This window comes from Lepisosteus platostomus, chromosome 12 (assembly GCF_059453375.1).
Source record: "Lepisosteus platostomus isolate fLepPlt1 chromosome 12, fLepPlt1.hap1, whole genome shotgun sequence".
Lineage (NCBI taxonomy): Eukaryota > Metazoa > Chordata > Actinopteri > Semionotiformes > Lepisosteidae > Lepisosteus > Lepisosteus platostomus.
Genome location: NC_142622.1, coordinates 25,912,365 through 26,056,543, shown reverse-complemented (window position 1 = coordinate 26,056,543; position 144,179 = coordinate 25,912,365).

The window sequence follows — 144,179 nt, the reverse complement described above, 5'->3', positions numbered from 1 at the left end:
ATTTAGTCCTTTTGTTTCCAATTTTCACTGCACATTTGCTCTCTGAATACATTGATTTAATTATGTCGTACACTTTGCCCCCTATGCCACTTTGGAGTAGTTTATAAAACAATCTCTCATGCCAAATCGAGTCAAATGCTTTTTTGAAATCGACAAAGCAGGCAAAAATTTTTCCTTTGTGTTTTTGGTGGACGTGTTTGTCTATCAGTGTGTGTAGGGTGTAAATGTGATCAGATGTGCGGTGATCTGGCAAGAAGCCAATCTGACTTTTACTCAGGACATTGTGTTCGGTAAGGAAGGCCAGTATTCGTGTGTTCAGGATACTGCAGAATACCTTCCCCAGGTTACTGTTCACACAGATGCCCCGGTAGTTGTTGGGATCGAGTTTATCTCCACTCTTATAGATGGGCGTGATCAGTCCTTGGTTCCAGGCCTCGGGGAAACATCCAGCTGTCATGATGAGATTGAGGAGTTTGAGCAGGGCTTGTTGCAACTTTGGGCTGCTGTGTCTCAGCATCTCATTTATGACACCATCATGGCCACAGGCTTTGCGTGGTCTGAGGGCCTGGAGTTTGTCCAGTAGCTCCTGCTCAGTGATTGGGGAGTCTAAGGGGTTTTGGTTGTCTTTGATAGCCAATTCCAAAATTTTGAGTTTTTCATAAATGGTGTTTTGGTCTGATTGATTTGTATTTGGGAGCTTTTCATAGAGATTTTCAAAGTATGTTTGCCAGATTGTTCCATTTTGGATGGCCAGTTCTTCTGGTTTTGATTTGCTTAAGTTGTTCCACTTCTCCCAGAAACTCTCACTTCTCCACTTCTCTCTCTCTCTCTCTCTCTCTCTCTCTCTCTCTCTCTCTCTCTCTCACTGTCTCTCTGTCTCTCTCTCTCTCTCGGTCATGCACTCTTGGCGTGCTTGTCTTGTGTCTCTCTCTCGTCTGGGTGTGAAGAGTGCCGGTGTCGGGTGGTGACGGAGAAGAAATAAAGCGCAGTTTTTAACTCCACAAGTCTGATTCTCTGTGTTCGTCCTCAACGAACCCAAATTCATTACATTGGTGTCAGAGTGGGAGGATGGACAGTGAACGGTCGAGGATGTCGGACTCACCTGCTGCAACCAGTCCAACCCCAGGATACAGTCCTCACGGACTGGGGCAAGGTAGAAGGGGTGTTTCACCCTCGTAGCCCCAAAGTGCACGGTGAGCGCCCTGGGGGTCCGGCTTCCTCGGTGCCCGGCAGGACACCAGGTCGCAGCAGAGTGATGGTCGAACCGGTGTTGACAAGTGCCTGGCAGGGTCTGCCCTCGATGAGGCAGGGAAGAAATAAGCCCCGGCTGTGGCCAACCCTTCCCACAGCAGGTGGGGTGAAGCAGTCTTTCTGGCTTTCCGGAGCGGAGGTAGCGTCGCTCAAGGGCGGCCTTTCCCCTTTTAGGCCGCCCCGCTCCCGTTTCCCGACTGTCCCCGGGGATCCAGCAGATGACCAGCTGTTGTCGCTCCCCCAGCATCGCCGTGCTGGGCGTCTCCTCCTCCCCATCTGATTCCCCGTGCGCCCCTCCATTGGCGCCCACCGGTCTCCTCGAATATGGCATCTGCCTGCTCAGCCAGAGCCAGGTACAACGTAGTTGTACCGTTGGTCCCCGAGTACATCCAGCAACGCCTGGCAGGCCTCTCCACCTGAGACCAGCTGTTTGCCCGGGCCGCCATCTGGAACTGAGCCTCAAACATTTGCCATGGGATCTCCCCATTATAACGGCTCGGTCTCACCGGCGCAGGCTGGAGCAGGGGTGGCGGGCTGGACCCCGCTGGTCTGGCGTCTCCTTCCTGCCACAAGGCATGAGGCGACCCAGGAAAGGGCCCCCCTTCCGCTGAGAAGAAATAAAGGTGCTGAGGGGTCGTTCCGGCACTTGGCGGCTGCTGTTCGCCCCCAAAAGGCGCTTTAGGGGGTCGATCGGCTGCTGGGGGAACTGGCGCTTCTCTGAGTCTGACATCATCGGCCGTTCACTGTCCATTCTCCCGCTTCTGACACCAATGTAATGAATTTGGGTTCGTTGAGGATGAACACAGAGACTCAAACTTGTGGTTAAAAACTGCGCTTTATTTCTTCTCAGCGGAAGGGGGGCCCTTTCCTGGGTCGCCTCATGCCTTGTGGCAGGAAGGAGACGCCAGACCAGCGGGGTCCAGCCCGCCACCCCTGCTCCAGCCTGTGCCAGTGAGACCGAGCCGTTATAATGGGGAGATCCCATGGCAAATGTTTGAGGCCCAGTTCCAGATGGCGGCCTGGGCAAACGGCTGGTTTCAGGTGGAGATGGTAGACCACTTCGCCGCCGTCCTGGAGGGGAAGGCCTGCCAGGGGTTGCTGGATGTACCCGGGGACCAACGGTACAACTATGTGGCATTGGTGTCGGCCCTACGGAGGCTTTTTGGCAGTAGAGGGGAGGCGCCGGGACTGTTGCGGGCAAGGTTGGCCCAACGCTGCTGCCTAGCGGGAGAGCCACTGGGTCCAGTCGCCGCAGACGTGGCCTACTTAGCCCGCCAGGGTTACCCTACTCTTCCGGAGGAGGCCCACCAGGAGATAGCGCTCCAGGCATTCCTCTGGGCCCTGGCGCCAACTGAGGTGCAGCGACACGTGATGCAGGCCGCGCTGGTCCTCTTGGAGCAGGCTCTGGCTCTGGCTGAGCAGGCTGATGCCGTATTCGAGGAGATCGGTGGGCACCAACGGAGGGGCGCACGGGGAATCAGATGGGGAGGAGGAGACGCCCAGCGCGGCGATGCTGGGGGAGCGACGACAGCTGGTCATCAGCCACTGCTGTGGGGAGAGGGGGCACATCGCCCAGGAGTGCCAGGTGCTGGATCCCCGGGGACTCCGTAGGCCGTCGGGAAACGGGAGCAGGGTGGCCTAAAGGGGGGAAGGCCGCCCTTGAGCGACGCTACCTCCGCTCCGGAAAGCCAGAAAGAGCGCTTCACCCCTCCTGCTGTGGGAAGGGTTGGCCACAGCCAGGGCTTATTTCTTCCCTGCCTCATTGAGGCCAGACCCTGCCAGGCCCTCATCGACACCGGTTCGACTATCACCCTGCTGCGGCCTGGTGTCCTGCCGGACACCGAGGCAGCCGGACCCCCAGGCCGCTCACCGTGCACTTTGGGGCTACAAGGGTGAAACACCCCTTCTACCTTGCCCCAGTCCGTGAGGACTGTATCCTGGGGTTGGACTGGTTGCAGCAAGAGAGTCCGACATCATCGGCCGTTCACTGTCCATCCTCCCACTCTGACACCAATGTAATACATTTGGGTTAGTTGAGGACTAAAACAGAGACTCAGACTTTATTTCTTCTCCGTCACCACCCGCCAGCAGCACTCCCACACCCAGACAAGAGAGAGAGACACAAGACAGGCCCGCCAAGAGTGCAGGCCCGAGAGAGAGAGAGAGAGACAGAGAGACAGAGAGAGAGAGATGAAACAGGAGGACTACCAGAGGAACGCCCCAGCACCCACAGCCCCAACCCAGACCAGCTCAACCCACAAAGAACAGAACCAGCACCACCCTACAGCCCTCCAACCCAGACCAATGACCGAACAGGACCAGAACCAGTGCCCCACCCCACGCCCCTCACCCAGACCAGCAGCTGAACCGGACCAGAACCACAACCCCTCGCCACCCAGCACAACAGCAGAGCCGGACCGAGCCCCTCCTGTACAGCTACGCTGCAGCCCTGGCCAGACCAGCGGTCCCGAGCGGTTTGGAGCTGGGAGAAATTCGGCAGCTCCTGAACCTCATCTGCACCCGGTTTATGAGCTGAACTTCCATCACCCACAGCGACAGGCAAAAACCCAGCACAATACTTGTTTCTGTTGATGATGTAAATGTCAGACACAAATTTGATACAGTTTCAGAAAACAATAACAAATTGCAAAGATAATTCAAACGATAACAATGAGATCTCTAACGATAAATATGTGGAACATTCAGGGTCTGAGCTCGTCAGCATTTGGGCTGAAGAGCACTTATCCTGAATTTATCAAAGATGTAAAGGAGACAGACATCATGATCCTACAGGAGACTTGGCTACCCACTGTCCCCCAGGCTACAAGGAGATCACAGTGCCCTCTGTCAAAAAACCCCAAATCACCCGGGGCAGAGACTCTGGGGGGATCATTGTGTGGTACAGAGCTGAGATCAGTCACTCCATACAATTAGTAAAGAAAGAAGAGTCCCAAGTTTGGCTTAAAATCAAAAGAAATACCATCTATACAGAAAATGAGGTCTTCCTGTGTGCTGTCTACATCCCGCCCTCAGAATCCCCCAACTACAGTGAGGGAATTCTCCCCTGTCTCCACACGGGGAACGGTCACTTCCAGGGCCAGGGAAACGTGCTGCTCTGTGGTGACCTCAATGCACGAACAGGCACACTGGCAGACTACAGCAGCACACAGGGAAACACTCACATATTCGGACAATCCCCTCTGCACCACACACCGGTCACCTCACACAGGTTCAACCATGACACCACGGTCAACAGCACCGGGCGCGAGCTGCTCCAGCTCTGTCAAGGGCTGGGCTTTTACATCATCAACTGCAGGACTAGAGGGGACTCTCTAGGCAGGTTCACCTACAGCTCAGCTCTGGGCAGCAGTGTGGTGGACTATGCCATCACAGACCTGGACCCCTCCTGTATCAGTGCCTTCACTGTCAGGCCACAAACTCCCCTCTCTGACCACAGCCAGATCACACTCTACATGAAGAGAGCACACCAGCACAGAGACACACTGACACAGCCCAGCCAGTTGTATGACCTCAACCAGGCATGCAGATGGGACACAGACAGCCTAGACAGATACCAAACTGCACTGGGCCATGACGAAATTCAGACACTGTTGGACACATTCCTAAACACTCCATATCAAACCAACAAATTAAGCATAAACTTGGCCACACAAAAACTAAATCACCTATTCCACAAACTAGCATCAAAATCTAAGCTAAAAACAACTTAATCAAAAAACTACCAAAAAACAAAAGCAAAAGAAAAGTGGTTTGATACGGAGTGCAAAAACATCAGAAATGCACTACGAAAAGTCTCAAATGAAAAACACAGACAACCACACAACACAGATCTGCGCCTCAGATACTATGACATGGTAAAACTTTACAAACACACGCTGAAAAAGAAAAGAAACACATACATAAACAAACAACTTGCAGAAATTGAGGAGTCACTAAATCAGAACTGTTTCTGGGAGAAGTGGAACAATTTAAACAAATCAAACCCAGAAGAATTGGCCATCCAAAATGGTACAATCTGGCAAACATACTTTGAAAATCTCTATGAAAAGCTCCCAAATACAAATCAATCAGACCAAAACACTCAAACTCAAAATTTTGGAATAGGCTATCAAAGACAACCAAACCCCTTAGACTCCCCAATCACTGAGCAGGAGCTACTGGACAAATTCCAGGCCCTCAGACCACGCAAAGCCTGTGGCCATGATGGAGTCATAAATGAGATGCTGAGACACAGCAGCCCAAAGTTGCAATAAGCCCTGCTCAAACTCCTCAATCTCATCATGACAACTGGATGTTTCTCCAAGGCCTGGAACCTAGGACTGATTACGCCTATCTATAAGAGTGGAGATAGACTCGATCCCAACAACTACCGGGGCATCTGTGTGAACAGTAACCTGGGGAAGGTATTCTGCAGTATCCTGAACACACGAATACTGGCCTTCCTTACCGAACACAATGTCCTGAGCAAGAGTCAGATTGGCTTCTTGCCAGATCACAGCACATCTGATCACAATTACCCCCTCACACACACTGATAGACAAACACATCCACCAAAAACACAAAGGTAAAATTTTTGCCTGCTTTGTCGATTTCAAAAAAGCATTTGACTCGATTTGGCATGAAAGATTGTTTTACAAACTACTCCAAAGTTGCATAGGGGGCAAAGTGTACGACATAATTAAATCAATGTATTCAGAGAGCAAATGTGCAGTGAAAATTGGAAACAAAAGGACTAAATTCTTCACCTAAGGCCGTGGGGTGAGACAGGGCTGCAGCCTGAGCCCAACACTGTTCAATATCTATATCAACAAATTAGCAGGAATGTTGGAGCAGTCTGCAGCTCCTGGTCTCACACTACACGACACAGAAATCAAGTTCCTGCTCTACACAGATGACCTGGTCCTGCTGTCGCCCACAGAACAGGGGCTGCAGCAGAACCTGGCACTGCTGGAGCAGTACTGTCAGACCTGGGCACTGACAGTCAATCTGGACAAGACCAAAATTATGGTTTTCCAGAAGAAGGGATTAGAGAAACATTCTTCCCGAAATTCAGAAATCTAATCCCAGAGTTCCCACACCTGCCAAAACCACAACAGGTCCCAATCCTACTGGGAGAGGGAGGAGGTAACTCAGTTGATCTGGCAGCCCAGTATGTGATCTCCTGTCACAGCCTGAGGAACAGTGAGTCTGTCTCCCAATAATGCTCCAGCCGCCTACAGAATATGTCAATATTTTATAATATGTCTGTGTTGTAAATGTCTGTAATATGTCTGTAGATTTTACTTTACTTCTATTTTTTGTTTTGCTTAATGTAAATATCATTACTTTCCTTTGCTTTGGCAACACTAATTGTACCCATCGGTCATGCTAATAAAGCACCTTGAATTGAATTGAATTGAGAGAGAGAGAGACAGAGAGAGAGAGAGAGAAAGAGAGACAGTGAGAGAGAGAGACACAGAGAGAGAGACAGAGAGAGAAAGAGACACCAAGGGGTGCGGAACCAGGGAACTATTTACATGGAAAACGGGCAATTTCCCCAGACTGTATGCCTGTTTCACTGTTACCTGGATACCTCTTGGGGGATATCCTCTATATCCTCTTGGGGGGAATATCCTCTTGGGGGATATTCTAACAACAAGTGATTATAAGACGATCTGTCAAAGTGCAATGAAATACAATATGCTGGACAGTATACTTCTCAAAGTGCTTTACGGGATAACAACAATAACAACAACAATTTTACAAGTCCTGGGAGGAAGAATATCATCAATATTAATAATAATAATAATAAACTTTATTTTATATAGCGCCTTTAAAGGTGGCTTTTTTAAAAAAAAAACTTTTTTTAAATGCATTTGCATTTGCTCACAGAGCAGTGTTTACTTGAACATGGAGATGCCATACTGAATAATTCCTGCACACAACAATTGCAGTGGAATTTGCATTGTTTGGCAGGGCTATGATTCATACAAGTGGTGGTGGATTTGGAGACAAAATGTATTTACATTGGGTTGCTGTAAGTGGAGCACTAATAACCCCAAAACTCTACTTATTATTTTACAAGAGAATGCACCTGACTAGCTGGACAGTATGCTTCTCAAAGTGCTTTACAGGATAACAACAACAATTTACAAGTTCTGGGAGGAAAATATGATCAATATTAATAATAATAATAAACGTTATTTTATATAGCGCCTTTAAAGGTGGCTCCTGAAAGCGCTTTACAGGATAACAACCGATGAAACAACAATGGCTAGGGGTTGAAAATACATGTGAAACTGGTTTGTTCAAAATGTACTGTAGACACAGAGACTCAGTAGCAATAGCAATTACTGTAGCAATAGCAAAATAGCAATATTATGGACACTCAATTGACTTTTTTTTTTAAAGCTGGTTTTTGTTGACAGCTTGACACAAGTTTATCAGTGAAAAGACCATGGGTATTCTTCCTCCCCCCTACATTCTCAGAGTAGAATAGAATTTATTATTAGCACAATTTATTACAGTGCTAAATTTAATATTATTGATTACTAATAGTTTATGCTAACACCTATCTTTCTTAATGCGAGAAGTACTACCGTAAGTACTGTACAGTAAGTATTTACTGTTCTGTACTTAAGTACTACTAATGTAGGCAAAAAAAGGGGGTTGTGGAGGGGGGAGACTGTTTTTCGCTGGAAGACTCGCCCCCTTCTACTTTGAATATACCTGTGAAACCGGTTTAATTCCTCACAGCCAGCACTCCCGCAGAGAGTGATGAAAACCGCGCAGCACCAAGCGAATGCACATTAATGTTGGGCTTTTGGGCTCAGGTGGATTTGCGCCCTACAGTTCAACCTGCGGTACCGCTGTGTACTGTACATACAGTACAAACATGTGTTATTTTGAAATATAAAAAATGTCAATATACTGTAGTGTCCATAATATTTGCTATTTTAGTTTTTCAAAGAAGTGTTTCTGTTAAAAGAAAACTCATAGCGATTGCTGGATTTGAACACCCAACCTCACATTTACACAGTACTGTAAATCGGTCACTTAAGCCTTGATGCCACCGAGGCAAGTCATGTGACATGCACTGAAACAGCAATACAGATATAACAGTAATATGGTCGGAAGGTCAACCACATGTAAGACTTTGATGCTTAAAATGTTTAGGGAGAAATTCAGTGTTTTGGTTGTATTTTTTCTTTAAAATACCAATAACAGCAACATACAGTTTACATAATATGTTTATGTTCCTAAATTAATATTGTTTATAACCTTTATGACCTTCCTTAAGCTCCTCTGCGTTTTATGCTGAGCTACTTAAATTTCCCTTTAGTGGTAAAATTCCATATAAATATTCAATACTAAGCAGATTAAAATGTGCACAGTGTAGGAAAACCGGCTCAGTGACGCCAAATATGTAATCATAGCCGTAGCAAAATTAAATGTAGTGGCTCTCTGAAGGCACCAGTTCTGTAGGGTTTGGGCATTTACTGAGACAATTATTAATTGTAGCAGTAAATCACAAAGTTGATTCTTTTGATGGCTTTAGAATCCAACCATGCGACATAACTCAAACATCGCACACACACAGGTACTAATACACGAGGATACATTTATTAATACATAGAATATGCATGTAAACCTAACAGATCTTATCAAGAGGGTTATCAGAATACAAAAGATATATATTCAGTCAGTTACGAAGTGTTACACATATCAAGAGGACATACGTTCAGTATATCATTCATTTAGACCGTTTCGTAAATGCACTTGGTTATAACTTCTACATTAGATACTCAAACAAGTACATAACTCTTAGGAATTAAATTGATATCAACTGGTTGGGATAACAATTGAATTCTCGAGCTGTAATGCATTGAAGTTGAATACTCACCCAATCTTTGTGGATTCAGATCTCCTGCGGGCACAAAGAAACAGTTGCAGGCTGTTGCTGTCCAATCCCCGCTCTCTGGCTCGGTGCCAGGCTGTGCTGTGCGGCTTGCGACGGTGCGCTGCAGATGCTGCTGACCGGCTAGTTAGTGTTGGCTTTAACTAGCAAAGTTTGTGCACAGGAGAAAAGATGACTGTGGGTCCCAGCAAGTCAGGAAGAGGACCGGTTCGTTCCTGATGAAGAGCTAGTTCTGAATAGTGATTCAGCTGTCCACAGTTCCGACCTGTTCACGAGGCCTGCTGCTGGTGCTAACCTCGGGTGGATCCTCTGGTTACTCTCTGGCAACCCCCACTCTCGACTCTTAGAACAAAGGAAAGTTCTGGCACTCGGACACACTGGCTGTTCCATGGTTGTCCGGGCTGAGTCTCAGGATGGTCAGGAGGCGCGCTGCGAGAATGTCCTGCCCTTGGGAGCCTTCTGCTCCTGGACCGTCCTGCCCTGGAATTCTCCTTTGAATTGTCCACAGAATTCTCCTGGATCTTACTGAATCTCCTCTGAATCTTGTATTGCCTGTTTTTACCTGGAGGAACTTCAGCTCGCTGATTGGCTGAAAGTTCCATGGGCATCAGAGTCCCACGTGGGTTACTCGGCCCTACCAGTCCCTGATTGGTTGATCAAGGTGAGATATGAGTCACTTACTCCTGACACTTAGGAATGCAGTCCAGATGTCCATCTGGCACTCCCTAGACAGATAGGCGCCAATGGATGACCATTGATCATGATAGCCAGGCTTAGCTAAGTGCATCCCCCTTTGGGAGCTGTCCTTATCAGGAGAAAACATCTTAAATCACCCTGCATGAATAGTCTCTCTGTGGCTGCACCACAGAGATGAACAGAAATGGGGCCTCATTTGGGAAGGCTCAGAACACTTAATTCTTTCTTATTAATAAGCCTCGCTGCTACAACAGTAAAGAGATTAAATTATTAAATCTTTTCACTAATGACCAATACACCACATTATCTTCTGTGTTGCATTAACATTGGAATGTTTTTTTTACAAGTGTCAAAAGAAGCGATACACAACCTGTCTCCTCTGTAACTCTTCAGTTTACAGAGAAATTCTGCCAGAGCCTCACAACATTGTCCAATAATACTCTTCTGGGGTCTAATTTTTAGTTAAGCAGGATTTGAGCTACAGACCATAACAGACTAAAAAATAGAATCCACCTGTGATTCGGGTGTTAACAAAACGTGTTTACAAAGAAAGTGAAATACAGTAATACTACCAGCTATATAGATACATAGATATAGATATTTAGATCCTTAAATTAATATAATTATTAATTTCTTTAGATACATAATTACATATTATATTCTCGATCATAAAACAGATAATTCCGGTCCTGGAATCTGACTGGCTGACACCCTTCTGAAGTGGTACCATAATTTCTGGTATACGGACACCCCTGAAATTTGACTTTTTACTGTGTGATAAATTTTAAAGACTACTTCTTAGCGTAGATAAGAAAGCATAGATAAAAAAGCTTGGATTCTCATGTATCTGATAGACGTATCTTTAAATAAAGTCTTTGCTGTGCTCTAGAGGATCCTTGTGATATTTCGAGCTCTGGTTGAATGATAAGTGTCGCAGTTTAAATCATTTTCGTTGTTAGAAATTATGAAACGCTCTGTTAAAAGCAAGGGAGTTTTTATGTCTGTTATACTAAAAGAAAATGCCCGACGAACTAGGGATTGGACAGTTTTTCAGTGCTTGTACAATTGATGGAAATGTTCAAATAAATGTGCTAAAGAAATAAACAAAAAAAGTAAGTTATTCCTTTATCATATTGGCTAGCTAATGTCCTGTCCTTGTTAGTTAGATCAACAAAATGCTGTGGTGTTACTTTTTGTCGATGAAAAAATAAAGTCTTTTAATTTAAAATGACGATTACAAATAATGTGGACTAGCGTAATACTTTGAGTTTACAGCTTGTCCAAGGTCATTCATTATTAATACTATTAGTAATATCTTCGGTAAAGGCTTTGATGCATAAAATATTTCTGCATAATTAAAATATTTATGATAAAGGTAGGTTGTGTACTTTTGCCCAACTGAGCAATCTTGATTTCATAAAATATACCAACTTTTTAATGACTGAGGATTAACATGCTGTAATACACAGTTTAAATTTAAAAGCTCAAATGCTGTACATGAGAGGTTAAGCTTTATTGTCTCCTCCTGGCGGTTTTACGAGGTGATTCCGGATACTTTCCAATATGAGGTCATATGACACGTTACACATGGTACCGTGGTGTACCTCACTCATTTTGAATGGCTGCATCTGTATATCATTCAGTTTTGTTTATGTTACAGATACAGTTTTGAAAATTATAAATAGAGTCAAAGAAGAAGAATGCATAGAAAATATTTTCATTGTTAGAAACATCAAACATAAATTTAGAGATAGGGGAATTATTAAAAAAACAACAATAATAATTGATAAAACTGAAGCATAGAATGTGAATATTTAGACTTCTTAAAGCTTTTGACAGCTTTTGAAAGTCCCTTAAAAAGTGTTAATTCTCAAATTAAAAGCCACTGGAATCCAAGGGGCACAACATTTAGGGATATGTTTCACATCAGTTAGTTACTTTTGCCAATGGTACAAAAATAAGGGGAGTGTCAAACAGAAATCACAGGGATTACAAAGAGACAAAATCATGAGTACACACATGACAAATTAGAAGACAAATTAAATTTACATTGAAATTTGCATTGATAAATGCAGTGGTAATAAGAAAATGTTCACTATGCAGAAAATATTTGTAGAAGGAAAAATCTATGCATGAAAGATATCCTGATGTTTATGGAAATATTGATACTGTATTTCTTCATAAAGGTAATATGAAGAAACAATAGAAAAAAGCAAACAGTTTGCTTGGGCATAGAATTAAATCTGTAGAATATAAATCCAGGGAAGTTATGCTTAAGCTTTATCATGCACTAATAAGACCTCACTCATGATCTGCTATTCAGCTTTGGTCACCATACCACAAAAAGATATTAGTCTTGGAGTGAGGTCAAAGAAGAGGAACAATAATAAAATGCTTTTTGGTCTCCATGGATTGTCATATAGGGATATATTAAGGGAAACTTCAGTCTACAACAAAGGTGACTGAAAGGAGATTCAAATCCAGTATATAATTTCCTGAGAGGTATAAATAGGGTCAACCTAATGGACTATTTTTCACAAGGAAAACAAGGACAGGAGTTTGCAACAAGTAAAAAAAAAGATTTATTTGGGATAGAGATAAGGAAACACTTCTTTGCTTGTGTCAAACAGACTCCTAACCCAGGTGATTTTAAATCAAAGTCTGGGCCCTTTTTTTGAATGTCTGAATGAAATTGTAATTTCTTTAGTTACTAAACTACTAAATGTGCAAGATGTGCCACGTAGCCTCCTAATGAAATTTGCAAGCTTTCATGTATATGGCTCAGTGAATGAACAGCTCAGAGAAATCAGACCCTAGCTGTCAGGTGTGGCAGTTAGCAGCTGGGTCTCTTATGAGACGCCAGGTGAGTGAAAAGAAAGATCAAACCCCTGAAGGGATCAGTTCCAGATCAAACCCAAGAAGGGATGAGCTCCAAAGAACTGCAGCTCTGTAGGGAACTGATAAACAGAGTAGCAGTTTCGGTCATTTCCGTGTCAGCTCACAGTGAAAAGGTATGTGACCGGCCAAAGAAAACAACTGGGATGAGGTACTTGCCATTGCTACTTAAAAGGGACCTGTGTGAAAACCCCTTAACTGTATGTGGATTGAGGTAGACCTACTGTATGTGGAAAGCCAATGCTTGTGCACCTGTGTGAAAGATGGAACAATTCATAAATGTAAATCAGCTTTAGCACATAAAAAAGGTGTGTTTGGTTATGTGGTGATTATGTTGTCATATAACAAATCCCTCCAAAAAACACCAGCCACTGTCATAAGGTGTACACCCAGTATATATTACAAAATAACTTACTGTATACAGTATATTAACTAAACTTGATACATCATTTATTATATTAACTAAATATTCATAACTAAAATTTGGGAGCTATTCACAAGCCACATAAAGTTACTGAATGAAGATTTTTAAAGTTCTGCTTTGTCTTACACCTACTGTAACTTTGTCAGGCTTGGAGGTGTGACAACATAACCATATCAATGGAACCATGGAGGTTGTCCAACCCTCTCAAGTTAGATGCACCAAAGGAGTGCACCAAGGGCAATGAAGACAGGGTTGCTGGAGCTCTCCAGAACAGAGAACGCTGCTACAGTCTGATGTTCCTTATTTACTGTATATGGAGGAAGAAGCTGGTAATTGTTTAAATCAGGAGCTTGACCTCCTTCTGGCTCCATTTGTTCAAATTAAAGAAACAAATTCTTCATTTTGTGACCCTTCTTATGGTAAATCTATATGTTTGACATTTGTCATATTCACTGATATTAACATCAATACCTGCTAAATAGAGCTATTACTAATATAGCAAAACAAAGCTGAAGAAGTATCTCTTTCAGATCTTCTCTTTATATTATTAATGTAACATCACACATATAATTCACTCATTATATAAGTAATAATATGTCTGCCTTTCATTTATTCATTTAATGCAAAGTTGAATTGCATGCATCATACTGTATATGGAGTTTATACCTAAACAAGATCCAGTTGTTCTGGAAGGAATACAGATCTTAGCTGGTGTAATGGGTTTAAAACCACAAACCGATTTACTGCCATTATCAGGGGCTTCAGAGTCCTTGCAGGTTTCATGGTTATTATTCTTTCAGTAAGCAACTGTTTTGAGTGTTGCCCAAGTAGGAGATTAGATTGCTCTGTCAGTCTGTGGCTGAAAGGAAAGTGTCTTCCACAATGAGATTTTATGCAAGCCAAGCTGGGGGCTAAGCACTCAAAACCTGTCACCACCAGCATTGTTTATTAGCATAGAATTATGCAGATGCCCACACATCTTGCTCTTTCTTTTGGCTGCCTCAGTAGCCTTAATAGCAAGATTTCTGAAGCTCTCAAATGCAATGCAGTTGTGCTCATTGGCTTCAAGGATGACATAGCCTAGGGATACAGCAACTAGAAGTTCTTTCCTAATGAACATCTCATTGAATAGAAATATTACATTAAGCTTCCAACTGACAAGTAATTCTGATCTGCAGGTTTTAAGATGTCACCTATGACAGGATACAGTGGTTCTCCAAACAATATAAGTAGTCAAATCTAATTTTGCTTTCCTATTAATCTCATTAATGTGTCAAATATATCAGCTTGGTAGGTTTCTACAGTATGTATAGTCTCTGACCTCTTCATTAGAAACCAATTAAACAAAACAGAGGCTCCACACCTTTATGCCAAATGCAATGTGAAAGAGTTTTCTTTTCATTTATTTCGTTCCTCCTTCCTATGCGTAAGCAATCTTACATGCTTAATAAAAATATACAGCAATATCTAAAGTGTTAAGCAAGTCAAAGAAATTTAAAGTAATACACTTTGATTTTGTAAAGTCCTTCTATACTGTGGAAATCAGTCACCAAGACAGGCATACAAGATGACAAGCTAATGCTTGAGTATTTTGAGTAGTATTGCACTTATTTACTTGCTTTATTTAGCTATAGATAAGATACAGTATAAGTGACATGTGAATTCATACTTCTTTCACAAACAGGCTTTTATACCTAATGTCCGTATTTTCTCCACCTATAAAAGTGCCTCTGATCTGTCATATAAGGCAAAATTAAATTGCTTTCTTCAATTTTAACATGCATCTAGCAGAAATGTACAGCACAAAATTCAGTTCCTTCGCATAAAAAATGTGCATTAAGAATATATTGTGAATATAAAATATTAAATACTATTGCACAATATAATATTATACATTTATTCATATTAACCATTTTTTGCAAGATAAAACAATAATTTGGGGGTGAAATTATCCCTCACTCAAGTCTTTTAAAGTCAATTGAATCTGAATATTGCAAACTAAAGGGAATGGACTTTTGACATTTGATAGCTGGACGTTAATGTTGAGACCTTTTTTGTTAGTTCTGTTTAAAATATCTCCTAAATGTATAATCAGTTGTACTCAAATTGTTGTTTATTTTACTTAAGGGCAGTAGTGGCCCCAATGCTTAGACATAAAATGACATCTTCTTCTTAGAAACACCATTAGGGGAACTAAAGCATGGGACAGTTGCACCAAAAGCCAGATGGAAGCTGTGATGGTAGGCAGCCTTCCAAACTAGGCTGGGCCAGTAGGCTTGTGCAAAGATCATGTCACTGTTTCATCATCTACCCCAGGAGACTAGAAATACAACCCTGTTGCACTAGGGTACACTTTGTGTCTAGAGTAAAATATGTCACTGTGTTTGCTGTTATATGACTGTTGAACTGTATAGGTTTTCTTGAGTTGTTTCTTTTCTAAAGTTATACAGTATTTAGAATACTCCTGCAATAATGTTAGAACAGAAATATTACACCTGTTATTTGAATACATTAAATTCTTATCATTAATAATAAAATTTTACCCATGCAAGTCAGACACAATTGTATTTTGCTTTTTTGCACCTGAATAAAAATAGATTATTTAAAGGATTGCTTAATGAAAACTCTATAATACAGTACATATTAAGATATTAAAGGTTTTAAGTTCTTAAAAAAGAAGAACTTCCTCCAGCTATACAACAACATACAGTATTTTGTCATCGTAGATTCCACATTTGTCTGAGTAGAAGCACTGTTGGCACAGCTGGGCATTAGAGACTTCTGTTTTAGTATCAGGCTGTAAAATAGTTCTACATGGCCAGTCTGATAAGACAGGCTAACAGTGAACATTTGAAGGGAGACTGCTAGGAACTGATTTGAGGAAAGACAAAATGATCAGCAAACAGTAAAACCACAATTTTGAGTTGCAAAGAAAGCTGGTTACTAAGTTGAAAAAAGAAGAAATACTGTATGTACTGCATGACACTGTTTTTACCATTGACAAACCTGTATTTATATAAAAACTGCTGGTTTTCAGTTAGGCAGACATGAAGGCTGGCTACAGTCAACACAAGAGAAGCTGATGTCAAGAATGACCTTCGTCCGATTCTACAGAAGTGTCTAAATGACAATCAAATAATGTGTTCTGGCCTAGGACTCCACAGAATACAGCTGCCTTGTTCCAGACAGCAAAAGGAATAAATATCCAGTGAAGCACCTGCTGAGTAAGGTAATATTAATTCTGACTGTGATAGATGTGAACCAAAGTCTATTGGGAGAAAAATGTCATGAATGACAAAAATACATCACCAAAATTAATTGCGTACAGATAAAGCCATAACAATCATTTCTGTGACTTTGCAGACAGTACATTTTATAACTTTTGAACCTGGAAACTTTTCAAAGTGCTACTTAAAATAAAAATCGGCATTTTCCAGCAGCTTTAATCAATAAAGTACAATTAGGTTAAGTGACCTAAAAATGAACCTGCAGAAAGGTTCAATTATCACTGATTTGCAGCAACAGGGTATCATTTCCACCAACAGAGAATCTGAGGCTCCTACTGCTTTCTCCTGTGCTTTCACTTTTTTATTGAAAGCTGTGCCATAAACCACTGATGTATTACTCAAGGCCATGTATTGTCCGATCCACTTTAAAATATAAAATATACAAATGTCCTGTTGAGAATTTCTTTTTTCTGTAGCTGAAACGGATTGTTCCGAACACTTAAGTTTTCTCATTAATGTAGTAGTGCCTACTGTTTTAACTGTGTTGTCTGCACTTTGTATTTCACTTTATTGGTTACAATCACATTGCAGAAAAACACACGTGCTGTTTCTGTGACTTCATTATCTGATGTTTGAACAGAATATTAAAATAAGAATATTTTACTTCCTTACTTTCTCCTTACAATATTTGTATTAGGAAATAAGAAAATAATCTGGACATTATTTTGCTAGATCTCAAATTTATTTAACAAAATGGATGGTAATAGAAAAATGAAAAGGCTGTTTAGCAAGTATCTTTGTGGGAGTGTACTTTATCATAGAAATAAACTGCTTTTAAGATTTAAATTTAAAAAAATAAACCCATGCATAAATTGAACCCTTGCCTTTTGATTTAATATGTTTTGCCAATTGCATTTAAAAATTCATATTTAAATAAGAAAATATAGATCTTTTATCTGCAATATCAGTGTTCCTTACTAATCACAGATTTTGCTGGGTTATGTTTTCCTGCATTAAAAAGAATCCTGAAACAATAAACAGCCATTGCAAAATGCTTTAATTAAGATTTATCAAAAACTAAAAATTAGCGATGGTGCAATCTTTCTCCTCATTACAGATTACTTTATTTTGCAGTTTCGACAGAAATCAGATATTGTTATTCTTGAAAAGCTCTATACAATAGATTTATTTACATTAATGTGGGATAGAGCAAGTTGTGTCCTCTGTGAAAAAAATCTAATTAATATAACATATATGTGACTTTGATCTGTGCTTCAGGTTTAATCTATATTCTTTTAGAGTTCCACTGGTCTCTAGTATTGAGGAAGGCGTCTGGTAAAAGACTAATATCATATCCTTTAAGCTATGATGTTATTTGATAGTTTTGGGGAATTTTAAAAGTGTCTTCATACTTTTAAAAAATGTATACTTTTGAAACGTGTACAGTTTATAACTTCAATAACAGTGTTATCCCCCACCCTCATTGCAGTAATTCCTGTAATAATTTTATGACCCACTTGCTCCCTCTTTTGGTCAAATAAAAAACTGCACAGCCTGCATAGAAATCAAATAATGTAAAATGCATTTACCAAAATACGTAAATACAAATATAAGTCACAAAAACAAGGATCTTATCTTAATTTAAACCACATTAAATTGACTTGTCTTATTGTATTTTCTTTTTTTTACTTTTTCTGTTTTAAATACCTCTGCAACTGCTGCATTTAAGCAGATAAACTAAAGAATAATTAACATATACCCAAGTAAACATCCTTGTAAGAAGACTGAATATCTCACCAAAATATTGCTCCCCATTAGATGAAAACCTTGAGTGCTTACACTTACAAGTATTCCTTTAAAAACATGTGTGCAAAGGGGAAGAGAAGTGTCAGTATTGTACAAAAGAAACAAATAATTAGACAATAAAAATTAAAGTTTTTCTGTTTCAGGGCAGCATTGTTTAAAAGGTTTGCCTGACATTTAGTTTTAGCATGGCAGTCTGTAAACACAGAGTAATATATACAGCATATTTAAATTATTATGTAGGTTTTCATTTCTTAGTTGTTAGGGCAAACTGAGAAGCCATCTACTGTATCTACCTTCTGCACCACTGCAGCAGAAAATGATGAGATTGTGCTTATTGATTCAGTAGGTTAAATAATGCCATTTTATTTTACAAAGGCATTTGCTGTATTATTGAGGACTAATGCACAAATGTACAAATACATAATTGATTTGCATAGTGAACCACCTTAATCTGATTGTTCACAGTGATTGAGCAAGCAAAAACCATTGTGACTTATTGCATACAACATCTAAGCAGTTCTGAATATATAGTATGATAATTAACAATTCAGAATCCAATTTTTTCTTCAATTTTAGGATTGGAAAACAGACTGTTATGTTTCATATTCAAAATATTTTCATAATATACCTTCACACATCCCACATTTATTGCATATTTAAGTATCAGGGAGGATCCTTAACATTTTTATGCAAAATAAAGGGCACAATTTTGCAAAATACATTATTTAAAAGAGAAATGACAGAAATTATTAGCAATGCTGAAACGTTAGTAAAAAGAACAATTTATTAGACGTCAATATTAAATGTTATAAATTAAGATAACAATTATTAATACACTTTTAAAAATGCTGTAAGAAATATATAAGCTTCGAAAGAAACATTTTACTAAACAGAGATGACAGATAAAAACTATGTTAATTATTCAAATAAAGATTTATATTCAATAGAGCTGATCATCTCACAAATATTCACTGGAGCTCATATCTAGCATTTAGGTCATCATTCTTACATTCTCATTTTATAAGAAAGCTGCTGCTGCTGAAATGTTGTCACATCAGGATGAGTCCACAAGCAGGGCAAATAAGTGAGGCCCCAGGACTTGATGAGTGTAGTACTGTGCAATGAGGTTGCCATCAATTATTGTGTGTAGCTCTACAGAGTTACAAATCCAGCCCAGACTCACATTTGGATCTTCCTCATTGGTTGGTCTGCTGTACAGAAGTATCCACATTTGTTTTTGTTTTGTTGTACAGAAGTATATGCATATGCTGTATGACTGTGCTACACTCCCTGACATCCATCAGGCTGCTCTACACAAAACACTGATTCATTGCTCTAGAGAGCTTCCCTGCTGGGGTGTCCATCTGAAGTGTTGCTCCAGCATATTAATTGCATTAAGGTGTTGTCCACTTGGCAGTCCAGAAAATTTGTTATTTTCTGTATTTTAGGATTAGGTTTGACCTTGACCTTGACCTTGAACCTGTTAAATAACCCCAAAATCTTTGTCCAATCACCCATTTCACTAATGAGGTGGCATAGTGCTTTTGCACTTTCTTCCTGTATAGGTACAGATACAGACATTCAAAGTGCGCTGTACAGACACATACCGGAGGTAATTGGCTATGGCCTCGCGCGCGTTGACGCAAAATACCGCGGTACTTGGTTGACCGACAGGGGCACTCGTGGTCCGTTGGTCGGTCGTAGAAAGATTTAAATGTCTTTACTGTGCCCGTTTTAGTATTGAATATTTATATGGAATTTTACCACTGAAGGGAAATCTTAGTAGCTGAGCATAAATAGAATAGGAGCATACTGTAACGAGTGTGAAGGCCATAAACGATATTAATTTTTGAACATAAACATACAGTATATGGCTGGTCTCGGTACTTTAAAGAAAAAATACACACCAGTATTCCATTTCTCCCTAAACATTTTAAGCATCGAAGTCTTTAACTAACGTGATACCGGAGTCAACAAGCATACTTTTAGAATTTGATTAAAAGGGAATATAATATGGAATCGCGTATCTAAAGAAATTAATGACGATATAATTATATTCATGCACCGCAACACAAGAATAGTACACGCTGTACGATGTCTGTTGATAATGTTTGTAGGGCTTTTTCAACACTCCTCATGTGACCTTGCCGGTGGCGCTGCGGGTTAGGTTCCTGACTCCCACATCACACGTTGCGTGTTTAAATCCAGCCGAAGCCATGACTTTTTTTTAACAAACATTTCTTTGAAAAAATAAAACGTTTCCCTGGGTCAGAGATTAAATAAAACTTCACTCGCACCAAACAAATTTATATTTTTAAATATCACAACATGTTAAATATATTAAATATATTTTTAAATATCACAACATGATCGAATTGAAGTCATTTTAATAACAATGAATAGTCACCTATGCGTTACAATATAAACATTTATATTGATTTCAATCACGTTTAAATCGCCATTATTTAAAACCCATAAATAAAGCTGATACTGTTTAGACTTTTAATTATTTAAAACTGTATTACAGCAGCACAATGCACAATGCAACATAAATCGCTATCTTTGTCTTCTGCGTAATAATGTTCACCTCTCTGTCCAGCAAATTAACAATAGTAATAATAATGAACTTTATTGTATATGGCGCCTTTAAAGGTGGCTCCTCAAAGCGCTTTACAGGATAAAAACAATAACAACAATACTGTTAGGCTGGGCAAACGATTTTTTTTTAAAAGAAATACAAAATTAGATTAAATGATGTGTTCTGACTTAGACATTAACGAAGAGCATAACGAAGAGCATAACGAAGGTCATAAAGATCATAAACGATATTAATTTTGGAACATCAACATATTAAGTAAACTGTATGTTGCTGTTATTGGTATTTTAAAGAAAAAATACTGTAAAATCCTGGGTTTGGTACAATGATCCAGGCATTCATGTGAAGGACAACAGAGCTTTCACTGGCTCAAAAAGACAAAAAGACAAAAAGAATAACGGACACAGCGCGAGCCTGCATTCTTTCCTCAGCTGTCCACACCACACTTTTCCCTGGGTCAGAGATTAAATAAAACTTCACTCGCACCAAACAAATTACCACACACTGAACACTAAACATGTTGACCCAAATATGTCTCACAATACTTTAATGGTACATTACTTTGCTAAAATGTATTTAAAAATAAAAACGATTACAAATGCCAGCAGAAAGAGAGAGACACACACAGTTCTTTATTGTCAAAAAGTAATTGTTTTTTACTTTGTCAGCACCCAGACAAACGCAAACGCGTTATTAATGAAATGCTTTTATTCATTCTTAATCGAACTCACAAGTTGTCATCTGCTGTTGAAGCTCTGTGAGACTAGACTCACACATGGCTAGACTTGACTTGACTTTTAAAGTCGTGCGATGTGTAAGCAGGAACACATCATTATATCTTACATATGAAAAATACATAATATAGCTCCCAAACAAACGCAAACATGTTTTTAATAAACTGCTTTTATTCACTCATAATCTGACAATTTCAGGAAGACTAAGGAAGGACTGAGGAAATTGTCATCTGTTGTTGAAGCTCTGTGAGCTCGATGACTTTGAGACCACTTGTTATCCCAAGTTGTTTGAAAAGCCACAATTCAAATAGAGAAAAAAGAGCTGACTGACAAGATTTGAGATGTGGCTGACAATGTTGGATTAAAAAAAACACATTGCCGACATTAGTTGCATTGCTTGAAAAATAATTTTATTTCGAGAGACTGGATAAGTAATTCAAGTGTTTTTTTAACTTCCTGAAAAACAAGTAATAATTTAACAATATGTGCAAACGTTTTTTTATGATATGTCGCTGTTGTAAATGTCTGTGGAGTGTATCTTATTTGCCTGTCTGTCCTGGCTGTTCTCTCACGCTCGCCCTCCCCCACCTCAATTCAATTCAATTCAATTCAATTCAAGGTGCTTTATTAGCATCACAGATGGGTACAACTAGTGTTGGGTATTTACTTTGTAATCTGTATTGCTTTGAGATGCCACTGTTAAAGGTGATTTATAAAATCAAGGCTTTAACTTGCTTTAACTGAGTTCTTGTGTCCTTCCTATCCGAGCCCGAAAGTATTACAATATGTATCTTTGTAGCAGGTGGTGTACAGCGTTTTAGTATAGATTACACTTTTCTAAAATGTATTTAAAAAATAAAAATGATTACAATCTAATCTTTCCACATTTGATCCCAAGATCTCCAGAAAAATAAATCTTAATGGGGAGAAAGCTATGCTGAAAGTTTATTAAGATACTATTTATGTTGCATTTGTCTGATTGTGAATCAAAAAACACATATATTTAAACACGCCTTTGCGATTTAAATCAAAACGCGATATAAATCAATATAAATGTTTATATTGTAACGCATAGGTGACTATTCTTTGTTATTAAAATGACTTAAATTTGATCATGTTGTGATATTTAGAAATATAAATTTGTTTGGTGCGAGTGAAGTTTTCTTTCATCTCTGACCCAGGGAAATGTTTTATTTTTTCAAAGAAATGTTTGTTAAAAAAAAAGTCATGGCTCTGGCTGGATTCCGGCTTGTGTTGCGGTACATGAATATAATTACATCGTTATTAATTTCTTTAGATACGCGATTCCATATTATATTCCCTTTAACCTTCAACCACACAACCTGTAGGTTTAGTAATCAGGCACGTAGACCAGTGGGCTACTAGGGAAGTCACATGAAGAGAGAGGCGAAACAGCCCTACACAGCCCTGTCGCAGTACACGAATATAATCATATCGTTATTAATTTCTTTAGATATGCGATTCCATATTATATAAGCAGAAAAGCTTAAAACTACCACTTTTTTACACACTATTTCACATGTTAGTTAAAGACTTCGATGCTTAAAATGTTTAGGGAGAAATGGAATACCGGTGTGTATTTTTTCTTTAAAGTACCGATTCCTGGAATCTGACTGGCTGACACCCTTCTGAAGTGGTTCCATAATATCTGGTATATGGAAAAGAAAGCGTGGATAAAAAAGCCTGGATTCTCATGTATCTGATACAAGTAGCTTTTAATACAGTCTTTGCTGTGCTTATGAAGATCCTTGTGATATTTTGAGCTCTGGTTGAATGATAAGTGTCGCAGTTTATATAATTTACGTAGTTAGAAATTATGAAACGCTCTGTTAAAAGCAAGGGAGTTTTTATGTCCATTGCAGCAAAAGAAAATGCCTGACAAAGTAGGGCTTGGACAGATTCCAAGTGCTTGTACAAATGTGCTAAAGAAATTAGCAAAAAAAGTTATTCCTATATTGTATTGGCTGGCTAATGTCCTGTCCTCGTTAGTTAGATCTAAGAAATGCTGTGGTGTTTGTCAAAGAAAAAACTAAAAGTATTTTCGTTTAAAATGACGGTTAGAAAGAATGTGGACCAGCGTAATACTTTGAGTTTACAGCTTGTCCAAAGTCATTCATTATTAATACTATTAGCAATATCTTCAGTTAAGGCTTTGATGCATAAATATTTCTGATAAAGGTAGGTTGTGTACTTTTGTCCAACTGAGCAATCTTGCTATCATAAAATATACCAACTTTTTAATGACTGATGATTAACATGCTGTTATACACAGTTTAAATTTAAAAGCTCAAATGCTGTACATGAGAGGTTAAGCTTTATTGGCTCCTCCTGACGGTTTAACAAGGTGATTCCAGATACTTTCCGGCATGACGTCAAATGACGCGATATACCGCGTGATACTGCGTTTTGATGCGACACGCCCACCGGGGTATACCGCGAAATACCCCACCCATTTTGAATGGCTGCATCTGTACCATCTTTCACCTTGCTGCTGGGTTAGGTTAGGCTTCAGCTCACTGCGCCTCTCTAATGATGTACTGTAGCTGCCAATGAAAACTGACTGATGTATATAATGTATATAAAGAATGTTATATATTTTTGCCATCAAATTTTAGATTCTGTTCTGAACTATTGCAATAAACCAGTTTTACTTGGTAATATAATACATTGTAGAGTATATTCTATATTGTCAGCAGGAGCAGCTATTAACAGATAGAAGTGTTTTGCCTATGGCATATTTTACTTTGTTGGTTATAGGCTATGGCATAATTTACTTTGTACATTATAGTGATATATAATTGACAGTGCTTAACTGACATAGCTCTTAGCTAATTGCTAAGGCAATTTAACCCACTGTTCCATTGCTCCATCATTACAGTCTCTAGCACCGGCGATAGCACTCACTTTTTGCGAATACTTTTTTTTCGCTATTACTTTCTGGATTACTTTCTCTTCTACCAAGCAAGGACCCAGAAGAAAACACTCTAGTCTCTTTTCTTTTCCACTGATTATGTTTTACCCTTTTTGTTTTCTTTTGAAGTATTTTTACGGCTCTGGCTTGCCAGCCTCACTCTACTTTTTGTTTTTTCTAAGACAGTTCTTAGACTGTCTCCCTTCCACCTGCCTGCATCATATCTCCCTTTCTAAATTCACTGATAATTAAAATAATAATAATTACGTACACTTATATAGCGCCTTTCTGGACACTCCACTCAATGCACTTTACAGGTAATGGAGACTCCCCTTCACCACCACCAATGTGCAGCATCCACCTGGGGGATTATTAGGAGGCCATGATTGGTATGGGCCAATGGGAAATGTGGCCAGGACGCTGGGGTTACACCCCTACTCTTCTCGAAAAATGCCCTGGGATTTTTAATGACCACAGAGAGTCAGGACCTCGGTTTTACATCTCACCCGAAAGAGTGCCTGTTTACAGTATAGTGTCCCCGTTACTATACTGGGGCATTAGGACCCACATGGACTGCAGGGTGAACGCCCCCTGCTGGGCCCACTAACACCTCTTCCAGCAGCAACCTTAGTTTTTCCCAGGAGGTCTCCCATCCCATCTGATCTAGCCACTCTCAGCATATCTAGCAGCTGCAGCATAACAGAATGATGGAGCCACAAAAAGGAACTCCAGCAGCACTCAGTGAAATGGCTGGAATTCTGTCTTGTCATGAAACAGTCGTGTTGCAGTAGGAAGAAAGAATGAGTACTGTGCTGCATGACATGAAACTGCAAATGAGGGAAATGATGCAGGCAATCTCTGTGTTTTCTGTACCTCTCTCCTTTCTTAAGTTAATCCTGACACCTGCAATGCATTTCTTACTAAATGTTACATTGTTTTTTTTTCCATGAAACCTTTCTGCTTCCCAACCACAGACTCACAAATACCCATATAATCTCCCTGTTAATGAGATAAAACCTGGCCTGGATGGCAGCACTCTGGAGACAATCAGACCCTCTCTGCAGCAATTACACATGCTTTATGGAGGCCTTGCAATAGACTTTCAACACACCTGGTAGGGAAGCTGAGACAAGTTTAAGACAAGGTTTACACTAATTGCAACTGCTGACACAAGGTTCTAGACCTACTCATTGATACGTGATTCACTTTAAAGGAATTGCTATTGAGAGTAGGTGGGAAAAGAAATCCCTATGTACTGTATTTCACACAGAATTATCAGAAGGAATAAAATGACTTACTGGCTGGCTCAGACGTCCCAAACACACTGGAGGAACTAACTAACCTGGTGATTCGTCTAGATACATCTGGATACTCGACTGAGGGAACATCATCAGGAGAGATGTTGTGGGTTCCACTTTGTGGATAAGCCTCCAAGATCAAAAGTCTTCTTTTCATCTAACTCCTCCTCCTTAAAGGACTCAGGACCATTGTCTCACTGCAAGACCTGGCTTCTCACTGTGGGTGAGCGGGTCTACCAGCCGAAACAGAAAGTGGAGTGAGAAAGGTGAACCTGCACTGTAAACGTACTTCAAAAAATGAAAAAAAAAAAAACGAAATGGTAAAGAAATTATCAATGGAAAAATGAGACCGGTGTGGAATCTGCTAGGTCATTTCTTGGAGGAAGAAAAAGGAAAGTAGGAGATTTTACTAGAAAAAAGGAAGCACATATTAACACAAGTGCTTTGGGCTCTAATGATGGAGCAAAGACAAATGAATCTAAATGAAACAATAAAGAACCTAATTAAACAATTGTGATCTTGATCAGGTGCCTGACTGAAAAACTGCTGGCCTGATTGAAAGGCATTCCAATCTAGTTTAAGTGATAAGTTTAGGACTCATGGGAATGTTGCTGTTCCCCTGGCAATGGCAGGAAGCGAGCCTGTCCCTCAATGGATGAATCTTGAGGGGAATCAGGAGTGAAATGTCTGGATCAACTGAAGACAATTCAGATGCCGGGCAGGAACCCAGGTTTACTGTTTGGGTTATCTTCCCTGACAATGGACCAAGTACTTTACACTAAATTGGACTCTTCGTGAATATGCTTTTAGCGACAAGATCTTCTGAGTTCTCCACAGTGAAAGTGGCAGTTGTAAAGTTCGCAGTAGTCAGTGCAAGTTTTAACAAGGACATATTGAATGTTAAAGGCAGTTTTTGCCAAAGGCTAAACAGTAAGTGACGCTGTTCACACATTCCAGGATTTTATACATGCTGATATAACAGAAGGGCAGTCTGAGTCAAAGGTGTCAGGTTGGGATCTTGACATGTTGACCTGGATGAAGGAGTGGGGCAAATATTGATGATAATTGTATGTCCTTTCTTGTTACTGGGCTGCTGGAGGCTCGCCCTTATAACCCTTCAAACACTCTCAAGATCTCGGGTGTTCTGTTTGCAGCTGGTGCATTCATGGATAGTGCCAATACTCTGAGAAGACGAAGCTGGAACCTGTACTGACATTCAAATGTTGATTTTCCTGTGGAAGTGTTCACCAAAATGTTTAAGCTGGGTCCATGGGTCCATCTTGAAATGCAGACAAGTGGTCTTGATTTACCCTTGACCGGCTCCCGTTACATATAGGATTGTGGAAGTGAGTCCATGGAGCCGGAAAACTTCTTTTGTGAAAATTGCAGCCAGTTGGAATGCAGATGTTAATTTAAGCAGGGGAATAAAGTGAGCAGCTTTAGTGAAATGGTCAACAACAGTGAAAATGACAGACTATCCCTTGGACCAGGGAAGACCAGAAAATGGAATCCGTAGAACGATATTTACGCGACGCGACGCTGAAATAAGAAATGAGATTGCTCATAAATCACTTATTCTACATAAACACAGCGTAATTGCCCTCTGAAAATCCTCTTGTTCGTTTTAGAGACCTTGATCGAAACTGATTTTAGATATCAGAAAGGATTTAGTTTCTCTGTATTTCTGTGTGCGCATTTCCTACATTGCTTCGTCGAGATTTTTACTTTATATTTAGGCTCAGATTTCAACTATAAATCGTACACTAATTAATAGCAGTAAATACTGATGTTTTGCTCCCTCTTACCACAAAAATATATATGTATTGTAGCCGGGATGAACTTTATTTCGTATGTGTAGCTACTGCGATTTGGACACGGAACGGTTAAAGATGGCGACAAATCAGACACCTAGAGAGGGGGGGGCGTCTTCCCACCTCCATAACTAAAAAGCCAAATAGGAGTGGCTTAAGCGACATACACAGTCGTGTAACTGACAGTTTGAGGTAGCCTATTGTGTAAATTTCTCTTTGTTGCTGATAGGTTAAGCTTTCAAAACTCAGCCCCAAAGTCATGTGACTGATTTTTTGCCCTGTTTCATTGGTTAAATGCAATGATCACAAGCACCACCGTGGTAACTGGGATGTGTAATTTTTAATTCAGTTTGAATTATAACTGTACGTACTGTCTTCATATTTGTCCAGGGCTTTAAAGAGAGGGTACGCCAAAAATTTCGGTGCCGTCGTCTCTGCTTAAAAGGTACCCCCGTGCTGGAAGAATTTGACCTCAGAACGTTTGCCCAGCATACTAATATAGGCACATCCCGGAATTTTGACTTCACTGTGTAATGAAGAAATTTTAAAGACTACTTCTTAGCGTAGATAAAAAAGCTTGCATTCCCATGGACAGTATCTTATACACATATCTTTTTCTGTTGTCTTTGTTGATCTCTTGAGGATCCTTGTGATATTTTGAGCTCCTGTTGAATGATAAAAGTGTCGCAGTTTAAATAATATTCATTGTTAGAAATTATGAAACACTCTGTTAAAAGCAAGGGAGTTTTTATATCTGTTATAGTAAAAGAAAATGCCCGACGACTCTAGGGATTGAACAGTTTTTCATTGCTTGTACAATCGATTGAAATGTTCAAATAAATGTGCTAAAGAAATAAACAAAAAGTAAGTTATTCCTTTATCATATTGGCTACCTAATGTCCCATTCTTGTTAGTTAGATCAACGAAATGCTGTGGTGGGTGTTACTTTTTGTCAATGAAAAAATAAAGTATTTTCATTTAAAATGACGGTTGCAAATAGTGTAGACCAGCGTAATACTTTCAGTTTTACTGGTGGAACTCATACAGCTGTGTCTGGATATCTTGGTCAAATATTCAGCTAGAGTGTATTGTCTGTTTAGGGTTCTGTAGCATTCCACATGACTGGGCAGCTTGTTCCCCCCTCCCGCTGAAGACTCGACCCCTTCTACTTTGAAAATACCTTTGAACCGGTTTAATTCGTCACAGCCAGCACTCCTGCAGAGAGTGATGAAAACCGCGCTGCACCAGGTGAATGCTTTTGGGCTCAGGTGGATTTGCGCTCTACAGTTCAACCTGCGGTACTGCTGTGTACTGTACATACAGTACGAACGTGTTATTTTGAAATATAAAAAATGTCAATATACTGTAGTGTCCATAATATTTGCTTTTTTAGTTTTTCAAAGAAGTGTTTACATAATATGTTAATGTCCCTAAATTAATATTGTTTATGACCTTTATGACCTTCGTTATGCTCCTCTGCGTTTTATGCTTAGCTACTAAAATTTCCCTTTAGTGGTAAAATTCCATATAAATATTCAAAACTAAGCGGATTAAAATGTGCACAGTAAAGAGATTAAATGATTACATCTTTTCACTAACAACCAATACACCACATTATCTTCTGTGTCGCATTAACATTGGAATGTTTTTTTTACAAGTGTAAATACATTTTAGCAAAGTCATGTACCATAAAAGTATGGTAATTAAAAAACAGTAATACTTTCGCTGGAGTTTAAATAAAGTCAATGTTTTCTCCTTTGTCTAGACTTGACTATTTAGCCATGAGATAAACAATAGATTGTCATTAAACAACCTTACATTTATTAATCTTCCTTGTTATGCACAGTGGGAATGATAATGTAATGAGAATTAATTTAATCACAGAGTGCTCATTCTGGATTCTGGATTCTCTTCAGACACAGCTGTATAAACTCCACCAGTCAGGACAGGAGGCTCTACTGTACACAGAGAGGGGCAGGAGGCGGGAACTATCCCCTCGCCCCTCTCTGCGTCCATAATAATCAAGTAATAGGTTTCATTGCACTTTGACAGATCGTCTTTAAATCAATTGTTGATTTAAAGTTTGACAGTAAATGTTTATATTGTAACGCATACTGTACAGCCTCCATTTCTCTATAAATATCTAAAAGATCATTTCCGCAGCCTAAGAGGGGGGGGTCTGCTCTCAGTGACAGCTGACAATCCTCCATACACTCAAGTGAAATATTAATAACGCCAATGTAAACGTCGTATTTACAATTTGTTGATAATAGAAATGATAAGTTCTCTAAAGCTTTGTGATAGTTTACCCAGGCAGAAAAAGATCAGCTACACTGGAAAGATGCGACACCGAAGATATTATTAATAACCTTTTAAATCTGAAGGGAGATCTAAAGATGCAGGAAGCAGGGGCAGGAACTGTTGTCAGAAGAAAAGAAGGTGACTATTCATTGTTATTAAAAAAATGACTTAGATTCGAACATGTTGTGATATTTAGAAATATAAAAAGTCAATTAATTGTCCATAACTTTGCTATTCTATTTTTTCGAAGAAATGTTTGTTAAAGGAAAAGTCACGGCGCCAGCTAGATTTTAACACCGGCACCTAGACCACGAGGCTATTCACACAGTCACATGTGGAGTGGTGAAACAGCCCTACACATACAGTATGAACAGACATTGTACAGCATATACTATTCTTGTGTTGTAGAACATGAATATAATTATATCGTTATTAACTTCTTTAGATATGCGATTCCATATATAATATTCCCTATAAATCAAACCCTAAAAGTATGCTTGTTGACTCCGGCATCGAGCGTATTTGCAGAAAAGCTTAAAACTACCACTTTTTATACACATTATTTCACGTTAGATAAAGACTTCGATGCTTAAAATGTTTAGAGAGAAATGGAATACTGGTGTGTATTTTTTCTTTAAAGTACCGAGACCAGCCATATACAGTTTACATACTGTAATACCGTATGTTTATGTTCCAAAATGAATATCGTTTATGGCCTTCACATGCTTTATGCTTCTATTCTTTTTATGATCACTTACTAAAATGTCCCTTCAGTGGTAAAATTCCATATAAATATTCAATACTTAAAAGGGCACAGTAAAGACATTTAAATCTTTCTCTGACCGACTAACGCACCACAAGTGCCCCTGTCGGTCAACCAATCACGTATGATGCGCGATGACGTAGCCAATTACCTGCGGTACGTGTCTGTGCCGCGCTCTTTGAATGGCTGCATCTGTATGTATAGTATATTTTTGTCATTAAAATCTAAAATAACATAATCTATTTTCTAATTAATATGTATACACAATTACTAATTGTGTATACTGTATATAATTAAAAATACAATTATTCTATTATTGTTATACAGTATTGTGACACTTGTTGTGGCAGCAACCTGGCACTGAAATTTTTACATTTAGTAGATGCTATTAACTATACTGGACTTAAGATCATGGCCATTCAGTTTTTAAATAGAAAACCTGACTCTTTGAGAAAATATAGTAGTGACATGCGTATCATCCACTCATGTTATAGTACACTAAATACAGAATAACAGATACAGTACCACCATCAATTTAATGAAAAGCAAAAAAAAAGTTAAAAATTGTAAACAAATGCAAAAGTTTTGCAGCTATGTATGTCTCAGTACCCTTAATTTAGAAAGCATCAGTCACCATTTAGGATGACAACTGTCAAACAATAACATGTGACATTTGTATAAAATGTTCCAGAAACAACACAGCACTTACAATGATGGAAGGATGCAATTTATGTATTTTAATGTTTAATTTATTTCCAATACAATATGATGTGCATTTAATTAACATTTGTTGGGCAAGGGCAAAAAAGACATCTCTAACATGCAAATTCTTTGTTTTTATCAATGGATTTTGCAAGTGAGTTTATGACGGAAAACAAAAATAAAAAAATACATTGTACTGTAGGTCATCTAAAATTACTACAGGGTCACTTCAATCTAGATTTAATTCTCATCTCCAGAGTCATTGGCCTACATTTATCATCATTTATAATTTTTTTTAATGTCCTCATTCTCCCTCTGTACAAGAAAGATCTGAGGGTGACAGAAAAGCTCTTGCTACTACACTCCTAGCATCTGAGATTTGCAGTCAAGCTTTGAAAATGCCAAGAGCAGTCATTGTTTTTTCAAATGTCAGTGGAGCCAAAGACTGTTTCCTTGGTGTCATAAATAATTCATAAAGCGCTTGGCACAGAACACATCTAATGGGTGACAAGGGAAGTGTGTGGCATGTGTACATATTTTTGTTTGTGTGTCAGTGTGGTTTTTCAGGGAGGGATGGGGAGATGTCGAAAAATAAAACACAAGAAATTAGATGTTTGTAACCTCAGACAAACCTAGTACCACATAACTACTGAAATGAAGCATAAAATGGCCTGAGGGATTTGATTGACAATCATTCAATTTTTTTGGAAGCATATGGTATTGTATATTTGTAAAGTGTCTTGTGCACATTTGTTTTTTTCTTTAGGTTTGGAGATTGGAGATAGAAAACAGTTTTGTATCACTCTCATTGTTACCTCTGATTATTTTCTATGGGGAAAACTGGAATAAGCCCATCAATCAAGAATTAGTAAAGGAAGTAGAAATGAGCAGTCATGGATTTCCAAACCATTCCTCCATATTACAACATTTTTAGCCTCTGGAATTCTTTTGATATGGTTTTACTGTCAGTTGTTTTATTATATTCCAAATATCAAGAATTTTATGTTGCTCTACTTTAAAGTATTACCAACCACGTTGTCTTGCCTTTGAGTATTCACCAGCTCTGCAGGTCCCACATTGCCATGTACACTTGAAATTGTTCAGATTTCTCAAATAGTGCAGCAGTTTCTAACACACAGGTATGTTACTTTCTGTCCTGGTGGTAAAATAAAATATTGAAAATAAAACCTTTTACAAAGTTAGCATGCTAGTCAAAGAAAATAAGTTAATAATTCAATATCAATGTTCAAATAATGCACAAATATTGTTACAAAATAATTGTTAAATTATTAATTATTTTTTAAGAATTTTTTTTTCAAAACACATACACTATTAAAATACATTCTTCTATTTAAAGTGTGAAGTTGAAATCATTTGCTTATTATTTGCTTTGGAATGCAGTAAACCCTTGTTTAACAGACCTTGATATAACAAAACTTTGTCCTAAAAAGTCTGTTCTATTTTTTTAGACTGGTCTATGACCACTGTAAGTGACGTGTCCACTTGTTTACAAACAAGTTATTCCCTTTACTTTTAAGTTATATACTGAATTGGGCAATAATCTGATACTATATATCAACCAGATCTTGCATTATGTAAGTGTTTTAAATAGTGCTGTAAAGTTCTTTGTCATAAATAAAAAAACATTTTTAAAGCAAACCATTATCGAAGAGTACACACATACTGTATTACATCATGAAACACCATGTTAATTGCCAGCCAGCCACTTTCACATACAGTACATACAGTACCATGTGGTATTACAGTACATAATGAAATGTAATTTCTTACTATAAAATATTTTTAAAAATGTTATAAAAGTGAAGAAAAATACAAATCTGAAAATATTATAAAATGTTACAAAGTCAATCAAAATGCAATCTGAAAATTTCATTTGGTTTAATAATATTATATCTGTAATATTGAGGCCACTGGGGCATAAGAACTTCCATGCTGCAATTCAAACATGGATTAAGGGGTCCTGTGAAAAAGTAAGTACACCCCCTTAAGGTTTATAGTTTATTTAGACATATTTGGGCTTCACATAGTCCTCACCAAGTCCAAATAGTAGATAAAACTAATGAAGTACACCCCCTTAAGGTTTATAGTTTATTTAGACATATTTGGGCTTCACATAGTCCTCACCAAGTCCAAATAGTAGATAAAACTAATGTAATTTGACAAGCAGCACACAAAAACTCTACTTTGTCATTATTTATTAAAGAAAAATAAGGTAAAAGTGAAGTAAAATTGTAAAGGTATCTTCTGTAGGGAAGATATTTTTAAAGTTTAAATAGATTAAAACAAAAACATTTTTGCAGTTGTGTATACAGTACCTTAATACCAATAGTCTAGATTGGCAGTTCTCAGCATTAGTAATGATTTAGGAAGATAAATGTCAAACAATGACATGACTGGCTTTGCCTTAATGTCAGACACATCATGGCACTTTTAATGATGGCAGTGTACTACTCATATATTTTAAATATTACGTTTACTATAAAGACAATTTTATTTAACAAATTTACTAACGTTGTGTGTTAGGGTGGGGGACATATTTTTGCTTAGAGACCATCCATTAATTCTTGATTTATTAATTTAATACATTTTGAAATATGTGTTTTATGTATAGATTATATGTTAATGTATTACCAGTGTTTTGAATTGAAATCACTACAATATAAGGAAGTTAAAATTGAATGCCTACCATTTCTACTTAAAATTTATGTTGCAGCCACTAACAACAACAAAAACAAGAATGTATTGAATTATCATCCCAAAGGATCCCAAAGCGCTCTACAGATGCAGCCATTCAAAATGGGTGGGGTATTTCGCGTTATACCCCGGTGGGCGTGTCGCATAAAATGCAGTATCACGCGGTATATCGCGTCATTTGACGTCATGCCGGAAAGTATCCGTAATCACCTTGTAAAACCATCAGGAGGAGCCAATAAAGCTTAACCTCTCATGTACAGATGCAGCCATTCAAAGTGCGCGGTACAGACACGTACCGGAGGTAATTGGCTACTGCGTTGTGCATCGTGACGCGCGATGACGCAAAATACCGCGGCGCGTGATTAGTTGACCGACAGGGGCACTCGTGGTCCGTTGGTCTGTCGTAGAAAGACTTACTGTAAACGTCTTTACTGTGCCCGTTGTAGATATTGAATTTTACCACTGAAGGGAAATCTTAGTAGCTGAGCATAAAAAGAATAGGAGCATACTGTAACGCGCGTGAAGGCCATACACGATATTAATTTTGGAACATAAACATACAATACATAGCTGGTCTTGGTACTTTAAAGAAAAAAATACACACCAGTATTCCATTTCTCCCTAAACATTGTAAGCTTCGAAGTCTTTAACTAACGTGATACCGGAGTCAACAAGCATACTTTTAGAATTTGATTAAAAGGGAATATAATATGGAATCGCGTATCTCAAGAATTTAATAATGGTATGATTATATCCGTGTACTGCGACAGGGCTGTGTAGGGCTGTTTGGGCTGCCTGTTCATGCGAGCTGTCTTGTAGCCTACTGGTCTAGGTGCGTGACTACCAACTGGCAGGTTGTGTGTTCGAATCCAGCTGGTGCTGGACTTTTCTTTTAACAAACATTTCTTCAAAAAAATAGGTAAGCGATATTATGGACAATCAATTGACTTTTATATTTCAAAATATCGCAACATGATCGATATTTGCGATATTTTGAACATATCTTCCCTTCTGACAGCGGTTCCTGCTTCTATTGTGTGTGTGTGTGCAACAGAGTACATTTTTATAGAGAAATGGAGGCTGGACAGTATGCGTTACAATATAAACATTTATATTGATTTAAATCGTGTTCTGATTTAAATCGCAAACGCTTGTTTAATTATGTGTTTTTTAATCATAATCAGGCTAATGCATTTCTACATTTTCTGTATGAACCAGCTTAGAGGTTCATACAGAAAGACAGCGTGTGTATAAATTGAGTGTAAGGTAATTTATGCTTCTAAAGTCATGGTCAGCATTTACTATTGTACTGTGCTGTAAACTTTTTCTGTGCCTAGTCACATTAATTTATAGCGTTTTTATTGCGTTATTAAATCCGGTGGCGCTGTGTGTTAGTTTCCTGACTCCCATTATTTAAACTGCGACACTGATCATCAATCTCTAAATAAACTTTATTTTATATAGCGTTTTAAGCGAATAGGTAATTAGATTGCTCATAAACCTAATTGCTTTTTCTACATAAACACAGCGTGATTGCTCTCTGAAAATGCTTTTCCTTTATTTTTAAAGTAGGCTCAGATTTCAACTATAGATCGTATTATTATAAACTTTCTTGGAAAAATGAATTTTATGTAAACCATGTTTGCTATTAATTCATTTAGGGCTAAAATACGTTCATTGTCTTCCAATCGAGTCGAGTTGACATTGGAAGCCTGCCACACCCGGACTGTTAAACCAACGCATTAGCACGTCAAAGCCCATTGAGCCAGTATTGGCTTTAGTATTCCCCCCCTCTCCCCTCAATTCAATTCAATTCAAGGTGTTTTATTTGCATGACAGATGGGTACAAGCAGTGTTGGGTATGTATATTGTAACGCTTACGGCAGACAGGCACTGTGTAAGAGCCGGTGCACCAGAGCAGCGCACCGAGGGAGCGTCTTCATTTATAACTTAGTTTTTATAATTAATCAAGCAATATGAAGCATCTCCTTTTACTTAGTGCCTGAGCATAAAAAGAATAGGAGCATACTGCAACGCGTGTGAAGTCCATAAACGATATTAATTTTGGAACTTAAACATACAGTATATGGCTGGTCTCGGTACTTTAAAGAAAACATACACACCAGTATTCCATTTCTTCCTAAACATTTTAAGCATCGAAGTCTTTAACGCGATACCGGAGTCAACAAGCATACTTTTAGAATTTGATTAAAAGGGAATATAATATGGAATCGCGTATCTCAAGAAATTAATAATGATATAATTATATTCATGTTTCAAAAGAACTGCAACGGACATAAAAACTCCCTTGCTTTTAACAGAGCGTTCCATAATTTCTAACTACGAAAATGCCAGGTGAAAGGATTTGTAAACATATTTTGTTAAAGCAAGTCAGTTTTTTCCGCAACACATAAAAGACATTTTCCCAAGAAAGTTTAGCCTTTGTCACTAATGAAACCACTAAATAAAGACATAAATATAGAAATCTTAAGATTTGTTTTATTTAATGTTGGTAGCAGGATGAACTGTCAGAGTGTATATTTTGTTGCAGAGTTGCTGCAAGATGTTAACAGTGAAAAAGGTATTTAGAAATGAGTTATTTCAAGATGAAAATTTTCAGAATAATTGCAAATCTAGCAGGATAGAGAAAGCACAGAAAACTGGCAGTTAGATTGATCAGATTAGTATGAAAAGTCATTTAGCAAAGGGAATGAGAAGAGTGACAAACTAGTATACTTTAGATCTTTTTTTCTGACCAGGGAAAATCTGATCATGTTTCCCCATAACAATAATAAAAAACTTTATTTGATATATCACCATTAAAAGTGGCATCTCAAAGCAATACAGTAGATGTAAAAACAGATAAAAGGACCACAGATTACAAACTAAATGCATATAAGAAAGACAAGCAGTTAGAGGTGCTACCAAAATTAGAAAATGAAGCAGATACAGACACTAAGTCTTCTGAAAAGAAAGGTTCTGAGGTTAGATTTAAACTGGCCCTGGTGTGTGTGTGTTTGTGTCTGTCTGTCCTGTGATGGACTGGCGCTATGTCCAGGGTGTATTCTGCCTTGTGTCCGTCGCTTACTGGGATAGGCTCCTAATCCTCTGTACTGGATAAAGAGATTAGAAATGGATGGAAGTAAAGGCACTGTGTGGATGGAACTATACACAGTGTTAGAAACCCACTATGAAATGGCAGCATCTCACTTAGAATAAAACATTTTATAGTGCTGGCTTAAGGAAACAGCCTTTCCACCTCTCTTGCACATCAGTATCCATACCTAGTCATTTAAACAAATTGCCTTTAATTATAAACATCTTAATATGCTGGCTCTGTGGATCCGCATCAGCTATGTTTGCCCATTCCTTCAATTCATGTGCATCCAACACACAGTTCAACGCTAGCAACTACACAAAATCTAAAATATGAGCTCTACTTGCCACTTACAATACCAACAGTACCAGTTAACTTTAGTAGTGACATTTTCATGGATCTTTTTAACAATAAAATCAGATTTCGAGTCAACTTCACATACTGGTAAACCAATTAACTTACCAGTATGTTTTGGAGTGCGAGAGGGAGTCATATCACACATATGGAGAAAAACCTTGTAACCCAGAGAGAACATGTAAACCCCACACACACAGGATGGCAGGAATTGAACCTAGGACCCCAGTGCTGCAAGATAGCAATGCTAACCACTTTGCCACCATTATAAATGGATGGATATCTTAGTTATCTTTCTAGTTCACAGGTTTGCATGCATAATTTAATTTTGAAAGCCACTGAGACATCAGGTACTACTGTTGTATTTATGAAAAAGAAACAAAACAAAAAACATACTAACAACTGTGCCATCCTACTCCTTAGTTAATACATTTTATTATTCATAAACAGTTAACATTGTTAGCAAAATAGTTTGAATTATATTTAACCCTATTTTTTCTTTAGTTTTGTATTTAACTTATTATATGATAGTCAGACTTAATGTATATTTGAACAATGAAAATATATTTTTACAAGATTTTACATTAAGCACTTAAAATTAATATGGTTAATAATAGTAAACTGTAACATGCTGTAACAAGATCGGTTAAACTGCGAAGAAAATGCTTTCAGAGAAAATGTTTCAGGTGTGAAGAACATAGATCTCCAATGCAATTTCAACCAAACCTGTTCCCACACACCCTGCCTCCACTACCATTAGAATATACACAAAGCACTCAAATCTTTCGAGCTAATGATCAGGTGACCCGAGAGAGAGCGAGAGAAACACCAAGGGGTGCAGAACCAGGGAACTATTTACATGGAAAACGGGCGATCTCCCCAGACTGTCCGCCCCTTTCACTGTTACCTGGATACCTCTTTATTTAGAACTCACTAACACTGGTTTTTAGTTTAGAAGGATTCAAGTAGGGTTTTAGATGAAAGGCAGCAGCCTTAATCAAGCCCAAATCATAATTGAACCCATTCAGAGCCTACATTACATTTTAGCGTTTCATTCTGAGCAGAAGACCCTCACACCTGAAGAAGAGGGAGGTGTTTTTCGCTGGAAATCTCGCCTGCTTCTACTTTACAACCGGAGTGCTGGCTGTGACGAATTAAACCGGTTTTACAGGTTTCAATCACAGACCATGTGACATGGGAGTCAGGAAACTAACACACAGCGCCACCGGATTTGATAACGCTATAAAAACGCTATAAAATAATGTGACTTGGCACAGAACAAGTTTACAGCACAGTACAATAATAAATGCTGACCATGACTTTAGAAGCATAAATTGCCTTACACTCAATTTAAACACAAGCTGTCTTTAGCCCTCTAAGCTGGTTCATACAGAAATGTAGAGATCCAGGCTCAGAACACACAGCTTCATTAGCGAATACATATGCAGGACAACTAGAGAAGACGTTTTACAGAGGATGGATTTTTAGAAACATCCCATCAGTGACATCACTGAAGTCAACTCCTAGGTACTGTAACTGTCGTGTGGAGAGTTTCACAAGAATCAGACAAAGGTTTAAGCATCGCTTGTTCTAGATAAAACTGCAAAAAAAAAACAACAACCCATAATGTACTTCTTTGCGGCTCTGTTTGCCCAAATCATATATTCACAACGTGAAATCTAGAAAATAATATTACGTAACCAAAATCCGCAATATGGAAACAGAACCTGTGTAATTGTTGATAGATGATGTACTCGTAACATTTTTTCAAGACGAACTACAACATTTAAAAAATGACTTGTATGTACTTGATATCTCTAATCAATCCACGGGTCCCAGCACAAAACGAAACTAAAACGCATACCGTTTCGCGCTTCTTATTAGTTGCTCAAAAGTAATTTGACCGTATGAAATGCATAATATAAACCTAGAAACATATATGTGAGCAGTACTTAAGCACTGTAGTATCGGTGTTAAGACATACCTTTCAAATACTGTAAATCAAGTTAAAAATATCTCAAGACCGATTCTGGTCATAATGAAACCATGTTTCGTGTATGTTTTCTTTAAAGTACCGAGACCAGCCATATACTGTATGTTTATGTTCCAAAATTAATATCGTTTATGGCCTTCACACGCGTTGCAGTATGCTCCTATTCTTTTTATGCTCAGCTACTAAGATTTCCCTTCAGTGGTAAAATTAGATATGAATATTCAATACTTAAACGGGCACAGTTAAGACATTAAATATACATATACATACTGTATACAGTACAGTTTGCATACGGTAATATGTTTATGTTACGCGATTAAAAAATAAATAAATTAAAATGAAAAGTCCAGCACCAGCTGGATTCGAACACACAACCTGCCAGTTGGTAGTCACGCACCTAGACCAGTAGGCTACAAGACAGCTCGAATAAACAGGCAGGCGAAACAGCCCTACACAGCCCTGTCACAGCACACGAATTCTTTAGATACGCGATTCCATATTATATTAGCAGAAAAGCTTAAAACTACCACTTTTTCACACGCTATTTCACATGCTAGTTAAATACTTCGATGCTTAAAATCGTTAGGGAGAAATGGAATACCGGTGTGTATTTTTCCTTTAAAGTGCCGATTCCTGGAATCTGACTGGCTGACACCCCTCTGAAGTGGTTCCATAAAATCTGGTATACGGAAAAGAAAGCGTTGATAAATACAAGTGTCTTTTAATACACTCTTTGCTGTGCTCTTGAGGATCCTTGTGATATTTTAAGCTCTAGTTGAATGATAGGTGTCGCATTTTAAATCATTTTCGTAGTTAGAAATTATGAAACGCCCTGTTAAAAGCAAGGAAGTTTTTATGCCCGTTGAAGTAAAACAAAATGCCTGACAAAGTATGGCTTGGACAGATTCCAAGTGCTTGTACAAATGTGCTAAAGAAATTATACTTTGAGTATACAGCTTGTCCAAAATCATCCATTATTAATACTATTATTAATATCTTTAGTAAAGGCTTTGATGCATAAATATTTCTGATAAAGGTAGGTTGTGTACTTTTGTCCAACTGAGCAATCATGCTTTCATAAAATATACCAACATTTTAATGACTGATGATTAACATGCTGTAATACACAGTTCAAAATTAAAGGCTCAAATGCTGTACATGAGAGGTTAAGCTCCCCCTGGCGGTTTTACAAGGCGACGCCGGATAGTTAGCCACGTGACACACGTGATCTGCGTGATACCGCGACACGCCCACCGGGGTATGCCGCGAAATACCTCACCCATTTTGAATGGCTGCATCTGTACAGCATTTGAGCTTTTAAATTTAAACTGTATATTACAGCATGTTAATCATCAGTCATTAAAAAGTTGGTATATTTTATGAAAGCAAGATTGCTCAGTTGGACAAAAGTACACAACCTACCTTTATCAGAAATATTTATGCATCAAAGCCTTTACCGAAGATATTGCTAATAGTATTAATAATGAATGACTTTGGACAAGCTGTAAACTCAAAGTATTACGCTGGTCCACATTCTTTCTAACCATCATTTTAAACGAAAATACTTTTAGTTTTTTCTTTGACAGACACCACAGCATTTCGTAGATTTAACTAACGAGGACAGGACATTAGCCAGCCAAAACGATATAGGAATGACTTTTTTTGCTAATTATTTTAGCACATTTGTACAAGCACTTGGAATCTGTCCAAGCCCTACTTTGTCGGGCATTTTATTTTACTGCAATGGACATGAAAACTCCCTCGCTTTTAACAGAGCGTTTCATAATTTCTAACTACGAAACTTATTTAAACTGCGACACTTATCATTCAACCAGAGCTCAAAATATCACAAGGATCCTCAAGAGCACATCAAAGACTGTATTAAAAGATACTTGTATCAGATACATGAGAATCCAGGCTTTTTTATCAACGCTTTCTTTTCCGTATACCAGATATTATGGAACCACTTCAGAAGGGTGTCAGCCAGTCAGATTCCAGGAATCGATACTTTAAAGAAAAAATACACACCGGTATTCCATTTCTCCCTAAACATTTTAAGCATTGAAGTCTTTAACTAACATGTGAAATAGTGTGTAAAAAAGTGGTTGTTTTAACCTTTTCTGCTAATTTAATATGGAATCGCGTATCTAAAGAAATTAATAACGATATGATTATATTCGTGTACTTAGACAGGGCTGTGTAGGGCTGTTTCGCCTCTCTCTTCATACGACTTCCCTAGTAGCCCACTGGTCTATGTGCCTGATTACTAAACCTACAGGTTGTGTGTTCAAATCCAGCTGGTGGTTAAAGGGAATATAATATGGAATTGTGTATCTAAAGAAATTAATAACGGTATAATTATATTCATGTACCGCAACACAAGCCGGAATCCAGCAGGAGCCATGACTTTTTTTTTAACAAACATTTCTTTGAAAAAATAAAATGTTTCCCTGGAATTTCCGCAAGGTGGATCTAATAAAGCTCAACCTCTCATGTTTGAGCTGTGGCCATCAAAGTCTTTAACGAAGATATTACTAATAGTATTAATAATGAATGACCTTGGACAAGCTGTAAGTGTAAACTCAAAGTATTGCCCTGGTCAACATTCTTTTTTTCATTGACCGTCTTTGTAAAAGTAACACCACAGCATTTCGCAATCACGCATTTGTTTCCAATCATGCAAAGTACAGTAATTTTTGAGAATCGATTCTCCATGCCTTTCACATGCTCATAAAAGAGATTGATTTAGGAACATAAACATATTACCGTATGAAAACTGTACTGTATACAGTATGTATATGTATATTTAATGTCTTAACTGTGCCCGTTTTAGTATTGAATATTCATATCTAATTTTACCACTGAAGGGAAATCTTAGTAGCTGAGCATAAAAAGAATAGGAGCATACTGCAACGCGTGTGAAGGCCATAAACGATATTAATTTTGGAACATAAACATACAGTATATGGCTGGTCTCGGTACTTTAAAGAAAACATACATGAAACATGGTTTCATTATGACCAGAATCGGTCTTGAGATATTTTTAACTTGATTTACAGTATTTGAGAGGTATGTCTTAACACCAATACTACAGTACGTAAATACTGCTCACGTATATGTTTCTAGGTTTAAATTATGCATTTCATACGGTCAAATTACTTTTGAACAACTAATAAGAAGCGCGAAACGGTAGGCCCAGGGTGTTTTAGTTTCGTTTTGTGCTGGGACTCTGCTTTTAACAATGTCGCCGTGGATTGATTAGAGATATCAAGTACATACAAGTCATTTTTTAAATGTTGTAGTTCGTCTTGTAAAAATGTTACGAGTACATCATCTATCAACAATTTCCATATTGCGGATTTTGGTTACGTAGTATTATTTTCTAAATTTCACGTTGTGAATATATGATTTGGGCAAACAGAGCCACAAAGAAGTACATTATGGGTTGTTGTTTTTTTTTTGCAGTTTTATCTAGAACAAGCGATGCTTAAACCTTTGTCTGATTCTTGTGAAACTATCCACACGACAGTTTCAGTACATAGGAGTTGACTCCAGTGATGTCACTGATGGGATGTTTCTAAAAATCCATCCTCTGTAAAACGTCTTCTCTAGTTGTCCTGCATATGTATTCGCTAATGAAGCTGTGTGTTCTGAGCCTGGATCTCTACATTTCTGTATGAACCAGCTTAGAGGTTCATACAGAAAGACAGCTTGTGTTTAAATTGAGTGTAAGGTAATTTATGCTTCTAAAGTCATGGTCAGCATTTATTATTGTACTGTGCAGTAAACTTGTTCTGTGCCTAGTCACATTATTTTATAGTGTTTTTATAGCGTTATCAAATCTGGTGGCGCTGTGTGTTAGTTTCCTGACTCCCATGTCACATGGTCTGTGATTGAATCCCATGGAACTATGACTTTATTTTTTAACAAACATTTCTTTGAAAAAATGAAACGTTTCCCTTGGTCAGAGATTAAATAAAACCTCACTCGCACCAAACAAATTTATATTTCTAAATATCACAACATGATCGAATTTAACTCTTCTTAATAACAATGAATAGTCACCTATGCGTTACAAAATAAACATTTATATTGATTTGAATCGTGTTTTGATTTAAATCGTAAACGCGTGTTTAAATATATGTGTTTAAAGGCGATATACTGTATAAAAGCGCTGATTCTTATGGAGTGTGTTCTGCTGGGGATTCAAAAAATTTATTTTATTTAATCGCGTATCTAAGGAAAATTGCAGTATAACTTTGTTCATGCACAAACAGTGGCATGTTACATTATAATTTGGGTGTCTCCTCTTGCCAGAAAGCTCTAAATTGCATTTTGAGTGCGGTTTTTGACTTTTTCTAAATTGCAACCCATAAATAGAGCTGATAAAGCTTAGACTAACTGTATTCTAAACTGTATTACAACAGCACATTGGACAATGCAATGTAAATTGCAAAAATGCACTTGGAATCTGTCCAAGCCCTCCTATGAAAATTATTTAAACTGCGACACTGATCATTCATCTCTAAATAAACTTTATTTTATATAGCATTTTAAGCGAATAGGTAATTAGATTGCTCATAAACCTAATCGCTTTTTCTACATAAACACAGCGTGATTGCTCTCTGAAAATGCTTTTCCTTTATATTTAGGCTCAGATTTCAACTAGAGATCGTATTATTATAAACTTTCTTGGAAAAATGTATTTTATGTAAACCATGTTTGCTATTAATTCATTTAGGGCTAAAATACGTTCATTGTCTTCCAATCGAGTCAAGTTGACATTGGAAGCTTGCCACTCCCGGACTGTTACACCAACGCATTAGCATGTTAAAGCGATTCCATTGAGGAGCCCAGCTACCAGTTAACACTGTACTTCCTACTTTGAAAATACCTGTGAAACCGGTTTAATTCGTCACAGCCAGCACTCCGGCAGAGAGGGGGTTGTACTCGTAAAGTAGAAGCAGGCGAGATTCCCAGCGAAAGACACCTCCCCCCCCCCTCAAAAACCCAGTAAGCAGTAATGCTTTATGTTGAAAATTGAGGTGGATTTTGTTTATGAAAAAGAGGATAAACTGGGATGGGAGGAGGGTTTGGTTTTGCATAAGGGGCGGGATTATGATAATTGGAGGAATTTGCGAGAGTATAATGGTTTGATATATTTGATTTTGTATTGTGGTCGTTATCTATGTTTTTGGTTGATATTATGTTTATATGGTTGTTTTTGTTGGTTGGTTGTTATTATGGTTATTAATAATACGATCTATAGTTGAAATCTGAGCCTAAATAAAAAGAAAAAGCAAGTGATTAGGTTTATGAGCAATCTAATTACTTATTCGTTTAAAACGCTATATAAAATAAAGTTTATTATTAATTTGCTGGACAGAGCGGTGAACATTATTATGCATAAGACAAAGATAACGATCCTGATCAGTTTAGAAATCTGTGTACGCTGTAAGGTTTTTACTTCTTTAACTTTTAAAATACACATTTCGAATAGAAAGAAATCCTCTTCCTGGTACAGTCGCATGAAGAGAGAGGCGAAACAGCCCTACACACCCCTGTCGCAGTACACGAATATAATCATATCGTTATTAAATTCTTTAGATACCCGATTCCATATTATATTAGCAGAAAAGCTTAAAACTACCACTTTTTCACATGCTATTTCACGTTAGTTAAATTTAATTTATTTATATATTATATATTTATATCTCTGACCAAGGGAAAGGTCTCATTTTTTCAAAGAAATGTTTGTTTGTTGATTGTTATCAAAAATGACTTAAAATCGATCATGTTGTGATATTTTGAAATATAAAAGTCAATTGATTGTCCATAATATCGCTATTCTATTTTTTCGAAGAAATGTTTGTTAAAAGAAAAGTCCAGCACCAGCTGGATTTTAACACACAACCCGTGAGTTGGTAGTCGGGCACGTAGACCAGTAGGCTACAGGGGAAGTCGCATGAAGAGGGAGGTGAAACAGCCCTACACAGCCCTGTCGCAGTACACGAATATAATCATATCGTTATTAAATTCTTTAGATACGCGATTCATGGCTTCGGCTGGATTTAAACACGCAACGTGTGATGTGGGAGTCAGGAACCTAACCCACAGCGCCACCGGCAAGGTCGCATGAGGAGTGTTGAAAAAGCCCTACAAACATTATCAACAGACATCGTACAGCGTGTACTATTCTTGTGTTGCGGTACATGAATATAATTATATCGTCATTAATTTCTTTAGATACGCGATTCCATATTATATTCCCTATTAATCAAATTCTAAAAGTATGCTTGTTGACTCCGGTATCTCGTTAGTTAAAGACTTCGATGCTTAAAATGTTTAGGGAGAAATGGAATACTGGTGTGTATGTTTTCTTTAAAGTTCCGAGACCAGCCATATACTGTATGTTTAAGTTCCAAAATTAATATCATTTATGGCCTTCACACGCGTTACAGTATGCTCCTATTCTTTTTATGCTCAGCTACTAAGATTTCCCTTCAGTGGTAAAATTCCAAATAAATATTCAATACTTAAACGGGCACAGTAAAGACATTAAATATACATATACATACTGTATACAGTACAGTTTGCATACGGTAATATGTTTATGTTCCTAAATCAATCTCTTTTATGAGCATGTGAAAGGCATGGTGAATTGATTCTCAAAAATTACTGTACTTTGCATGATTGGAAACAAATGCGTGATTGCGAAATGCTGTGGTGTTACTTTTACAAAGACGGTCAATGAAAAAAAGAATGTGAACCAGGGCAATACTTTGAGTTTACAGCTTGTCCAAGGTCATTCATTATTAATACTATTAGTAATATCTTCGTTAAAGACTTTGATGGCAACAGCTCAAACATGAGAGGTTGAGCTTTATTAGCTCCACCTTGCAGAAATTCCTGAATTACTATTATTTTGCTTGCGGTTGTAGTGTGCTCTCTGAAGGCACCAGTTCTGTATGGTTTGGGCATTAACTGGCGCAATTATTAATTGTAGCAGTAAATCACGAAATTGATTATTTTCATGGCTTTAGAATCCAACCATGCGATATAACTCAAACAACGCACACACACAGGTACTAACACACGAGGATACATTTATTAATACATAGAATATGCATATAAACCTAACAGATCTTATCGTGAGGGTTATCAGAATACAAAAGGTATATATTCAGTCAGTTACAAAGAGTTACATATATCAAGAGGACATCCGTTCAGTATGTAGCGGCGAGGCTTATTAATAAGAAAGAATTAAGTGTTCTGAGCTTTCCCAAAGAGGCCCCATCTCTGTTCATCTCTGTGGTGCAGCCACAGAGAAACTATTCATGCAGGCTGATTTAAGGTTCCTTTGATAAGGACAGCTCCCATAGGGGGATGCACTTAGCTAGGCCTGGCTATCCTGATCAATGGTCATCCATTGGCGCCTATCTGTCTAGGGAGTGCCAGATGGACATCTGGACTGCATTCCTAAGTGTCAGGAGTAAGTGACTCATATCTCACCTTGATCAACCAATCAGGGACTGGTAGGGCCGAGTAACCCACGTGGGACTCTGATGCCCATGGAACTTTCAGCCAATCAACGAGCTGAAGTTCCTCCAGGTAAAAACAGATTCAACGAGATTCAGTAAGATTCAGAAGGAATTCAGGAGAATTCTGTGGACTTTTCTAAAGGGAATTCAAAGGAGAATTCCAGGGCAGGACGGCCCAGGAGCAGAAGGCTCCCAAGGGCAGGACATTCTCGCAGCGCGCCTCCTGACCATCCTGAGACTCAGCCCGGACAACCACGGAATGGCCAGTGTGCCTGAGTGCCAGAACTTTCCTTTGTTCTAAGAGTCTAGAGCGGAGGTTGCCAGAGAGTAACCAGAGGATCCACCCGAGGTTAGCATCAGCAGCAGGCCTCGTGAACAGGTCAGAACTGTGGACAGCTGAATCACTATTCAGAACTAGCTCTTCATCAGGAACGAACTGGTCCTCTTCCTGACTTGCTGGGACCCACAGTCATCTTTTCTCCTGTGCACAAACTGTGCTAGTTAAAGCCAACACTAACTAGCCGGTCAGTGAGCATCAGCAGTGCACCGTCGCAAGCCGCACAGCACAGCCTGGCACCGAGCCAGAGAGCGCAGATTGGACAGCAACAAGCCTGCAACTGTTTCTTTGTGCCCGCAGGAGATCTGAATCCTCAGAAATTGGATGAGTATTCAACTTCAATGCATTACAGCTCGAGAATTCAATTGTTATCCCAACCAGTTGATATCAATTTAATTCATAAGAGTTATGTACTTGTTTTGAGTATCTAATGTAGAAGTTATAACCAAGTTCATTTACGAAACGGTCTTAATGAATGATATACTGAACGTATGTCCTCTTGATATATGTAACTCTTTGTAACTGACTGAATATATATCTTTTGTATTCTGATAACCCTCTCGATAAGATCTGTTAGTTTTATATGCATATTCTATGTATTAATAAATGTATCCTCGTGTATAAGTACCTGTGTGTGTGCGTTGTTTGAGTTATATCGCATGGTTGGATTCTAAAGCCATCAAAAGAATCAACTTTGTGATTTACTGCTACAATTAATAATTGTCTCAGTAAATGCCCAAACCCTACAGAACTGGTGCCTTCAGAAAGCCACTATATTTACATTTTGGCTATGGCAACTTTACATATTTGGCGTCCCTGAGCCAGTTTTCTTACAAGTATATCATTCATTTAGACCGTTTCGTAAATGAATTTGGTTATAACTTCTACATTAGATACTCAAAACAAGTACATAACTCTTAGGAATTAAATTAATATCAACTGGTTGGGATAACAATTGAATTCTCGAGCAGTAATGCAGTGAAGTTGAATACTCATCCAATCTCTGGGGGTTCAGATCTCCTGCGGGCTCTCTGCCTCCATGCCAGGCTGTGCTGTGCGGCTTGCGACAATGCGCTGCTGATGCTCACTGACCGGCTAGTTAGTGTTGGCTTTAACTAGCAAAGTTGTGCTCAGGAGGAAAGATAACTGTGGGTCCCAGCAAGTCAGGAAGAGGACTGGTTCGTTCCTGATGAAGCGCTAGTTCTGAATATTGATTCAGCTGTCCACAGTTCCGACCTGTTCATGAGGCTTGCTGCTGATGCTAACCTCGGGTGGATCCTCTGGTTACTCTCTGGCAACCTCCGCTCTAGACTCTTAGAACAGAGGAAAGTTCTGGCACTCAGACACACTGGCCATTCCGTGGTTGTCCGGGCTGATTCTCAGGATGGTCAAGAGGCGCGCTGCGAGAATGTCCTGCCCTTGGGAGCCTTCTGCTCCTGGGCCGTCCTGCCCTGGAATTCTCCTTTGAATTCCCTTTAGAAAAGTCCACAGAATTCTCTTGAATCTCTCAGGCTCTCTGTGTTGCCTGTTTTTACCTGGAGGAACTTCAGCTCGTTGATTGGCTGAAAGTTCCATGGGCATCAGAGTCCCGTGTGGGTTACTCGGCCCTACCAGTCCCTGATTGGTTGATCAAGGTGAGATATGAGTCACTTACTCCTGACACTTAGGAATGCAGTCCAGATGTCCATCTGGCACTCCCTAGACAGATAGGCGCCAATGGATGACCATTGATCATGATAGCCAGGCTTAGCTAAGTGCATCCCCCTTTGGGAGCTGTCCTTATCAGGAGAAAACATCTTTAAATCAGCCTGCATGAATAGCTTCTGAAGAGGGAGATGGGGCCTCATTTGGGAAAGCACAGCAACACTTAACTCTGTCTTATTAACAAGCATTGCCGCTACATGGTATTATAGGAGAATTTACGGTAACTAGCGGTATTTACCGGTAACTCGCGGTAGACTGCGTAAAGCGCACCGCAAAATAATGCGGTATCGCCCGCGCATTTTGAATGGCTGCATCTGTAGCAGTAGATAAATTAGCTTCTATGAAAATTATTTGTGTGTTTGTGTCTAAGTATGCCCTATCATGGACTGGCATCCTGTGTGGGGTGTATCATGCCTCACACCGATTGTTTACTAGGTTAGATTATAGCTCCCCCCACAAACCTATATTCGATTAAGCAGTTAGAAAATGGGTGGACGGATAGACAGGCTTTTGGTGTGGTAGCGTTTTTATGCATTTCGCAATACCATATTACATTACATTTAAACTTGCTTAGAGATTACTGGAACATTTGGTCATTAGTTTAGCTCCCACTTGTATCTGGCTACAATTAATTATTAAATCTTGGTGTTACAGTTCTACCTCCACACTACCAGAGGGTGTCTCTAGCATTGGCTGCTATGTTCAACTGCAAAGCAGAGACTTAGACCATGCAGACAGCTGTTGCTCCACACTTTCCTTTCTCAACTTTACGTAAACTGTGCTCACATTCCCTTCAGTGCCGTCCTGTATACAGTACCTCTGGTTACTTACCTGGTTTTTCCTGGATTTGTATCCTGCTTCTTATCTTTCTTCTGTTTTATTTCAGTCCTTTTGGTCTTGTTTTCTTATTATTTTCTCCTGATGTTGTCTCACTGAATCTTCCAAAGAGGTCTCTGCTTTTTTGTCAGAATATATGCCTCATGGCCGTGAGTTTCAATGCAATGCTGATTACCTTCAGATTTACTTGCAGACTAAATTGTGCATGGTGTCTGAACCTTATATGTGTACAGATGCAGCCATTCAAAGTACGCGGCACAGACACGTACCGGAGGTAATTGGCTACGGCCTCGCGCATTGTGATGCATGATGACGCAAAATACCGCGATACGTGATTGGTTGACCAACAGGGGCACTCGTGGTCCGTTGGTTGGTCATAGAAAGATTTAAATGTCTTTACTGTGCCCGTTTTAGTATTGGATATTTATATGGAATTTTACCACTGAAGGGAAATCTTAGTAGCTGAGTATAAAAAGAATAGGAGTATACTGTAACGTGTGTGAAGGCCATAAACGATATTAATTTTGGAACATAAACATACAGTATATGGCTGGTCTTGGTACTTTAAAGAAAAAATACACACCAGTATTCCATTTCTCCCTAAAGATTTTAAGCATCGAAGTCTTTAACTAACGAGATACCGGAGTCAAAAAGCATACTTTTAGAATTTGATTAAAAGGGAATATAATATGGAATCGCGAATCTAAAGAAATTAATAATGATATAATTATATTAATGTACCGCAACACAAGAATAGTACACGCTGTACATTGTCTGTTGATAATGTTTCTGTAGTGCTTTTTCAGCACTCTCCATGTGACCTTGCCGGTGGCGCTGTGGGTTAGGTTCCTGACTCCCATGTCACACGGTCTGTGATCGAATCCCACTGGAGCCATGACTTTTTTTTTAACAAACATTTCTTTGAAAAAATGAAACGTTTCCCTTGGTTAGAGATTAAATAAAACTTCACTCGCACCAAACAAATTTATATTTCTGAATATCACAACATGATAGAATTTAAGTCATTTTAATAACAATGAATAGTCACCTATGCGTTACAATATAAACATTTATATTGTTTTAAATCGCGTTTTTGATTTAAATCGCGAATGCGTGTTTAAATATATGTGTTTTTTGATTCACAATCAGACAAATGCAACATAAATTGATATCTTTGTCTTCTAAGTATCTTAATAAACTTTCAGCATAGCTTTCTCCCCGTTTAGATTTATTTTTCTTGGGATTTTGGATCAAACGTGGAAAGATTAGATTGTAATCGTTTTTATTTTTTAAATACATTTTAGAAAAGTGCAATCTATACTAAAAAGCTGTACACCACCTGCTATAAAGATACATATTGTAATACTTTCGGGTTCGGATAGGACAGACACAAGAACTCAGACTTGCGGAGTTAAAGCAAGTTAAAGCCTTGATTTTATATATCACCATTAAAAGTGGCATCTCAAAGCAAAATACCCAACACTGATTGTACCCATCTGTCATGCTAATAAAGCACCTTGAATTGAATTGAATTGAGAGAGAGGCGGGGGAGGGCGAGCGAGAGAGCACAGCCAGGACAGACAGGCAAATAAGATACACTCCACAGACATTCACAACAGCGACATATCATAAAACGTTTGCATATATAGTTAAATTATTACTTGTTTTTCAGGAAGTTAAAAAAACACTTGAATTACTTATCCAGTCTCTTGAAATAAAATTATTTTTCAAGCAATGCAACTAATGTCGGGCACAAGTTTTTTTTAATCCAACATTGACAGCCACATCTTAAATCTTGTCAGTCAGCTCTTTTTTCTCTATTTGAATTGTGGCGATTCAAACAACTTGGGATAACAAGTGGTCTCAAAGTCACCGAGCTCACAGAGCTTCAACAACAGATGACAATTTCCTTAGTCCTTCCTTAGTCTTCCTGAAATTGTCAGGTAATGAGTGAATAAAAGCATTTTATTAAAAACACGTTTGTGTTTGTTTGGGAGCTATATTATGTATTTTTCATATGTAAGATATAATGATGTGTTCCTGTTACACATCGCACTACTTTAAAAGCTAGAAAAACAGGTTTCGATTCACATTATGTGGTGAGCCTTGTTTTGTCAAGGGACAGCACATACTTTGTAAAGACTGCAAATTTATTAGCAAGGTATGATTTGGGGTTTTTGACAGAGGGCAAAAAACTCTCTCTCTCGCTCGCCCCCCCCAATTCAATTCAATTCAATTCAATTCAAGGTGCTTTATTAGCATGACAGATGGGTACAATCAATGTTGCCAAAGCAAATGAAAGTAATGATATTTACATTAAACACAACAAAAAATAGAAGTAAAATAAAATCTACAGACATATTGCAGACATTTACAACAAAGACATATTATAAAATATTGACATATACTGTAGGCAGCTGGAGCATTATTGGGAGACAGACTCACTGTTCCTCAGGCTGTGACAGGAGATCACATACTGGGCTGCCAGTTCAACTGAGTTCCCTCCTCCCTCTCCCAGTAGGATTGGGACCTGTTGTGGTTTTGGCAGGTGTGGGAACTCTGGGATTAGATTTCTGAATTTTGGGAAGAATGTTTCTCTAATCCCAGAGTATCTGTCACAGTGCAGTAGGAAGTGCACCTCTGTCTCTATTTCTCCCCGCTGGCAGTGGGAGCACAGCCTGTCCTCTCTGGGCAGCCAGGTCTGCCTGTGTCGCCCAGTTTCTATGGCTAGGCTGTGGTCACTGAGCCTGTACTTCGTCAGGGTCTGTTTCTGTTTGTTGTTTCTTATTTTGGTCAAATATTCAGCTAGTGTGTATTGTCTGTTTAGGGTTCTGTAGCATTCCAGTTTATGTTGTGTTTGTGTGTGTGTGTCCCAGTGTGTCAGATATTAAATTAAACAGACAATACACAGGGGGGAGGGCAAGCGAGAGAGAGAAGGGGGGGAGGGGTGGGGCGAGCGAGAGAGAGAGTTTTTTGCCCTCTGTCAAAAAACCCCAAATCACTCGGGGCAGAGACTCTGGGCAGTTTAAATAATTTTTCGTAGTTAGAAATTATGAAACGCTCTGTTAAAAGCAAGGGAGTTTTTATGTCCATTAAGTAAAAGAAAATGCCTGACAAAGTAGGGCTTGGACAGATTCCAAGTGCTTGTACAAATGTGCTAAAGAAATTAGCAAAAAAAGTCATTCCTATATCGTATTGGCTAGCTAATGTCCTGTCCTCGTTAGTTAGATCAACGAAATGCTGTGGTGTTTGTCAAAGAAAAAACTAAAAGTATTTTCGTTTAAAATGACAGTTAGAAAGAATGTGGACCAGCGTAATACTTTGAGTTTACAGCTTGTCCAAAGTCATTCATTATTATTCATTACTATTAGTAATATCTTCGGTAAAGGCTTTGATGTACTTTTGTCCAACTGAGTAATCTTGCTTTCATAAAATATACTAACTTTATAATGACTGATGATTAACATGCTGTAACACACAGTTTAAATTTAAAAGCTCAAATGCTGTACATGAGAGGTTAAGCTTTACTGGCTCCTCCTGGCGTTTTTTCCGGAGGTGATTCAAGGTGATTCCGGATACTTTCCGGCATGACGTCAAATGACGCGATATACCGCATGATACTGCGTTTTCATGCGACACGCCCACCGTGGTGTACCGCGAATTACCCCACCCATTTTGAATGGCTGCATCTGTATGTCTTTTATTAAGGAATAATGCAACAGCACTTTCTTAAACTACACTGTTTCAGATTTTGCTTATAGGCTCCTTACATGAACATTACAAAGCTGGTATCTTCAGTGATGTTGTTGATGGTACTGAAATTAAACCCTTAAGGAACCCTTGAGGAACTTCACAAGTATATCCTTTTTCACCAGCTCATCATTGTTTTGTTAAGACCATTGTTGTGCCTGTCTGACTGGTTCTTAAATATTCACACATGCCTCCACATATTATATTATCAAATGTAGAGTACTGTAATGCTTTACTTACTGTATAAAGGTATATTCTAAGGAAAGTGCCTCCAACATTGGTCCTGGTAGCCCACATACAGTACTGTACTTGTAGTTCCTAAATCTGTTTTAATGACTTTTAATGATGGTATGTAACAGGCAGCATAATATAACAAACAGCTCATGTAAAACAACACTTGTCTACATTCCAATCAAGTATATTGTTAATTAATTAAAAGTTACATTAAGTAAAGCTGAAATCAATACTTGCAGGTGTGTGGGTTCCCAGGATCAGGATTGGGACCCCTGTGTAAATGTACTAAAAAAAGCTTTATTATGTTGTAGCGGCAAGGCTTAATAATAAGGCAGAATTAAGTGTTCTGAGCCTTCCCAAATGAGGCCCCATTTCTCTGTTCATCTCTGTGGTGCAGCCACAGAGAAACTATTCATGCAAGATGTTTTCTTTTGATAAGGACAGCTCCCAAAGGGGGATGCACTTAGCTAAGCCTGGCTATCATGATCAATGGTCATCCATTGGCGCCTATTTGTCTAGGGAGTGCCAGTTGGACATCTGGACTGCATTACTAAGTGTCAGGAGTAAGTGACTCATATCTCACCTTGATCAACCAATCAGGGACTGGTAAAACCGAGTAACCCACGTGGGACTCTGATGCCCATGGAACTTTCAGCCAATCAATGAGCTGAAGTTCCTCCAGGTAAAAACAGGCAACACAGAGAGCCTGTGAGATTCAGAGAGATTCAGTAAGATTCTGAGGAGAATTCTAAAGGGAATTCAAAGGAGAATTCCAGGGCAGGACGGCCCAGGAGCAGAAGGCTCCCAAGGGCAGGACATTCTCGCAGCGCGCCTCCTGACCATCCTGAGACTCAGCCCGGACAACCACGGAACGGCCAGTGTGTCCGAGTGCTAGAACTTTCCTTTGTTCTAAGAGTCTAGAGCGGAGGTTGCCAGAGAGTAACTAGAGGATCCACCCGAGGTTAGCACCAGCAGCAAGCCTCGTAAACAGGTCGGAACTGTGGACAGCTGAATCACTATTCAGAACTAGCTCTTCATCAGGAATGAACTGGTCCTCTTCCTGACTTGCTGGGACCCACAGTCATCTTTTCTCCTGTGCACAAACTTTGCTAGTTAAAGCCAACACTAACTAGCCGGTCAGTGAGCATCAGCAGCGCACCGTCGCAAGCCGCACAGCACAGCCTGGCACTGAGCCAGACAGCGCGGACTGGACAGCAACAAGCCTGCAACTGTTTCTTTGTGCCCGCAGGAGATCTGAATCCCCAGAAATTGGATGAGTATTCAACTTCAATGCATTACAGCTCGAGAGTTCAATTGTTATCCCAACCAGTTGATATCAATTTAATTCCTAAGAGTTATGTACTTGTTTCGAGTATCTAATGTAGAAGTTATAACCAAGTTCATTTATGAAACGGTCTTAATGAATGATATACTGAACGTATGTCCTCTTGATATGTGTAACACTTCGTAACTGATTGAATATATATCTTTTGTATTCTGATAACCCTCTCGATAAGATCTGTTAGTTTATATGCATATTCTATGTATTAATAAATGTATCCTCGTGTATTAGTACCTGTGTGTGCGCGTTGTTTGATTTATGTCGCATGGTTGGATTCTAAAGCCATCAAAAGAATCAACTTTGTGATTTACTGCTACAATTAATAATTGTCTCAGTAAATGCCCAAACCCTACAGAACTGGTGCCTTCAGAGAGCCACTATGATTACATATTTGGCGTCCCTGAGCCGGTTTTCCCTACAATGTTTAGAATTCTGATTCTATGGCTTGTCTGTTAACTAAAGGTATATTGCACTGGCACCCTCTGTTATCTAAAGAAGAATCTTCTTATTCAGTCTTTCTCACTCTTCCAAAATAAAGGTTCTGCTTAATGTGTGAAAGAGCCTTCTCGTGTGCCTATGTCTATGGAACTCTCAACCCTAATTCAATTGAGGATTTTCAATTTTTGAAATGTTTAGCATTTTTAGAATCTGCCTAAACATTTATCTTTTCACTGTAGCATTATTTATTCTAGGTTTTAGCCATGTCATTTCTTCTGTTATGCTTGTATATTAGGTGTATTAGGTTTGTGCTATTCTACAACTATTTGAGTTTATTCAAAAGCACTCAAATTATGTTATTTTTGTTTTTATTGTTGATGTTGTTGTTGTTATTGTTACTGACACTCTTTAAGAAAGATAAACAGTAAATAGACCATCTGTTAATTATCTCTGTCCTTCAAAGATAATCATTCCGTTGATAATTTTTTGTAAAATTCAAAGAAACATAAGAGAAACACAACAATACAAATAATAAAATTTCATTTGTGTGGCATGCCATAGTGAGTCTGGTTCATAAAACAGTCCCTCAAGAGGATAATAAAATGAAAATACATTTTCAAAGAGGTAATGCAAATGGATCTAAATAAAAGTTACAGACCACTTTGTTTTGGATGAGGTTAAAGGTTCACATTAATTTTGCAATGCCTACATTTTAGAAGACTAGTTTCTGACCTGTACAATTATGAGTCCCCATCAAGACCATTACCATTAAAAAAGATTTCATTTTATTGTAATTGCTTTTCATAAGAGCAGCTGTTAATTCAAATCAATTGAAAACTGCCTGCAGATGACTCCACTCAAAGGTTTAAATATTCAATATATATTTAAACTGAATTAATAATAGAAGAACATTTTCAAATACAATGTGGCTGTTATAGGTCTGTATTTTGGCAGAAAATAGAAAATACTTCATGTTAATTTTCCTTTACCATAACCCCAAAGATGATAACATTAAACTTCCTTTCTTCAAACATTTACTTTTTGTTTTAATTATAATTATGATGGAATATTCATTTCTCTTATCATGATTTTGTAATGGATGAGGAACTCAAAAACACTAGCCTAACTCACTACATATTTTACTGTTTGTACACTTAGTGAACAGACCATTTTATCAAAATAATCATTATTAGTGATATTTCCATTTCCCTTAGCATTTACTCAGTGTTGATGCATTACTTAAATAATTAGAAACATGGCAGCTACAATTTGATATAATTAAAATACATTTATCTTTTTTTCTTGGTGGAAAAAAATCACTTCACTACAGTTACTTAGAAACACCTTCTAAGCTTTAAAAAAGGAACACAGCATTTTCTGCCTTAGCACATACATGTCATTATATGTTTCCACTCTTGGTTACCTTTCACACTAATTAAATTTGAAATTTCTACTATAGAAATGCCATTCCATTTCTTTCTCAGCATGTCTCAAATACCGCTCAATGCACTTTATGTAGTAATGTAGACACACAGTAGATAGAATGCATTCAAAGTAATTTTCTTTCCTTTTGCCCCTTACAAATGTATATTAATGTTAATTTTGATGTCACTCATTCCTTTTTTTGTATTAAATTGAATCTATGTAGAATGTATTGTAGCTTGATAGTAATTTAAGAATTCTGTAAAGAATACACATTTCATAATCAAAATTAATTATGGACTACTACATAAAAGTTAACTGAAGAAGGAAAATAAGACATAAGCTATGTGGATATTGCACATTAACAATACAGCAAGAAAACAAACTCTTAATCCTGAATTGGTCTTCCTCTCTTCTTCTTACATGAAAGATTTAGAAATGATTAAAGAACTTGGCCTTTACTGTATGTAACAAGATTTCAATCACATGAATGCAGAATCTTTGGAAATAATGTGAAAAAGCTGTTTGAGTTAATCAGAAAATTGAAGGCTAATTTGAGTTTCTTCAATTTACTATGTAGTGAAGAGGACACAGTACTCTGAATAAATATATTTTATGCTTACGGTTTTGTACAGGATCCATATTTACCCCAGTATAAGCAATACTTTTTTTTTTCAAATTTCAGGGTGGTTCAATTGGCCTGCAGGTTATATTTGAATACAAGTAAAAAAGTATAGAAGTTGATCTGGTTGTTGACATATTTACCACCAGAGTGGTGAACTGTTTGCGTGTACTGCAACGGACAACCATTTTTCCTGGTTCTGGTTTGTTGTTGTGATTAAGTGATAAAAACATTTGATAAAAAATGCTGAAGAGCATAGGAAACATCAGCTGGAAGCAGTTTTGAGTGGATGAACAGTGAATAAGAAGGTGGAGAGGGATGAAGAGCTCTCACTTGAATGGAGAAGCAAGAAGAGCTTTAGAGGTACTAAACACAGTGTTTCTTTTCTGGATACTATTTGCATCTCCTCTCCATTTTCCTTTATTTGTTTAAAACCAACCAACTTGTTTTTTTCGTTCCAAACATTTCTTTTCATAAAGGTAACTTGTGCTTTGTAGATTTAAACTGGTAGCACTTTACAATAAGGTTGCGATAATAAAGGTTTATAAATGCTCTATTAATGATGAACTGACAAGGATTCATAGTTTATTAAAAATGATCGAAGTATGAATTAAGAGTTAAACAAAGAACAAAGGTGTTCTTAGACCTTTATTAAATCTGATTTTCATGCTTTTGTAAATGTTTTCTAAAAACAGATCTAACACAAACTAATACTTTATAGAGAGTGAACAACACATTAATAGATGTCAATTTTTGTTTTGCTAAACGTGAATTCTCTGCTCTGTGGAAGAGCAACACAAGCTGTCTCTGGCACACCTACAGATGCAGGCATTCAAAGTTTGCGGTACAAACACGTACCGCACACATCTACCCACAAACCACCGCAGCGTACAGCGGTACGTGATTGACTGACCAAAATGACCAACACGGGCACTTGTGGTGCATTGGTCAAGTAGTGAAAAGATTTAATCATTTAATCTCTTTACTGTGCACGTTTTAATCCGCTTAGTATTGAATATTTATATGGAATTTTACTACTAATGGGAAAGTTTAATAGCTGAGCATAAAAAGAATAGGAGCATAACGTATCTGAAGGTCATAAACGATATTAATTTAGGAACATAAACATATTATGTAAACTGTATATTGCTGGTATTGGGATTTTAAAGAAAAAATACACACCAGTATTTCATTTCTCCCTAAACATTTTAAGCATCAAAGTCTTACATGTGGTTATTTCTAAACGTTTTTACGTGCTCCTTCTGACCATATTACTGTACATTTATATACTTTGTGAAAATTGATCGTTTTAACCTTTTCTGCGAATATGCTCTTTATCGGATTAAACAAAAGCATACTTATAGAATTGGATTAATAGGGACTATAATATGGATTTGCATATCTAAATAAATTAATAATGGTATAACTATATTCATTACTATTGCACACACAGTAGTATAAGACTTTCCATGGCTGTTTCAGTAGTTGTCACACAACGTGCCTTGGTGGCGTGATAGCTTAAGTGACTGATTTATAATCCTGACGTCGGGTGTTCAAACCCAGCTGTTGCCATCAGTTTTCTTTTAACAAATAAACATTTCTTTGAAAAACTAAAATAGCAAATATTATTGGCATTATACTGAATTTTATATTTCTAAATATCACAACATGTTCGTACTGTATGTACACAGCGGTCTCTCTCTCTTTCTCTCTCTCTGCGGGAGTGCTGGCTGTGCCGAATTAAACCAGTTTCACAGGTATTTTCAAAGTAGAATAGGGTGAGTCTTCCAATGAAAGACAGTCCAGCTTCCCCCACGGACACATGTTTTCTTAGAAAAACAGATTCACAACACGAAGCTGTGTCAGTCTTCTGTATAAAAAAAATTGGTTTGAACACCATGGGTGCTGTTTTTAAGACACTGCTGAGTAAAGTATAGGACTTTATAATTTTTTTTTATATAGCGCCTTTAAAGGTGGCTTCTCAAAGCGTTTTACAGGATAAAAACAACAATAACAACAATATTCTATTTCATTGCACAGATTGACAGATTGTCTTTAAATCAATTGTTGTCAGAATATCCCCACCTCCAAACAAGAACAAAATCGCAATGATTTTATTAACTGGCTGTTTCAGTTATTTAAAGTATATATTTAAAGTAATAATTTAACAATATATGTAAATGTTTTAAGATATGTCTATGTTGTGAATGTCTGTAAATTGTATCTTATTTTTAGTTTTTGTTTTGTTTCACGTTAATTTTATGAGGGAGAATATCATAGAGACGACTCCCTTACCCCCATTTTGATTAAAATACTTTTATTTTTTCACAATCTGGCAATGCCAGACACAATTCACATTCGCTGCAGCCAAATGGCCTTGCAGATCAGAAAATCAAGGAACAAAACAATTATCGGTTCCTCAATGGAATTGCTTTAACTTGCTAATGCGTTGGTCAGACAGTTCAGGTGTGGCAAGCTTCTAATGTCTCCCAACTTTGGAGAAAGGAACCCGTCTTTCATTGGAAGACAATGAACACATTCTACCCGTACATGAGAATATAATGCTGGCGTGCGGGCGCGGTGGGGTGCTGTATCAGCTGTCAATTTTTTTTTTAAGTCAATTGAGTGTTCATAATATTGCTATTTTGCTATTGCTAATTGCTATTGCTACTATCTGAGTCTCTGTGTCTACATTGTTTGTAAACAAACCAGTTTCACAGGTATTTTCAACCCCCAGCCACTGTTGTTTCATCAGTTGTTATCCTGTAAAGCTCTTTGAGGAGCCATCTTTAAAGGCACTATATAAAATAAAGGTTATTATTATTTGTAATATTGATAATATTCTTCCTCCCAGAACTTGTAAATTGTTGTTGTTATTGTTGTTGTTATCCTGTAAAGCGCTTTGAGAAGCATACTGTCCAGAATATTGTATTTCATTGCACTTTGACAGATCGTCTAATAATCACTTGTTGTTAGAATATAAGAGACTCAAGTCTGAGTCTCTGTGTCCATCCTCAATGAACCCAAATTCATTACATTGGTGTCAGAAGTGGGAGGATGGACAGTGAACGGACGATGATGTCGGACTCAGAGAAGCGCCGGTTCCCCCAGCAACTGAGTGACCCCCTAAAGCGCCTTTTGGGGGCAAGCAGCAGCCGCCAGGGGCCGGGACGACCCCTAAGCACCGCCAGTGGCCACAGCCCTTATCAGGGCTACCCAACGGCGACCTACTCAGTGGAAGGAGCGCCCATTCCCGGGTTGCCTCATACCGTGTGGCAGAAAGGAGACGCCAGACCAGCAGGGTCCAGCCCGCCACCCCTGCACCAGCTTGCGCCGGTGAGACCGAGCCGTTATAATGGGGAGGTCCCATGGCAAATGTTTGAGGCCCAGTTCCAGATGGCGGCCTGGGCAAATGGCTGGTTTCAGATGGAGATGGTGGGCCACCTCGCTGCGGTCCTGGAGGGGAAGGCCTGCCAGGTGTTGCTGGATGTACCCAGGGACCAGCGGTACAACTACGCTGCATTGGCGTCGGCCCTCCGGAGGCGTTTTGGCGGGAGAGGGGAGGCCTAGAGGGAGAGCCACTGGGTCAGGTCGCCGCAGATGTGGCCTACTTAGCCTGCCAGGATTATCTTAGTGCTCCAGGCATTCCTCCGGGCCCTGGCGCCAACTGAGATGCAGCGCCACATGATGCGGGCCGCGCCGGTCTCCTTGGAGCAGACCCTGGCTCTGGCTGAGCAGGCTGATGCCTTATTCGAGGAGACCGGTGGGGACCAACAGAGGGGCGCACGGGGAATCAGATGGGGAGGAGACGTCCAGCACGGCGATGCTGGGGGAGCGACGACAGCTGGTCATCTGCCACCGCTGTGGGGAGAGGGGGCACATCGCCCGGGAGTGCCAGGCGCTGGATCCCCGGGGACTCCAGAGGCCATCGGGAAACGGGAGTGGGGCGGCCTAAAGGGAGGAAGGCCGCCCTTGAGTGAAGCTACCCCTGCTCCGGAAAGCCAGAAGGAGCGCTTCACCCAGCCTGCTGCCTTGAGAAGGTTTGGCCACAGCCGGGGCTTATTTCTTCCCTGCCTCATCGAGGGCAGACCCTGCCAGGCACTCGTCGACACTGTGTCGACCACCACCCTCTTGCGGCCTGGTGTCCTGCCGGACCCCCAGGATGGGAAATCACCAGTCTGCACCTGAGGACGGTGACGGGGCAGGATGCAGAGGTCCTCCGCAAATGGGCACTCACCGTGCAGTTAGGAGGTTGAAACACCCCATCTACCTCGACCAAGTCCGCGAGGACTGTATTCTGGGGTTGGGCTGGTTGCAGCAGGTGGGTGGTTGCCTTGACTTGGTGGGGCAAGGGGAACGAATCAGTTGGACTGGTTGCAGCAGGCGGGGTGGAAGGTGTCCGGGACACGCGGGCTGACCAGAGCGGGAGTCAGCTCAGGCAGCTCACCCTGACACCCGTGGCTCCGACAGGCCCAGGTGACACCAGCCGCTGCTGCTTCCAGCTCCGGTCAACCCGCGCGCTCCGGACACTTCCCTCCCTGCCCTATGTGAGACTGGTTCGTTCCCCCAGGCCCAACAACTCTTGCCAGCCCAAGTCAAGGCAACTACCCACCTGCTGCAACCAGTCCAACCCCAGGATACAGTCCTTGCAGACTGGGGTGAGGTAGAAGGGGTGTTTCACCCTCTTAGCCCCAAACTGCACGGTGAATGCCCGCTTGCCGAGGACCTCTGCATACTGTCCCGTCACTGTCCTCAGACACAGGCTGGTGGTTTCCCATCCTGGGGGTCCGGCTGCCTTAGTGCCCGGCAGGACACCAGGCCGCAGCAGGGTGATGGTCGAAACAGTGTCGACGAGTGCCTGGCAGGGTCAGCCCTCGATGAGGCAGCGAAGAAATAAGCCCCGGCTGTGGCCAACCCTTCCCACGGCAGCAGGCAGGGTGAAGCGCTCCTTCTGGCTTTCCGGAGCGGGGGTAGGGTCACTCAAGGGCGGTCTTCCCCCCTTTAGGCCACCCCACTCCCGTTTCCCAACGGCCTCTGGAGTCCCTAGGGCTCCAGCGCCTGGCACTCCCAGACGATGTGCCCCCTCTCCCCACAGCGGTGGCAGATGACCCGGCCTCATCGCTCCCCCGGTGTCGTCGCGCTGGCTGTCTCCTCCTCCTCATTTGATTCACCGTGTGCTGCCTCCGCTGCCCGGCAGGGAGCACCCCTCCATTTGTGCCCACCGATCTTCTTGAATGCGGTATCAGCCTGCTCAGCCAGGGGACCGGCGCGGCCAGCATCACGTGGTGCTGCACCTCAGTTGGTGCCAGGGCCCGGAGGAACGACGAGTCCTGTCTCCCGGTAGGCCTCCTCCGGGAGAGTAGGGTAACCCTGGCGGGCTAAGTAGGCCACGTCTGCGGCGACCAGACCCAGAGGCTCTCCTGCTAGGTGGCGGTGTTGGGCCAAATTTCGCCCGCAGCAGTCCCGGCGCCTCCCCTCTCCCACGAAATGCCTCCGGAGGGCTGACGCCAACGCCGCGTAGTTGTACCGCTGGTCCCTGGGTACATCCAGCAACGCCTGCCAGGCCTTCCCCTCCAGGACTGCGGCAAAGTGGCATAATTTCTAAATATCTAGATATCACAACATGTGTACACAGCCATCCCCTCGGATTCCAGCTAGTGCGTAATTACATCTCGATGAAAAACCGGAGGATTAAAAAAAAAGAATTAGTTCACTGATAGTTTTATGTGCAACCTGGTGGTCTTTTCACAACTGGTGGTCTTTAAAATGCATTTATTGATTCACAATCTGAAAATGCAATGTAAATCATTATCTTTGCATTCTAAGTCCCTTAATTCACTTTAAGCATAGCTTTCTCACTATTTAGATTTATTTTTCATACTGTTGTAACAGAACGAATAAGGTTCTTGATCCCGAGATGAAGTAAAACAGATGAGTTTATTGCATGCAAGGAACAATAAAGCCGAAGTCTCTTTTTCCCGCAAGAAACAACAAAACCGAAGTATTGTTCACCGTACTGTTACAAACTTTTGGGTTATATAGTGTCTTCTTCTCCGTTTCTGACGTCACTCGGTCTGATGGTAAAGAGGGGGGTTCATGGTATTTGGCCAGTTTACGATGTTCTGGACAAATGGTCAGTTTAAGATTACACCCAGGGGGGTTCCTAGCTTGCATCTGCAATCCTTATCAGTAAACCCCCTTTCCTGCCATAAACCCCAGCTTGTGACTTAGAAGTCTAAACCCCCTACAGAAAGGATTAAATTCAAACCCCCGTCTTCACATCTTTCTTCATTCCCCCCTTATAAAATATGGCATACGTCAGTGTAGCCTATTTTTATACATACAATGTCAGGGCAGATCTTTCCTTTCTTGGCGAACAGGTATGTATTGCCATGACATTGTACGTTCCACGGTTATAGCAAGATGTGATACATGTTTTTGTGCACGTGATGATTACAATTATACATATAAACAATACTATTCCTACAAATAAACACTGTAAAAAGGTTCCACCCCAGGTCCCAAACACAGACTTTACCCAAGACCCAATTCCCCAATTTTCAGTATAATAGTCCTGATATTTCTGTCCCTCATTGTAAATGTGCAGGCCAGATCTGAGATGTGCTCAGAATTATCAGGAATATATGTGCAGCATTCAGTGCCAATTACTGCACAAGTTCCTCCTTGGGCCGCCAGTACATAATCTAAAGCTAGTCGGTTCTGCATGGCCACTGTTCTGAGGGCTACCATCTCATCATTAACAGCCTTCAGACTAGATGAGGTAGAATTTGCTAATTCTTCTAAAGTTGAGGCCATTTGAATTAACTCTCGACTCAGAAAGTTCATGCCGGCTTGTGGAAATATTATACCTAAATAATATTCCCAATCAGCCAATTTTCTTTGTGGTCTGTGGTTAGGTCCGAAGGGGCTGTGGGTCTGAACACGGATATGAGGAACCACATATCCTAAATAACATGAGCCAGACCACTGGGCTGGCAACCATGGGTAGGCTTGTTTTCCACAAATGAAATATGTTCCGTTTGACGCTCCCCATGTCTCTGAAAATAAGAAGCTTATACCGAATTGTGGGGTGTGTCGATCCCATCCTGGAATTTGGAAGGTAGAGGTGGATATATTTGCAGTGATGGTAAGGTTGCAACGACTCCATCCAACCAAGTGCAGACCATTAGCGTGCTGAAAACATATGTTTCCCTCACGTTCCTTATTTAGAGTCAGGTATGGTGGTGTATGGCTTCTGTTATATTTAGGAGCGTAAGAGCCTGTGAAACTCGTGGGCTCTAAGCCTCGCTCCTGTAGATATTCTAATGTTGTGCAGGTTAAAGTCGTGTTATGGCAACCCCCATAGTTTGTCATATTAAAATCTCCTAAATTATCCCTCCAAATGATCATGCCTATGACTTCCTCGAGACGCCAAGGAATGGCCCCCATAGGAAGTCCTCCCTGTACATATTTGGGTAATGCGGCACACACCCAGCAGGCACTTTGGTTGGTTTTCTTAGCTGTCAGATAGGAGAGGCCTAAAAAGGAATTAATTCCATGTTCTCCTTTGTGGGAGAGATGATCATTAATCCCTGCGGAACATAGTCCTACAGCAACAATTATCGTTATTAACAGGAATGATTTCATTCTGAGTCTGTAACTGGGGATGAGGCTCGTCGCCAGTGTGACGCGTGGATCCAGCGATCTTTTCCTTCCACTCGAACCGCAGACTCGGTTGTCAACAGGATCTGGTAGGGTCTGTCCCACCTGGGCTGGAGAACCTGTGAAGGAAATTTCCTGATCCACACCCACTCTCCTGGGATGAGGTTGTGCCCTCCTTCAGGTGGTGGTCCCCATGCCTCCAGGACCTGCTCGCGGGCTCCTTGGGTGGCCTCTGTCAGCAACTTGCAATAATACAAAGGAATGGTTGATCCATCTGAGGAAACCCCAGTCTCAGCACCTGTAAGAGAGCTTGTTTCAAATTATTACAGGCGGCTTTTGCTGCGGGAACCAAGGCAATCTTGTCCTTTTACTGCACTCCCCCCTTAAGCAGATCTGTTAAGAGTTGTGCTCACCCTGTAAAAACATTGCACCCAGGCCCTGTTAAAATTTCACAATGCTAGACACAAAAGGGCCTTATCATAACTGCTTCTATTAGACACTCTAAAGCTGAAGCAACTCAGACTTGTGGGTTTCCTCGTCAGGGGAAGCACTCAGAATACCATCAACATACTGAGTGATCACAGTCAGTTGAAACCACGTGATACCCTGTTCTGGATAGTCATTCGTTGTAATGCATAATATTCCAACCCAATAGATCTGGGATAAAACCAACCATTAAAATATGGTACTCAGCAAGTAAAACTTGCTGTCCCAATACTCCTGTGGCCTCCTGCCATCTTCCCATATACATTAATCTATAGCACACTGTTGAACAGAGGAGTGAAACAAGCAGGACAGTAGTGCTCCAGTATCCCCTAACAGAGAAACCAACACTCCATTAACAGTACATTTTTAACCACTGGACTGGGACAGACTTAGGGTGGCTACAAGGGATTTACAGGATCTAATCGTTAGGTAAACAGATCTTCTCACAAGACGTTATTCTCCCCAGTCTCGATTCTAAACCTACAGCGTTTCAGCATGTCTGGTTTCGAGACATTCGAATAAAACCAAATTGTTTCTACTATTGCAACTAATTGTATAAAAATACAAAAACTGTTTAACTACTTTTACGTCCACCTGTACTATACTTATACGTTTCAGACACTCTTATATTTTCCAATCTCCTTAAGTTGATTTTCGTCAAGTCTCTTTAGTTACGTCTCTAGCCAGTCCCGCTGGCTAAACACACTCACACCGTCATTTAGTATACCAAAACTCACAGTTACACACATACATGCCGGCACACAAATTCATAAAACACACATACACATCGAGAATATATTTTTCTCTTCGTACTACAATGTGCTGTATTCTTGTTTTACTTCTACATTAATCCTTTTAATTCCTGAAGCGCACTCCAGGTTCGCTGCATTTCTAATTTCGGGTGCGGTACTTTAGCCCACCGGTCAATATCTCCCGGTTTTGGATTTGATCGTATGGGGGAATCAGGGAAGGTAGGTGCGAGTGCGGACCCCCCCTCGACGGGGTGCGAGACACTTAGAGTGACGCTGTCCTCAACAACGCCAGCCCCCGCTACATCAGGCCCTCTCCTACTTTGCTTTTTTTTGGGTGAGAGTACAGGTCTGCGGGCGCCCTCTGTTTAAGGGAGTTCCTGTTCCGTCTCTATCACACTCGTACCAGGTGTCATCCCACTCAGACCCCCCGTCTCCATATGGTCACTGTGGGAATTGATCCCAATTATTTTCATTTCCTGCCTGTCTGTTCCCCTATGGGAGAGCAGGATATAACACATTAACTAGTGCAGTGCTACCAGGAACAAATTCTTCTTTTAGTTTCTGATTCTCCTGCACTGCCTCTTTTCGCTTTTGTTTATACTCTTTCGTAGCGAGTAAAGTATCTTTTCTTCCGGGTTTTTGTTTTCCCCGTAAACACACTTTTAAGTCACATCCCAATTTCTTTTTTTTTTTCTCATGTATCTGCCACCACTGGTGCCGGCCGTGCACCAGGGTGGGAGCTACATGCTTGTGCTTTTGCCAATCAATACTCATATGCTTTCTTTACAGGCGTCTTTGCCCCAAATTCCCTCTGACAAACTCACCTTTCCCATATTTTTCTCCTTCTTTTCCGTCAACTTACACTTTTCCGATATTTAAACAGACCCTTCCACCACTTTATCAAACCATCAGTTAGCACACATGTTCGGTCTCTTTTACTTTTGTCCAGTGTGAGGTAACAGCTCATACAGTAAGGGGATGCTTTCACTTGAAAAACCTGTGCATTCCTGCACTCATTCAGCCAAGGGCGTCTGTTACCTCCAGATCTAAATGCCTCTCAGAGACTTTAGAGAGGACTTACACCACACTGTTCACAGGTAAGGAACGAGACCTCGAAAACCCCCTTTCTTGATCAGTAATTCACCATCCCCAGAACGCCAGCATCGCTGCTTTTGCCCCGGGGTGGACTTACGCACTGAGCTCAATCAGGGCGATTCTCGGGTCTCAACGTCCTTTAAATCCTGCTACTTAATGCTTTGCTCTTTTATTATGAGGTGTGTTTATGTTAGTGTCGTGCGTGTGTATATGTATTTCACAAACAAGGAAAACACCAAAAACATACATACATATATATCTCTTCTACTCCTGTTTCCTTTAAAACAAAAAACCACGCCACGCCAATCTGTGCACGATCAAGGCATAGCTAATCTCAGGACCCCGGGGGCAATTAAGGCCCACACCAATCCTGGATTATATGTGCATTTAATGCACCACTCTGCTCCAGAACCCCGGGCGCAATTAAGGCCCACACCGATCCCGAGCCTCAGAACTCCGGGCGCAATTAAGGCCCAAACCAGTTCTGACCTTCAGAACTCCGGGCGCAATTAAGGCCCACACCAGTCCTGAACTACGTGCATTTAATGCACCACTTGCTCTAGAACCCCGGACGCAATTAAGGCCCACACCGATCCTGAGCCTCAGAGCTCCGGGTGCAATTAAGGCCCAAACCAGTTCTGACCTTCAGAACTCCGGGCGCATTTAAGGCCCACACCAGTCCTGAACTTCGCGGTAAGGGTCCAAAACCCGTTCAAAAACTCCACGCGCAATTAAGGCATACACCAGCTTCGAACGCCTGTACACAATACCGCGGACCACCTGCCAGACCAAATTCTGGGCTTACAGCAAACAACCCATTACATACACCGGTGTCTTCCCCGGGCCAGAGGAATTCAGGAACTCACGTTTACTCCGTCATCTCTGGCGATTCTCGCAGGGAGCAGAGACTTCCCAATCGGTCAGAGAGAGTCGGGACTTTTTTTTTTAAAAGAGGAGTCCTTACCTCTTAGTAATGTGCGCGCTGACCGTCTCTCCTGCCGATGGGAAGTTCCGCGCCTTCTGGAGCATCCGCCGACTACGCCAAATTTGTTGTAACAGAACGAATAAGGTTCTTAATCCCGAGATGAAGTAAAACAGATGAGTTTATTGCATGCAAGGAACAATAAAGCCAAAGTCTTGTTTCCCGCAAGAAACAACAAAACCGAAGTATTGTTCACCGTACTGTTACAAACTTTTGGGTTATATAGTGTCTTCTTCTCCGTTTCTGACGTCACTCGGTCTGATGGTAAAGAGGGGGGTTCATGGTATTTGGCCAGTTTACGATGTTCTGGACAAATGGTCAGTTTAAGATTACACCCAGGGGGGTTCCTAGCTTGCATCTGCAATCCTTATCAGTTAACCCCCTTTCCTGCCATAAACCCCTGCTTGTGACATAGAAGTCTAAACCCCCTACAGAAAGGATTAAATTCAAACCCCCGTCTTCACATCTTTCTTCAATACCATCGTTAAACAAAGCAGGAGCGTATACTACTTCTCCATGGGATCAAACGTGGAAAGGTTAGAGTAATCGTTATTATTTTTTAAATAAATTTTAGAAAAGTGTCATTTATACAAAAAAGTTGCATTTAATACCACTCAATAGTTATATTAATATAGATAAGCTCTCTATTTAAGCTCAGATCAAAGATCAAACAGCCATATCTCATACACAGGGACTTGATTTGTGATGTGGTTGAGTGAATTGTGGTGCTCTAGCAGGCAAAGTTGTCTGTGCTGAAAAATAAAAACCGGTTTAACAACTCTAAAGCATACTGTAGGTTTTGTTAGACCATTAGACATGCAATACACTTCCTCGTGATCATCTTTGAATCTTTGATGAACCTGCAAGTTTTTTAATTTTATATACACAAAACTGCTGACAGCAGGAAGATTCCCCATGCCTTTACTCTGCAGCTTATTAAAAACAGCACCAATGGTGTTTAAACTGATTTTTTTACACAGAAGACTGACACAGCTTCGCACTATGAATCTCTTTTTCTAAGAAAACATGTTTCTGTTGGGGGAGGTGTCCTTCGCTGGAAGACTCACCCCCTTCTACTTTGAAAATACCCTTGAAACCGTTTTAATTAGTCACAGCCAGCGCTACCGCAGAGAGTGATGAAAACCACGCAGCGCCAGGCCAATGCACATTAATGTTGGGCTTTTAGGCTCAGGTGGATTTGCGCCCTACAGTTCAACCTGCGGTACCGCTGTGTACTGTACATACAGTAAAAACATGTGTTATTTTGAAATAGAAAAATGTCAGTATACAATATAAACAATGTCTTGTTTGGAGGCGGGGATATTCTGACAACAATTGATTTAAAGACAATCTGTCAAAGTGCAATGAAATACAATATTGTTGTTATTGTTGTTTTTATCCTGTAAAACGCTTTGAGAAGCCACCTTTAAAGGCGCTATATAAAATAAAGTTTATTATTAATTTGCTGGACAGAGAGGTGAACTTTATTATGCAGAAGACAAAGATAATGATTTACGTTCCATTGTCAGACATTTAATTAAACACAGTTTTGCGATTTAAATGGAAATGGGGGCAACGGGAACTCGTTTCAATAGTTAATAACCACTTTTTATGCGTGAAACACTGGTGATTTTTCTTCCTCCTGATCAGCATAGAAATCTGTATACGCTTTAAGGTTTTTACTTTTTAATTAAATGTTTAAAATACAAGTTTCGAATAGAAACAACATATTCTGCTGTCTTCCTGGTATGTAGAACAGATCAGTAGGTCTTTTTTTCCCAATCAAAGGGGTGTCAGATGGTGTCAGCCAATCACCATTCTGAAGCCGTACCATAATCTCTGGTATAGGCACACCCCAAAATTTTGACTTTTTACTGTGTGATAAATTTTAAAGACTACTTCTTAGCATAGATAAGAATGCGTAGATAAAAAAGCTTGGATTCTCATGTATCTGATACACGCATCTTTTTCTCTGCAGTCTTTGTTGTGCTCTTTAGGATCCTTGTGATATTTTGAGCTCTGGTCGCAGTGTCGCAGCTTAAATCATTTTCGTTGTTAGAAATTATGAAACGCTCTGTTAAAAGCAAGGGAGTTTTTATGTCTGTTATAGTAAAAGAAAATGCCCGACGAACTAGGGATTGGAAAAGTTTTTCAGTGCTTGTACAATTGATGGAAATGTTCAAATAAATGTGCTAAAGATATAAACAAAAAAAGTCATTTATTCCTTTATCATATTGGCTAGCTAATGTCCTCTCTTTCCTAGTTACTTGTGGTTGTGTTTCTGCATTGCATATCAACGAGGAACTATATTTCTCAGGCGGAGGAATGTAAACAACTTAATTTTCATGTTAAATAAATTTTTAAAACTAAAATTCAGTCTATACAGCAATCGTATATTTGGGGACTGTTTTATAAAACGTTGATGCTTAAAATGTTTAGGGAGAAAAGGAAGACTGGTGTGTATTATTTCTTTAAACTACTAAGACCAGCCATATACAGTACAGTTTACATACAGTAATATGTTAATGTTTCTAAATTAATATTATTTATGAACTTCAGATGCGTTATGCTCCTCTTCTTTTTATGCTCAGCTACTAAAATTTCCCTTTAGTTGTAAAATTCCATATAAATATTCAATACTAAGTGGATTAAAACGTGCACAGTGAAGACATTAAATTATTAAATCTTTCCACAACCGACCAACCCTGTTGGTCATTTTGGCCAGCCAATCACGTACCGCGGCATGGCGCGTTATGACGCAGTATGACGTAGTGAGTTGCCTGTGGTACGGCTTTATACTGCGCGCTTTGATTGGCTGCATCTGTATTCTATATAAATGAACATTACAGGTGTTTTTTAATTGTAATATGGATGGGGAACGATATTTTACTATTTGTGCAGTTGTACGCAGGACTTTTATCATTGTGGAAATTTCACGCAAGTTCTGTGATACAGAAATGCACAGTACAAACCCCCGGTACGGTAAACTACCTACAAGCAACCGCAGGGCACCGCGGTAAGTGATTGGCTGGCCAAAATGACCGACAGGGGCGCTCGTGGTGCATTGGTTGGTAGTGAAAAGATTTAATCATTTAATCTCTTTAATGTGCACATTTTCATCTGCTTAGTATTGAATATTTATATGGAATTTTACCACTAAAGGGAAATTTTAGTAGCTGAGCATAAAAAGAAGAGGAGCATAACGCATCTGAAGGTCATAAACTATATTAATTTAGGAACATAAACATTACTGTATGTACATAAACTGTACTGTGTATGGCTGGTCTTGGTAGTTTAAAGAAAAAATACACACCAGTCTTCCATTTCTCCCTAAACATTTTAAGCATGAAAGTTTTATGAAACGGTACCCAAATATGTGATTGCTGTATAGAATGAATTTTAATTTTAAAAAATTATTTAACACAAAAATTAAGCTGTTTACATCTTACGCCTGAGAACAGTCATCTGTTGGTACCCAACGCAGAAACACAGCCACTAACTAGCAGATGGACATTAACTAGCCAATATGATAAAGAAATAAATGATTATTTTGTTTATTTCTTTTGCACATTTATTTGAACATTTCCATCGATTGTACAAGCACTTGGAAACTGTCCAATCCCTAATTCATCAGGCATTTTCTTTTACACTGCGGGCATTCTCCCGGTCTGGCGCCGGTCTGTGTCTTCTAGGATATAATGCGAGCGAACTCTTGTTTTTATGTCCACTATAACAGACAATCTCCTTTGCTTTTAACCGAGCGTTTAATAATTTCCTAAAATGAAAATGATTTACTTTATTTCCCTCACGGGATCAATAAAAGTATCTATCATCTATCTACATAAACTATCGCACAGAATTCTGGAGTCTCCCTTTACCAGAGATTATGGTAGGGCTTCAGAATGGTGATTGGCTGACACCATCTGAAACCCCTCTGATTGGAGAAAAAAGACGTGCTGGTTTGCTATACATACTGTACCAGGAAGAGGATTTCTTTCTATTCGAAACGTGTATTTTAAAAGTTTAATTAAGAAGTAAAAACCTTACAGCCTACACAGATTTCTAAACTGATCAGGAAGAAGAAAAATCACCCGTGTTTCGTGCATAAAAAGTGGTTATTAACTATCGAACCCTGTTTTATTTATTTTATTTTTATTTAAAGAGTTCTCGTCACCCCCATTCCCATTTAAATCACAAACCCGTGTTTAATTAAACGTCTTTTAACAGAAATCGTTATCTATGCATAATAATATTCACCACTCTGTCCAGCAATTTAATAATAAACTTTATTTATTTATTAATAATAAACTTTATTACGTTTTAAACAAATAAGTAATTAGATTGCTCATAAACCTAATCACTTATTCTACATAAACACAGCGTAATTGCTCTCTGAAAATGCTTTTTATTTTTATTTAGGCTCAGATTTCAACTATCGATCGTATTATTAATAACCATAATAATGACCAACCAACAAAAACAACCATATAAACATAATACCAACCAAAAACATAGATAACAACCACAATACAAAATCAAATATATCAAACCATTTAACTCTCTCAAATTCCTCCAATTATCATAACCCCGCCCCTTATGCAAAACCAAACCCTCCTCCCATCCCAGTTTATCCTCTTTATTATAAACAAAATCCACCTCAATTTTCAACATAAAGCATTACACAAAATCAATACCTCAACACTCCATACTCAACAACGATAATTCACAAACAGCCAGAACATGTAACTCCACATTTCCAAATAGACCTCATTTACATAGCCCCTTATGCAAAACCAACATCCCTCCCCTGTTCTCTCTCTCCGCTGGCGTTTGTAATCGTTTTTATTTTTAAATAAATTTTAGCAAAGTCATGTATTTTAAAAATCTTAAGATTTCTATATTTATGTCTTTATTTAGTGGTTTCATTAGTGACAAAGGCTAAACTTTCTTGGAAAAATGTCTTTTATGTAAACCATGTTTGCTATTAATTCATTTAGGGCTAGAATATGTTCATTGTCTTCCAATGAAAGAAGGGTTCCTTTCGCCGTAGTCGGGTTGACATTAGAAGCTTGCCACGCCCGGACTGTTACACCAACGCATTAGCATGTTAAAGCGATTTCATTGAGGAGCCTAGCTTTCTTAACTAGTAAGTACTGAACTTACTGGGTTTTTGAGGGGGGAGGTGTCTTTCGCTGGAAATCTCGCCCCTTTCTACTTGTGAAACCGGTTTAATTCGTCACAGCCAGAACTCCCGCAGAGAGGGGGGTTGTATGCAATGTATCGGTATACAGTAGATGGGAAAGCCAGAGCCGACCTCTACGCCGCCCACATGTTATGCTCTTCGTTAATGTCTAAGCACATCATTATATCTCATTATATCTCATATTATATCATTATATCTCATTTTGTATTTCATTAAAAAGAAAATCGTTTGCCCAGCCTAACAGTATTGTTGTAATTGTTTTTAACCTGTAAAGCGCTTTGAGAAGCCACCTTTAAAGGCACCATATACAATAAAGTTCATTATTATTACTATTGTTAATTTGCTGGACAGAGAGGTGAACATTATTACACAGAAGACAAAGATAGCGATTTATGTTTCATTGTGCATTGTGCTGCTGTAATACAGTTTTAAATAATTAAAAGTCTAAACAGTATCAGCTTTATTTATGGGTTTTAAATAAAGGCGATTTAAACGCGATTTAAATCAATATAAATGTTTATATTGTAACGCATAGGTTACTATTCATTGTTATTGAAATGACTTAAATTCGATCATGTTGTGATATTTAGAAATATACATTTTTTTGGTGCGAGTGAAGTTTTATTTAATCTCTGAGCTATACTGATTCTTATGGAAGCCAGTTTCCGCCAGGGAGTAAAAAAAACACACTATGGTATTCTCTCCGATGCAGTGCAGTTAAAAACATATCTCTGATGCTGTTCCTAAATGAATATCATTTATGACCATCAGACGCTTTATGCCCCTTTTCTTTTTTCCAGTGGATTGAACAGGGAGAGGCATTTCATTATGTACTTTTCACTGGTGAAACAACAGTGGCTCTGGAACATTTTTCAACCATGTCGTTTTATAAAAAGGGGAGATATGTGAACAAGCAAAACCCAAAACAAACATGTATGTTTAGCCTTTGTCACTAATGTAACCACTAAATAAAGACATATAGAGATCCCTACGTTACAGACTGTATATGGCTGATATTGGTAGTTTAAAGAAAAAATACACACCAGTATTCCACTTTCTCCCTAAACATTTTAAGCATCAGAGTCTTACATGTGGTTATTTTGGAAACGTTTGTACGTGCTCCTTCTGACCATGTTACTGTTTACTGTTACTGACCATATTAAGTTTAAGTGCCTGTGGGCACTTTTCCTGTCTGTGGGGGGTGGACCGTCTTTCATTAGAAGGTTAGTCTGTTCTACTCTGAGAATGTAGAGGGGGTGGAAAATGCCCGCAGTCATTTAATTAGTATTAAAATTCGCACTGATTCCCTTGAGAAAATACGGACATAGGAATATTCATGTGTGGTCAAAAAAATGGCATAAAAACGACAAAGTGAAGGCTGTGAAAACATTCACAATGTACTTTATACACAAAGCAAGTGTTCTCACAACTCTAGGAGGTTTCGTGAAAATGCTAAAGGTGTGCCAAAATCGTTTTTTTAAATTCAAGGTGACCTTACCGCGGTTTTCATTTTCAGATTGTGAATCAAAAAAGGCATTTAATTAATCACACGATTGCGATTTTAATCAATTACTGTATTGATTGAAACACACATTCTGTACAGATACAGTACAGTCACATTCTCCTGTCGTCCAGTGGTGTAAAACGAATAAGCAGGTGACTGAGATAACAATGCAGCGCCCACTGAGTGGAATTTTCTAATTTGTTCTCAAGTGTAAAAAGAGGTGATAATTCTTAATAATTCTGTCGCATTAACTAACCTCTTCAGTTTATTCCACCAAACAGCACATGAATATAATTATATTGTTATTAATTTGTTTAGATACGCAATTCCATATCATATTCCCTGTTAATCAAATTCTAAAAGTATGCATTTGTTAGATAACAAGCGAATTCACAGAAAAGGTTAAAAGACTATCACTTTTCACAAAGTATATAATCCTAATATGGTCAGAAGGAGCACGTAAAAACGTTTCCCAAATAACAACATGTAAGATTTTGATGCTTAAAATGTTTAGGGAGAAATGAAATACTGGTGTGTATTTTTTCTTTAAACTACCAAGACCAGCAATATACAGTATAGTTTTTATACAGTAATATGTTTATGTTCCTAAATTAATATCGTTTATGAACATGTGAAAGGAATGGTGAATCGGAGATTCTCAAGAATTACTTTTTATGATTGGAAACATATGCGTGATCGGATCAACTTAATGCTGTGGTGTTACTTTTTGTCAATGAAAAAATAAACTCTTTTCGTTTACAAAGACGAGCTTACAGCTTGTCCAAGGTCATTCATTATTAATACTATTAGTAATATCTTTGGTAAAGACTTTGATGCATAAAATATTCCTGCATAATTAAAATATTTATGATAAAGGTAGTAGGTTGTGTACTTTTGTCCAACAGAACAATCTTGCTTTTATAAAATATACCACCTTTTTAATGTTTAATGATTAACATGCTGTAATACACTGTTTAAATTTAAAAGTCTAAAGAGTATACAACTTAAATTCTTAATTGAATAAAGATTGTCCCTCAGCAGTGATCGGGATTCGAAACCGACGTTTTCTGGTGACAGCTCAAATGCTGTACAGGAGAGGTTAACCTTTATTAGCTCCACCTGGCGGTTTTACAAGGTGATTCCGGATACTATTAACATAATCTAATTTGCATATGGTATGATGCGGTATACTGCGACACGCCCACCATGTTATACCGCAGCATACCCCGCTTGTTTTGAATGGCTGCATCTGTAAATAGACCATGGGAAGATTAGGACCACGAAAGGTCAGATTTTAGAATTGTGCAACAGAGAGGATTTGACCAGAGACACCCTGTTGTCCACCGTGTCTGGGTAAGGTTATAAATGTATATTGCTTATTTATATTTTGTAACGTTTCTTAACAAAAATTATTAAAAACTTAGCTCTTTTTAATCGATGTACAAGAGGATACTACAGGTTTGTACTGTAACACTTGGATTAAAAATTAAATGATATTCTATCCTCTGTCAATGTTTTGATGTGGGCATTTGATGGTTTTTCACCTGTAGTACCCTGAAAAAGCTATTAAGTGTAACTATAATTGATAGATCAATAACATAAGCACTAATATAGGTGTAAGAAAATAAGTGAAAAACATGTTTTTCATCCTCTTGCATACATCTCGTTTATTGTATTTGTATGCATAAGAAATTGTCAAGTAAACAAAAACACTAACACTTCCCAACGTTATTAAATTCGTTTTAGATGCTTTTTGTGTTTTTTACTTGGTTGGTGTTTTATTCATGGTTTCTCTGTATTTTTTTCTTTAAGGCAATATGACATCTTGCAGATGAAATTATTTTAAAAGATAAGTGGCAGACCACCCCAAAAAAAACTTTGAATTTGATGTAGTGGCTTCAATTAAGACATATTTTAAAAAGCAAAATTCGGTGCCAACTTTGCCAACACAATAGGCATTTTTGAAGGACAGGAGGATGAAAACTGATGTATAGCCTGGTACTGTAAATGCAGTAGTACCTTTTCTCCTTGTCGAGTTTTGACTTTGTTATATTAATTTAATAACATTGAAAAAGAATGTATTGCTTTATATATTTTAATATTATGTTCTGTAGGGTTAAGGTGTTTATTTATCCTCCCTTTTGCTATCAACGGTTTGTCAATGCTCACAGCACCACGGAAGAACCTGTGTGAAATCAGAGACATGGATCTTTGTCCATGAAATCAAAACTCTGACTGTTTCAATGGATGAAATTTTTACACAGGTACTTGTAAGTTTCACAGAAACTGATGAAATGATTACAGCAAATGGTGTCACAGATTTTGTAAACTGTCTTTTATGCAGTAATATTTATGTTTTTTGCCATCCTTCTAAAAGTCACATGTAAATCAAGAGGAAGGACAATTAAAGTGTTAAATATTTGGCAATTAAATCTGAAACCAATTCCCTAAAACTAAAGAGAAAACAGCTTAAATCAACAAATATATTGTTTGAAACTTTAGTTACTAAACATTCCCTCACTGACTCTTGAATTAGATTTGCCCAAGGAGCGTGTCTTCGTCAAATAGACATAATTCAGGATGGCATAGCCGCGAGCAGTAGCTCCTTGTCAAAAATGGCCAAGAAGGTCCGGAGTGTCTGTGTGAAAGCTATCCAGAGGTACTGCAGAAGTACCTGGGTGGCAGAAGGGAGTTTGTAGTAATTGATAAGAGCTATTTTATATACAAAAGAAAGGTACATTCTGTATGTGATATTTATGGCATTTCATAATTGCTTCATTTTCTTTTAGCTTTCTCTTTGTATTCTGATGTTGGGAAAATATATTTGCAGATAAGTGGAACACTATTATATTTTAGAATATAAAGTTCTAAAATGTCTAACAATAATACAACATGTTTCTTCATAGCAGATTTTGTAATAATACAAAAATACACCTTACCGATTGACCCATTTCACACAAAAAAATCACTATAATGATTCTTTAACAAAATTAAGGTACAGATGCATCCATTCAAAACAAGCGGGCAATACAGCATTATAATGTGGTGCACTTGTCGCGGTATAACTCAAGTTACCGTATAATACCGTATATTCTCGCATAATACCGCATAGTACCGCAAGTAAAATAATAGTATCCTTATTGTGCACGTTTTAGTATTGAATATTTATTGAATATTTATATGGAATTTTACCACTGAAGGGAAATTTTAGTAGCTGAGCATGAAAAGAATAGGAGCATAACACGCGTGAAGGCCATAAATTTTAGAACATAAACATGCAGTATTATGTAAACTATGGCTGGTCTCGGTACTTTAAAGAAAAAATACACACCAGTATTCCATTTCTCCCTAAACATTTTAAGCATAAAAGTCTTTAACTAACATGTGAAAACATGTGTATAAAAAGTGGTAGTTTTAAGCTTTTCTGCTAATACACTCAATACCGGAGTAAACAAGCATACTTTTGGAATTTGATTAATAGGGAATATAATATGGAATCGCGTATCTAAAGAAATTAATAACGATATAATTATATTAATGTACTGCAACACAAACTTGATACTGTATGTGTAAGGCTGTTTGACCACTTGTCATGTGACCGTGTGAGTGGCATGATGGTGAAGTGCCCACCTAAGCAAGAGGTCAGGTATTCAAATTCAGCTAGCGCCACGAATTTTCTTTTAAAAAACATTTCTTTGAAAAAATAAAATAGCAATATTATGGACAATTAATTGACTTTTTATATTTCTAAATATCACAACATGTTTGAATCAACGAATACTTATCACCGTCTTTCCCTCTGAATCGCTCCAGAAGCAGGAACCAGTATCGTGTGGGGATCCCTTTAGATCTCCCTTCAGATTTAAAAGGTTATTAAATAATATCTTCGGTGTCGCATCTTCCCAGTTTAGCTGATCTTTTGCTGCCTACACATGCTTACACAGCTCCCTGGGTAAATGATCATACTTGACTGAGAAAGCTTTAGAGAACTTATCATTTTTATTATCAACAAATTGTAAATACGACATTTACATTGGTGTTATTAATTTTTCACTTGAGTGTATGGAGGAGTGTCAGCTGTCAATGAGTGCAGCCCCCCCCCCCCTCTTAGGCTGTGCAAATTATTTTTTAAAAATTTTATAAAGAAATGGAGGCTGTTTGCAGACGATCTGTCAAAGTGCAATGAAATACAATATCGTTGTTGTTGTTATTGTTGTTTTTATCCCGTAAAGCGCTTTGAGAAGCCACCTTTAAAGGGGCTATATAAAGGCTCTGATTCTTATGGAATGTGTTTTCTTTCTTCTTTTTTTCAGCATGGAATAAACCTATTACTTGATTCTTATGGAAGCCCGGTTCCACCAGAGATTAAAAAAAGCACACACTCTCGTGTTTCAAGTACCACATCTCTTCCCGTTAAAAAGAGGAAACACTTTACACTTTAACTCTTCAGTTTACAGCTAAATTTCACCAGAGCCACTCACTCATAGCTTATGCTAACACCTAACTTTCTTAACACACGGCGCCCCCGCCCAGGGGTTCCAGTTAGTGGGTTAGTGGTTTAAAAAAAGAGAATTAGCTCACTGATCTGCACCTCAGGTACAGTGATATGGTAAAACTTTATAAACACGCTGAAATAAAACTCTCATCTTCTTTAAAACACAATGGGCCAGGAAATGTGGGAGCTTTTGATATTTTGAGATTTTCAAAGTATGTTTGCAAGATTGTTCCATTTTGGATGACCACTTCTTCTGGTTTTGATTAATTTAAATTGTTCCACTTCTCCCAGAAACAGTTCTGATTTAGTGACTCCTCAATTTCTGCAAGTTGTTTGTTTATGTATGTGTTTCTTTTCTTTTTCAGCGTGTGTTTGTAAAGTTTTACCATGTCATAGTATCTGAGGCACGTATCTGTGTGGTTGTCTGTGTTTTTCATTTGAGACTTTTCGTAGTGCATTTCTGATGTTTTTGCACTCCGTATCAAACCACTTTTCTTTTGCTTTTGTTTTTTGGTAGTTTTTTGATTTAGTTGTTTTTAGCTTAGATTTTGATGCTAGTTTGTGGAATAGGTGATTTAGTTTTTGTGTGGCCAAGTTTATGCCTAATTTATTGGTTTGATACAGAGTGTTTAGGAATGTGTCCAACAGTGTCTGAATTTCGTCATCGCCCAGTGCAGTTTGGTATCTGTCTAATGTATCTGTCTGTGTCCCATCTGTACGCCTGGTTGAGGTCATACAGCAGGCTGGGCTGTGTCAGTGTGTCTCTGTGCTGGTGTGCTCTCTTCATGTAGAGTGTGATCTGGCTGTGGTCGGAGAGAGGACCTTTAAAGGTGGCTTCTCAAAGCACTTTACAGGATAAAAACAGCAATAACAACAACAACAATATTGTATTTCATTGCACTTTGACAGATCGTCTTTAAATCAATTGTTGTCAGAATATCCCTGCCTCCAAACAAGAACAAAATTGTGACAATTTCATTTATGGGCTGTTTCAGTAACTCAAATTATTTATTTAAAGTAATAATTTAACAATATATGTAATTTTTTTATGATATGTCGCTGTTGTGAATGTCTGTAGAGTGTATCCTATTTTATTTTTGTTTTGGTTTTAGTTTTGTAGCCAAAGGGCCTTGCAGATCAGAATATCAAGGAACCAAACAATTACCACGCCCAGCTCCTTAATGAAATTGCTTTAACTTGTTTATTGTGTTAGTGTTAACAGTCCGGGTGTGGCAAGCTTCTAATGTCTTCCGACTCCGGCGAAAGAAACCCATCTTTCATTGGAAGACAAAGAACACATTCTACCCGTACATGAGAATATAATATAAATACACCAAGGGATTGTGTTGAGTTCCCATCACAAAAAAATCCTCGAGCCTGCACTACAGCGACCATAGTATGGAGACTAAGACCTTTTACGTCTTACCTTTTAGCACCAAACAAACGCAAACGCAATCTAACTCACATAACTCACATTCCCGAATGCCCCCCACCCCGCTTAACAAATTTAGGAAGACTAAGGAAGGACTAAGGAAGTTGTCATCTGTTGTTGAAGCTCTGTGAGCTTGGTGACTTTGAGACCACTTGTTATCCCAAGTTATTTGAATCACCACAAATCAAATAGAGAAAAAAGAGCTGACTGAAAAGATTTAAGATGTGGCTCCATAAAAAAATGAATTAAAGAATGTGCTTTTAAGTTTTTTGTGCCTGAAAGATTTTCATCATCACCATTTCACTGATTCCCAGTTTTAGGTGCTCTGGGATGTGTTCAGACACAATCAAGTTAGTATGTGCCAGAAACCCAAAACTATTCTCTGAAAACATGTTGGCAGTGCACAAAATGTTGTAGCTAAAAATCATTTCTAACACTCACGGGCTGAGAAGTATAACATTAAATAGGTGAGTATTTAGATCTGCATTCTGAAAGTTAATGCTCATTGGCATTAAATAAAATTTATTCCTTTGCGTTTTTAGAAGCATTTTCAGACACATTTAGTACGGCCTCAGAAGACAAAAACTACCTTTAGCTGTACATAAAATCAGCACTGTTCAGATTTTGTTCACACAGGGAACCTTCACAAGAGGAAACGGCTCTGTCTTCGCATGAATGTGAGTGTTTTGCATCAGGGAAGAAGAATACGAACCTATTTCCCTTTGAAACTCATAAAAAAAGATACACTCACCAGAGCTTGCACAACTAAAACTAAAACAACTAAAACCACCTCACTGTGTGAAAATACAACCTTTATAAATTTATGCAGGTAAATAACTGCTATTAGGAATTATTTTTTAATCTATCAATGTTAGATTAAAAAAAAACACATTGCCCTACGTTAGAAAGCATCTTGCATTACATTGCTTGAAAAATAATTTTATTTCGAGAGACTGGATAAGTAATTCAAGTGTTTTTTAACTTCCTGAAAAACAAGCCAAGCTATGAGTCACCTTTACAAGACATGTTTAGTGAAGAAATCATGTTTTTGGATGTTGATGTAATGTGATTGGAAGACAGCAAGTGAGGCAAAAAAATATATTTTTCACATTCTCTGGCGAGCCTTGTTTTGTCAAAGAAGCAGAAATCATCTCGCTTTCAAAGGACAGCACAGATAGACTTTCAAAAGACCGCAAAGATACTAGCAAAGGTTAATTGCACTATGAACTGCATAAAGAAATGTAAAATAGTATTTTTTAGGTGTGAGGGCAGGAGTGGATTTCAGCAGGAATACACAGCAAATAACAGGAAAACAAAGAGCAGGGCAGGTGAGAGGAGTATCCAAACAGTGAGTGATCAGAAAAAGGAAACAATTGTTAGGCCCTGCTTTTCGACGCAATTTTTTTAAACTCGTTAATGCGTCGTCAGACACATTTCCTGGCATATTGTGTTTTAAATAAGATGGGAGTGTCTTTCCCAGGTATTAGCTCATCGGTATAGTGCACGTAATGTATACCGTTACAGACAACAAGCTGCACCACTGTATAGCTTTGGTAAGGATACAGACTATGGCCAAAACCACGAAGACTCTCTCACACCAAATAATGAAGATGAAAAGAAATGGGAAGTCAACACGAGACAGCATTTGGCTTCCATGGACATCTTATTTTGTGAAAGCACAGTGAGACGACATTATAAAGGGGAGAGGAGGCAAAGAGAATCTAAACCGAGGACGATTCAAAGGTAAATAACTTTCTAAAAATACTTGTATTACATGTAAATCCAACTACAGACATTATTTTTATAACTAACTGTTGATCTCTTTTTTTTCAAGTCCTATTGTGCGAGCGATCGACAGACCGACGGATGAAAATGATGAGCTATCGGTGATGCAAGTTCAAAGACAGCTATGGGCTGACCTCGGTGCGAACGTGAGTCCGACATCGATAAGAAGAGTGCGCAGAAGGCTTGGATGGAGATATAAAAAAACCAACACATGCCCCATGATAAGGGTAAAAAACAAAGAGGAAAGGCTCAAACAAGTGCTCCAATGGATTGAACAGGGAGAGGCATTTCATGATGTACTTTTCACTGATGAAACAACGGTGGCTCTGGAATAGTTTTCAACCATGTCATTTTGTAAAAAGGGGAGATATGTGGACAAGCCAAAGCCCAAACATCCACATCGGGGGGAGGGGGGGGGGTGTATATCTAGAAGACGCCCGGGACCACTTCTTATTTTCGAAGGAATTATGGATCGTGAATTCTTCGAGGAAGTCGTGGTCAAACAGCATGTCGCCCCATATATCAGGGAGCACTTTGGATCAAGGCACCGTCTCTTTCAAGACAACAATCCAAATCACACAGCAGCAAGGGCGAGGCTTATAGCAGAAGGAGTGAACTGGGTGAAAACTCCAGCCGAAGATCTTCTGTGCCATATTGACCATTCTCTACGGTGCCTTTCTTTCTCGAGAAGTGGTGCTGCTGTACCACACGGTGATCCCGTTGGTGAGGATGCTCTCGATGGTGCAGCGGTAGAAGTTCACCAACATAGGTACTGGCATCCCCCATCGCTTGAGGCAGCTCAAGAAATAAAGGTGCTGCTGAGCCTTCTTCATGATAGAGTCAGTGTTCACAGTCCAGGTTAGATCTTTAGAAATATGAATTCCCAAAAACCTAAAGCTGGTGACTGTTTCCACTTCCGTTCCATCAATACTGATGGGCTGTGAGTGTGTGGCCTGTGTCTCCGAAAGTCCACAATAAGCTCTTTCGTTTTATTTACTTTCAAGTCGAGGTTATTGCTATGACACCACCTAAGCAGCTGTACGACTTTGTCCCTGTAAGTGGTCATCATCACTGATCAGGCCTATTTTAGTGGTGTCATCCGCAAAATCAATGATGCGGTTGTTGCTGTGTGTTGCTTGTGGGGTTCCAGTGCACAGGATAAGTGGTGTTGATATTTGTTTACCTATCCGCACGACCTGTGATCTCTCGATGAGAAAGTCCAGCAGCCAGTTGCAGACAGAGTTGCACAGACCTAATCCCCTGAGCTTTGTAAACAGTTGACTGGGTATGATGGAATTGAATGCTGAACTGTAGTCCACAAACAGCATTCTCACATATGAGTTCTTAGTGTCCAGGTGTTCCAAAGCTGTATGTAGAACCAGGGTGACAGCATCATCAACTGATCTGTTGTTCTGGTAGGCGCACTGCAAGGGGTCCAGGGACTCTTTGATGGAGGAGTTGATGTGTGACATGCGCCTCCTCAGACCAACAATGCACTGACCTGTTCACAACGGGGGAGGCGCCAGAGATGACCATTTATTGGGGTGGCTGGAGAATCTCAGCATTGGGAGTTGTTCTTTATCAGGAAACTCTATCAGATAGAAAAACAAATTAAATCTGAACCAAATGAATGGCCTTTCTGTGTCCAGCACCACTGAGATGAGGGAGAGAGGGACTGGCAAGGGAGTAGCAAACTTAATTCCTGTATTATTAATAAGCTTGCCACTACAGTGTCTACAATATAAAAGTCCAGACACATTTCTCTGTCCTTGTACTTGCATTTCAGGGTGTATGCGTCTTTTACAGCAAGTTGCTCGCCGCCATAACCTGAGATGTGTGCTGTTCCACAATGTCACATTTAAACTTGTCATATTAATGCAGTGGAATGACGTTAACTTGAGCACCTGTATCTAACTTAAACTTTATAACTTATTGTGCATTTATTTTAATGTCTTCAAAAATCCGTTCAATGTCAGAGGTCTGTTTTTCGTGTTACACTGAATCGACGTACAGCTCAATGTTGTTGGATTCACTGCTTGCTTTATTTTCTGCCACGGAGTGTACTCCTTTCCCTCGTCTGGAGTGACACACTTTTGCAAAGTGGTTAAATTTTCCACATTTTAGGCACTGCTTGCTTTTGCCGGGTAAACGTCCTGTTCGCCGTAAGCCTTATTTCTTCAGTAGCCACACTCTTTTTGACACTTTTTTCCCCACTCAGGTCTAGCGTCTCCTGCTCGGGTAGGTTTCTCAGCCCTGGCACGGTGCACTCCGCAAGCTGCCTTTTTCGGCACCTGCTGATTAACTGCGAAGTATTGCGCTCTCGCGCAGGCTGCTCATGCTGCTGCCCATTGTTCTCAGCTGGGTTTGCGCTAAGTCGTGAGACCTAACGATGTCTATGGCTCTGTCTAGTGTCAATTCAGAACCTACATTCAACAGCTTTTCTCTCATTCCCGGTGAATGTATTCCGAAAATGATGCAATCTCTTACCATCTCCTTGCTATCAGAGTAATGACAGTCTTTCATAAGCAGCCGCAGCTCTGTTACAAATTGCTCGAATGGTTCGTTAGCTCCCTGTACTCTCTCGTGAAATTTATATCAAGCAAATATAACATTTGTTTTAGGCATAACATGCACTTCAAAGTGGTCATAATAGGTTTTCAGTACCTTTGCCTCCTCTGCTTCGAGTATCCATGTGTTGTATATGTCTCTGCCCTTTTCTCCAACCCACAGGAAAAGATAACTGCATTGCCTTCCTGTCCTATCTTCTTGAGAGGACCCAAAAAAAATCAGTTCCACATGCTGCTTGAATTTGCGCAAAGCCTCGGGCAGGTTGTGTTATGGGTTCGGTAATAGGGACCGAACCAGTGAGTGAACCCACTTGCAGGAGCGAACAAAACCAAGTCGTAAACCGAAAGCAAACCGTAATCGTAGGAACGAGCCGAGAGTCCAGGGGAAGCCAGAAATCCGAAAGGGAACGAGTACCGAAGCCGAAGCGAGATCTGAAGTCGTAGTCCGTAGAGCAATCCGAGAATCCAGGGGTAGCCAGTAATCCAAAACAGAGCGAAAGTAACCAATCCAAGCCGAGATCCAAAAAGCCGAAGTCCAAAGGGAAAAACCGCAAACCAAAAGCCAAGACGAACACAGAGTAGAAGTAGCGCAACCAGGAAGCTCGAAAGGGAAAACCAATACTGAGCAACGAGGTAGGGAAGGACAGGTGTTTAAGTAGGATGAGACGGGGGTGTGGTGGTGAATGGGAAAACTGATAGGTGAACTGATGGATAGGGGCTACGCCTACTTCTGCCTCCTCCGTTGCCGGGAGGCAGGGATCGTAACAGGTTGCTTGCCTCCCAATCCATTTGTGGTGTGTGAATTCCAGCGACATTCATTTTAAATCTTTTGTCCTGACATGAATCCTATTCATTCTGACACCATGTCTTGTTTCTTGTACACATATAATGTAGAAATTAACAACCCAGGTCAATGATGTGCCACTCAAACAATTATTTTATTTTAACTCGTAACTCTGAACCCGTTAACTCCTACATTCACCATAGCATGTTACCCCAAGCAACTGTTATTCCCGCTCATTCCTCCACCAATCAACATGCAGTTTCACTGCTGATGCACACAAACATTACAAAGTGTAGTCACAAAGCAATGATATGTATATACTTTATTTTATTTACACCTGAAGAAGGTTCCATAGCTGAAGTGTTGTGTTTCTCTTTCCCCTACTTTTCAACTTTGCCTGTTCCTACTTGATTTTATATATTTACTATTTTATGTATTCTACAGTAGTCATTACTTTGTTGCCATACTTCAAAGTCAAACTAAATTTAATTTCTTACTTTGTAGAACAAATATTGTTTTGTTAAGATACTGTAAAGATGCTTTGTATTTTTACTGTTTTTGTATTTGCAAAAATATTTTTATACGTAATACAGTGGTTACAATTATTGTCATTAAAAGAATCTTCTTTTGAAAATGTGATCTGTATTATTGGCACATTTCATGTGTGGTTTACAAAGGCTTTATTAATGTCTATTAATAGTTTACTGCAGCACGATTTTGCATTACTAAGCATGAATAGGTTCACACTTTACATGGGGCACTGTAAAACTTTAACACACTGGGAACATGAGCTTTATTAATGCCTATTAATAGTTTACTGCAACATGATTTTGCATTACTAAGCATGAATAGGTTCACACTTTACATGGGGTACTGTAAAACTTTAACACACTGGGAACATGAGCTTTATTAATGCCTATTAATAGTTTACTGCAACATGATTTTGCATTAATAAGCATGAATAGGTTCACACTTTACATGAAGTGCTGCAAAGAATATATAAAAGGCTTATAAAGCCTTTACAAATGCCTGTTAATGGTATGCTGTATATCAACCCTATGTGAGTTTAGTAAGGCTTAGTCTGAATGTGGTTGATGGTTATATCATTATACATATAAGTGACAGAATACTGAAACAGCACCTTCATAAAAGAACATACTGCAATTCTACCTTAGGCGTCAAACAGCTGCATACACACTCTCTTCAAAACGTTTCCCATAAATATCTAGTATACCTTAAATTGTAATCCTGTAGTTGAGTAAGCTGTGGATCTCTTTAAAAGGTGTTCTACAGTGTAAAGCACTTACAGATGCGACCATTCAAAGTTCGCGGTACAAACCCATATCGCAGGCAACTACACGTGCACCACCACGCTGTACCGTGGTATGTGAGTGATTGGCTGGCCACAATGACTGACAGGGGCACTTGTGGTGCATTGGTTGGTAGTGGAAAGATTTAATCATTTAATCTCTTTATTGCGTATGTTTTAATAACTTAGTATTAAATATTTAGATGGAATTTTACAACTAAAGGGAAATTTTAGTAGCTGAGCATAAAAAGAAGAGGAGGATAATGCATCTGAAGGTCATAAATTATATTGATTTAGGAACATAAACAGCACCCATGGTGTTCAAACCAAATTTTTTACACAGAAGACTGACACAGCTTCGTGTTGTGAATCTGTTTTTCTAAGAAAACGTGTCTGTGGGGGAAGGTGGAGTGTCTTTCATTGAAAGACTCGCCCTATTCTACTTTGAAAATACCTGTGAAACAGGTTTAATTCAGCACAGCCAGCACTCCCACAGAGAGAGAGAGAGAGAGAGAGAGAGAGAGAGAGAGAGAGAGAGAGAGAGAGAGAGAGATGAAAACCACGCAGTGCCAGGCAAATGCACAGCATTAATGTAGGGCTTTCGGGCTCACGTGGATTTGTGCCCTACACGCTGTGGTACGACTGTGTACATACAGTACGAATATGTTGTGATATTTTAAAATATAAAAGAGTTATATTTGCTATTTTGGTTTTTCAAAGAAAACTGATAGTGCTAGCTGGGTTTAAACACTCAACCTCTGGGTAAGAAATCAGCCACTTAACCTATCACGCCACCAAGACACTTATGTGACAAGTGCATATCAATGAAAAGTCTTATACTACTGTTTGTGCAACAGTGCTTGAAGATAGTTATACCATTATTAATTTATTTAGATGCACAAATCCATATTATATTCCCTATTAATCCAATTCTAAAAGTATGATTTTGTTTAATACGATAACGAGCATATTCGAAGAAAAGGTTAAAATGATCACTTTTCACAAAGTACATAAACGTACAATAATATGGTCAGAAGGAGCACATAATAACGTTTCTGAAATAACCACATGTAAGACTTTGATACTTAAAATGTTTAGGGAGAAATGGAATACTGGTGTGTATTTTTTCTTTAAAATACCAATACCAGCCACAGTACAGTTTACATACAGTTATATGTTTATGTTCCTAAATTAATATCTTTTATGAGAATGTGAAAGGCATACTTTGCATGATTGGAAACGAATGCGTGATCAGATCAAGAAAATGCTGTGGAGTTACTTTTTGTCAATGAAAAAATAAAGTATTTTTGTTTACAAAGATGGTTACAAAGAATGTGGACCAGGGTAATACTTTGAGTTTACAGCTTGTCCAAGGTCAGTCATTATTAATACTATTAGTAATATCTTCGGTAAAGACTTTGATGCATAAAATATTTCTGCATAATTAAAATATTTATGATAAAGGTGGTAGGCTGTGTACATTTGTCCAATTGAGCAATCTTGCTTTAATAAAATATACCAACTTTTTAATGTATAATGATTAGTATGCTGTAATACAAAGTTTACATTTAAAAATCTAAAGAGTATACAACTCAAATTCTTAATTGAATAAAGATTGTCCCTCAGCAGTGATCGGGATTTGAAACCAGATGTTTTCTAGTGACAGCTCAAATGCTGTACAGGTGATATTAAGCTTTATTAACGCCGCCTGCCAGTTTTACAAGGTGATTCTGGATACTATTAACGTAATCTAATTTGCATATGGTACAGCGCGGATTACTGCGACACGCCCACCGGGTTCTACCACAGCATACCCCGCTTGTTTTGAGTGGCTGCATCTGTAGGTACGCCAGAGACAGATTGTGTTGCTCTTCCACAGAGCAGAGAATTTATGTTTAGCCAAACAAAAATTAATATATGTTATTGTGTTGTTCACTCTCTATAAAGTATGAGTTTGTGTTAGATCCGTTTTAAGAAAATAATTATAAATTATATTTATAAAGCTGTCCCACAGCGAAACGGGCATACAGTCTGGGAAGATCGCCCGTTTTCCATGTAAATAGTTCCCTGGTTCTGCACCCCTGGGTGTAACTCTCTCCCTCTCTCCCTCTCTCTCTCGGGCTTGTGCTCTGTGTGGGGCTCACGCTGTTGGCGGGCTGGACGTGTGTCTCTCTCTGGTCAGGGCGCAGGAAAGCTGGCTTGCAGGTGGTGACGGAGAAGAAAATAAAGGCAGATTTTAACTCCGCAATTCTGAGTTTTTGTGTCCGTCCTATCCTAACCCGAAATCGTTACACTATCATTCTGTTAATTGAAAACCTGTTTATATGTGACCTTTCAGAACACCTATCTGTTTTCTTCCTAGCACAATTTATGAGCACTCTGTGATTAAATTAATTCTCATTACATTATCATTCTCACTGTGCATAACAAGGAAGATTAATAAACATAAGTTTGTTTAATGACAATCTATTGTACAGATGCAGCCATTCAAAATGCGCGGCACAGACACGTACCGTGGGTAATTGGCTACGTCCTCGCGCATCGTGACGCAAGATGACGCAGTATGTGATTGGTTGACCAACAGGGGCACTCGTGGTGCGTTGGTCGGTCGTAGAAAGATTTAAATGTCAATGGTACAAACACTTGGAAACTGTCAAATCTCTAGTTCGTCTGCATTTTTTATGCTCCGGCCATTCTCCCGGTCTGGCGCCAGTCTGTGTCTTCTAGGATATAATGCCGGCGATTTGTGTTAAAAATGGGTTTCCAATAACGCTGCAGCAAACTCTTCTTTTTATGTCCACTATAACGGACAATCTCCCTTGCTTTTAACTTAGCGTTTCACAATTTCCTATAATGAAAATGCGACAGAATTCTGGGGTGTCCCTATACCAGAGATTACAGTAGGCTTCAGAATGGTGATTGGCTGACACCATCTGACACCCCTCTGATTGGAGAAAAAAAAACTTGATGATCTGTTCTACATAGCAGGAAGAAAACAGCATATGCTGCTTCTATTCGAAACGCGTATTTTGAAAGTTTAATTAGGAAGTAAAAATCTTACAGCATACACAGATTTCTAAACTGATCAGGAGGAAGAAAAATCACCCGTGTTTCGCGCATAAAAAGTGGTTATTAACTATCGAAACCTGTCTTTTTATTTAATTTTTATTTAGATTAAGAGTTCCCGTCATCCCCATTTCCATTTAAATCGCAAACCCGTGTTTAATTAAATATTTTTATTGATTCACAATCTGGCAATGCAACATAAATCGTTATCTTTGTCTTCTGCATAATAATGTTCACCTCTCTGTCCAGCAAATTAATAATAAACTTTATTTTCGTAGTCTCCGGTTTAAAGGTACCCCCGTCGCGGAAGAATTTGACCTCGGAACATTTACCCAACGTAATATTGTATTTCATTGCACTTTGACAGATTGTCTTTAAATCAATTGTTGTCAGAATATCCTTACCTCCAAACAAGAACAAAATTGCAACGATTTTATTAATTGGCTGTTTCAGTAACTTAAAGTATATATTTAAAGTAATAATTTAACAATATATGTTAATTTTTTAAGATACAGATGCAGCCATTCAAAATGCGCGGGCGATACCGCATTATTTTGCGGTGCGCTTTACGCGGTCTACTGCGAGTTACCGTAAATTCTCCTATAATACCGCTGTAGTGTGCTCTCTGAAGCCACCAGTTCTGTAGGGTTTGGGCATTTACTGGGACAATTATTAAATGTAGCAGTAAATCACAAAATTGATTCTTTTGATGGCTTTAGAATCCAACCATGCGACATAACTCAAACAACGCACACACACAGGTACTAATACACGAGGATACATTTATTAATACATAGAATATGCATATAAACCTAACAGATCTTATCGAGAGGGTTATCAGAATACAAAAGGTATATATTCAGTCAGTTATAAAGAGTTACATATATCAAGAGGACATACGTTCAGTATATCATTCATTTAGACCGTTTCGTAAATTTACTTGGTTATAACTTCTACATTAGGTACTCAAAACAAGTACATAACTCTTAGGAATTAAATTGATATCAACTGGTTGGGATAAAAATTGAATTCTCAAGCAGTAATGCATTGAAGTTGAATACTCATCCAATCTCTGGGGATTCAGATCTCCTGCGGACTCAAAGAAACAGTTGCAGGCTGTTGCTGTCCAATCCGCACTCTCTGGCTCGGTGCCAGGCTGTGCTGTGCGGCTTGCGACGGTGCGCCGCTGATGCTCACTGACCGGCTAGTTAGTGTTGGCTTTAACTAGCACAGTTTGTGCACAGGAGAAAAGATGACTTTTGGTTCCAGCAAGTCAGGAAGAGGACCGGTTCGTTCCTGATGAAGAGCTAGTTCTGAATAGTGATTCAGCTGTCCACAGTTCCGACCTGTTCATGAGGCTTGCTGCTGGTGCTAACCTCGGGTGGATCCTCTGGTTACTCTCTGGCAACCTCCGCTCTAGACTCTTAGAACAAAGGAAAGTTCTGGCACTCGGACTTACTGGCCGTTCCGTGGTTGTCCGGGCTGAGTCTCAGGATGGTCAGGAGAGATTAATTAAAACCTCACTCGCACCAAACAAATTTATATTTCTAAATATCACAACATGATCGGATTTAAGTCATTTTAATAACAATGAATAGTCACCTAGCCCTTACAATATTAACATTTATATTGATTTAAATCGCGTTTAAATCGCCTTTATTTAAAACCCATAAATAAAGCTGATACTGTTTAGACTTTTAATTATTTAAAACTGTATTACAGCAGCACAATGCACAATGAAACATAAATCGCTATCTTTGTCTTCTGTGTAATAATGTTCACCTCTCTGTCCAGCAAATTAACAATAGTAATAATAATGAACTTTATTGTATATGGCGCCTTTAAAGGTGGCTCCTCAAAGCACTTTACAGGTTAAAAACAATAACAACAATACTGTTAGGCTGGGCAAACGATTTTTTTTTAAAAGAAATACAAAATGAGATATAATGATGTGTTCCGGCTTAGACATTAACGAAGAGCATAACACGTGGGCGGCGTAGAGGTCGGCTCTGGCTTTCCCATCTACTGTATACACTGCAAGTAGAACCCCCCTCTCTGAAGGAGTGCTGGCTGTGACGAATTAAACTGGTTTCACAGGTATTTTCAAAGTAGAAGGAGGCAAGATTTCCAGCGAAAGACACCTCCCCCCCTCAAAAACCCAGTAAGTACAGCACTTACTAGTTAGAGGCTAGGCTCCTCAATGAAATCGCTTTAACATGCTAATGCACTGGTGTAACAGTCCGGGCGTGGCAAGCTTCTAATGTCAACCCGACTACGGCGAAAGGAACCCTTCTTTCATTAGAAGACAATGAACATATTTTAGCCCTGAATGAATTAATAGCAAACATGGTTTACATAAAAGACATTTTTCCAAGAAAGTTTAGCCTTTGTCACTAATGAAACCACTAAATAAAGACGTAAATATAGAAATCCTAAGATTTTTCAAATACATGACTTTGCTAAAATTTATTTGAAAATAAAAACGATTACAAACGCCAGGGGAGAGAGAGAACAGAGGAGGGATGTTGGTTTTGCATGAGGGGCGGGGCTATGGAAAGGGGCGGGGCTAAGGTCTGTTTGGGAATATGGAGTTACATGTTCTGGCTGTTTGTGAATAATCGTTGTTGAGTATGGAGTGTTGAGGTATTGATTTTGTGTAATGCTTTATGTTGAAAATTGAGGTGGATTTTGTTTATGATAAAGAGGATAAACTGGGATGGGAGGATGGTTTGGTTTTGCATAAGGTGCGGGATTATGATAATTGGAGGAATTTGCGATAGTATAATGGTTTGATATATTTGATTTTGTATTGTGGTTGTTATCTATGTTTTTGGTTGGTATTATGTTTATATGGTTGTTTTTGTTGGTTGGTTGTTATTATGGTTATTAATAATATTATCTATAGTTGAAATATGAGCCTAAATAAAAAGAAAAAGCAAGTGATTAGGTTTATGAGCAATCTAATTACTTATTCGTTTAAAACGCTATATAAAATAAAGTTTATTATTAATTTGCTGGACAGAGCGGTGAACATTATTATGCATAAGACAAAGATAACGATCCTGATCAGTTTAGAAATCTGTGTACGCTGTAAGGTTTTTACTTCTTAAACTTTTAAAATACACGTTTCGAATAGAAAGAAATCCTCTTCCTGGTACAGTACTGTATGTATAGCAAACCAGCACGTCTTTTTTCTCCAATCAGAGGGGTGTCAGATGGTGTCAGCCAATCACCATTCTGAAGCCCTACCATAATCTCTGGCATGGGGAGACCCCAGAATTCTGTCCCATAGTTTAGACAGATGATAGATACTTGTATTGATCCCGTGAGGGAAATAAAGTAAATCATTTTCATTTTAGGAAATTATTAAACGCTCGGTTAAAAGTAAAGGAGATTGTCTGTTATAGTGGACATAAAAACAAGAGCTCGCTGGCATTATATCCTAGAAGACACAGACCGGCGCCAGACCGGTAAAATGCCTGATGAACTAGGGATTGGACAGTTTCCAAGTGCTTGTACAATCGATGGAAATGTTCAAATAAATGTGCAAAAGAAATAAACAAAATAATCATTTATTTCTTTATCATATTGGCTAGCTAATGTCCTCTCTTTGCTAGTTAGTGGCTGTGTTTCTGCGTTGGGTAGCAACTGGTGACTGTTCTCAGGCGGAAGATGTAAACAGCTTAATTTTCGTGTTAAATATTTTTTTTTAATTAAAATTCATTCTATACAGCAATCTCATATTTGGGTACCGTTTCATAAAACTTTCATGCTTAAAATGTTTAGGGAGACATGGAAGACTGGTGTGTATTTTTTCTTTAAACTATCAAGACCAGCCATACACAGTACAGTTTATGTACATACAGTAATGTTTATATTCCTAAATTACTATCATTTATGACCTTCAGATGCGTTATGCTCCTCTCCTTTTTATGCTCAGCTACTTAAATTTCCCTTTAGTGGTAAAATTCCATATAAATATTCAAAACTAAGCGGATTAAAATGTGCACAGTAAAGACATTAAATGATTAAATTTTTTCACTACCAACCAATGCACCACAAGTGCCCCTGTCGGTCATTTTGGCCAGCCAATCACTTATCGCGGTGCCCTCCGTTGCCCTGCGGTGGCTTGTGGGTAGGTTACTGTACCGCGGGTTTTTACCGCGCATTTTGAATGGCTGCATCTGTATGTTTATGTTGTGAATGTCTGTAGATTTTATCTTATTTTTAGTTTTTGTTTTGTTTCACGTTAATTTTATAAGGGAATCCTGATTAAAATACTTTTATGTTTTCACAATCTGACAATGCCAGACAGAATTCACATTCACTGCAGCCAAATGGCCTTGCAGATCAGAAAATCACGGAACAAAACAATTATCACGCCCGGCTTCTCAATGGAATCGCTTTAACATGCTAATGCATTGGTGTCACACTCTGTGTCTACAGTACATTGTGAACAAACCGGTTTCACAGGTATTTTCAATCTCCAGCCACTGTTGTTTCATCGGTTGTTATCCTGTAAAGTGCTTTGAGGAGCCACCTTTAAAGGTGCTATATAAAATAAAGTTTATTATTATTATTATTATTATTATTATTATTATTATTATTATTATTAATATTGATCATATTTTTCCTCCCAGAACTTGTAAATTGTTGTTGTTATCCTATAAAGCGCTTTGAGAAGCATACTGTCCAGCTTGTCAGGTGCATTCTCTTATAAAATAATAAGTAGAGCTTTGGGCTTATTAGTGCTCCACTTACAGCAACCCAATGTAAATACATTTTGTCTCCAAATCCACCACCACTTGTATGAATCATAGCCCTGCCAAATGATGCACATTCTGCTGCAATGGTTGTGTGCTGGAATTATTCAGTATGGCATCTCCAATATTCAAGTAAACACTGCTCTGTGTGCTAATGCAAATGCATTTAATTTTTTTTTAAAAAGCCACCTTTAAAGGCGCTATATAAAATAAAGTTTATTATTATTATTAATATTGATGATATTCTTCCTCCCAGGACTTGTAAAATTGTTGTTATCCTGTAAAGCGCTTTGAGAAGCATACTGTCCAGCATATTGTATTTCATTGCACTTTGACAGATCGTCTTATAATCACTTGTTGTTAGAATATCTCCCAAGAGGATATTCCCCCCAAGAGGATATAGAGGATATCCCCCGAGAGGTATCCAGGTAACAGTGAAACATGCATACAGTCTGGGGAGATCACCCGTTTTCCATGTAAATAGTTCCCTGGTTCCGAACCCCTTGGTGTCTCTCTCTCTCTCTCTGTCTCTCTCTCTGTCTCTCTCGGGCCCACACTGTTGTCGGGCTTGCCTTGTGTCTCTCTCTCGTCTGGGTGCGGGAGTGCTGCTGGCGGGTGGTGACGGAGAAGAAATAAAGTGCAGTTTTTAACTCCACAAGTTTGAGTCTGTGTTTGTCCTCAACAAACCCAAATTCATTACATTGGTGTCAGAAGCGGGAGGATGGACAGTGAACAGCCGATGATGTCGGACTCAGAGAAGCGCCGGTTCCACCAGCAGCCGAGTGACCCCCTTTCGTGTTCTTCCTAGGATTGTTGACCGGGGCAGGGGACATTCGGAAATGTGAGTCTGAGAAAGACAGTCTCACGTTTGTGGACAGTCTGTCCACAAACAAAACATTCCTGTTAGACAAGAGGAATGTAAAAAAAACAATTATTTTTTGTCAATGAAAACCGGTGTGTCTGTCTCTCTCTGCTGGATGTCTCTCTCTCTATCTGCTGAATGAATAAAAGCATTTTATTAAAAACGCTTTTGCGTTTGTCTGGGTATTTACCTTGTAATCAAAGTTTTTTATTATTGTTATAGAGAAACATGATCAGATTTTCCCTTGTTCAGAAAAAAAGATCTAAAGTATACTAGTACTAATCTGATCAATCTAACTGCCTGTTTCCTGTGCTTTCTCTATCCTTTAAAATAAACTATTATTCAACAATGCAGGGTATTACATAGCTAGTATCACAGGCCAGTTCACAGGTTTGCATGCATAATTTAATTTTGAAAGCCACTGAGACATCAGGTACCACTGTTGTATTTATGAAAAAGAAACAAAACAAAAAGAATACTAATAACTGTGCCATCCTACACCTTAGTTAATACAATTGATTATTTATAAACAGTTAACATTGTTAGCAAAATATTTTGAATTATATTTTACCCTGTTTTTTCTTTGGTTTTGTGTTTAACTTATTATATGATAGTCAGATTTATGTATATTTGAACAATGAAAATATATTTTTACAAGATGCGGGGGAAAGTGCAACAACTTATTACAGTGCTAAATTCAATATTATTGATTACTAATAGTTTATGCTTACACCTAACTTTCTTAATTAGATGTATTTAAAACAGTGAACTACTGTAAGTGTAACATAACATTCAGAAATACAATCGAGAATAGTTTTGTGGTGTTTGTATATATGAAACGTTCCTAAAACTTATAACGTAACAAAATTAAAGACGATTAAAATCTGTAATCTTTCCACTTGTATGTCATCGTAAAAATACAAGAAGTTTCTGCTTTGTCTAAGGATGGTATCAAAAAGTAATCTAAGTGGTGAGAAAGCTGTGCTTAATGTTAATTAAGGGACTTAAAAGTAAAAAGAGATGCTTCATATTGCTTGACTAATTTTAAAAACTAAGTTATAAATGCAGACGCTCTCTCGGTGCCGCGCCGGGTCTAAATATCTAAATATACATTCGCCCCGGGCAGAGGCCAAAGAGTGCCCGGCTGGGGTGCGCGGGCAAGAGCAGGACAGGAGTGAAAGTGGTCAGGGCGGGGTTTAGGAAGCCCGCCGACCAGTGCAGCTGTCCCACAGGGAAGCGGGCGTACAGTCTGAGGAGGTATCCGTTTTCCTTGTAAATAGTTCCCTGCTTCTGCACCCCTGGGTCTTACTCTCTCTCTCTTTTCTCTCTCTCTCAGGCGTGCGGGCGGTGTGTTGGCTCGCGCTGTTGGTGGGCGGGGGCGCGGGAGAGCCGGGCTAGCAGGTGGTGACGGAGAAGAAAAATAAAGGCTTTCACTTCCTTTAACTCCGCAAGTCTGAGTTCTTGTGTCCGTCCTATCCAAACCCGAAAGTATTACAATATGTATCTTTATAGCAGGTGGTGTACAGCTTTTTAGTATAGATTACACTTTTCTAAAACGTATTTAAAAAATAAAAACGATTACAATCTAATTTTTCCACGTTTGATCCCAAAATCCCAAGAAAAATAAATCTAAATGGGGAGAAAGCTATGTTGAAAGTTTATTAAGATACTTAGAAGACAAAGATACTGTATCAATTTATGTTGCATTTGTCTGATTATGATTCAAGAAACACATATAACTTAACACATTAACACATATATGTGTTATATATATATATGTGTATTTAAAAATAAAAACGATGACAAGCCTGTAGCTTTTTCATGAAACCTCCTAGAGTAACGAAATTATTGCGTTGTACAGCCTTTCAGCTAAATATACAGTATTTATTGCCTACGACTGAAATTGGAGCTGTTCGCCGCGCGGTGAATAGCGACTAATAAGCAGTGAAAACATTTGTCTGTCTTTCTGTGGGGGGAAGGAAATCTGATCTGATCTGCAAGGCCCTTTGGCTACAAAACTAAAAATAAGACTTCCAGACATCAAAACTTCCAGATGAGCTGATGGTATATGTGATATGTGATATACCGAGATATGTGTAGCTGGATGAGTGTTACGATCCCTGCCTCCAGGCAACGGGAGAGGCAGAAGAAGGCGTAGTCTTACTTCATTAGTCTACCTATCAGTGTAGGTATTCACCACCACACCCCCGTCTCATCTTGTACTTAAGCACTAGTCTTTTCCTACCTCCTTGCTCAGTATTGGTTTTCCTTTCGAGGTTCCTAGTTGCGCTATGCCTTCTTCCTCTTTGTGACTTTCTTGGTTTTTGGACTATGTTTTTTTCCCTTTGACTATGGTTTTTCGGATCACAGCTTGGCTTCGGTACTCACTCCCTGTTTTGTATTACTGGCTTCCCCTGGACTCTCGGATTGCTCTTTCATCTTCGGTTTCGGATTAAGGTCTGGCTTTGGTAACTCACTCCCTGTGTGGATCTCTGGCTTCCCCCAGACTCTCGACTCGTTTCTTCGACTACTGTTTTCTTTGGATCATGGCTAGGCTTTATAAGCTCCGTCAAGTGGGTTCATTAATTGGTTTCGGTTCCTCTTACCGAATCCCTAACAGAATACTGAGCCATTTTAACATGGACCCAGCGGAGCAAGAGGAGATTCGCTTGGTTTTGGATCAGCACTGGCAAGCTTTACTCCAGTAACAGGCTTCCGTCCAACAGATTTCCGCGCACCTGTCGGCAATGCCGTCTACCAGTAATAGAAAAAGTAATGCTGGAGCTGACGCTTCGGCTCCGTCCCTGCCAGCTTCTACACCCGCTCCTCAACCTCTTACCTTACCCCACCTGTCAGGTTTGACGGCAACCCTACGAACTGTCGGGGCTTCTTAGCACAGTGTGCACTGGTTTTCAGGCTCCATCCGGAAACTTTTGCGTGCAGCAGTAGTTGCTGGCAATGAAATGTCTTTTTCTGCGAGCTCACAAAAATTACAAGAATCACAAAAATCACAAAAATTCACAAAAAATCACAAAATTTAGGTTACATTTTTTAAATTGAATAAAACTCAATGTGAGTAGAGCTGTTATGTGTCCATGGTGTATGCAATATATACATGTAATGCTGAATATAGTGAGAATTGTGTGTCCATGTAGCCATTACAGGTGATTTGCTAAGGAGCTGCGGGTTGGCTATTTAGCAGTCTTATTGCCTGGAGGTAGAAGCTGTTCCGTAGTCTGTTGGACTTGGACCGGATGCTTTGGTACCGTTTACCGGATGGTAGGAGGGAAAACAGTTTGTGACTGGGACAAGATTGCCTTCGTAGTTTCTCTGTTAACTGGCCGTGCACTGGAATGGGCTACTGCCCTGCTAGATCGCCGGGCTCCTGAAGTACAGGACTATGATCTCTTTTTAGAGACATTTAAGGGTTTTGTTTTGTCGTTCCTCAGCTGGTCAAGACTCCTCCCTCCGCCTCTCATCTATCTGCCAGGGCCGCAGGTCTGCGCAGGATTATGCCATTGGCTTTCGAGTAGCAGCAGGATGATGAGGTCCTTATTTTTCTTTTTCGACAAGGATTATGTGAAGAAATAAATCATCACCTGGTAACTACAGATGCAGCCATTCAAAATGGGTGAGGTATTTCGCGGCATACCGCGACACGCCCACCGGGGTATCACGCGGTATCACGTGTGTCACGTGACTAACTATCCGGCGTCGCCTGTAAAACCGCCAGGGGGAGCTAAAGCTCTCATGTACAGCATTCGAGCCTTTAATTTTGAACTGTGTATTACAGCATGTTAATCATCAGTCATTCAAATGTTGGTATATTTTATGAAAGCAAGATTGCTCAGTTGGACAAAAGTACACAACCTACCTTTATCAGAAATATTTATGCATCAAAGCCTTTACTGAAGATATTACTAATAGTATTAATAATGGATGACTTTGGACAAGCTGTATACTCAAAGTATAATTTCTTTAGCACATTTGTACAAGCACTTGGAATCTGTCCAAGCCATACTTTGTCAGGCATTTTGTTTTACTTCAACGGGCATAAAAACTTCCTTGCTTTTAACAGGGCGTTTCATAATTTCTAACTACGAAAATGATTTAAAATGCGACACCTATCATGAAAAGAAAAAAATACACACCAGTATTCCATTTCTCCCTAAACATTGTAAGCTTCGAAGTCTTTAACTAACGTGATACCGGAGTCAACAAGCATACTTTTAGAATTTGATTAAAAGGGAATATAATATGGAATCGCATATCTCTAGAATTTAATAACGGTATGATTACATCCGTGTACTGCAGCAGGGCTGTGTAGGGCTGTTTCGCCTGCCTGCTTATGCAAGCTGTCTTGTAGCCTACTGGTCTAGGTGCGTGACTACCAACTGGCAGGTTGTGTGTTCGAATCCAGCTGGTGCTGGACCTTTCAGTTTTATTTATTTATTTTTTAATCGCGTAACATAAACATATTACCGTATGCAAACTGTACTGTATACAATATGTATATGTATATTTAATGTTTTAACTGTGCCCGTTTAAGTATTGAATATTCATATCTAATTTTACCACTGAAGGGAAATCTTAACATAAACATACAGTATATGGCTGGTCTCGGTACTTTAAAGAAAAAAATACACACCAGTATTCCATTTCTCCCTAAACATTGTAAGCTTCGAATGAAACCACTAAATAAAGACATAAATATAGAAATCTTAAGATTTGTTTTATTTAATGTTGGTAGCAGGATGAACTGTCAGAGTGTATATTTTGTCGCAAAGTTGCTACAAGATGTTAACAGTGAAAAAGGTACTTAGAAATGAGTTATTTCAAGATGAAAAAGAAAAACATACACGAAACATGGTTTCATTATGACCAGAATCGGTCTTGAGATATTTTTAACTTGATTTACAGTATTTGAGAGGTATGTCTTAACACCGATACTACAGTGCTTAAGTACTGCTCACGTATATGTTTCTAGGTTTATATTATGCATTTCATACGGTCAAATTACTTTTGAGCAACTAATAAGAAGCGCGAAACGGTATGCGTTTTAGTTTCGTTTTGTGCTGGAACCCGTGGATTGATTAGAGATATCAAGTACATACAAGTCATTTTTTAAATGTTGTAGTTCGTCTTGAAAAAATGTTACGAGTACATCATCTATCAACAATTACACAGGTTCTGTTTCCATATTGCGGATTTTGGTTAGGTACAGTATTATCAAATCCAGTGGCGCTGTGTGTTACTTTACTGAGTCCCAATCTGTGATTGAAACCTGTAAAACCGGTTTAATTCGTCACAGCCAGCACTCTTCAGGTGTGAGGGTCTTCTGCTCAGAATGAAACGCTAAAATGTTTGTGTATATTCTAATGGTAGTGGGGGCAGGGTGTGTGGGAACAGGTTTGTTCTTCACACCTGAAACATTTTCTCTGAAAGGATTTTCTTCGCAGTTTAACCGATCTTGTTACAGCATGTTACAGTTTACTATTATTAACCATATTAATTTTAAGTGCTTAATGTAAAATCTTGTAAAAATATATTTTCATTGTTCAAATATACATTAATATACATTAAGTCTGACTATCATATAATGAGTTAAATACAAAACTAAAGAAAAAATAGGGTTAAATATAATTCAAAATATTTTGCTAACAATGTTAACTGTTTATGAATAATAAAATGTATTAACTAAGGAGTAGGATGGCACAGTTGTTAGTATGTTTTTTGTTTTGTTTCTTTTTCATAAATACAACAGTAGTACCTGATGTCTCAGTGGCTTTCAAAATTAAATTATGCATGCAAACCTGTGAACTAGAAAGATAACTAAGATTTTAATACTAATTAAATGACCGCGGGCACTTTCCACCCCCTCTACATTCTCAGAGTAGAACAGACTAACCTTCTAATGAAAGACGGTCCACCCCCCACGGACAGGAAAAGTGCCCACAGGGCCTCAAACACCTATTCACAATGGCCCCCATCCTGAAACACCCTGATCCTTCTTTGCCTTTTGTTGTCGAAGTGGACGCTTCTGGCCATGGTGTGGGTGCTGTTCTCTCTCAACGTCATGGAGAAAAACAGATTCTTCACCCCTGTGCCTTCTTTTCTAAGAAGTTATCCCCTTGACAGATGAACTATGTTGTTGGTAACCATGAGCTCCTGGCTATTAAGTTGGCATTGGAGGAATGGAGGCACTGGCTAGAGGGTGCTCATCATCCATTTTTGATATACACTGATCACAAAAACCTGGAGTATTTGCAATAGGCCAAACGTCTATATCCTTATCAGGCCAGATGGTCCCTTTTTTTACCAGATTTAATTTCCTTATCACCTACATTCCAGGCTCTAAGAACATCAAAGCAGATGCTCTCTCACGAATCCATGACCCTCCTGAGGCTGAACTGCTTCCTGAACCCATCATCCCATCTGGTAAATTCCTGCCAGCTGTAAGATGGGACATTGACGTTATAGTTAGACACACCTTGGATGGACTGACTGTACCTCCTCAGTGCCCTCAGGACAAATTATTCGTCTCAAACCCAGTCAGATCTTCAGTTTTACAATGGGGACATGACTCCCGTTTCGCTGGACACCCTGGATTCCGACGAACTTTGGATTTCATCTCCAGAGACTTCTGGTGGCCAACTATGGCCAAAGATGTCAAGGAGTATGTCCAGGCCTGCTCTATCTGTTCCCAAGTGAAGTCTTACACTTGGCCAAGGATACACGACAGTTATGGTAGTAGTAGATATCTTCTCAAAATATGCCCATTTTATTCCCCTGCCTTCTCTGCCTACGGCTCGGGAACTAGCAGAGATGTTCGCACTGCATATCTTCCGTCTTCATGGCATCCCTAAAGATATTGTTTCAGATAGGGGCCCCCAGTTTGTCTCCCAATTTTGGGAGGCCTTCTGTAAGTCGCTGGGCGCTTCAGTTTCGCTTACATCAGCTTACCACCCTCAGGCCAACAGTCAGACGGCACGCATGAATCAAGAACTGCTAACCTACTTACGGTCTTATATCTCCTCTACCCATGATAACTGGGTGTCATTGCTTCCATAGGCAGAATATGCACACAATTAGTTGTATACTTCATCTACTGGCATATCTCCCTTCAAGTGTGCCTTAGGTTATCAGCCTCCTCTTCTCCCAGACTCCCATCCTGACACGGAGGTTCCATCTGCTCAGGAATATATCGCTAACCTGCAGAACTTCTGGAGAAAGGCCAAAGTCGCCCCTTCTTCACACCGCAGCTCAGCAGAAGAAAGTGGCGGATCCGCACCATCGAATCCCACCCAGATTACGACGCGGACAATTTGTCTGGTTGCCTACCTGCAACCTTCCTCTAAAGCAACCTTCTGGAAAGCTTGCTCCCAGGTACATTGGTCCTTTTCGTGTCCTCACCCAGATTACCTCAGTAACTTATCGGCTGGCCTTGCCTCCTACCCTCCGGATCCACCCTACATTCCATGTTTCCCTCCTGAAGCCCTTTCACAGATCCACCCTGTCTAAACCACAACAAAAACCCCCACCGCCTCGAGTAATTGATGGACTCCCTGCCTACACCGTCAATAAGATCCTAGATTCCCGATAGTCTTGTGGATCCCTGCAGTATCTAGTTGATTGGGAAGGCTACGGTCCAGAGGAGCGTTCTTGGGTTCCAGAGAAGGATATTCTGGATCCCAACCAACCTGCCTCCCGGCAACGGAAGAGGCAGAAGAAGGCGTAGTCTTACTTCATTAGTCTACCTATCAGTGTATGTATTCACCACCACACCCCCGTCTCATCTTGTACTTAAGCACTAGTCTTTTCCTACCTCCTCGCTCACTATTGGTTTTCCTTTCGAGCTTCCTAGTTGCGCTACGCCTTCTTCCTTTTTGTGACTTTCTTGGTTTTCGGACTACGGTTTTTTCCCTTTGACTACGGTTTTTCGGATCACGGCTTGGCTTCGGTACTCACTCCCTGTTTTGTATTACTGGCTTCACCTGGACTCTCGGATTGCTCTTTCGTCTTCGGTTTCAGATTACGGTCTGACTTGTGTAGTTAATTTAATCGCAGAGTGCTCATAAATTGTGCTAGGAAGAAAACAGATAGGTATTCTGAAAGGTCACATATAAACAGGTTTTCGATTGACAAAATGATAGTGTAACGATTTCGGGTTGGGATAGGACTGACACAAAAACTCAGACTTGCGGAGTTAAAAGCTGCCTTTATTTTCTTCTCCGTCACCACCTGCCAGCCAGCTCTCCCATGCCCCGATCAGAGAGAGACACACGACCAGCCCGCCAACAGCGCAAGCCACACACAGAGCGCGAGCCTGAGAGAGAGCGAGCAAGAGAGTGAGAGAGAAGAGATAGAGTAGCACCCAGGGGTGCAGAACCAGAGAACTATTTACATGGAGAACGGGCGATCTCCCCAGGCTGTACGCCCGTTTCACTGTGGGACAGCTGCACTGGGCAGCGGCCTTCCTATACCCTGCCCTGACCACTTCTACTCCTGTCCTGCCCCTCACCACGTATCCCAGCCAGACGCTCTTCAGCTGCTGCCCAGGGCGAATGCGCTACATTAGATTAGCATACTGTAGAGGAAAACAGTATAGGCATCGTTGATATGAAGACTTTTGAAACCAAATTTCCCAAATTTAATATGTGCTTTTCTCTATTGGTACAGTAGGAGTAATAGGGTCTAGTAAAAACTTACAGTATTCAGAATTGGTAATGGTTAGAAATCCCATTTTATGATAGGGGACTCTGGTCGCTATCCTAAACGGAAAGCAACTCAGTTTATATTACAGTATATTTTGCTTTGCTTGGTAAAATTGGCATGGTCACTTGTTCTCAATATTTATAGATATTCATCAATACCACATCAATCAATGCTATTATCAGTTCAGGGAAAGATATTCTACTTGCAATATGCATGAAGGTATGGCTTTTAACAGCAATTGTAACAGCTCTTATCCGTTACTAAAGGGTGGAAATATTCCATTGTAACAAGAAAAGGAAGTAGATAGATTACGTAGCTTTTTATATAACACATGCACTTAATTTACTATCCTCAGATGGCTGTTTATTCTCATTATGAGAGCTTGCTTTGTTGGAATTAGCTTGCTGTTCAACCGGTTTTTATCGGGCACCTCAAATGTCAGGCATAAGCGATAAATATATTTAGCTGAAAAGCTGTACAACGTGTAGTGTGCTCTCACAAAGTACCAGTTCTGTAGGGGTTTAGGCATTTACTGCGACAATTATTAATTGTAGCAGTAAAACACAAAATGATTCTTTTAATGGCCTTAGAATCCAACCATGCGGTATAACTCAAACAACGCACACACACAGGTACTAATACACGAGGATACATTTATTAATACATAGAATATGCATGTAAACCTAACAGCTCTTATCGTGAGGGTTATCAGAATACAAAAGGTATATATTCATTTAGTTATGAAGAGTTACACATATCAAGAGGACATACGTTCGGTATATCATTCATTTAGACAGTTTCGTAAATGAACTTGGTCAGAACTTCTACACTAGATACTGAAAACAAGTACATAACTCTTAGGAATTAAATTGTTATCAACTGGTTGGGATAACAATTGAATTCTCGAGCAGTAATGCAGTGTAGTTGAATACTCATCCAATCTCTTGGGATTAAGATCTCCTACGGGCACAAAGAAACAGCTGCAGGTTTGTTGCTGTCAAAGCCGCCGCGCTCTCTGGCTCGGTGCCAAGCAGTGGCCGTGCTGTTGCGGCTTGCAACGTGGTGGAGATCCTGTGATGTTCTGCGCTGCTCTCTGAAGACTGGCTAGTTAGTGTTGGCTTTAACTAGCGAAGTTTGTGCACAGGAGAAAAGTTACTGTGGGTCCCAGCGGGTCAGGAAGAGGACCGCTTTGTTCCTGATGAAGCTAATTCTGAATACTGATTCAGCTGTCCACAGTTCTGACTTGTTCACGAGGCTTGCTGCTGATGGTAACCTCGAGTGGATCCTTTGGTTACTCGTGGCAACCTCCGCTCTCGACTCTTAGAACAAAGGAAAGTTACTCGGCCCTACCAGTTCCTGATTGGTTGATCAAGGTGAGATATGAGTCACTTACTCCTGACACTTAGGAATGCAGTCCAGATGTCCATCTGGCACTCCCTAGACAGATAGGCGCCAATGGATGACCATTGATCATGAGCACATTGTGCTGCTGTAATGCAGTTTAAAATAATTTAAAGTCTAAACAGTATCAGCTTTATTTATGGGTTGTAATTTAAAAAAAGTCAAAAACCGCACTCAAATGCAATTTAGCGCTTTCTGGCAAGAGGAGACACCCAAATTAATAATGTAACATGCTACTGTTTGTGCATGAACATGGTTATACTGTTATTTCTTTAGATACGCGATTCCATGTTTTTTTTTTTAATCCCTGGCGGGACCAGGCATCCATAAGAATCAAGTAATAGGTTTATTCCATGCTGAAAAAAAGAAGAAAGAAAACACATCGTCACAGATCATCTTTAAATCCATTGTTGATTTAAAGTTTGACAGTAAATGTTTATATTGTAACGCATTCTGTACAGCCCCTGTACCCCCTGTACAGCAAAATTGTTTGTGCAGCCTAAGAGGGGGGTCTGCTCTCAGTGACAGCTGACAATCCTCCATACACTCAAGTGAAAAATTAATAACGCCAATGTAAACGTCGTATTTACAATTTGTTGATAATAAAAATGTTAAGTTCTCTAAAGCTTTGTGATAGTCTACCCAGGGAGCTTGTGTAAGCATGCATGGGCAGCAAAAGATCAGCTACACTGGGAAGATGCAACACCGAAGATATTATTAATAACCTTTTAAATCTGAAGGGAGATCTAAAGAAGCAAGAAGCAGAAGCAGGAACCGTTGTCAGAAGGAAAGAAGGTGACTATTCACTGTTATTAAAAAATGACTTAGATTCGAACATGTTGTGATATTTAGAAATATAAAAAGTCAATTAATTGTCCATAATATTGCTATTTTATTGATTTAAAACCTGTTAGTCCGGATCGTGGTCACCGAGAGGCACTCCTGTCTCCCCAGATGACACTTTTTATTTTTAAGATAAACGCGAGATAAACAACGTTTGTTTGAAACCGCTCCAAAAATGTTCTCGCATGCACGTATTCTCCAATATCGCCACAACAAAACCATAAAGTTTGTTTCCACAGACATGACACTATTATGCAATAAACCAATAAATTAATGAACAAGCAGAATCCCAATAAAAACACATGGCAACCTGGCAAGCACAGCATGTCAATATCATACATTTTTACCAACAAAACCGCAAAAGCAAAAACCAGCAAATATATATATATATATCTCATGTTTTTACCTTATTCTGGAGCATGATATATATCCAAAATAACCCAGACTAGTTTATCTCAAGAGCTAGAGACTAGTAAACGTTGTTGATTACGTAGTAAATGTTTGAAGAACGACCGCCAGAAATAAGGTGATTTGATTGGTAAAAACCGCTGTCATTCATTGTATTTTCAGCCATTCAGAGCCCTTAGGGGGTGAGACTTCCTCTAGAAGCTTCAGGCTGCATTTTTAGCTGTCAATCATTGACTCAGAAGGGGTAATCAATCAGTTTTTTTATCAGTTTCTTATCAGTGCTCCTTTTTTTCCACACCAGAAGGCAACTCTGAGTTTTTTTGTCATTGCATAACAGCAGATAAAGGCTCTCTAGCAGTGTCTAAAGGTTATTATTCTTATTTTTAATATTGTCATGATTTTTTATTAATTTATTAATTTCATTCCAGGTCCAGTCTTCACAAAATATAATGTAGAATTTTTTCTTATTGATCAATTTGTCCCAGATTTTTATCCAAGCTAGTAGTCACCTAGAACAAGGTTTTCAAATCATTCCCAGGCCTTTGACATGCATATAGTTGAAAAATCTGACCTCTGAAGACCTAAAAAACATGTTCGCCAACTGTTTTTTGGAGTTTTTTTTCCATATGTTTGTCTGCTGAGTGGACACATTAAGAAATATTAGAAATTTGACTATTCACACTCAAAGCCAAGGGGGCTACCTTCAATTTAAGACCTGAACCAGGCTCCTGCTATGTTCTGCTGCAGAGATATAACAAATGTTTAAGGGGGAGGAAATTCCAGGCGGACATTGGCTAAATATGTCACTGGTAGTAAACGGTTAAAGAAATGTTTGTTAAAAGAAAAGTCATGGTGCCGGCTGGATTTGAACACCCAACCTGTGGTTCAGAAGTCAGGAACGTAGACCACAGTACCAACCGCAAGGTCACATGAGGAGAGGTGAAACAGCCCTACAGATACAGTATCAACCAACATTGTACAGCATATACTATTCTTGTGTTGCAGTACATGAATCTAGTTATATCATTATTAATTTCTTTAGATACGCGATTCCATATTATATTCCCTATTAATCAAATTCTAAAGTATGCTTGTTGACTCCGGTATCGAGCGTATTCTCAGAAAAGCTTAAAACTACCACGTTTTATACACGTTATTTCACATGTTAGTTAAAGACTTCAATGCTTAAAATGTTTAGGGAGAAATTGAATACTGGTGTGTATTTTTTCTTTAAAGTACCTAGACCAGCCATATACAGTTTACATACTGTAATACCGTATGTTTATGTTCCAAAATTAATACTGTTTATGGCCTTCACACACGTAATGCTCCTATTCTTTTTATGCTCAGCTACTAAGATTTCCCTTCAGTGGTAAAATTCCATATAAATATTAGTAGTATAAAGCTACACCTTTCGGCAAACTTTTGACAGGTACCATGCCCCCTTTTTTCAGTCAATGGGAGCCCGCGGTTGGTGGATGTCCCGCCCCCTTGTCAGCCAATGGTGTGTTGTTATGGGTGCATGTCCCGCCCCCTCAGGAGCCAATGGTGCGTCGTTAAGGGTCGGAACTCCCCTTCCCCTGGCCGGTTGGTCCGGAGCCTCAGGGTCCAAAAGCCCCAAGCCGCCGCATCCTTCGCTTTAGGTGTGTGAAAGCGTGTATTGGTTTGGAAGGGGGACATGTCTTCCCCGGGTTTGAGTGCTCTCTATTATAAACCTAGGGAATCGGGTAGTTACGGTGGCGTGGGGAGTCTGGTGAGGGCCGCGAGATCCCAGGGTGTGAGCGGCGCCAGCTGCGGCCGGGTGGCCGAGTGGTTGTCCGGCCAGGCTGCTTATACGCTGCACAAGCCGTGTCTCAAAAGCAACAGAGTTGTAAGTACACACACACACTAACTGCGCAAAGTCTCACGGAAAGAACTCGCAGGACAAACACCATGTGAAATGTGAACTACTTTATTTCATCAATAGGTTTTCAAACACTGAAACATCGTAGTACACACTTTTCACACAAGTTACAGACTCCTGTTTGCAAGTATATGAAATGTGAACCGCTTTATTTCAACAGTGGGATTTCAAACACAGAAACATCACAGTACACACTTTTCACACACGTTACAGACTCCTGTTTGCAAGTATGTGAAATGTGAACCGCTTTATTTCAACAGTGGGTTTTCAAACACAGAAACATCGCAGTACACACTAGTTGCCGGCTCCTGTATGCATTCAACAATTAAATGTTGGTGCGGAAAATTAGTTTGGTACACGTAACCACCACCCCAACATTGCTGAGAAACTTTGAGGCATCTGAAAAAGCATTCATTATCCCCTTCCGCTCCCCATGTCTAAAACCATGCGAACCACACTGTGTGATCCGATCTAGCAGAGCAAAAAAATTTGCCTGCTTAATCAGCGGGATGGTGTTACCACAGGTTCTGTGCAAAACACGCTGTATTTTGGAATACACACTGTAGAACCCCCCAGGCTTCCGTTTCTGATCTGAAAACATCAGATCCGCAATAATTTCACTCATGTTCTTGACATACGCATCTATCTCTTTACCAAATTTAAGGACATTAGCATTCAACTCTTTGTTTTTCATATCAAGCTTTGTAGAGAGAAGTGTGTAAGCACTGTTAGTAAGAATTCAGACGTATACATTCAAAATTCTTCATTCTTCATTCTTCATTCTTCATTCTTCGGACGATGGCTCACCTGGGTCTGTAAAACAGAGTGAAAGCTGTATTTACATTTTACATAGATCTTTTTTTTGTCTGTAAAAATAAGAATAATGTTTCTTTTGCAATGCATCAAAAGTCACGTCTACTAATGTTTCATCCAGCTGTTCAATTATGGTGGCGAGTGGTCGTCAATTATGTTTTTCAGCAACTGTTTTATGCCCCGCTTAGTGTCATTTGTAATGGTGTACGAACCCAGACACCTGGCAATGTACAGAACAGCCAATAAAATTCGGGCTAAACTGAGAGACTTATACATTTTTAAAGTGGCAAACATCACATCTTCAAACCCATCTGTGTAGCCAACAGACAGGCATGTGTGACCCCGCTGACCGGGATGGTCAATCAAACAGGCCGGGCAGTCATCAATCAGAACCCCCTTTAAACAGTGTTTGAAGATGCAATAAACTACTGCTTTCACAATCTGGGCCATAACATTGGGCTCATTAGGGACATCGTTAGCTAAACATGGTTGGGGATCAGCTTTATTAATATTTGGCCGAACACACAAGCATAGACACGAAACATTCAGTTGCGATGGTAGTTTGAAGATTGATGCGTTGACCTCCTCTTTATTCTATTAAAGGAAAAAGAAAAGGAAGGCTTAACAAAATAAATAGACATGCTTTGTACCTAAAATATCTAGCATTTAAAGCCTCTTTTGAGCTAGGGTTTTTCGTTAATATTTACCATTTGTAGCGAGGTATCATCACTAACACCAGGCAGTTCTTCATTATCAGGTTCCCCATCTGAACTCACACGGTCGCCGCTGTCACACATCGCAGAGGGCGGGGTCGGGTTTTGCTATAAAGAAGACCAAGTATTAAAATGACATACACTAAGCGCCAATACAACAATTCCACAATCAGAAAAAATATTTTAGCCGCCTACCTCGTCACTTTGTAGAGCAGTGGACCCCGATGTTTCTCCACACAAAGAAGCCATCTTCGCAGCTTCCAACACAGGGCGGTGTCTGACAGCTCCAGGGACGCGCTGCGACCCTGTCAAGCCGGCGCGTTAAAGAATATGCGCCAATGGTGTAATCACGCCTACATAACACAAGACATTTTTCAATTGGTTGTGTTGTTTTAGAATGACCCCCCATTGTTTTATTGAGAGCAAAAAGTATTTACTTATCAGTTTATAAGTTTTAAACTTAAAAAGTATTAACACACAACACAAACACAAATGATGTGTTTGCCCTGAAAATAAATTTTAAACACACAGGGTTGGTCTTAAAGTTTTAAAAATACTGTAATAAGACACAGCTTATTTTTAATAACACATTCGCGACAGCTTTTAAAAAGTTTGAAATTAATTTCCACACACCGCACGCGTAAAAGTCTTAAACGGGCACAGTTAAGACATTAAATATACATATACATACTGTATACAGTACAGTTTGCATACGGTAATATGTTTATGTTCCTAAATCAATCTCTTTTATGAGCATGTGAAAGGCATGGTGAATCGATTCTCAAAAATTACTGTACTTTGCATGATTGGAAACAAATGCGTGATTGCTAAATGCTGTGGTGTTACTTTTACAAAGACGGTCAATGAAAAAAGGAATGTGGACCAGGGCAATACTTTGAGTTTACACTTACAGCTTGTCCAAGGTCATTCATTATTAATACTATTAGTAATATCTTCGTTAAAGACTTTAATGGCGACAGCTCAAACATGAGAGGTTGAGCTTTATTAGCTCCACCTTGCGGAAATTCCGGATACTATTATTTTGCTTGCGGTATTATAGGAGAATTTACGGTAACTAGCGGTATTTACCGGTAACTCGCGGTAGACTGTGTACAGCGTACCGGAAAATAATGCAGTATCGCCCGTGCATTTTGAATGGCTGCATCTGTATGTGGTCAATTTTAGCACCCCCACCCTCCCCCCATGACTCCAGCCGGTGTGTGCACGTGTCTGCTAGATAAAACCATACATTGTCTCTGCATTCCAGAGACTTTAACTACCGTGATGCCAACCCCCACCGCACGTCTCCCAAAGATCTCTAATACATTATTTAAAACTTTAAGACCAGTCTGTTAAAATATAAAGAACAATACCCCCATCATTTGTTGCCTGTTAATACTTTAAAGATTAAAATTCATTCTATACAGCAATCGCATATTTGGGTACCGTTTCATAAAACTTTCATGCTTAAAATGTTTAGGGAGAAATGGAAGACTGATAATGGAATGGAATGAATGATAAGTGTCGCAGTTTAAATAATTTTCGTAGTTAGAAATTATGAAACGCTCTGTTAAAAGCAAGAGAGTTTTTATGTCCATTGCAGTAAAAGAAAATGCCTGACAAAGTAGGGCTTGGACAGATTCCAAGTGCATTTTTGCAATTTACGTTGCATTGTCCAATGTGCTGCTGTAATACAGTTTAAAATACAGTAAGTCTAAACTGTATCAGCTTTACTTATGGGTTGCAATTTAGAAAAAGTCAAAAACCGCACTCAAAATGCAATTTAGAGCTTTCTGGCAAGAGGAGACACCCAAATTAATAATGTAACATGCCACTGTTTGTGCATGAACAAAGTTATACTGCTATTTTCCTTAGTTACGCGATTAAAAAAAATAAATTTTTTGAATCCCCGGCGGAACACATTCCATAAGAATCAGCGCTTTTATATATCGCCTTTAAACACATATATTTAAACACGCGTTTACGATTTATATCAAAACGCGATTCAAATCAATATAAATGTTTATTTTGTAATGCATAGGTGACTATTCATTGTTATTAAAAAGACTTAAATTCGATCATGTTGTGATATTTAGAAATATAAATTTGTTTGGTGCGAGTGAGGTTTTATTTAATCTCTGACCAAGGGAAACGTTTCATTTTTTCAAAGAAATGTTTGTTAAAAAAAAAGGTCATAGTTCCAGTGGGATTTGATCACAGACCATGTGACATGGGAGTCAGGAACCTAACCCACAGCCCCACCGGCACGGTCACATGCAGAGTGCTGAAAAAGCACTACAGAAACATTATCGCCAGACAATGTACAGCGTGTACTATTCTTGTGTTGCGGTACATTAATATAATTATATCGTTATTAATTTCTTTAGATACGCGATTCCATATTATATTCCCTTTTAATCTAATTCTAAAAGTATGGTTGTTGACTCCGGTATCTCTTTAGTTAAAGACTTCAATGCTTAAAATGTTTAGGGAGAAATGGAATACCGGTGTGTATTTTTCCTTTAAAGTACCAAGACCAGCTATATACTGTATGTTTATGTTCCAAAATTAATATCGTTTATGGCCTTCACACGCTTTACAGTATGCTCCTATTCTTTTTATGCTCAGCTACTAAAATTTCCCTTCAGTGGTAAAATTCCATATGAATATTCAATACTACAACGGGCACAGTAAAGATGTTTACTGTAAATCTTTCTACGACAGACCAACGGACCACGAGTGCCCCTGTCGGTCAACCAACCACGTACCGCGGTACCGCGCGTCATCTTGCGTCAAAATGCGCGACGCCGTACCAATTACCTCCGGTACGTGTCTGTACCACGCACTTTGAATGGCTGCATCTGTAGCAAGGGTGGTGCTAAAATTGACCTCAGGGCGAAAGTTCATAAAATTATTAAATTTTAAGCAGGTGCAATTAACAATGACAATAAACGGACGGATATACAGATGCAGCCATTCAAAGTGCGCGGTACAGACACGTACCGGAGGTAATTGGCTACGGCGTCATGCATCGTGATGAGCGATGACGCAAAATACCGCGGTGCGTGATTGGTTGACCGACAGGGGCACTCGTGGTCCGTTGGTCTGTCGTAGAAAGACTAACTGTAAACGTCTTTACTGTGCCCCGTTGTAGATATTGAATTTTACCACTGAAGGGAAATCTTAGTAGCTGAGCATAAAAAGAATAGGAGCATACTGTAAAGCGTGTGAAGGCCATAAACGATATTAATTTTGGAACATAAACATACAGTATATAGCTGGTCTTGGTACTTTAAAGGAAAAATACACACCGGTATTCCATTTCTCCCTAAACATTGTAAGCTTCGAAGTCTTTAACTAACGTGATACCGGAGTCAACAAGCATACTTTTAGAATTTGATTAAAAGGGAATATAATATGGAATCGCGTATCTCAAGAATTTAATAATGGTATGATTATATCCGTGTACTGCGACAGGGCTGTGTAGGGCTGTTTGGGCTGCCTGTTCATGCGAGCTGTCTTGTAGCCTACTGGTCTGGGTGCGTGACTACCAACTGGCAGGTTGTGTGTTCGAATCCAGCTGGTGCTGGACTTTTCTTTTAACAAACATTTCTTCAAAAAAATAGATAAGCGATATTATGGACAATCAATTGACTTTTATATTTCAAAATATCGCAACATGATCGATATTTGCGATATTTTGAACATATCTTCCCTTCTGACAGCGGTTCCTGCTTCTATTGTGTGTGTGTGCAACAGAGTAAATTTTTATAGAGAAATGGAGGCTGGACAGTATGCGTTACAATATAAACATTTATATTAATTTAAATCGTGTTCTGATTTAAATCGCAAACGCGTGTTTAATTATGTGTTTTTTAATCATAATCAGGCTAATGCATTTCTACATTTTCTGTATGAACCAGCTTAGAGGTTCATACAGAAAGACAGCTTGTGTTTAAATTGAGTGTAAGGTAATTTATGCTTCTAAAGTCATGGTCAGCATTTATTATTGTACTGTGCTGTAAACTTTTTCTGTGCCTAGTCACATTATTTTATAGCGTTTTTATTGCGTTATTAAATCCGGTGGCGCTGTGTGTTAGTTTCCCGACTCCCATTATTTAAACTGCGACACTGATCATTCATCTCTAAATAAACTTTATTTTATATAGCGTTTTAAGTGAATAGGTAATTAGATTGCTCATAAACCTAATCGCTTTTTCTACATAAACACAGCTTGATTGCTCTCTGAAAATGTTTTTCCTTTATTTTTAAAGTAGGCTCAGATTTCAACTATAGATCGTATTATTATAAACTTTCTTGGAAAAATGTATTTTATGTAAACCATGTTTGCTATTAATTCATTTAGGGATAAAATACGTTCATTGTCTTCCAATCGTGTCGAGTTGATATTGGAAGCCTGCCACACCCGGACTGTTAAACCAACGCATTAGCACGTCAAAGCCCATTGAGCCAGTATTGGCTTCAGTATTCCCCCCCTCTCCCCTCAATTCAATTCAATTCAAGGTGTTTTATTTGCATGACAGATGGGTACAAGCAGTGTTGGGTATGTATATTGTAACGCTTATGGCAGACAGGCACTGTGTAAGAGCCGGCGCACCAGAGCAACGCACCGAGGGAGCGTCTGCATTTATAACTTAGTTTTTAAAATTAGTCAAGCAATATGAAGCATCTCCTTTTACTTGGTGCCTGAGCATAAAAAGAATAGGAGCATACTGCAACGCGTGTGAAGTCCATAAACGATATTAATTTTGGAACTTAAACATACAGTATATGGCTGGTCTCGGTACTTTAAAGAAAACATACACACCAGTATTCCATTTCTCCCTAAACATTTTAAGCATCGAACTCTTTAACTAACGCGATACCGGAGTCAACAAGCATACTTTTAGAATTTGATTAAAAGGGAATATAATATGGAATCGCGTATCTCAAGAAATTAATAACGATATAATTATATTCATGTTGCAAAAGAACTGCAACGGACATAAAAACTCCCTTGCTTTTAACAGAGCGTTCCATAATTTCTAACTACGAAAATGCCAGGTGAAAGGATTTGTAAACATATTTTGTTAAAGCAAGTCAGTTTTTTCCGCAACACATAAAAGACATTTTCCCAAGAAAGTTTAGCCTTTGTCACTAATGAAACCACTAAATAAAGACATAAATATAGAAATCTTAAGATTTGTTTTATTTAATGTTGGTAGCAGGATGAACTGTCAGAGTGTATATTTTGTCGCAGAGTTGCTGCAAGATGTTAACAGTGAAAAAGGTATTTAGAAATGAGTTATTTCAAGATGAAAATTTTCAGAATAATTGCAAATCTAGCAGGATAGAGAAAGCACAGAAAACTGGCAGTTAGATTGATCAGATTAGTATGAAAAGTCATTTAGCAAAGGGAATGAGAAGAGTGACAAACTAGTATACTTTAGATCTTTTTTTCTGAACCAGGGAAAATCTGATCATGTTTCCCTATAACAATAATAAAAAACTTTATTTGATATATCACCATTAAAGGTGGCATCTCAAAGCAATACAGTAGATGTAAAAACAAATAAAAGGACCACAGATTACAAAGTAAATGCATATAAGAAAGACAAGCAGTTAGAGGTGCTACCAAAATTAGAAAATGAAGCAGATACAGACACTAAGTCTTCTGAAAAGAAAGGTTCTGAGGTTAGATTTAAACTGGCCCTGGTGTGTGTGTGTTTGTGTCTGTCTGTCCTGTGATGGACTGGCGCTATGTCCAGGGTGTATTCTGCCTTGTGTCCGTCGCTTACTGGGATAGGCTCCAAATCCTCTGTACTGGATAAAGAGATTAGAAATGGATGGAAGTAAAGGCACTGTGTGGATGGAACTATACACAGTGTTAGAAACCCACTATGAAATGGCAGCATCTCACTGAGAATAAAACATTTTATAGTGCTGGCTTAAGGAAACAGCCTTTCCACCTCTCTTGCACATCAGTATCCATACCTAGTTCAGGTGGGTAGCTGCGTCAGCATGCGTAGGCTGCAAAGGAACAAGTAATAGGTTTATTCCATGCTGAAAAAAAGAAGAAAGAGAACACAACGTTTCGGCCGTGGAGCCTTCTTCAGGTGTGTCTATACCAAGTTATTTAAACGAATTGCCTCTAATTATAAACATCTTAATATGCTGGCTCTGTGGATCCGCATCAGCTATGTTTGCCCATTCCTTCAATTCATGTGCATCCAACACACAGTTCAACGCTAGCAACTACACAAAATCTAAAATATGAGCTCTACTTGCCACTTACAATACCAACAGTACCAGTTAACTTTAGTAGTGACATTTTCATGGATCTTTTTAAGAATCAAATTTACAACATCAGACTTCAGACACAATTAAACAGGCCTCAAAAAAGTCTGGTACGAACATTTTCAGCATGGAATAAACCTTTACTTTAATGGTATAAACCTTAAATGGATTCATATTCTCATTAAGATTTGGTGCTCAGTAACATGACTTAGAACATGACAGAAGACATACGTATCATGCTTATCCTTCTATTTTACATAATCGTAAACTCCTTAAGGCAGTTACATTTTCTCTGTTCTGACCTGGAGTTACAGAGAAATTTAAATTCTAATAAGAGATTTGTAATGAGGAAAGTCATACCAATCACTCATACCAGGATTTGCAATTACAATACAAATACTTTCTTTCTGTATGTGTTTATTTTGCAGTTTGAGTCTATGGCATTCCTTTGGGGGTCTATACTCCAAGGCATGACTTTTTTATGGGAACATGACATTTTTTTAAAGTCTTTTAATGCAAGCTTCATATAAACCCTTAGCAGTGGTTACTGTCTGGAGCAGGTACTTGAATGGCACAGATTCATTGAAATGATTCAATTTCTTTTGAAAATATTTGGGATAATACATATTCCAGAAATCACAGCCGTTGAATTATCCAGAAATTAATTTCTCTCAGGGTGTATTTAACCCCTCATGGATGGCATTGTATGAAATGAGTTTGTAGTTCCCCATTTGCCTCTATTATGAGATGCTGTGGACACTATTTTATACAATTTAGGAGTGTCCATAGGAAGGTATGTTCTAGAAAGAGTGAACTTCTGTTTTGCCATTATTTTTAATAGGGGCGTTACATGTTTACACTTGGTGCTCCTACTAGAGGAGAGGATATGATTAATCTAGGCTTATCACAGAAACTGAAACACATCTGGTTGGTGAGTCTACTGTGGGTAAAATGTTACTGGTACCGCATGTTGTAAAGCTCGGTATTTTCTCTCTTGGCCTGACTTTTTTTAATGTCTGAGTGTTAGAATCCATGTTTTTGCTGGTAAGAGAAGGTAGGTGCTGTGATTGACACAGTCAAAGCCTTGTACAGAGATACCATTGTAGCTGTTTGACAATATTTTAGATGCCCTTAGTTAAAAGCATGGGAGGAAGTACTGCCTAGGGGAGGGGGGGGAGCAAGGATTTTTTCTTTGAGTTTGTGAGGTTATTTTTTGTTATATTGTGTTTCAGAAAGCAAGAAAATAAAATTTACTGTATGATAAAAAGAGAAAGAGCTGGAGTAGATCCGCAGATCAGTTTGCTACCAGCAATCAAACAAAAAAAATGGAAAGAATTGTCTCCTCCTCATTGGAACCTTTCTTACTGTCTTATAATTTATCAGGCTACCTTTTAATTTCCACTGAGAGAAGGAAGTCACTTGTCATGCAGCTATTTTATTCTTCATTGCACAATATGCTCTAAGTTAGCAAATGAAACATGAACACTTATTGAAGTAAATCAAGAATACGATTAACATGAATGTATAAACATCCAAACTATACTTTATCACATTTAATTATTGGGTTAGCTTTTTATTGAGCCAAAATGTTATAAATGTGTGAACGTCTGTAAAATGGAAATATTTATATTTTTCTCTTTTCTGTTACCTGCCTGACAGCATTTTGTATCCCATTCTGTATATTACTGGAAAATATTAGACCCAACCTAAAGAATTCATTGGGGTAGTGGGACACAGTACTGCAAAGAGTCTCCTAAAGGGACAGAGCTATTAGTACTTATGTGTTTGAGTCTGGAGAATATAGTAAACTCTAAACATTAAGGGAATGCATGGAATCGGAAAATATAAATTGCATAGTACACAAGACTTAACTGGTTTTATTCTAGGAAAGCAGACAAGACTGAGTCATGGGACTCAGAGGATCCAAGGCTAGACTGAGTATAATAGGCTTCGGGCTTCTATTGTGACATCTACTGTAAATTACAGAAATGTTAAAAGTAAACAAAATAAAGTAACTAAAATGTGGTCTGAAATCACCCCTTTAGACACCCCTTTTACTTCACTGGTGTCAGGTATGAAAGGCAATAGTCTCCCGTTCTGTCTGCTGTGTGTTGCAGCAGAGGGACTCCCTGCAGCTGAAAGGGGCAGAGTAACTTGCATGCCCTCTAGTACAGTTTACACATGCACGACTTTAAAAGCTAGCAAGACAGGTTTCGATTCACATTAGCTGGCGAGCCTTGTTAAAAAAATGAATGAAAATGTAACATGCCACTGTTCATGAACAAAGTTATACTGAGATTTCCTAAGATACGCGATTAAAAAATAAATAAATAAAAATTTGAATCTCCTGCAGAACACATTCCATAAGAATCAGCGGTTTTACAGTATATATCGCCTTTAAAGGTTGCTTCTCAAAACGCTTTACGGGATAAAAACAACCAGAACAGCAGCAACAACAATATTGTATTTCGTTGCACTTTGAAAACCAAGTAATAACTTAACTATACAGTACGTGCAAACGTTTCGTATGTTGCTGTCGTGAATGCCTGCGTACCCATAAGTATCTTATTTGCCTTGAGTCTGTCTACAGTATCTCTGTCCCATTACCCCCCTCTCGACCTCAATTCAATTCAATTCAAGGTGTTTTATTTGCATGACAGATGGGTACAATTCTTGTTGGGAATGTATACTTTGACATTTACACCCGGCGCGGCACCGAGGGAGCGTCTGCATTTATAACTTGGTTTTTAAAATTAGTCAAGCAATATGAAGCATCTCATTTTACTTTTAAGTCCCTTAAATACATTGAGCACAGTTTTCTCACCATCCTTACACAAAGCAGAAACTGTCCGATGACTCACAGTACAAGTGGAAAGATTACAGAGTTTAATCGTCTTTAATTTTGTCTTTAATTTTGCCTGTGGAGTGTATCTTATTAAGCTCTAAATTGCATTTTGAGCACGGTTTTTGACTTTTTTTAAATTGCATTTTGGGCGCGGACAGCACATACAAGGGTTAATGAACTGCGCCAAGAAATTTAAAATAGTATTCTTTAGGTGTGAGGGTAGGAGTGGACCGCAGCAGGCATAATCAGCAAACCAGGAAAACAAAGAACAGGAGAGGTGATATGTGTATCCAGAAAGCGAGTGATCAGAAATACAAATTGAGATACTGTACTGTATAATGATGTGCATGAACAAAGGTATACTGCAATTTTCCTTAGATACGTGATTAATGCTATGTAGGAGAAGGCGGTCTTTTCCTCTTGTCTAACAGTCTGTCCACAAACAAAACATTCCTGTTAGACAAGAGGAATTGAAAAAAAACAATTTTGTCAATGAAAACCGGTGTGTGTGTCTCTCCCTGCTGGATGTCCCTCTCACAAACTGCTGAATGAATAAAATAATTTTATTGAAAACGCGTTTGCGATTGTCTGGTATTTAATTTGGTCCCTTTTAACTGTTTTTGGATCTACTGTATTGCTTTGAGATGCCACTTTTAAAGGCGATATGTAAAATAAAGTTTTTTATTATTGTTATACAGAAACATGATCAGATTTTCCCTGGTTCAGAAAAAATATCTAAAGTACTACACATAACTTTCTTAATTCGATGTATTTATATAGTGAACTACTGTAGGTGTCACATAACATTCAGAAATACAATCACGTATTTGACAAATAAAAACGATTATAATCTAATCCTTCCACGTTTGATCCCAAAATCCCAAGAAATATAAATCTTGACGGGTAGAAAGCTATGCTGAAAGTTTATTAAGATACTTAGAAGACAAAGATACTGTATCAATTTATGTTGCATTAGCCTGATTATGATTAAAAAACACATATAATTAAACACGCGTTTGCGATTTAAATCAGAACACGATTTAAATCAATATAAATGTTTATATTGTAACGCATACTGTCCAGCCTCCATTTCTCTATAAAAATTTACTCTGTTGCACACACACACACAATAGAAGCAGGAACCGCTGTCAGAAGGGAAGATATGTTCAAAATATCGCAAATATCGATCATGTTGTGATATTTTGAAATATAAAAGTCAATTGATTGTCCATAATATCGCTATTCTATTTTTTCGAAGAAATGTTTGTTAAAAGAAAAGTCCAACATCAGCTGGATTCGAACACACAACTTGTCAGTTGGTAGTCACACACCTAGACCAGTCGGCTACAAGACAGCTCGCGTGAACAGGTAGGCGAAACAGCCCTACACAGCCCTGTCGCAGCACACGAATACCGTTATTAAATTCTTTAGATACGCGATTCCATATTATATTAGCAGAAAATCTTAAAACTACCACTTTTTCACACGCTATTTCACATGCTAGTTAAATACTTCGATGCTTAAAATCGTTAGGGAGAAATGGAATACCGGTGTGTATTTTTCCTTTAAAGTGCCGATTCCTGGAATCTGACTGGCTGACACCCCTCTGAAGTGGTTCCATAAAATCTGGAATACGGAAAAGAAAGCGTTGATAAATACAAGTGTCTTTTAATACACTCTTTGCTGTGCTCTTGAGGATCCTTGTGATATTTTAAGCTCTTGTTGAATGATAGGTGTCGCATTTTAAATCATTTTCGTAGTTAGAAATTATGAAACGCCCTGTTAAAAGCAAGGAAGTTTTTATGCCCGTTGAAGTAAAACAAAATGCCTGACAAAGTATGGCTTGGACAGATTCCAAGTGCTTGTACAAATGTGCTAAATAAATTATACATTGAGTATACAGCTTGTCCAAAGTCATCCATTATTAATACTATTAGTAATATCTTCAGTAAACGCTTTGATGCATAAATATTTCTGATAAAGGTAGGTTGTGTACTTTTGTCCAACTGAGCAATCTTGCTTTCATAAAATATACCAACATTTTAATGACTGATGATTAACATGCTGTAATACACAGTTCAAAATTAAAGGCTCAAATGCTGTAAATGAGAGGTTAAGCTCCCCCTGGCAGTTTTACAAGGCGACGCCGGATAGTTTCCGGCAGAGCGTCAAATGATACGTGACACCACGTGACACCGCGACACGCCCACCGGGGTATGCCGCGAAATACCTCACCCATTTTGAATGGCTGCATCTGTAGGAGTTATACTGTAGTTTTTCATTTGTTTTAAATGCTGTTTTGTATATACATTTTATATTAATGTAAAGTTTTCTAACTTAAAAGCACCAAATGTATTTCATTCAAAAATGTTCTTGGTGCATTGCGAAAGAATAAAACCTCAAAACCTCGCTATAAAGAATAGATACATTTTCTTTTGGCGATACTGTTTATAAAAAACAGTTTTCTTAATAATATTCTTAGTGGTCTGTTGGCGAAGCAAACACAGACACCGGGGCACATTTACACCACGTTTTAACATCTATGGAATTTAGACACCGTTGTATGTATTAAAATAATATAGATTTTAACATTATAACGGTGTAAAACGTTTTCTAAAAATGTTTCTTAAAATGATTTCTACAGCCCAGTACGTGCACGCCCCATGATACCTAAGATTAATTGTTTTATGGGGGGCCATGTGTGTTTCTTAGAAGAGAATGTTTATGGGTTTGGGATATAAGTACCAGCGGTGTAACAGGCAAAGTTTTAGCTGGATTCCAATTCTTTCAGTCTCGCGTTATTGACTAACTTGTCAGAATGGATCACACCGATCAATGTCAACAGTCTGAAGATAGTCTATTTACAGACTTAACACTGTTCGAATTGATAGACGAAGACGAGGACTTCACGAATTACAGCGGTATGTATATCTGGCTTATTTCAAGATAAAATTACAATGTCACGGTGCATGTCTCATGTTGACGTGTTGTTCGCTATAGTTGCAAAACGTTGTATAATATTTGTATACTAGGGAATATTGAATTATTATAATGGAATTACCAGGGAGTTGTTCCGTAATCTGGCCGTGACTATGTGTATCCATTCATTTCCATTAGCCTCAAAAACAACAACTGTAAAAAGACCAGTTACGGCGCAACCGAACGCTGGTGAGTAATTACGACAATGTTTTGAATAACGCTTTACGACCATGTGAGTCTTAAAGACATACGGGTACTTTCTCCACATCAATACACGTATGTGTCTATTTCACAGACGCTGGCGAAGGGACAAGTCGATTCACGTTTAAAAAACCTCGTTTGGGGTTTACAATACCCCCTCAAAACCTTGTGGAGACGAATGCAGATGTTCACGGTATACCAGAGGGTTGGAAGCATATTACCAGATCGCCTTGGAGAAGAGGTCGGTATTAAGAATTGTCCGCGTCATGTTATAAAACATTCTTTTAGCATGTACATTTAAACGTGTCTATAATAAAAATTCCCACCATTTTCTATTCTTTCACTAGAGTTCTTTCACAAATGGTATTTTCCCTCTCCATGCAGAGCCCGAACCTTCAAAAAATAAACTGCGACGCAACGCCAAGACGTTAACAGGAACAACGAACTCAAAACTTCTCAAATCAACAAACAAAGGTTAATATCATTTAAGTATGGTCAAGATGTGTTATGATCCACTTACTGCAACCGTTACTTCTTTTGTTAGAATGTTAATTTGTTGAAAGATCCTAGTTCACGTAGTTTTCTGTTTGGGGTCATTAAAAAGCCTTATTTTAAAACTGCTTAGCCTTTAAAGTTAAAAGCGACTGGTCTGTGCCATGGGTCTATATGCCATTAACCATACCGCTTGACCCAGTAGCGCCACCAGAGTCTGAAAGGAAACCAGTGTAACAACATGTCCGGGTAACTTGTTCCATTCACCCGCAGCCCTTTGTGTAAGGATGCGCCACATGTGTGGCGTTTTTATCCTAGTTATCGTAGTTTTCTGATTTTGACCGTTTAGATTGCATTGATTGGTGTGTTGAAAAGTCTTTTATTTTTATCTTAGTGTAGTTTTCTGATTTTGAGATATGGTACACTGGCGTGGTGTTAAAAAGTCTTTTATTTTTATTCACACAGCAGCTGTATCGACGAGCAGTGAGAAAAGTGTGGAGGAAACGTCGGGCCCTAAGGTGGTGACAGCGTCGAAGACGGCCGTTAATACACTGACCAGAGCCAGAAGTGTCAAGCCTTTGGAGAGAAATCATAACTCGACTAAAGACTTTGTGTTGGGTGATGTGCTAGATTCAGTGAGCTGTATTACACACTCACTTTCAACTGCGATCACTAATGAGGTGGCTAAAAAATTAGCTTTAGAGCATCTAAGAGCGGCTTTAGCCGGTGTACAGGCCTTGTTTCCAAAACCGATCCAGGCTTTCACCGCTAACCTCTTAGATATAATTTCTACAGAGGATGCAGCTCTAAGCTCAGGATTTCAGAACCTGATGATAATATTTTATGCTTCATAGGTGCAGATCTCGGGTTATGAATGACTAAGCATGCGCTCTTAAAAGTGTTTAAAAGACCGACCGCTTGCCAACATCAAGCGTTTGTACATTAATAAAAGAATTAAACTGGCAAAAGCATGTTTGTTAAGACGTAAAAGATTCAGAGAGAGGCCTCAAATTTCACAAGGGCAGCCCGAACCAAACAATGAGAATGCATTGGTGGAAAATAACTTAGCGCGCTGTGTTGCTGTGGCTGAACGGGATGGCGGTAACTTTGAAAACCAAGAACAGGTTGTGATGAATGTTGTGAATCAGGTTGGTGACGGTGTCGGCGCGAGACCCCTTAGTTTTCCTGGAGCGTATACGTAGTTATAACCGGTCTTATTTTAGAGCAACAGAGCACTATAAAGAATTTCGTTTTGTTAATCTTGACAGAATAGCCTCGTATGTACAGGCTATAGATGCTGTGCATGGTGCAGTCCAGAGAATATTGGATGAACTTTCTCCAAACATCGGGGTGAATGATTTTGTAGAGCTGCGTTTGACTGCGGGTGGTTTTAACCAACCCTTGTTCTCACGCAGGAGACACTCAGGAGAATTAAAGGCTGCCAATTTTTTAAGCCACATCTCAGACCTCTTACAGAGCCACACAGAAGTTCTCACCGATGACAGCCTCCGATTAGTGGTGACGATAGTTAAGAATATGCAGGGGGGTGCCCGCAGAAGATTTAAATCCGTTCTGTACAGCAGGGTAATTGAGCAGAAAAAAGCGCACCTTATCGACTTACATAACACGGGGGGTAATCTGTGTTTCTCCGGGCGTTTGTACGGATTGCTAAATGAAGGTTGTACCGATGGGGAAATATTAAAGGGTGCTAAAAGAAGAGTTGGGTTTTCCAGAGAATCGGAAAATTAGTTTGTCAGACATTACAGCTTTTGAAAAACATTTAAAGGTGGTCATTAAAATTTTGTACCATGACCAGGGTGATTGGAAATATTTTACAACGGGGCCCACACCACCAAATTCTAAAATACTTTTTGTTCTACTGCATGAAGAGCATTTTTACGGGGTTTTAAATGTTAAAGCTTTTGTGGGGGCGGCGTATTTTTCCACTAACTGCCATGCGGAGTATAGTCACAAGAACGCACACACCTGTGTTAATGCTTGTAAAACCTGTTTAGATCCCCAGTGTTGCGAAATTGATGCAGAAATTCAGAATTGCCCGGCCTGTAAGGTCTTTTGTCGTAGCTCTCAGTGTTTGGCGAGACACTTTCAGAATGCGGCGACGGGTGTTAGTAAGTGCGAGCGCAGGGTCTTGTGAGAAATGTGGGGTTTATAACCTCGCAAGTCACAAATGTAAAGAAAAACTGTGCTCGCGTTGTAACAAAGTGATCGACACCCCTGACACACATTTGTGCTACATACCGCCTTTGGACAACCCCAAAATTTCAAACAAGTACATTTTTTTCGACTTTGAATGCATGCAAGAAATGGGGACACACATCCCAAATTACGTCCATGCTCTTCATTTTAACAATAAATGAAGCTAGGAATTTTATGGTGAAACTTGTCTAAAGGATTTTGTGTGTAAATTTATTGATAGTCGTTTCAAAACCATACTTTCATATTGCACAATGGCAAGGGATATGACAATTACCTAGTATTCAAACAGTTGTTAGATGAAAAGATGGACGTTGAACTAATTAATCAGGGTGATAAGATAATGTGTATGACCGTAAAAGCTCTGAACATCAGATTTATCGATTCTCTAAACTTTCTCCCTATGAAATTAAGTGAACTGCCATCAGCCATGGGGTTCCCCGGGGGTAAGGGTCATTTTCCACACTTGATGAACACTTCAGAAAACCAAAATTATGTCGGCCCGATGCCGCCGGTAGAACTTTACGGCATTAACTACATGCTGCCGAGCGAGAAGGCCGAGTTTTTGGTTTGGTATGAAGAATGCAAGGGAAGTGTGTTTAACTTACAGAGAGAGTTGAAACGCTACTGCCAGATGGATGTGGCAATTCTAAGAGAAGGCTGTGTCAGGTTCCAGGGCGAGGTCATGACAATGACTAGACAGACATGCGTGACTGAGTCAGGGGCAGCCTGCATTATGTGCATCGACCCCTTTCAGTTTGTGACCATCGCTACTGTCTGCATGGCCATGTTCAGACTTATGTTTTTACAGGAAGAGACGATAGCGTTGCTACCACATGACAATTACCACCGCCAGCAAAAACGATTTTCTACAACCAACATTCAGTGGCTTATGTACATCGAACACACAGAGCACGTTAAAATCCAACACGCGTTAACCAAACCCGGTGAGTTCAAGGTTGGACCATATTTTCTTGATGGTTATGCTGTAATTGACAGAGTGCAGACAGTCTTTGAGTTCAACGGTTGCTTTTTTCATGGTTGTAGCGTTTGTTATTGTGAAAACGATTTTAATCTGCTGACAAACACTACTTTTGGTTGGTTGTACAGAAAGACGATGGTGAAAATTAATTTTCTCAAAATGAGAGGTTTTAAAGTGCGTGTTTTGTGGGAGCACGAGTTCAGAGACATGATTGTTGAAAATGGAGACTTGGGTAAATTTCTAACAGCGGGGCAGTTACCAGAGCCTCTGCAACCGTGCAATTCGCTTTTTGGGGGGAGAACAAATGCTCTTTGTTTGCATTACACAGCGCAGCCCGGTGAAAAAATTAATTACTATGATTTCACCAGTCTGTATCCGTTTGTGAACAACTAAAAAAAAAACACTGGGGCACCTCCGAATAATTTATAACAACTTTGGTGATTTAAAATGGTATTTCGGTTTAGCGAAGGTGAAAGTTTACCCACCCAGACGTTTGTACATTCCAGTTCTCCAACCAAAACTGACAAAAAACTGTTTTTCACACTGTGTTGTACATGTGCTGAAACAAAACAGACCACTCCCTGCGAGCACAGTGATGAAGATCGCGCATTGACTGATGTCTGGTGCACCCCTGAATTACAGATGGCCTTAGATCTGGGGTATAGAGTGAGTAAAATTTACTAAATTTGGCATTTCGAAAAGGCCTCACACAATCTTTTTTCCGACTACATCAAACTGCATCTGAAAGGGAAACAGGAAGCTTTGGGGTTTCCAGAGTGGTGTACGGATGTCGCGAAAGAACAAACATATATCAGCGAATATTATGAAAAAGAGGGTGTCCGGCTAGACCCCGGCAACATTAAAAAGAATCTGGCCAAAAGACAGCTTTCAAAAATTGCCTTGAACAGTTTGTGGGGCAAGAATGGGCAAAGGAACAATTTACCACAGACCACCATTGTGAGAAACCCAGATGAATTGTTCAGGTACTTATTTATGCCATATCATGAGGTGTCAGCCTGCGAGTTACGTGGAAACACACTAAAGACCACTATACAGGCCATTCAAACACTAACATCACTAGCTTTACAACAGCCTATGCCCACTTGGAGGTATACAACCTGCTAAATGCTTTGCAAGGCCGCTGTCTGTACCATGACACAGATTCTGTTATCTTTGTGAGCCGGGAGGGTGAGTGGAATCCGGGGCTGGGTGACTATTTGGGTGAGCTAACCAGCGAAATCGATGCTGGACAACACATCACCGAGTTTGTATCAACAGGAACCAAGTCGTACGGTTACAAGCTGTCTGGTGGGAAAGCCTGTTTAAAGATGAAAGGTATTACGCTCAATGTGAACAATTGTGAAAAAGTTAACTTTGAGAATCTGTGGGACTTGGGTTTTGACTATGGCGTTAACCCTTATGCAGAGTGCCGGGAATTTCAACACATTTCTAGTCAACAGCCGATGATCGTGCGTGTTAAAAAGGATTGGTGCATTGAGACCCGGACCTTAAAGAAAACCCAGAAGGTGGTGTACGACAAGCGGGTGCTGCAAGAAAATTTGACATTGTTGCCCTACAGATATTAACACCATGGATAGGTTAAAACACCCTTTTTGATGCATTTTGTCTGGACCCTCGAATTGCTGTAAAAGTTATTTTATAAAATAACTCTTGGAGAACGGTGATACAGTTATGACTCGTAAACCTGAAAACATAGTCTGGTGTTACAGCTGCTGGCAACCTCTATACGCTGAGTTGCTTGTGAAATTTCCATACATTCAGTTTATAGAAGCACTACCGACGTCATTTTCCGACGACCAGCTACTGCCACCGGATAGAGTAAATTTGATTATAGTTGATGATTTGATGGAGTCTGCGTGTGAAAATAATGATATAGAAAAAGCTTTCACCAAATACGTACACCACCGAAACCTCAGCATCAAGTATATCATCCAAAATGTGTTTTGTCAAGGCCGGAAAAGTAGAACCATAGCGTACATGGTGCTGTTTAAAAACCCTAGAGATAAACTACTGATTGCAACCCTGTCCCGGCAGATGTACCCTGGTAAAGCTAACTTTTTTTTGGAAGCGTTCGATGACGCTACTAAAAAACCTTTCGGTTACTTGTTGGTGGATTTAAATGCCGACACCCCAGATGACTATCTCTTGCGAACAGGTCTTTTCCCCCCAGATGTACCCACAGGTTATGTATTTAAAAAATCTAAAAGTCGGTGATCTCGCAACCATAGACTCAGTCGAAAAAACACGTTTGGACCGTCGTCATGTCTTCACGCGTTCGGAGAAACCTACCTCTCTTACATTTTCTTACATTAATTGTGGTCGGTAAGAAGCCAAAAGGTTGGGATGTGTTCATGGAGGCTATGGCAGAAATCAACATGGAGGGCACCTTGCTAGCCAATGCTGGTAACCGAGAGCTACTTGAAAAACTCAAGGCTGCCAATGTATATTAAAAAGCGTGAGCAATATAGTTAAAAATGTTTGAAATAAAATGGCTTGGATGTAACATGTATTAAAAAAAGCTTGAGCATTATAACCGCGAATGTATAATAAAAATATTGTATTGATTTGAATTCATATTTTGTGTTCTTTTTTAAATAATAACCACACAGACAATGAAATGGTTCGATTTCATTTTTATTTTAGACTGTAGATTAACATTTATGACATGTTTTAAATTGTCATAAACACCCGCATAATTGAACATTTGTATTTAAAAATGGCTTAAAAGGGTACAGGGGTCTCCGTCTCACACGTCGTCTGTTTTTGAGAAACATTTCAACCATGCTGTCATTCTGGATTGCATTCGTAGAATAAAGTTCTAAAATGCTTCTAAAAGATAAGCATTAGTATGGTATAGAAAAAAGACGCAATGTAGTCTGCAGGTCACTGCAAAAGAATCTTGCAATTGTCTGTTGTTGTAAAATATGGAATTATCATTTCTCTTTAAGAAATCAATAATGTTCTTGGGAGAGAAAAAGGCTTCGGGTGAAAATCCGTAGGAGTAAAAAAATTCTGCTCCCTTTTCATCGGGTAAGTAAATAGCAAGCCAGTGTTCACCGGGGCGGTCGTGTGGGTGAGTATTAACTATTAAACTCAGAGGCCGCTGCGCCAGTCTCTCGCTCGGTAGGGCATCACTGGGGAACACGCCTAGAAAACTGTCTCGGGTGTAGCGGTCTCGGGTTAGAATGTCTTCCAGCTGTTTGGTGTTCATCTTTATGTGCAGGTTGTGTGGCCTCCCGTGCTTTTTAGCTGAAGTCGTAAATGACTTGACATCTCATATCAAGCTCTATCACGTTGTCGAACAGCGTGTACACAACCATGTTAACTGTAGTGAGTAGCGGTTGCGGAAAGCGTATTTCAGCTCTCAGATTACCTTTTGATCACTTTTGATAAGTGATTAATGACCTGTGCACTCGTCGTCGGAGCTGAGATAAAAGCAAACAATGTGTAACCGCGCACGTACTCCTCGCGGTCCACCAGAAGTGGTTTGTCTTTCAGACGCTTCCAGGATGTTTCCACCAGATTAAAATATTTACGGACGCAATGTCCATTCTGGAAGTCTGGTTGAAGCGGTTTAGTGGGGATTTGTTCACCGTCAGCGTAGAGAGCCAGAAAGTTAACGTTGTAGTGTTTAAAATTGAAGGGGTTTTGTGTAAAACTGCCTCTGAATGCTGCGTTGTCCACAAACCCCAAAATTACCACTTTGGGTAACTGCCCGAGAAAGTTTTTCTTGGTTACACACACGGCTCCCTGCAGGCAGACTGAAGACTTTCATCTGTATGCAGTCTATGGGGTATTTAGCGTTGGCCGTCAGGAGTGCTTCGGCGTGTCCCAGTCTGACCCCTGGTGACACTCTGACTCTTTTCACAAACAAAGATGCAGAGAGTACGCTCAGTTTGCGTTCTCCGATGTTGTTCATTAAGCAGAAAGCATCTCTGTTGCACGTGAGTTTAATTTTCAGGTCAATGCCATTCAGTAGAAGTTTGTCCTGAAAAAACAGGTCTGCGTGAATGTGACCCAGGAGCTCCAGTTTTCGGCTTTGCGTCGTGTATAATGCTCATTTTCGGAACACCTGATTGGGTCCATCCAAAATTGTGGACTCGTGTTGCCCGGCTGTGTCTTTGTAAAAGAGCCCTGTTGAATACTGCGTCTTCAGCGTCTCTTCACTGTAGTTCAGGATAGACTCTATAAAGGCTCTGTAAGGATAACAGTTGTTGCTCTGGCTGATCAATCGGTCTCCTACTGTGATGTCAACCTGGCTGAAGATGGCTGCGATGGGGTAATTCACCAGACTCACACGGGCTGCCGCATCAATGTCCCGACCGTCTGCTTCCATTATTTTACAGGTCAAATAGAGCAGCGTGTTGTTTAAATCTAAATAATCTTCTCCGTTCCTGCGATGTAGAACTCAAGAGGTGCTTTTTCTGTTAGGGCCGTTAGGGGTGGAACTTCTATGTAAAAGCTTTTCTCGATGCTTGTTTGGGTAGCACTAATTGAAATATGTCCAGCTCCAACTTGGCACATTCTGCAGACCCGCCGTGAACAAAAGCCATATTTAAAATATGTCTCGTTTCATATCTCATTGATTGCGATGTGTCACGCCCCTCTTCTTGGTCAACCTGAAGCTTTTATGAGTTGTCTGTCTTCGCCTAGCCGTTCTTTTATCAGGTTTCGGAGGCCCCCGACGGTGAGATGATGATGTCTGTCTTTTTCTCTTGACACCTCTGCGGATGTATGCTAGACCCGAACCTTCCTGCTGATGTGCAGCCACCTTAGACATGACCGCGCTTGTAACGTTGCTAACCACGTCTTTGGCGATGTTTTTAGCCACTGATGCCATGTGCGGCTTAGCTATTTCAAACCCTCGTTTCAGAAAAGGCATGGCTTTTCTTAATAGTGCTCTGAAAATACCCCCGATACCCGCGGCATACTTAATCGGTAGCCCTGAAAATCCTGGTAATCCACAACCAGCCTGTTGTTTGTAGTATTGTGTATACAAAGAAGGTTCCCCATAGCTCTTGATGACTGTCATCCTTTTAGATGTTTGTCACTTTCACAGGTCTGAAATGCAGCTTGACGATGACCTTACCAAATGCAAATGAGACGTGCTCATTTTGATCCGTCTTTATTTCAATAGTGATGTTGTTAAAATGATGCTTACCGGCACATAATGGGATTTGTCGTACAATACTGTGACAAATTCACCATCCACACCTCTGAAGGGCACACAACGCAAAAGCGATGCGTAGACGTCGCCTATTAACTGGTGTTCTATGATATCGGTGTATATATACATGGTGTTAAATCCACAAGTCATATCGACAGGGTGCAGCGATTTTACACTCCCGACACCCGATTTGAAACCCAACATCCTCGCCAGACAGTCATGCACATGTATAACAAACCATTTATCACTAATAATCCTTACCGACCGGCTAATGGGGTTGTATTTAAGACTTACAGTCGTTAACTTGGATTTTTCCGCAGCCCGTTTCATTTCATGCAAGAGCTGCTCAATGTTGCTGTAGTACCCTCTCAGTAAGGTACATGTCCATATAGTCTTGAGCTCATCGCGGACGAACAGAAAATCTTCGTCTTCATCAAACATGTTTAGCGTGTGCGGATAGTGCAGCTCGACCAGCCCCACTTCCCAGCTCCCGTCCAGGTCAATCGCCTTTGCCAGATGCTCTGTGAAGCACGCGCTGGTGTTCTTTGGAAACATCTTTGAGGATGAATTACTGGCCAGCATAACATAGAAGCCATTGGGGTTCATTTTTCACCACCTCTATACAGATGTAGCCATTCAAAATGCGCGGGCGATACCGCATTATTTTCCGGTACGCTGTACGCAGTCTACCGCAAGCTACCAGTAAATACCGCGAGTTACCGGTAAATACCGCTAGTTACCGTAAATTCTCCTATAATACGACAAGCTAAATAATAGTATCCGGAATTTCCGCAAGGTGGAGCTAATAAAGCTCAACCTCTCATGTTTGAGCTGTGGCCATCAGTCTTTAACGAAGATATTACTAATAGTATTAATAATGAATGACCTTGGACAAGCTGTAAGTGTAAACTCAAAGTATTGCCCTGGTCAACATTCTTTTTTTCATTGACGGTCTTTGTAAAAGTAACACCACAGCATTTCGCAATAACGCATTTGTTTCCAATCATGCAAAGTACAGTAATTTTTGAGAATCGATTCACCATGCCTTTCACATGCTCATAAAAGAGATTGATTTAGGAACATAAACATATTACCGTATGCAAACTGTACTGTATACAGTATGTATATGTATATTTAATGTCTTAACTGTGCCCGTTTAAGTATTGAATATTCATATCTAATTTTACCACTGAAGGGAAATCTTAGTAGCTGAGCATAAAAAGAATAGGAGCATACTGCAACGAGTGTGAAGGCCATAAACGATATTAATTTTGGAACATAAACATTCAGTATATAGCTGGTCTTGGTACTTTAAAGAAAAAAATACACACCAGTATTCCATTTCTCCCTAAACATTTTAAGCTTCGAAGTCTTTAACTAACGTGATACCGGAGTCAACAAGCATACTTTTAGAATTTGATTAATAGGGAATATAATATGGAATCGCGTATCTAAAGAATTTAATAACGGCGGTATGATTATATTTGTGTACTGCGACAGGGCTGTGTAAGGCTGTTTCGCCTCCCTGTTCATGCGAGTAGTCTTGTAACCTACTGGTCTAGGTGTGTGACTAACAACGCACAGGTTGTGTGTTCGAATCCAGCTGGTGCTGGACTTTTCTTTTAACAAACATTTCTTCAAAAAAATAGAATAGCGATATTATGGACAATCAATTGACTTTTATATTTCAAAATATCGCAACATGATCGATTCTAAGTCATTTTTGATAACAATGAATAGTCACCTTCTTCCCTTCTGACAGCGGTTCCTGCTTCTATTGTGTGTGTCTGTGCAACAGAGTACATTTTTATAGAGAAATGGAGGCTGGACAGTATGCGTTACAATATAAACATTTATATTGATTTAAATCGTGTTCTGATTTAAATCGCAAACGCGTGTTTAATTATGTGTTTTTTAATCATAATCAGGCTAATGCATTTCTACATTTTCTGTATGAACCAGCTTAGAGGTTCATACAGAAAGACAGCTTGTGTTTAAATTGAGTGTAAGGTAATTTATGCTTCTAAAGTCATGGTCAGCATTTATTATTGTACTGTGCTGTAAACTTTTTCTGTGCCTAGTCACATTATTTTATAGCGTTTTTATTGCGCTATTAAATCCGGTGGCGCTGTGTGTTAGTTTCCTGACTCCCATGTCACATGGTCTGTGATTGAATCCCATGGAACTATGACTTTATTTTTTAACAAACATTTCTTTGAAAAAATGAAACGTTTCCCTTGGTCAGAGATTAAATAAAACCTCACTCACACCAAACAAATTTATATTTCTAAATATCACAACATGATCGAACTTAAGTCTTTTTAATAACAATGAATAGTCACCTATGCGTTACAAAATATACATTTATATTGATTTGAATCGCGTTTTGATTTAAATCGTAAACGCGTGTTTAAATATATGTGTTTAAAGGTGATATACTGTATAAAAGCGCTGATTCCTATGGAGTGTGTTCCGCCGGGGATTCAAAAAAATTATTTTAAATAGGCTGATAAAGCTTAGACTACTGTAACAGTATTCTAGCCTGTATTACAACAGAACATTGGACAATGCAACGTAAATTGCAAAAATGCACTTGGAATCTGTCCAAGCCCTCCTACAAAAATTATTTAAACTGCGACACTGATCATTCATCTCTAAATAAACTTTATTTTATATAGCGTTTTAAGCGAATAGGTAATTAGATTGCTCATAAACCTAATCGCTTTTTCTACATAAACACAGCGTGATTGCTCTCTGAAAATGCTTTTCCTTTATATTTACAGTAGGCTCAGATTTCAACTATAGATCGTATTATTATAAACTTTCTTGGAAAAATGTATTTTATGTAAACCATGTTTGCTATTAATTCATTTAGGGCTAAAATACGTTCATTGTCTTCCAATCGAGTCGAGTTGACATTGGAAGCTTGCCACACCCGGACTGTTAAACCAACGCATTAGCACGTCAAAGCCCATTGAGGGTATTGAGCCAGTATTGGCTTTAGTATTCCCCCCCTCTCCCCTCAATTCAATTCAATTCAAGGTGTTTTATTTGCATGACAGATGGGTACAAGCAGTGTTGGGTATGTATATTGTAACGCTTACGGCCAACAGGCACTGTGTAAGAGCCGGCGTACCAGAGCAGCGGGCCGAGGGAGCATCTGCATTTATAACTTAGTTTTTAAAATTAGTCAAGCAACATGAAGCATCTCCTTTTACTTTTAAGTCCCTTAAATACATTGAGCACAGCTTTCTCACCACTTAAGATTGCTTTTGATACCATCCTTACACAAAGCAGAAGGGAAATCTTAGTGCCTGAGCATAAAAAGAATAGGAGCATACTGCAACGCGTGTGAAGTCCATAAACGATATTAATTTTGGAACTTAAACATACAGTATATGGCTGGTCTCGGTACTTTAAAGAAAACATACACACCAGTATTCCATTTCTCCCTAAACATTTTAAGCATCGAAGTCTTTAACTAACGTGATACCGGAGTCAACAAGCATACTTTTAGAATTTGATTAAAAGGGAATATAATATGGAATCGCGTATCTCAAGAAATTAATAACGATATAATTATATTCATGTTGCAAAAGAACTGCAACGGACATAAAAACTCCCTTGCTTTTAACAGAGCGTTCCATAATTTCTAACTACGAAAATTATATAAACTGCGACACTTATCATTCAAACAGAGCTCGAAATATCACAAGGATCCTCTAGAGCACAGCAAAGACTGTATTAAAAGAATTGCGTATCTCAAGAAATTAATAAGATATAATTATATTCGTGTAATTCGTATAATTATATAATCAGTTTCGATCAAGGTCTCTAAAACGAACAAGAAAAAGAGGATTTTCGGGGGGCAATTACGCTGTATTTATATAGAATAAGTGATTTATGAGCAATCTAATTTCTTGTTCGTTTAAAACAGTGAAATGTCAGCTGCAAAAGATCGCACCAGAAACAGCACTCTCTCTGCCTGTCATAGACGTTCAGGAAAAGCTGAATGAAGTCATGTCAAGTACAATAATTCGGTGATCAATATTAACAGTTGTAGGACAAGAAACAAAAGATAGTGAAAACTTAAGATTTTTAAGGCTAAAACTCAAATTCATTCTACAAATTAAGGCAAATGAAAATTCAGGACGTTAAAGTGCTAGAGGTGTAAAAAATACAAAAATGCACATGAGCAAAAAGTTTTAGAAATGGAGCAAACAGAATAAAAGCCATGCCTATAGTGCAGAAGAGGGATGCAGGAACACTTGCTTAGATATACAAAAAAATCACAAAAAGGTGTATGTTACAAAAGAACATGCAAACATGTACATCAATTTCCCTTCGCGATCAATAGTCTTATCTATAAACATGAAACAGAGTGAGGAATCAGAAATTAGCATGCATACAAAACAGCAATTCTGTCAGTGAGCCCTAAATGAATTAATAGCAACTATGGTTTCATGGAGGGCTTCTCAGATAGTTGGGCATTCAGGTAAACTGCCAGGTGAAAGGATTTGTAAACATATTTTGTTAAAGCAAGTCAGTTTTTTCTGCAACACATAAAAGACATTTTTCCAAGAAAGTTTAGCCTTTGTCACTAATGAAACCACTAAATAAAGACATAAATATAGAAATCTTAACATTTGTTTTATTTAATGTTGGTAGCAGGATGAACTGTCAGGTTGAGCTAAGTGTATATTTTGTTGCAGAGTTGCTGCAAGATGTTAACAGTGAAAAAGGTATTTAGAAATGAGTTATTTCAAGATGAAAATTTTCAGAATAATTGCAAATCTAGCAGGATAGAGAAAGCACAGAAAACTGGCAGTTAGATTGATCAGATTAGTGTGAAAAGTCATTTAGCAAAGGGAATGAGAAGAGTGACAAACTAGTATACTTTAGATCTTTTTTTCTGACCCAGGGAAAATCTGATCATGTTTCCCTATAACAATAATAAAAAACTTTATTTGATATATCACCATTAAAGGTGGCATCTCAAAGCAATACAGTAGATGTAAAAACAGATAAAAGGACCACAGATTACAACGTAAATGCATATAAGAAAGACAAGCAGTTAGAGGTGCTACCAAAATTAGAAAATGAAGCAGATACAGACACTAAGTCTTCTGAAAAGAAAGGTTCTGAGGTTAGATTTAAATGCACTCAGGGTACGTGACTGATATCACTGGGAATACAAATTGAGAGCTCTGGGGTGCAGCTAGAGAAGACCCTGTCACCCACAGAATGTAGATGTTCTTGAGGACAGCTAGAAGACCAGAGTCAGACGGACAAAGGTGGGGAGTAGACAGATAATAAGCCATATACTGTAGGTACTGAATGAGGATGAGGATTTTGAAGTTGACTCGAAACCTGATACAGATGCAGCCATTCAAAATGGGTGAGGTATTTCGCGGCATACCCCGGTGGGCGTGTCACAGTATCACGCAGTATCACGCGGTATCACGTGTGTCACGTGTGTCACGTGACTAACTATCCGGCGTCGCCTTGTAAAACCGCCAGGGGGAGCTTAACCTCTCATGTACAGCATTTGAGCCTTTCATTTGGAACTGTGTATTACAGCATGTTAATCATCAGTCATTAAAATGTTGGTATATATTATGAAAGCAAGATTGCTCAGTTGGACAGAAGTACACAACCTACCTTTATCAGAAATATTTATGCATCAAAGCCTTTACTGAAGATATTACTAATAGTATTAATAATGGATGACTTTGGACAAGCTGTATACTCAAAGTATAATTTCTTTAGCACATTTGTACAAGCACTTGGAATCTGTCCAAGCCATACTTTGTCAGGCATTTTGTTTTACTTCAACGGGGCATAAAAACTTCCTTGCTTTTAACAGGGCGTTTCATAATTTCTAGCTACGAAAATGATTTAAAATGCGACACCTATCATTCAACTAGAGCTTAAAATATCACAAGGAAAAATACACACCGGTATTCCATTTCTCCCTAAACATTGTAAGCTTCGAAGTCTTTAACTAACGTGAAACCGGAGTCAACAAGCATACTTTTAGAATTTGATTAAAAGGGAATATAATATGGAATCGCATATCTCAATAATTTAATAACGGTATGATTATATCCGTGTACTGCGGCAGAGCTATGTAGGGCTGTTTCGCCTGCCTGATCATGTGAGCTCCCTTGTAGCCTACTGGTCTAGGTGCGTGACCACCAGCTGGTAGGTTGGGTGTTCGAATCCAGCTGGTACTGGACTTTTCATTTTCATTTTTATTTATTTATTTTTTAATCGCGTAACATAAACATATTACCGTATGCAAACTGTACTGTATACAGTATGTATATGTATATTTAATGTCTTAACTGTGCCCGTTTAATTGAATTTAAAAAACATATTTAACACGAACATTAAGCTGCTTACATCTTCCGCCTGAGAACAGTCACCCGTTGCTACCCAACGCAGAATGGTGATTGGCTGACACCATCTGACACCCCTCTGATTGGAGAAAAAAGACGTGCTGGTGTGCTATACCAGGAAGAGGATTTCTTTCCATTCAAAACGTGTATTTTAAAAGTTTAAGAAGTAAAAACCTTACAGCGTACACAGATTTCTAAACTGATCAGGATCGTTATCTTTGTCTTATGCATAATAATGTTCACCGCTCTGTCCAGCAAATTAATAATAAACTTTATTTTATATAGCGTTTTAAACGAATAAGAAATTAGATTGCTCATAAACCTAATCACTTGCTTTTTCTTTTTATTTAGGCTCAGATTTCAACTATAGATCGTATTATTAATAACCATAATAACAACCAACCAACAAAAACAACCATATAAACATAATGGTGGTGCTGGACCTTCCAGTTTTATTTATTTATTTTTTAATCGCGTAACATAAACATATTACCGTATGCAAACTGTACTGTATACAATCTTAACTGTGCCCGTTTAAGTATTGAATATTCATATCTAATTTTACCACTGAAGGGAAATCTTAACATAAACATACAGTATATGGCTGGTCTCGGTACTTTAAAGAAAAAAATACACACCAGTATTCCATTTCTCCCTAAACATTGTAAGCTTCGAATGAAACCACTAAATAAAGACATAAATATAGAAATCTTAAGATTTGTTTTATTTAATGTTGGTAGCAGGATGAACTGTCAGAGTGTATATTTTGTCGCAAAGTTGCTACAAGATGTTAACAGTGAAAAAGGTATTTAGAAATGAGTTATTTCAAGATGAAAAAGAAAACATACACGAAACATGGTTTCATTACGACCAGAATCGTTCTTGAGATATTTTTAACTTGATTTACAGTATTTGAGAGGTATGTCTTAACACCGATACTACAGTGCTTAAGTACTGCTCACGTATATGTTTCTAGGTTTATATTATGCATTTCATACGGTCAAATTACTTTTGAGCAACTAATAAGAAGCGCGAAACGGTATGCGTTTTACTTTCGTTTTGTGCTGGGACCCGTGGATTGATTAGAGATATCAAGTACATACAAGTCATTTTTTAAATGTTGTAGTTCGTCTTGAAAAAATGTTACGAGTACATCATCTATCAACAATTACACAGGTTCTGTTTCCATATTGCGGATTTTGGTTAGGTACAGTATTATCAAATCCACTGGCGCTGTGTGTTACTTTACTGAGTCCCAATCTGTGATTGAAACCTGTAAAACCGGTTTAATTCGTCACAGCCAGCACTCTTCAGGTGTGAGGGTCTTCTGAATGAAATGCTAAAATGTTTGTGTATATTCTAATGGTAGTGGGGGCAGGGTGTGTGGGAACAGGTTTGTTCTTCACACCTGAAACATTTTCTCTGAAAGGATTTTCTTCGAAGTTTAACCGATCTTGTTACAGCATGTTACAGTTTACTATTATTAACCATATTCATTTTAAGTGCTTAATGTAAAATCTTGTAAAAATATATTTTCATTGTTCAAATATACATTAATATACATTAAGTCTGACTATCATATAATAAGTTAAATACAAAACTAAAGAAAAAATAGGGTTAAATATAATTCAAAATATTTTGCTAACAATGTTAACTGTTTATGAATAATAAAATGTATTAACTAAGGAGTAGGATGGCACAGTTGTTAGTATGTTTTTTGTTTTGTTTCTTTTTCATAAATACAACAGTAGTACCTGATGTCTCAGTGGCTTTCAAAATTAAATTATGCATGCAAACCTGTGAACTAGAAAGATAACTAAGATTTTAATACTAATTAAATGACCGCGGGCACTTCCCACCCCCCCCCCTACATTCTCAAAGTAGAACAGACTAACCTTCTAATGAAAGACGGTCCACCCCCCACGGACAGTAAAAGTGCCCACAGGCACTTAAACTTAATATGGTCAGTAACGGTAAACAGTAACATGATAAGAAGGAGCACGTACAAACGTTTTCGAAATAACCACATGTAAGACTCTGATCCTAAAAATGTTTAGGGAGAAAGTGGAATACTGGTGTGCTTCCAGAAGAATCAGTATGGCTCAGAGATTAAATAAAACTTCACAGACATTAACGAAGAGCATAACGCGTGTACTGTATACACTGCAAGTACAACCCAACTCTCTGCAGGAGTGCTGGCTGTGACGAATTGAACCGGTTTCACGGGTATTTTCAAAGTAGGAGGCGAGATTTCCAGCGAAAGACACCCCCCCCCCCCCCTCAAAAACCCAGTAAATACAGTACTTACTAGTTAAAGGCTAGGCTCTCGACTACGGCGAAAGGAACCCTTCTTTCATTAGAAGACAATGAACATATTTTAGCCCTGAATGAATTAATAGCAAACATGGTTTACATAAAAGACATTTTTCCAAGAAAGTTTAGCCTTTGTCACTAATGAAACCACTAAATAAAGACATAAATAGAAAAATCTTAAGATTTTTAAAATACATGACTTTGCTAAAATTTATTTGAAAATAAAAACAATTACAACCGCCAGGGGAGAGAGAGAACAGGGGAGGGATGTTAGTTTTGCATAAGGGGCGGGGCTATGGAAAGTAGGTATGTTTGGGAATGTGTAGTTACATGTTCTGGCTGTTTGTGAATTATCGTTGTTGAGTATGGAGTGTTGAGGTATTGATTTTGTGTAATGCTTTATGTTGAAAATTGAGGTGGATTTTGTTTATGATAAACAGGATAAACTGGGATGGGAGGAAGGTTTGGTTTTGCATAAGGGGCGGGATTATGATAATTGGATGACTTTGCGAGTGTAAAATGGTTTGATTATTTGATTTTGTATTGTGGTTGTTATCTATGTTTTTGGTTGGTATTATGTTTATATGGTTGTTTTTGTTGGTTGGTTGTTATTATGGTTATTAATAATACGATCTATAGTTGAAATCTGAGCCTAAATAAAAAGAAAAAGCAAGTGATTAGGTTTATGAGCAATCTAATTACTTATTCGTTTAAAAAGCTATATAAAATAAAGTTTATTATTAATTTCCTGGACAGAGCGGTGAACATTATTATGCATGAGACAAAGATAACGATCCTGATCAGTTTAGAAATCTGTGTACGCTGTAAGGTTTTTACTTCTTAAACTTTTAAAATACACGTTTTGAATGGAAAGAATCCTCTTCCTGGTATAGCACACCAGCACGTCTTTTTTCTCCAATCAGAGGGGTGTCAGATGGTGTCAGCCAATCACCATTCTGCGTTGGGTAGCAACGGGTGACTGTTCTCAGGCGGAAGATGTAAGCAGCTTAATGTTCGTGTTAAATATGTTTTTTAAATTCAATTAAACGGGCACAGTTAAGACATTAAATATACATATACATACTGTATACAGTACAGTTTGCATACGGTAATATGTTTATGTTACGCGATTAAAAAATAAATAAATAAAAATGAGAAGTCCAGTACCAGCTGGATTCGAACACCCAACCTACCAGCTGGTGGTCACGCACCTAGACCAGTAGGCTACAAGGGAGCTCACATGATCAGGCAGGCGAAACAGCCCTACATAGCTCTGCCGCAGTACACGGATATAATCATACCGTTATTAAATTATTGAGATACGCGATTCCATATTATATTCCCTTTTAATCAAATTCTAAAAGTATGCTTGTTGACTCCGGTATCACGTTAGTTAAAGACTTCGAAGCTTACAATGTTTAGGGAGAAATGGAATACTGGTGCGTATTTTTTTCTTTAAAGTACCAAGACCAGCCATATACTGTATGTTTACGTTCCAAAATTAATATCGTTTATGGCCTTCACACGCGTTACAGTATGCTCCTATTCTTTTTATGCTCAGCTACTAAGATTTCCCTTCAGTGGTAAAATTCAATATCTACAACGGGCACAGTAAAGACGTTTACAGTACAGTAAGTCTTTCTACGACAGACCAACGGACCACGAGTGCCCCTGTCGGTCAACCAATCACGCACCGCGGTATCGCGTGTCATCTTACCTGCGGTATCTGTACTGCGGTGTCTTTACCGCGCACTTTGAATGGCTGCATCTGTAGATAACCAATGCAAGGACTTGAAAACAGGTGTAACTCTGCGACAAAATATACACTTAGCACAGTTCATCCTGCTACCAACATTGAATAAAAAAAATCTTATGATTTCCATATTTATGTCTTTATTTAGTGGTTTCATTAGTGACAAAGGCTAAATTTTCTTGGAAAAATGTCTTTTACGTTTTGCGGAAAAAACTGACTTGCTTTAACAAAGTATGTTTACAAATCCTTTCACCTGGCAATCTACCTGAATGCCCAACTATCTGAGAAGCCCTCCATGAAACCATGGTTGCTATTAATTCATTTAGGGCTCATTAACAGAATTGCTGTTTTTTATGCATGCTAATTTTCTGATTCCTCACTCTGTTTCATGTTTATAGATAAGACTTTATTGATCGCGAAGGGAAATTGATGTGCATGTTCATGTACATGATGAACATGTTTGCATGTTCTGTTGTAACATACACCTTTTTGTGATTTTTTTGTATATCTAAGCAAGTGTTCCTGCATCCCTCTTCTGCACTATAATCATAGCTTTTTTTCTGTTTGCTTATTTCAAAGCAACACCTGCTCCATTTCTAAAACTTTTTACCCATGTGCATTTTTGTGCACTTTAACGTCCTGAATTTTCATTTGCATTAATTTGTAGAATGAATTTGAGTTTTAGCCTTAAGTTTTCACTATCTTTTGTTTCTTGTCCTACAACTGTTATTATTGATCACCGACTTATTGTACTTGACATGACTTCATTCAGCCTTTCCTGAACGTCTATGACAGGCAGAGAGTGTTTCTGGTGCAATCTTTTGCAGCTGACATTTCACTGTTTTAAACGAACAAGAATTAGATTATAAATCAGTTATTCTATATAAACACAGCGTAATTGCCCTCCGAAAATCCTCTTTTTCTTGTTCGTTTTAGAGACCTTGATCGAAACTGATTTTAGATGTCAGAAAGGATTTATTTTCTCTGTATTTCCTACATTGCTTTGTCGAGATTTTAACTTTATATCTAACTTTATATCTAGGCTCAGATTTCAACTATAAATCGTACAGTAATAAATAGCAGTAAATACTGATGTTTTGCGCCCTCTTACCACAAAAATATGTTTTGTAGTTGGGATTAACTTTATTTCGTACGTGTATCTACTCCGGTTCGGACACCGAACAGTTAAAGATGGCGGCAAATCAGACACCCAGAGGGGGGGGGCGTCTTC